Source organism: Salvelinus alpinus, chromosome 39, assembly GCF_045679555.1.
Source record: "Salvelinus alpinus chromosome 39, SLU_Salpinus.1, whole genome shotgun sequence".
NCBI lineage: Eukaryota > Metazoa > Chordata > Actinopteri > Salmoniformes > Salmonidae > Salvelinus > Salvelinus alpinus.
Window position 1 is genome coordinate 4,619,681 of NC_092124.1, and position 144,179 is coordinate 4,763,859.

Consider the following 144,179-nt stretch of genomic DNA (forward strand, 5'->3'; position numbering starts at 1 on the left):
TGATTCTGAAAAACACCAAAAGGAAGATGCCCAGGGTCCCTGCTCATCTGCATGAACGTGCCTTATGCATGCTGCAAGGAGGCATGAGTACTGCAGATGTGGCCAGGGCAATAAATTGCCATGTCTGTACTGTGAGATGCCTAAGACAGCGCTACAGGGAGACAAGACGGACAGCTGATCGTCCTCACAGTGGCAGACCACGTGTAACAACACTTGCACAGAGTCGGTACAGCCGAACTACACACCTGCGGGACAGGTACAGGATGGCAACAACAACTGCCCGAGTTACACCAGGAACACACAATCCCTCCATCAGTGCTCAGATTGTCCGCAATAGGCTGAGAGAGGCTGGACTGAGGGCTTGTAGGGCTGTTGTAAGGCAGATCTTCACCAGACATCACCGGCAACAACGTCGCCTATGGGCACAAACCCACCGTCGCTGGACCAGACAGGACTGGCAAAAATTGCTCTCTCAAGTCGCGGTTTTGTCTCACCAGGGGTGATGGTCGGATTCGCATTTATCGTCGAAGGAATGAGCGTTACACCGAGACCTGTACTCTGGAGCGGGATCGATTTGGAGGTGGAGGGTCCGTCATGGTCTGGGGTGGTATGTCACAGCATCATCGGACTGAGCTTGTTGTCATTGCAGGCATTCTCAACGTTGTGCGTTAAAGGGAAGACATCCTCCTCCCTCATGTGGTACCCTTGCTGCAGGCTCATCCTGACATGACCCTCCAGCATGACACAGCCACCAGCCATACTGCTCATTCTGTGCGTGGTTTCCTGCCAGACAGGAATGTTAGTGTTCTGCCATGGCCAGCGAAGAGCCCGGATCTCAATCCCATTGAGCACGTCTAGGACCTGTTGGATCGGAGGGTGAGGGCTAGGGCCATTCCACCCCAGAAATTTCCGGGAACTTGCAGGTTCCTTGGTGGAAGAGTGGGGTAACATCTCCCAGCAAGAACTGGCAAATCTGGTGCAGTCCATGAGGAGGAGATGCACTGCAGTACTTAATGCAGCTGGTGGATACAGATACTGACTGTTACTTTTGATTTTGACCCCTCCCCCCCTTTGTTCAGGGACACATTATTCAATTTCTGTTTAATCACATCTGTGGAACTTGTTCAGTTTATGTCTCAGTTGTTGAATCTTGTTATGTTCATACAAATATTTACACATGTTAAGTTTGCTGTGAATAAACGCAGTTGACAGTGAGAGGATGTGTCTTTTTTTGCTGAGTTTATTACTGTCCATGTTCAATTAGTGTTTGAAGCTTATCCCACAGTCACCACAGCGAAATGGTTTCTCTCCGGTACCTTTATGAGTATGCATATGCGCAGGTAGGTTTTCCTTGAGTATGAAGCTTTTCCCGCAGTCACCACAGTTAAATGTTTTTTCTCCTGTGTGTGTCAGTAAATATACAGCTAGGTTTCCCTTCTTGTTGAAACTTTTCCCACAGTCATCACAGCTAAATGGCTTCTCTCCTGTGTGAATCAGAGTATGTTTGGTTAGGTCTCTACCTTATGCTTGAAGCTTTTCCCACAGTTACCACAGCTACATGGTTTCTCTCCTGTATGAGCCCATATATGCCTGTTAAGGCTAACCTTCTGTCTGAAACTTTTCCCGCAGTCACCACAAACAAATTATTTCTCCCCTGTGTGAGTCAGTACATGCCTGTTAAGAGAAACCTTTTGATTGAAGCTTGTCCCACAGTCACCACAGCTAAATGGTTAATCTCCTGTATGAGTCTTTATATGCTAATTTAAGGTCCCCTTGCGATTGAAGCTCTTCTCGCAGTAACCACAGCTAAAGGGTTTCTCTCCTGTATGAGTCTGTATGTGCCTGTTCAAGGTCCCCTTGCAATTCCATTTTTTTCCCAGTGTGAGTAAAAAAAAAAAGTGGTGCTGGGTTTCTTCAATGGTGTGTTGGGATCCAATTGGGCTGATCTGTGGCTAGAGGCATTGTCTTGATTATCTGGAGGGTCACAGGGATTGTCAAGGTGGGTCACAGTGACAAAAGGTTTGAGATTCACTGGTTTAGAGTCACTCTCTCTTTACTCCACCATTTGGAGAAGAGTCAAGGACTGAAGTTGATCCTCCTGATCATTTTTCACACAGGGGGGAGTGAATATGAACTCTATGACGTCAGCCTTGAGTCCCTGAAGCTGCCCTACATCCTGACTGGTCCTGGGGGGAGTCCTCTTCCTCAGAGACAGTGAGTGAGAACTGGCGGGGTCTATTCTACATCGTTTTATTTCGGGTGTGATCCGCAGCAGTCTCCCTAGCTGGTCATCCTCCTCTTTAAATTGGGAAATCTCCTTGTAACTCGCTACCACTTTCTCTATTACTCCCAAAATCTCTACTGCAGCCACTGTTAAACGCTCACTAGCAAACACACTCAAAGACTGTACTTTGGCCATTTTCAGAGGACTGATTGGTCGGCATTCAATTCAAAACAAACTCGCCTCGACTTCCAGAATTGTTTGCATTGCCTTCCTCCTTTGTGTTTTCAGCGGGTGGCGAGCCCAGAAATAGATAACAGCGCCGCCCGCTGGATGGTGTTTTGATCTGGGATAGATACAAAAGCAAATTTGAAGGGTTTTATTGTGAGTGTGATGTAAACGGAATCAATATAATAATGTATTTCCAGTATATAGTAATAGTTCAGATGAATGACGAGGCTGTACAGCTACCGTTGAAATACAAACAATTATATTGGGTATAAAATAACAGAGAGAAGATGCTACTGTGTCATTCTGTATTCACTATGTTACAACTTGATGTTAGATGGTTCCTCACCCTGAAAGTAGTCTATGGGCCAAGAGAAACTGTAATTTATGGTTCAGTTGATTTTAAACAGTCACTACAAACTTCAGCTAACATTAGCAGTGGTGTAAAGCACTTAAGTAGTACTTTCAAGTATTTTTACTTAAGTAGTTTTTGGGGGTCTTTGTACCTTACTTTACTATTTATATATTGCCAATTTTACCTTTAACTTCACTACATTCCCAAATAAAATTATTTCTCCATACATTGTCCCTGAGACCCAAAGGTACGCGTTACATTTTGAATGCTTAGCAGGACAGGCAAATGGTCTAATTCACACATTTATCAAGAGAACATCCCTTGTCATCCCTACTTGAGTCTGGCGGACTCACTAAACACATGCTAAACACATCACTAAACACATGCTTATTGCTATCCGCAAATAAAATAAAAACAAGTAAATAATGCAGTCTAGTTTGCTTTCGTCCCAACAACGAATATTCAACATCAAAACAAACTCGCCTCCACTGATGTATGCTCGCCTCCAAATATATTTCTGCGTTGTCGTGTTCTGTTGTGTTTTTCATCGGACGGCGAGCCTCTAGCTGGATGGATTTGTAGCAAAGAGTGCTGTTGTAAATTGGTGGTCGGGCACATCATTATGTAAACTTAAGCAGATCTTGCGGTGTTTTTTTTTATACTTCTCTACAGTCTAAATGTATTATTAATATAGATTATAGGGATTTATTGTGTTTTTATGTGTCTGTGCGTGGCAAACTTTCAGCTCAGATGATAAGGGTAGGTTCTATTGATTCACAAAGGGGCCTGTTTGTTTATCATATAATTAGAGCTTGTAACAGTTTGAACATTTACAGATTTCCATGACACTAGTGTGAGTGAATACTGTAAGTCATTAGGCAATTTGATTAAATTGAAATAAACTTGATCTGTTCAAAATGCAACTTTTAGGCAAAACACTGACATTATTGCAACGTAACGTTAGTTAAAACCATCCGAGAGCCTAAATAGTACCTTATTCAATAAGGGTGCCATTGCCTGTACATTTTGTCAAAAATATTGTACACAATTACACTCACTTTGAAATACTATTTACATGTGTGTGTGTGCATTTGAGGAAAAACATAACAGTATTGATGAGGGCTCTTGTGCGAGTAGCACTACAATTTTATATCATTCCGCCTCCTTGAACAGGGAATATAATGGCTGACACTGGGCCGATAAGTGTACATTGACTGAGGGGATTCATCAACAACACCGAAACGACTTATTTGTATTTATTGAGACACAGTCTTCTCCTGGCTCTTAGAATGAGCCGTTGACCATAAAGTGTTACGATAATTTCTCAAAAACTCACTGAGGTAATTAATTTCTTTCCACTACTTTTATTAGCCAAGGCAAGTGGCTAGTTCACCACCAGCTAGCTAACGTAGCATCATCACGCAGTTCGCTAGCTAGCTACCTCCTTTCCCAAAACAAAACTAGGTTGGTGCTGTATTTTCGAGGAGACATTAGCTAATGTATTTAACGTGTGCTTATTTTGAAACTATTATAGCCAACAATAACTAACTAGGCAGCTAGCTATCTAGGCATGCAATCTTGTCGGGCCGTGAAATCTTGTTTGTTTTTAGTTAGCCAGCTAGCTAGCTAGATAGGTCACGTTAGCTAACGTTACTAGCAAGTTGACGTTACCTACGCAAGTGTCTGCAAGGTATTGTAAATCCTAGCTAAATGTAATTCCTACTAGATAGTGACAGTACTTTCCTCTCCGAATTTAACATTAGCTTTTGTTTTGAACATCCATTTTTCAAACTTTCAAAGGGCAGTGAATGCAACAATTGTAACGTTAGTTAGCCTTCAATGTATTTTCCATTGTCGGAATTTCACCCCCAGTTTTCGCGGGGAAGGGGAGGGCTCATGCGTTACCATGGCGTGCAACTTCATGTTGCCAAACAGTGACAAAACCAAATGTAAAGTAGTTTAGATTTGCATAGCCCCATTGGTATCCCAAATGATGAATACACCGCATCGATAGGCTATTGGAGTGTATATTGATGACGGTTTTTGTCCCCATTATTCTTTTACGTTAGCTAGAAGTTCTCAGAGGGGGGCTCGTTAGTTGTTGCTAGTGACAGTTGGCTCCCTCGAACTCGCTGAAGTGGAGGGAATTTCGGAAACTTTACCGGGAATTCTAGCGGTCTACAACGCTGGTTTAACGCTAATCCCTCTTGACTAAACAGTGCCTTTTGTTGGGAAACTGTTAGTCAGCAAGAAATCCTTAATCAGTCCGCGATTTCTCCAAAAGCAAACCAACAAATGAATAGTGGGTAACTGAATACACCACACAGGTACGTAATCGATAGGTAAGGTAACGTTATTGATATCGGTACAGTTGTATTATTTAGCTGTGTCATAAATAAGTCATACAATGGTTTGTAGCTAGCTATGGTGTTTTGGATTATTAACGTTATGCCTCATGTTATGGTTTAGTTTACTGTAATACTTGTCATACTTAGGGAAAGTTCTGTGAATGTTGACTGTTGCTTAGTTGCAGGAACATTCCTCCAAACAAGGCACTGTTTCTGACTGGAGGCTGTTTCTGAAAGCAACAAACACCTCTAGAATCATGCATTCTGTTAATGTCATAACGGTGTAGCTACTTTGGAAACACACCTCTGTATATTGGTTTCCTTGTTTGTTTTGAAGTGTGTGTCAGGGTTTCCATTAGGAAAATCTGGTGGCAGACAACGTGACCTGAAATATTTTAATTTGCTGTCAATTTGAAAAATGTACCTGACCCATAATGTTATGCGTTGTGTGCATGACCCATTACAACGTCCACCCATGGTGCTAAGAATGACAGAAATTCTGATTTTGATATTCATTTTAACAGAACACCCAACTCCTGTAATGAAGCAGACACTAAAGCATTATTTTCAAACATTTGCCAAAATGCAATTTGTGGTAAAACAACACCATTCCAAACATCACACCTGATGCCAGCGGTTCCATATTTGACAGAGATAAATCTTAGGTTGCTAATATAACTGGGATTTTGGCTTCTGGACAACGAAAGAAAGTTTGTATGAGAACCCACAGGAGAGATGCCGGGTTAAATGGCATATGAGGAAGTCTATAAAATAATTGTTTCTATGGTCAGATTTTTCCTAGGCTGCGTTGAAGCAAGGTAAGACATGTCCCATAATATGAAGTAAAAACTTTTAGGTTAAAATTGTTTGTAAGTTTGTTTGCAAAATGCATACTGCTGCCAGCAAACTGGTGGGTGACGTGCTGATAGCATGCCTACCGTTGCACTTGATTGGGAGGCATGTTGCAATTGCCAGTTGAGAAATAAAAGTAGTAGCTCTTTTTAATCGTGGCCATCAACTGTTTTCAGGTGACTGCTTTCAGAATTGTTGCCCAATGACTGGTCTTATAAAAGTACATGTTTTACTTAAGCAGCAATGAGCTGAGGAGCTGCTGCGCAGCACTGTCTGACAAGCGATATTCCGCTCAAAATAGGCTCTGTGCGCAGGTAAGAAATTATACATTACGACCCAGGTTCCTTCTATTTTTTTTTCCGGCACTTAACAAATTTCAGGTCTGCTGAGCTCGAACTTGAAAGTTGTAAAAATTCTGTGCAACTTCCAGTGTGCATTTACTCTGAACACTGAGGCTGTACCTGCTTTAAGTTAGTTTGAACAGTAGTATGTAGGCTACTGTGGCTATTTGATCATAATGTAGACCTACCAGAGTGACCTACCATCAAAAACAATGAAGAAAATGCACCTCATAAAATTTTAGCATTGAAATAGCTGTTCTATCTTTCAGCCTACAGTAGCAGCCAATGTGTGGTGTTCAATGTAGGTTTACATTCCATGAGACTTTTGAAAAAACATACAGGGCTTGACAATAACCTGTTCATCAACTTGTCCTTCAGACAAGGTGACTGAAAATGCTGTTTGATCTAAGAAGCCACTTTACAAAATAAAATACATTATTATTGTCATACCATTATTACAGAGAATCAGAAATTATGCTACCCTCTGCCTATGGGCTTGAATAAGCTAAGTAGCCAGTCTCAAAATACAACACTGCCCCTTTTAAGACAAAGCTCTTTAACTGACTCGCTTTTCAAAGATGTCTAGAAATGTACAAGTTTTGTGCTCTTGCCAGAAGCAATCACTCACCCATTGTTGACTAGAAATGAGCTATTACTGACTACTAATTATATTTAACTGCACTAATAACTCACTAACTAGCAAAGGATATGAACAAAATGTGCACACGTGGCTGCATGCAGCTCTTGCTTTGATCTCAAAACAAGCACATCTACTCACAACCACTGTAAACACAATCCAGTTCAAAGTAAATGGCACAGATCCATATATGGCAATGGTTTATTTGCATGTAGGTCTACTGTAGCTCAGATTGTTTATGCTGCACCAGTCTGTATGGAGTATTTTTATTTAACTAGTCAAGTCTGTTAAGAATTTTTTTTTAAATTTAAAATGAAGGGCTAGGAAGAGTGGGTTAACTGCCTTGTTCAGTGGCAGAACGGCAGATTTTTACCTTGTCAGCTCGGGGATTTGATCTAGTAACCTTTTGGTTACTTGCCTAACGCTCTAACCACTAGGCTACCTGCCGCACCAGGTATGGGCTGAGTAGTGTGTCAATGCAATAGAATCCTAATCCGACGTGTTCTGCCTACAACAATCTCTTGCATAGTTTTTTGTTTTGTTATGTTGCATTGAAAATGGATAATATTGTGTTGATTCAATCACAATTTCCACAGTAAAGGGAAACGTTGATAGTGTTAACAGGGAAAAACTCTAGAACAATTAGGTTTGTGCAGTAAACTATTGGCCCAAAACATTGTCACTGCATATTAGGTTTGCTTGAATTGCTCTGTCAACGCATTGTTGTTCGGGCCATTTAAAAAAATATATAAATATTTCAAAATTTGAGGTAGGCTATATGATCACACCGGTAATAGAGCCATTGATGTATTACTTGTGAGACACATCTGAGTGAGCATATGTTTTTAATAATTAGCTTTTAATTTGAATTTTACTGGGCTGATGGTGCCTGCATCTGATGGTCAGTCTCAGCAAAGGAGAGGGCAGCAGACTGAGCGTCCGCCTCTCAACATCCCTCCGCTCTCCCTTTCCTCCACTGACCAAAAAATGGACACCGTCTTCCAGGTGATAGTGAAACTTGAGTCACACCACATTATTTCTGCCTCGTGCACAAATTCATGTTACACCTATGGACAGAGAAAGTGAAATATTCCTCTGTATTAAAAAAGACCCAAGCTGCTAATAATGACGCATGCCTATAGATCCACTTTCCTACTCATTCATTACTGCTGCACTGCTAGTTGTAGGGCTGAGTGGAAATAGGAACCTGCATTTCATGGCCTATAAAAGTGTTGACAGTGCTGAGTAAGAACTTTAAAATGAACTCATTCATATAAAAAGCAGCTCTTTGCTGTATTCGTTGACAGTTTGTCTAGTCGGGGTTTTAATCTCACAGTATCTACTTTGCTGTAGCTTTTTCTTTTATGCATGCGACGATACTGCAGAGATGCTAATCTGAGCCATCCGATTGGCCATCGGTAGGCCTGTAGTGCACTTGATTTGCTCTCTGGGCCCTAGGGAAGGCAGTTTCTACCTTCAGACACATAAAATGGCAACAGTTCGCCTACCCGGCGCGTAGGGCAGGTGAATTGGGTGCACCTACCGCCGTCAGCCCGAGACCTATAAATAAATAGGAACACAGTGCTTTATCATTGGGTTTTTTACAGAAATGTTTTAGCGATTGACTAGGAATTCATTGGAGGTCGATCGACCGGTTGGTGACAACTGTATTTCCATCAATTAATAAAAAAGCATTATTTTGCACTGGGGTGTTTTTTTTCTTCTCCTGGTCAATTTGGCTGGCAACGATTTTTATCGTTTTTTCACTTTGTTATTGTCCAAAAGCTGGCAATTACCCGCAAGCGGAAACCCTGGTGAGTGAATGAGTTGTGTACAGTATGCCAGTATGAAAGAGACCTACTGTGTGTGTACATGCTTTTGTCTCCAGTCCAAAGCCGTTCTAGAGTGTTCACTGACAATGCATGTCAACAACCCAACAGGTGCGGCGCGGAGGAGGACATGGCGACAGGGGGCACTCCTTTTGACGACTGCGCAGAGGATCAGGAGCTGCACAACTGGACCGTTACCAATGGCAGCAGCCTAGAGGACAGGCTCAACAACATGGTACAGAGTAGACGAGAGAGACAATGGCTGCGTCCCAAAGGCAACCTTATTCCCTATGTAGCGCAATGCACTACTTTTGACCAGAGCCCTATGGGTCCTGGTCGAAAGTAGGGCACTACTGGAATGGGGTGACATTTGGGACCATTGAGAATGGACACTAAAAGGTTAAATCCTAACTGGAGATTTGCGAAAGTAACTAAGATCTTTGATTGCATGAGTTTGTGCATATAGCCCCACGGTGGAGGTGTTATAATACCCATAAAACCTTGAGGTCAGGGAAATGGTTCCAATTTCCCCACCATTCATCTATACAATATACAGCCCTTATATGAAGTTTTTCTAAAATCCCTTATGGGGAAAAATGAATGGTGGAAAAACTATTGGAACCATTTCCCTGTTTGGCCGCTAGGTTTTATGGGTATTATGACTCTTGCTGTGGTACTCGAAAGCTTTAGTAAGGATTCAGCTCCCTCACTGTCTAGCTCTAGAGTCTGTCAGTCTACCTACAATGCTGACCAAAGCGAGACATGGATTTGAAATAGTATATTACAAGTTTATTGTAATGTGTCCCTTTTGGGGAACCATGATGTGCTTATCATCAAGCAAGTACAGCATTATACAGTACATGGTATTACATAAAACGCATGCATATGTGGTTATGACCTTCTGTCCTTTTTTAAAGCTCCAGGGTGACGTTTCCCCTAGGTAAATGTCAAGGATCAGCTTCCCCACCCTCAATCCCAACCTGAACCATTTGTGGTGGGGAAATGCAAAACTGACCCAAGATCAGTGTTTAGGGATAACTTCACCCTACACCCCTTTTTGAAAGCTTCCTGTCCCCTCTCAGGACTGGGGCATCCAGCAGAAGAAGGCCAACCGCTCGACGGAGAAGAACCGGAAGAAATTCTCAGCCGGCGGCGTGGCGGAGAGCCGGCTGACCAATGACATCTCCCCGGAGTCCACACCTGGCACGGGGCGGAGAAGGACAAACACCCCTCACTCCTTCCCCCACGTCAAGTACACCACCCAGATGTCGGTGCCTGACCAGGCCGAGCTGGACCGTCTCCGGCAGAGGATCAACTTCACTGATCTAGACGAGGTGAGAGGATTCTCCCTAGAGCTTTCTTAACTAAGCATTTCTTCTTGGAGTATTCGTCTGTGATTGTTGGGGGTTGGTGTCTGGAGGGGGGTCATATTTAATCCAGAAATGTGTTCACCGAAGATGTTGTGAAAGGGTACTGTTCATGTAAAAACGCACACTTTTCTTGGTGTGTTGTCTTTACGAATGTGAAAGTTTTTTAAAAACTAAATGTTCAATGTTCAAAAACTTCAATGTTCCAAAGAACCTTCTTTCCATCTTTTTATATCGCAGAGGTTCTGCTGCATTGTTCTGTTTCAGAGTACTGTAATTTAGTCTGGAAGCCAGGTTATGATACATCCCTCGCTCTCTCTTTTCCCAGAGGAGCGTGGGCAGCGACTCCCAGGGTCGTGTCACAGCAGCCAACAATCAGCGCGAGCTGGCTGCGGAAAACAAAAAGCCCTTCAAATTCCTGCCGCTGCACGTCAACACCAACAAGAGCCGGGAGGCGCCCTCCGCCTCGGCCCCCGCAACCCCCTCCGTCGCCGCCACAGCCAAGAAGCAGAGCCCTGGCCTGGGTCTTGGTCTCAGGGAAGCGTTCACCCCCTCCCTGCCCAGCAATGACACCCCCAGGCTAGGTAGAAGGGCCGAGCGAGGGCTCCTTCCCTCTAGGGAGGATGGGAGAGGAGAGCTCAGCATCGACAGTAGCCAGGTAGGTAACGTCTAGGCACTTTTTTTATTCACATTTTATACTCTCTGTATGTAGTCTGTTTTGTTTGATCAGCCACTTATTGCACAATGCAAATTATTGAAGTTTGTAGTTTCAATACTTAATTAAAATAGAACAAACATAGGACAATGCTTACAACAAAGTTAGTTTAGTTGTGGGTACATAGAGGAAAAACTTGTAAATTTGTCTTACTCAGTAACACATTTTGAACACATCTATATAAATAGCATACCTTGGAACAGCATTTTCACCACTCAAGTCTGTGCTTGCGCTGAACTGATCGTCCTGTGCTGTCTGCAAACGGTCACATGGCATGCTGTGCTCTCGATCTTGTAAGAAAATAAATGGTAGAACAAGGATGGGAGACTAGGCAGGCAAGATGATGATGAAACCAGTGCTTATTTAGGGCAATTTAAAAATATGCCACCACCGCAGGTTCCCAAGTGAGTTCTGCCCTCGTTTAGCTCAGTCTGCAGTGAGCGGACTGGTATCCACGCTCTCACACACCATTTCTCTGTCTCGCTCTCTCTATCATTTACACTCTCAGACATGCACGCACACATGCTCTCTCTCTGCTGTGCCACTATCTCATAAACACCCTGTCTCTCACACACCCTTACACACTCTGGTGTCCCTATCAGGTGGTGAGCAAGTTAGTTCAGATCCGGGAGTATATCGGCAAAGCCAGCTCCATGAGGGATGACCTGGTGGAGAAGAACGACATCCCGGCCAACGTGGAGCGCCTCACCCACCTCATCGCCCACCTCAAGGAGCAGGAGAGGTCCTACCTCCGCTTCCTGCAGAAGATGCTGGTCAGTACAGTACGCTGGCTTATCACGGCTTTCTCACTGTCTCTCTGTTTTTCTCTTTTCTCTGTCTTTGGCTTGATCTGTGTGTCTTTATTTTTCTCTTTCCATCCTTCTGTCATTTAAGGATGAAGGGGGCTGCTTTCGAGAGACTTTAAGTTTGAATTCACTATGGTATTTATAGTAAAAACAAGCTACGGCAGCCTTGGGCTTTTCTCTGTTAAAGAAGCCTGCAGTCCACTGCTTCTTTCTCACATTGCTGTTGATAGTTCAAGGTGTTGTGCTTGGGGGAACTTTTCACTGCACCCTGGTCATGTATTTTTAATGCCAAGGCGTCTGAAACGCCGGCAAGACAGTTGTGTATCTTGTTCCATTTGGCAGACAAATCTAGGACATGACACACATTGCTTCTGAACTGCTGGATGGCACGTGTCATTTGATCTTGCTGTCAGCGCATTTTGCCATCAATATTACATAGGTTACCCCCCTCCGGCATTTATGTGCGAGTAGTTATGACTATTTCCATTGTTGTATAGCAACTTTTTCCCCAACCACTGTTCAAGTATTACATTGAAAGTGAGGTGGAGAAAGGGAAGGAAACGGTTGAAGACCTGTGTTCCCATAGCCACTACACCCTCAGTGTCCATAGTATCATAGTTCGGGCTAAAGAGGGAGACCGTGCTTGCAGTCCGTGCCTACTATTTTACTGACCGCCACCTCTTCTGTAGGCGAGGGAGAATGAGGAGGACGAGGCGGGAACACTGGACTCGGCCGTGGGTTCAGGCTCATTGCCAGAGAGCACCACCCTCAACATCGAGGTGCGCTCCTCGGACGCCTCCAATGCCACCGTAAGTAGCCCTTCCTCTAGTTCTGACAACCAACTCATCCTGCTAGTTTTTTGTTTTATAGAGTTTGGATTGGTCACAAACGAGATCATCTGATATGCTGCTACCAGATAGTAAGACACTTCTTCTAGAAGTAGTCACCCAAGCAGACCAAGGCTCATTTTATTGCTGCCATCCCTCCCTCATCATCCCACTCCATCCCTCCTTCTCTCCCTCCCTCCCTCCTTCTCCCTCCCTCCTTCTCTCCATCCCTTCCATTGCTGGTGTAACACCAGGAAGTCTGCGCTGTCAGCATTTGACGCACAACCAGTTCTGCTTGTGCTGGAGATTTCTTATGTGCGTGTCTCCAACAGGGCCGTATTGCAGGCCGCAGTGACCAGAAGGAGGAGCTGGAGAACTTGAAGAAGCAGCATGAGCTCCTGAAGAAGATGCTGGAGCAGCAGGAGCAGCTCAGGGCTCTACAGGGCCGTCAGGCAGCACTACTGACCATGCAGCACAGCTCCCAGCAAGCCACACAAACCATGGCTGACACCGGTGAGACACGGGCCACATAGAGAGAGGGCGCGCATGCAGAGGAGTAAACACACACTGGACACGGCGCATATGCAGAGCTGGTAGCTACACACACACACGTAACCTTATTTAATTTGTTGTGTGTGTGTTTCAGTGCCGACAGAGAACACAGGCAGTGTGTCAGGGCTGAGCATCACCTCGGAGCTGAACGATGAGCTGAACGACCTCATTCAACGCTTCCACAACCAGCTGCACGACTCCCAGGTACCAGCTACATACAATACTGGGTTGTATTAATTAGGGAACACCACAGTCAAAAGTATTAGCGCTTTGTTCTGCCTAATGAATACAATCCTGGCAAATGTCAAAAGTTGTAATAACATGATATTGTTACCCCTCTATTACAGACGTGATGTGTAACCCTGTAACTAGAATGATTACATTTAAATGAAGGGATAACTGGGCAAAATGAAGTCTTCATGTTGAGTAATTAGAACTTGTTACCATGTTATTACCACATTATCCTGTGGTAATGTAAAGTGCTACCCATCAAAGTAATAAATTATGAGTTGAATGTTTGTTCAACTACTAACACCTACTAACATCCTGTGTGCCTTTCCTTCCTCAGACCAAGGCAGCCGTTCCAGACAACCGCAGACAAGCCGCGAGCCTCTCCCTCTCCCGGGAAGTCTGCCGCTCTCGCTCCTCCCAGCCTTCCCCTCCTTCCCGCTCTGCCTCCTCTTTCCTCCATCCCAGCCCTCTCACCTCCCTGACCTCCATCAACCCCACGTCGGCCTCGGCGGCGAGCGCCAAGCTGACCAAGTTGCAGGAGCTGCAGGACAAGAAGCAGACCATGGACAAGATCCTGCAGGAGCTGCACTCACTCCGTGACCAGACCCTCAACAACAACTCCTGTAAGTTACGGTTTGTCTCTCTAACTGACTTGGAGTAGGATAACACCGTCAGGGAGGGGGGGGGAGTGATATATTTTTGGGCGAGATTCTTGCTAATTTAAACACCTACAAATGCCATTTCCTGCAAAACATTGCCTTTAATGATGATAAACTTGTATTTTTTTATTTGGATTTTTTGCGCAGCTCCCATCTAACGTTCTTTGCGGGGAACCTTGGTGCATATGATACAAGCTTGTAAGTTTGCTGCCGTGCATGTGTGAGTAATGTGTGTTCTGTCAGGTCGCGGTGGCAGTGTGTCCCTGTCCTCTCAGCGTAGCCTGGCTCTGGGCGTGGGCCCCTCGGACCGCCCCTCTGGCCTGTATCGGGAGCCCAACGGGGCCTCAGCCATGAGACGGGACCCCTCCACCTACCACCCCTCCACACACACCCAGCAACCCCAGCATGAGGACGCTCCAGCAGACAAACTCCGGTACGCAACTTCAACTATTATTACGATCAGTGCACATCACACCACAGTTGTATTCATAAGAAACCAAATGGTAGAAAACTGACTGAAATGCAGAGGGACTTCCTGCACTTGCCCAAATCACATTTTATTGGTTGCATACACATATTTAGCATATGTTATTGCGGGTGTAGCTAAGTGTAGCGACATGCTTGTGTTCCTAGCTCCAACAGTGCAGTAATATCTAAACAATACACACAAATCTCTAAAAGAATGGAATTAAGAAATATTAGGACGAGCAATGTCTGAGTCTGGCGTATGAATATGTATGTGTGCATGTATACAGTGCATTCGGAAAGTGTTCAGACCCTTTGACTTTTCCCACATTTTACCTTATTCTAAAAGGGGTTAAATATTTTTTTCCCTTCATCAATCTACACACAATACCCCATCATTACAAAGGAAAAATGGGTTTTTAGACTTTTTTGCAAATGTATTAAATATAAACTGAAATATCATATTTACGTAAGTATTCAGACCCTTTACTCCGTACTTTGTTGAAGCACCTTTGGCAGTGATTATAGCCTCAAGTCTTCTTTGGTGTGATGCTACAAGCTTGGCACACCTGTATTTGGGGAGTTTCTCGCGTTCTTCTCGGCAGATCCTTTCAAGCTCTGTCAGGTTGGATGTGGAGCGTCGCTGCACAGCTATTTTCAGGTCTTGCCAGAGATGTTGGAGCGGGTTCAAGTCCGGGCATTGGCTGGGCCACTCAAGAACATTCAGAGACGTCCTGAAGCCACTCCTACGTTGTCTTGGCTGTGTTCTTAGGGTCGTTGTCCTGTGGGAAGGTGAACTTTCGCCCCAGTCTGAGGTCCTGTGTGCTCTGGAGCAGGTTTTCATCAAGGATCTCTCTGTACTTTGCTCTGTTCATCTTTCCCTCAATCCTGACTAGTCCCCCTGTCCCTGCCGCTGAAAAACATCCCCACAGCATGATGCTGCCACCACCATGCTTCTCCGTAGGGATGGTGCCAGGTTTCTTCCAGATGTGGCGCTTGGCTTCAATCTTGGTTTGATCAGACCAGATAATCTTGTTTCTCATAGTCAGAGTCCTTGAGGTGCATTTTGGGTGTACTCCAAGCGGCTGTCGTGTTCCTTTTACTGAGGAGTGGCTTCTGTCTGGCCACTCAACCATAAAGGCCTGATTGGTGGATTGCTGCCAAGATGGTTGTCCTTCTGAAAGGTTCTCCCATCTCTGACAGAGCTCCAGAGTTCCTCTGTAGAGTGACCATTGGGTTCTTTGTCACCTCCCTGACCAAGGGCCTTCTCCCCCGATTGCTCAGTTTGGCCGAGCGGCCAGCTCTAGGAAGAGTCTTGGTGGTTCCAAACTTTTTCCATTTAGGAAAGATGGCCACTGTTCATGGAGACCTTCAATGCTGCAGACATTTTTTGGTACCCTTTCCCCAGATCTGTGCCTCGACGCAATCCTGTCTCGGAGCTCTACAGACAATTCCTTTGACCTCATGGCTTGGTTTTTGCTCTGACATGCACTGTCAACTGTGGTACCTTACATAGACCGGTGTGTGCCTTTTCCAAATCATGTCCAATCAATTGAATTTACCACAGGTGGACTCCCAAGTTGTAGAAACATCTCAAGGATGGTCAATGGAAACAGGATGCACCTGAACTCAATTTTGAGTCATAGCAAAATGTCTGAATAGTTATGTAAATAAGGTATTTCTGTTTTCTCTGTGATTATGGGGTATATTGATTGAGTTCATTTTTGTATTTAGTACATTTTATATTAAGGCTGTAATTTATGTGGAAAAAGTCAAGTGGTCTGAATACTTTCCGAATGCACTGGATGGGATGTATAGACATGGATAGTAAACTCAGCAAAAAAAAAAAAGTCTTCACTGTCAACTGTTTATTTTCAGCCAACATGTGTAAATATTTGTATGGACCTAACAAGATTCAACAACTGAGACACAAACTGAACATGTTCCACAGACATGTGACTAACAGAAATTGAATAATGTGTCCCTGAACAAAGGGGGGGTCAAAATCAAAAATAACAGTCAGTATTTGGTGTGGCCACCAGCTGCATGAAGTACTGCAGTGCATCTCCTCATGGACTGCACCAGATTTGCCAGTTCTTGCTGTGAGATGTTACCCCATTCTTCCACCAAGGCACCTGCAAGTTTCCTGACAATTTCTGGGGGAATGGCCCCAGCCCTCACCCTCTGATCCAATAGGTCCCAGACGTGCTCAATGGGTTTGAGATCCGGGCTCTTTGCTGGCCATGGCAGAACACTAACATTCCTGGTGAGACAAAACCGCGACTTGTCAGTGAAGACAACTGTTTGCCAGTACTGTCTGGTCCAGCGATGGTGGGTTTGTGCCCGTAGGCAACGTTGTTGCCGGTGATATCTGGTGAGAACCTGCTTAACAACAGGCCTACAAGCCCTCAGTCCAGCTTCTCTCAGCCTATTGGGACAGTCTGAGCACTGATGGAGGGATTGTGCTTTCCTGGTGTAACTCGAGCAGTTGTTGCCATCCTGTACCTGTCCCGCAGGTGTGATGTTCAGATGTACCGATCTTGTGCAGCTGTTGTTACGCGTGGTCTGCCACTGCGAGGACGATCAGCTGTCCGTCCTGTCTCCCTGTAGCGCTGTCTTAGGCGTCTCACAGTACCACATCTGCAGTCCTTATGCCTCCTTGCAACATGCCTAAGGCACGTTCACGCAGATGAGTAGGGACCCTGGGTATTTTTTGTTGTTGGTGTGTTTCAAAGTCAGTAGAAAGGCCACTAGTGTCCTAAGTTTTCATAACTGTGACCTTAATTGCCTACCGTCTGTAAGCTGTTAGTGTCTTAATGACCGTTCCACAGGTGCATGTTCATTAATTGTTTAGGGTTCATTGAACAAGCAGTGTTTAAACCCTTTACAATGAAGATCTGTGAAGTTATTTGGATTTTTAAGAATTATCTCTGAAAGACAGGGTCCTGTAAAAGGGACGTTTCTTTTTTTGTGGATAGAATATTTAGTGAGTCTGTAGAATAGTATATATTCAGCAATAGTTGAATAGGATGGCATTGACTAGAATACAATATATGGAATGAATAAAACAGTATGTAAACATTATTGCAGTGACCAGTGTTCCATTTTCTATTGGGACTACCTGGACTAAATGAATACAACCCATTGCCGATGAAGCAGAGTAGAGGGAACCAACTCAGTCTATTAGCATGCACCCTTTGTATCTCTCTGGTACCGGCAGCTGAAGATCCATACTGCACTGTTCCTTCAGACAAACTCTACCATCCATCACCCTTATCCCTCTTATTCATTCATTAGTCTGATGAATGAACAATAGATCCAATTAGTCAAGTGTCTCTCCTTCATTGAATCAGTTGTTCATGTATCAACCTTAGTCTCTTTCCCCCATTCCATGTCTCCCCATTCATTCCTCCACACTCTCTCTGAAATGTGACTCAAAAGGAATAGACTGCTTGCAAGTCTCACTTACGGTGCTTTTAAGTCCTTGAGGTGGAGACATTTTAAAACCGAATCAGGCCTAAGTCTCTCTCCCCCCCCCCCCCCCCTGCCCACCACAGCAAGCTGAAGGAGGTGCACAAGCGTCTGAATGAGCTGCGTGAGCTGGTGCAGTACTACGAGCAGACATCAGACATGATGGTGGACACAGTCAATGAGAACGTGAAGGAGGAAGAGGAGGAGGAGGAGGAGACTGAGGAGGACGGCTCCATGCTGGAGACCATGTTCGACTCGGAGCAGGAGAACCGCCGGCCCCCCATCACCAACATCAGGTACTTGAAGGACACGGACGGAATAGGGTGAAGTCGTTATTATTCCTCATTAGAGCTGTTTATTAGTGGACCATGTCCAATTCTGATTCTAAGCATCACAGACCTGGGATTCGAACCGGCAACCACGGACAATAACTGGTTAGTTTCAAACCAAGCATATAATCTGTTCCCTTCATGTACCCCAAATTACCTGGTTAATGTAAAATATTGTTTGTGCTCAATTACTTTCCTGGCTAAGAAATGTTATAAAGGTTTAGATAATATCATTCCCAAGGGCAAATCACACCGGGGAGTGAAATTGAGACTTGACGCTCTTCTCCATCTTTCTTTCCCCTGTTCAGAAACCCACAGCATTCTGGGAACTGGACAGAAATGAACAGTCTGACCAACGGCCGAGGAGGCGGCAGCACCAACAACCACGTTGACGGGAGGCTCAACACCGAGTGTGAGATCAACAACCGCTCTGCAGCAGCCAACCTCCGCAGCCTCAACATCCCATCAGCCATAGGTAGCGTGACACATACGCACATTACATGCTTGCAACCTGTACGCGCACACACACACACACAACCCACTCATCTCACTAACCCTCATTGTTTCTGTCTCCACCAGAGTGCCAGTACAACCGCCCCTACAACCAGGTCAAGGACGACGATGATGACGATGCCCTGGAGGATGAAGAGGAGGTGCGGGGGGCCGGGGCCCGGGACAGCGAGGGCTCGGGGTCGAGCAGAAGGAGCAGCCTGGAGAACGAGGACGCAGACTTCGCCCACAAAGTCCACCGGCTGCAGACCGCCAAGCAGAAACTACGGCAGCTCCAGGAGCTGGTGGCCATGGTGCAGGTGAGAGGACTGACTAGAAGCAGAGAAACATAGCATATATGAGAGATATAAAATCTGAAATAAATTGTAGGCCCCATAGTGCAAGTCAGTAATGGGACCAATCTCATCCAAAAAGTTGACTCAAGTTTGCCAAAAAGCACCTGTTCATATGGAATGTTCTATGGACAGATGATTCAGAAGTATAACTTTTTGGATGACATATGTCCCATTTTATTCCTGGCGCAAACCAAACATTGCATTCCAAAGTAAGAACCTTATACTAACTGTCAAGCATGGTGGTGGTAGTGTGATGGTTTAGGAATACTTTGCAGCCTCAAGAACTGGATGACTTGCCTTAGAGCAGAATTCATGGTTCCTTCCATTATCAGAGAATTCTACAGGGAACTGTCAGGCCATCTGTCTGTGAGCTGAAGCGCAGGACTTGAAAGAGCAGTTCATGCTTGAAAACCCACAAATGTTGCTAAGTTAAAGCAGTTCTGCATGGAAGAGTGTGCCAAAATTCGTCCACAGTGATGTGAGAGACCGCTCGACTACAGGAAGCGTTTGGTTGCAGTCTTTGCAGCTGAAGGTGGCACAACCTGTTATTGAGTGCAAGGGGACAGTAACTTTTTCACACGGGCATTGGGTGTTGGATAATTTTGTTTATGAAATTAGTATGTCATTGTGTTTTTTGTTCTGTCTCATATTAGGTTTTGGTTGAAGATCTGATAACATTCAGTTAAAAAAAAAATGTAAAAGCAGAGAATAGAGTAGAAACATATCAACACACACATATAAGCCAATAATACAAAATAGAACACATTGTATAGAATCTAAAATGACCATGGTGCAGCTGAGTGGTCTAGACCGTTCTGAGTGGAAGAGGACCCTTTTGCAGTCCAAGAAAATAGAGCTGGAATTTGAGTCATTTATGGGCGATGGCTTTATGGAATAGTAACCGTGTGACTTCCTGTCTCCCAGAGTGATGATACAGATGCCACCACAGCCGACGAGGGTCTCCACCAGCAGCCCAACAACACCAGAGGTGCTGCTGCTGGCTCCTCCTCCACAGGCAAGAGCCCCAGAGACCTAACCCTCACAGACAAGGCCAGGTAGGAGACTACTCGCACCCATACGGAGCAGCAACACACGCGGTAGAGGCTGTTGAACCATAATAAGTGTATGAAAGTACCTGTGTCTATCTAAGTGAGTGCGTTTAAGCATGTGAATTACACAGCTGGTGATTCTGTTTGTGAATCTAAAATATTTTGTATGTGTCTCAGGGAGAAGCTGTATGAGGAGAAGCTTTGTCAGCAGCAGCAGGAGTTGCAGCAGCTTCACGAGGAACGCCAGCGGCTGATGGAGATCCAGGACAAGATCCAGGACCTGCAGTGGGCCTGCCCCGATCTGCAGGTAACACGTGCATGCACACACACTGAGAACTGAGCACACACCACCCTATTTCCTGATTGATTGTGTTGAAAGGCTTTGGTGTCAGAACTTCTTTCTGACCTATTTTAACCGTAGTGTTCTATATTGGTAATGGGGTATTATTTGAGACAACGTCTCTCACACACTCTCTCTCTCCCATCTTCTCTCCAGTCGTCAGTGTCCAGCAGCACAGTGAGCCAACAGGCCCTGATGAGGAAGCCCCCAGCTGCAACTTCCACCCCTGCCCCTCCGGCTGCAGCCCCCAAAGCCAACGCTTCTCCTGCTGCCACCGCTGTGCTCAAACCCACAGCCCAGGCTGCTGCTAATGCCTCTGTCACCGACAACGAGGTGGGTTCTTTATTTTGATTTGACAGGGTCAGTTTACTGTAACATTAAGGATAGTATGCTCATCCCACAGACTTAAAGTGCTTGCTTGCCAAAATCAAATGGAACACTTGTATCACCCGCTCAGTGCAAGGCTTTTCTTGAGGGTTAACTGGTAAGGGTTAGCGTAACCGAGTTAGCCATGGCTGGATGTCAGGGAGCTGTATAGTAGTGTGTGGGTTATCTTGCAGATGTAACCATGAAAATGACACTGCTCATTTACCTTCATGGTTCTCCAGCAGCTGTGGTGTGAGATGCGGCGCCACCAGATCCTGCGGGAGGAGCTGCGGCAGCGGAGGAAGCACCTGGAGTCCCTGATGGCCGAGCACCAGAGGAGGAGCGGCCTCAGCGACTCCCCCTACAAGATGGAGGACCCAGAGGGACACACCGCCTCACAGCCACTTAGCAGGGACGAGAGGTGAGCGAAGCGTTACCCCTAAATTAAGACCCCTAAATAATCTGGGGTAATTCCATGATGTGAAACATTCTGAATGTTGCAGATACAAGTAGAATGACGCTTTTAGCCGTTGTGTGCTTTCATATCTACATGAAGTGCCTTGGGAGATCGGTTTAGTCTCTGAGTGGGGCCTTAATTGACTTGTTCCTTTCCTCCTCAGGACCATGGCCACGTGGGGCGGCTCCACCCCCTGTCAGCTAGACGAGGACGGCTACCCCTCTGAGATGGGTGCTGAGGAGGAGGAGGAAGAAGAAGAGGACGGCGCAGAGTCCAGCTCCAGTGATGACCTGCATCTCTACTCCACTAGGAAGCAGAGATCCTACAGCAATAGGAAGACACTGGGCAGGTCTGTGAAATTCATACAAGGATACCCATTATTTAATTTTTTCCCTATTCAGGGCACAATAGTCTTAACCTTTTAAAAGTCTAAGCCGTGGGAGGGGACTAAGCTACATAGGGAATTGTTTTAAGATGGTCATACCATGGCTCGTTTATCTATTTGATTTAGAATTTTAGGACCACTTTGGGTATTAACCTCTCTTGGGTACGTGAGACGTTAGCGTCCCACCTCTTCAACAGCCAGTGAAAATGCTGGGCGCCAAATTCAAATACAGAAATACTCATTATAAAAATTCAGAAAACAAAACATATTTTACATAGGTTTAAAGATTAACTTCTTGTGAATCCAACCACGGTGTCAGATTTTTAAAATGCTTTACGGCGAAAGCATACCTTACGATTATTTGAGAACATAGCCCAGCAGACAAATCATTACAAACAGTAACCAGCCTAGTAGAAGTTACACAAGTCAGAAATAGAGATAAAATTAATCCCTTACCTTTGATCTTCATATGGTTGCACTCAGCAGACATTAATTTACTCAATAAATGTTCCTTTTGTTCGATAAAGTCTCTTTATATCCAAAAACCTCAGTTTTGTTCACGTTTTCTTCAGTAATCCACAGGCTCAAACGCAGTCAAAACAGGCAGACAAAAAATCCAAATTGTATCCGTAAAGTTCATAGAAACATGTCAAACGATGTTTATATTCAATCCTCAGGTTGTTTTTAGCCTAAATAATCGATAATATTTCAACCGGACAATAACGTCCTCAATATAAAAGGTAAACAAAGGCACTCTCTCGGTCCTGTGCATGAAAAAGCTCTGTGACACTTTAGGGTCCACTCATTCAGACTGCTCTTACTTCCTCATTTTTCAGAATACAAGCCTGAAACAATTTCTAAATGTTGACATCTAGTGGAAGGCATAGGAACTGCAATTTGAGTCCTAAGTCAATGGATACTGTAATTGCATTGAATAGGGGGAAAAACTTCCTGAATGGATTTTCCTCAGGTTTTTGCCTGCCAAATCAGTTCTGTTATACTCAGACACTATTTTAACAGGTTTTGGAAACTTTAGAGTGTTTCCTATCCAAATCTACCAGTTATATGCATATCATATCTTCTGGGCCCGAGAAGCAGGCAGTTTAATTTGGGCATGCTTTTCATCCAAAATTCCAAATGCTGCCCCCTACCCTAGAGAAGTTAAAAAATATATACAGTTAGATTTTAAGAAAGATCAGGAAATATTTTTGTTTTTTTTTGACACATATTTAACCCCTTATTTTTGTTGCCACTAAACTACCTCCATACTTCTATTTGTTTGCATGGGTTACCTTCAGACGAGTCCCGTGACACTTGTATAGCAAAATGGAGAAAAACCATCATGTTCGTGAGAGTCTCATCTTTCCATAGTCATAGTAGTTTTGTAGACCAAACCGTTCCGACGCTAGACTTTTTCAACATGAAAATCTGTAATGTCTTATGTTTCACTAAGTCGTGGCTGAACGACTACATTAAGAACATACAGCTGGTGGGTTATACACTATCGGCAGGATTTAACAGCAGCCTCTGGTAAGACACGGGGCGGGGCCTATGCATATATGTAAACAGCTGGTGCATGATATCTAAGGAAGGTTTTTGCTCGCCTGAGGTAGAGTATCTCATGATAAGCTGTAGACCACACTATCTACCCATAGAGTTTTCATCTGTATTTTTCGTAGCTGTCTACATACCACCACAGACCGATTGGCACTAAAACCGCACTCGATGAGCTGTACACCGCCATAAGAAAACAGGAAACCGCTCATCCAGTGGCGGCACTCCTAGTGGCCGGGGACTTTAATGCAGGGAAACTTAAATCAGTTTTACCTCATTTCTATCAGCATGTTAAATGTGCAACCAGAGGGGGAAAAATTCTAGACCACCTTTACTCCACACAGACGTGTACAAAGCTCTCCCTCGCACCTCCATTTGGCAAATCTGACCATAATTCTATCCTGATTCCTGCTTACAAGCTAAAATGAACGCAGGAAGCACCAGTGACTCTATAAAACATTGGTCAGATGAAGCAGATGCTAAACTACAGGACTGTTTTGCTAGCGCAGACTGAAATATGTTCCAGGATTCTACCGATGGCATTGAGGAGTACACCACATCAGTTACTGGCTTTATCAATAAGTGCATCAAGGACGTTGTCCCCACAGTGACTGTACATACATACACCAACCAGAAGCCATGGATTACAGGCAACATTCGCACAGAGCTAAAGGGTAGAGCTGCTGCTTTCAAGGAGCGAGACTCTAACCCGGAAGCTTATAAGAAATCCTGCTATGCCCTCCGACGAACCATCAAACAGGTAAAGCATCAATACAGGACTAAGAGCGAATCGTACTGCTCCGACGCTCGTCGGATGTGGCAGGGCTTACAAACTATTACAGCCTACAAAGGGAAGCACAGCCGAGAGCTGCTCAGTGACACGAGCCTACCAGATGAGCTAAATAATTTATTTGCTCGCTTCGAGGCAAGTAACACTGAAACATGCATGAGAGCATCAGCTGTTCCGGACGACTGTGATTACGCTCTCCACAGCCGATGTGAGTAAGACCTTTAAACAGGTCAACAGTCACAAGGCCGCAGGGCCAGACGGATTACCAGGACGTGTACTGCGAGCATGTGCTGACGAGCTGGCAAGTGTCTTCACTGACATTTTCAACCTGTCCGAGTCTGTAAAACCAACATGTTTTAAGGAGACTACCATAGTCCCTGTGCCCAAGAACACTAAGGTAACCTGCCTAAATGAATACTGACCCATAGCACTCATATCTGTAGCCATGAAATGCTTTGAAAGGCTGGTCATGACTCACATCAACACCATTATTCCAGAAACCCTAGACTCCAGTTTGCATACCGCACCAACAGATCCGCAGATCTCTATTGCACTCCACACTGCCCTTTCCCACCTGGACAAAAGGAACACCTATGTGAGAATGCTATTCATTGACTACAGCTCAGCGTTCAACACGAGTACCCTCAAAGCTGGACTTCCTGATGGGCCGCTCCCAGGTGATAATGGTTGTTAACAACACATCCGCCACGCTGAACCTCAAAATGGGGGCCCCTCAGGGGTGTGAGCTCAGTCCCCTCCTGTACTCCCTGTTCAATCGTGACTGCACGGCCAGGCACAACTACAACACAATTAAGTTTGCTGATGACACAACAGTGGTAGGCCTGATCACCTAACCCAACTCCAGTCCTAGAGAGATACTCTGGGTGTGCAGGCTTTTGTTCCACCCCATAGGTTTCTATTGATATATGGTTACATACGGTATTGTTCTTCCATTTACTTGGTTGGTATTTTCTTATTGTTGTTGCATTGTCGAGAAGGAACCTCCAAGTAAGCACTTTGTTGGATGATGTTGACCATACGTAGCCAGTTTTTATAAGACTAATAAATCTTGAATCTTGGCATCATGAAAGTTCTGGGGGAAAATTGGGTCATGCATTCACAGCAGCACCCACAACTCGTTGGACACCCAATAATACAAATATATCACTCTTCCCCCTTCTTTCTCCAGCAATGTTCTGAAGCCGCCCCAACAATTTGCATCTGTAGCTAGTGGACGACCCTCTACCCGTTCTCGAGCCAAACAACAACCACAACAACAACAACAGTCCCAAGCCCATGGCGGCATCGGGAGTGCGAGGCGCCAGGAGAACCTGCGTTGGGCGGCTGAGCTGTCATTCCAGGAGGGTTCTGGCACTGGGTCTGCGTTAGCATCACACCACTGGCAGGAGCAGGTGGGCACACTACAGAGGCAGCTGGACTTCAGCACCAGCATGTGTCAGACCCTACTGCAGGACCAGCAGGTTGGTATAGCAGTTAAGTCACCTCACACCAATACATAAGCTTATCTAAAACATTTGACATGGTTGAGGCGTGCCTGATTTAGCTTGTCAGGTACGAGGAAAGCTGGCATGAGGAGTTTGATTTCTATGTACCTGACAAGCTAAGCTATATCAAGGGAACCTCGCATGTCAATTCTTTGGAATGTATTGATTTTAGCTTGTCTGGCATTAGGGATTTGCGTGCATTTCAGACTATTCCATTGTTTTCTTTGTACCTTCCAAGCTAAATTAAGTGCCTCAAGTATTTCAAATGTTTGGAATACGTATCGAGCCATGTCTGAATTCACCAAACCAAAGGAGGTACTTGAGATTAATTTAGCTTGCCTGAGGAGTTTGTTTCCATTGTACATGACCAGCTAAGCCAAACAAAGTACACCTCAAGTATTTCAAATATTGTGTATTCACACCTGGTCTGTGTCGTGACTTTACTTTCATTAATCTGATGACTGTTATTTATCTAATCAAATAACTGTTTAATTGTTACCCAATTTAAATGAACTCATTAACAATTAACTCATTAGGAATTGGGGCACCACGAGAGCAGTTCTTGAAAGAGTTACCATCTCCCGAATTAAACTCTAAGGGTTTTTACCTATCACATCCATAAACGGTCAACGTATTAATGATAACGTTGTATCATATCATCATTCTGAACAGTTGTAACCTCTTGTATCTGCAAAAACCCCAGCCTTATGATTCAGTGCTACACAAATTGGTTTAATTATTTATTTACCAGCTAAATGGTAACACAGGATAAACATACACACTTAATACATTAGCAAAAGGTCCCTAGTGGACTAACATAATATGGCGGCTTGTTACAACGGGAAGGGGGACGTAATACTTTGGTACATTTAGAAACTACTCTCACAGTAATCATATACTTTGCACACGAACCGCCACCCGTTTGGAGTAAAGTCATCATGCATATATTTACGTGTAAATGTCTTTGTTGGTCATGAACACATGCTTTGTTTGTAAATTATGTTGGAGTGTACCTCTAGCTCTCCGTAAGTAAAAAGGAAAAAAAATGGTGCCGTCTGGTTTGTTTAATATAGGGAATTGAAGTATATTTTAGCAATTCCATTTACTTTTGATACTTAAGTATTTTAAACCAAATACTTTTAGACTTTTACTCAAGTAGTAGTTACTGGGTGACTTTCACTTTTACTTGAGTAATTTTCTATTAAGGTATCCTTACTTTTACTCAAGTATGACAATTGGGTACTCTGTCCACCACTGATACATTTTAAGTTACAGTAGTTCCTTTCTATAAAAACATATGACATCACAAAATAACAACCAAATGACATTAGTGTTCTTTTAGGTCATGTCTGCCCATTCCCCATGTTGTATGTTAGAAATATTGTTCCAGTATTTCCTGTAGAACGTGTTAGCGTTTCGGTGGGAAATGTCTATGTAGACAAACATTGGAGAGGGATGTTCTCTCCTTGATTTACTACCCCCCCCCCCCCACCAGCTCCCTTCTCTCCCCTCTGTGTGTGTGAGAGGGGGTACGGCTGAAGTTATTTATTGCAAAGCTTATCTGACCTATTTGGAGTCAGGACATCTGTTTTCACCCAACCTACAGAAAAGGTAGCAGCAACCTAAGTAATGTTTGGCATTTCTGCTCGCTTTCCTTTCTGTTCATTGTCTATTACATTTCACTAAGGTCAATAAAGTACGTTAATAAAGAAAATGTATTACTCACGCCAGTCTTGTGTTAGAGGTGCCTAAATGGATTTTCTCTGCGTTGTCATTGATATAGCATGGTGGCGGTGACACTTAACCTATAGGGCATGGTGTTGAATTTTGAATTTATTCAGCGTGTGTCGTCCTGATGGAAATGCAAACGCTGCTATTCCTTTTATAGAAATCAGCCGTTGGCTTGAGATCCTATTTGACTGGGTGTCAGAACCTGTATGGGGAAACCAATTGACAGACAGGTTCATGAATACAGTTTTGTTCTCTTCTCCTTCTTTCTATCTCTCTTTCAAACTTTCTTTCTCTCTCCACACACACGCTTTCTACATCTCTTCTTCTCACTCTTCTACCTGTTTTCCTTGTCCCTACCCGTTCTCCCCTCCCCCCTCTCCAGACGTTGTCCTACATGCTCCAGACCCTGCTGACAGGACCGTACAACGCGCTGCCCAACAACCTGTCCTCCCCCCAGGTCCACCTGGTCATGCACCAGCTCAGCCAGTGTTACACACAGCTGGCCTGGCAGCAGAACAATGCCGAAAGGTAGAACAAACACACACAAAAAATCAACTAGAAATACGGATTCTATTGGTTTATTTACATTTTTGTCATTTAGCAGAGCGACTTTTTCGTACTGGTCCAACTGTGGGAATCGAACCCACAATTCTAGCGTTGCAAGCGCCATTCTCTACCACCTGAGCCACACAGGACCCATTTGACACAGATAATGTACAACAAACATTGCTATGTATACTGTAGCTAATTCTCATCTGAAGTCCCCAGATACTTTACTAGTTTAATGATATGTTAATGTCACTGGCTCAATGTATTGCATGAGGGAAATGATCAGTGTCTGTTTTCCAGACCTTACAATTCAGTTGAACATTTATTCATTGCAGCTTTCATTTGTTAGGTTCACACGCATCTCATGTCTACATTAGTTTATAGCTCTAAGTGCATAGCCAATCATGGTTAAATGACTATCTGGAGTACATGTGAACATGACATCAGGTTTAAACATGACTTGTGAATACAAGAATGTGGTTAGGTTTTAACACTTGACTTGCCTGTATTTGTCCCCAGACTGAAACTGGTGCTGAGCGAACTGCTTCGTCAACAACAACAGCAGCCGCCGCCCTCCTCGTCGTCAGGTCAGCAGGCCCAAAACCAGGGCTCCACTTCCCGGGACTCCGGCAGTGCCTGTCCCCCCTTCTCCCCCACCAGTCTCTTTCTCCCCTTCATCTCCTCCATGCCCCCCTCCCTGAACCTGCCTCCCGGCCTGGCCAGATTCTCACCCCTCTCCTCCGGTACGCCTTCCAACACCCCTTTATACATACATCTTCCATCCATTGTTTTTCGATCCTTCCTCGTTGATGTTATGACATATGTTTTGTATGAGTGAGTTCTCAAAGTAATGAAAAATCCAAGAATGTACACAGTGTATACCAAACATTAGGAACAACCCCTCAGAACCGCCTCAATTCGTCAGGGCATGGACTCTATAAGGTGTCAAGTGTTCCACAGGGATGCTTGCGCCCATGACAACTCCAATGCGTCCCACAGTTGTCAAGTTGGCTGGGTGTTCTATTGGGTGGTGGACCATTTTTGATACACACGGGAAACTGTTGCGTGTGAAAAACCCATTAGCGTTGCACTTCTTGACACAAACCAGTGTGCTTGGCACCTACTACCATATGCTGTTCAAAGGCACTTAAATTCTTGCCCATTCACCCTCTGAATGGCACACATACAAAATCCATGTCTCAAGGCTTAACAATCCTTAAACCTGTCTCTTTTAAAGCTTTCATCTCATCAGTCTGTCATGGAAAGAGCAGGTGTTCTTAACGTTTTTGTGTAGTTAGTGTTCAAATGAAGTCTCTTTCAGGAACTGGGTGTGCAAAAATTTAATAATGTCATAGAAGGCACTCTTTAAATACTCGTCACCTTGACCCAGTTCAATTCAGAGGTTAGCTTTAGAAATGGAGAAGCTCTGGCACATATGTGTTATAGAGGGCATACTGGAATAGTAGGAGAAATTCCTGATTTGATATGTTTGTAACCAAGTGTTTTCTAGATTACGATATACGCAGGTTGACATCAGTCTTGTCCTGGAGGCAGAACTGAACGATTTCCCCTTAAATAAGCCAGTCAAAATTGTCTATTGTAAAAATTCATAAAATTAAAAGCTTTTTAGTCTTAGTTTTTAGATTAGGGTTAGCAAGTGGGGTTAGGTTTAACATCAGATTTGATGACTTTGTGGCTATGCCAGCTAGTGACCACGCTGCAGATTTGCCTCCAGAACCAGATTCATGATGGAAAAACTGCTACCCTGCACAATATACCTCAATATGTGTGCTCACTTCATTTCTTTCTCTCCTCCACAGGGTTTAACTTCAACCCCATGTTCCCTTCTGCTATGGGGGAGTTCCCTCAGAGTGCTGGTGGCCAAGTCAGCCCAGACAACCACCAGCAGCAGCTGGATCCCAACACCTCAGTCAAGACAGAGTACTTGAGCTTCCCCCCGCCCCTACAATGCTCCCCACTCAACACTATAGACAAAAGGTGTGTGTTAGTGATTGATTGGAGAAAAAAATCATATCATGATATTGTATCGATTATTACTGACGTTTGACTCCAAGTATCGGCTGTACCTGTGCTAGCGCTAGTCGGCTGTACCTGTGCCAAAACTCCAGTATTTATTCATCCTATAGCATGTTCTCCGTCTTTTTGTTAAATAGTGAGCCAACATGCTTTCAGTACTTCTATTTCCCTGACTGATCAAAACTATTTTTCTCTTGCCCCTTTGCAGCAGACGTATAGTGAGCAATATGTTTGGAACATCAAATCGCAATACATATAGAATCGCAATGCATATCGTATTGGCACCTAAGTATCGTGATGTCCCTTGCAATTCCCCGGCCTGTGTGTGTGTGCGTGCAAAGAATGAAAGGCATACTTCATTGCTACTTAGTTCTCTCTTACTCACACATTTTTTCCTTCGTTAGTCCAAACATCTTTCTGTCTGTATCCATCCCACCAGGCCCCAGAGGCAGAATGAAGGAACCGGCAGTCGTGGCCATGAATCTGGCTGGCTCAACGTCTCCCAGCCTCCAGCTCCTATCACTGAATCCCCCTCCCCTCTACTCCATAGAGGGGCTAACAACACCCGGCCCCAGGCCTTCGACCAGGCCTTCCAGGAGAGCTCCAGCAGCATGCCGGACCCGGCTGACCCCACCATCATCACCAAGGCCTTCAGGGCAGGGCGTAAGGCCTCTGCCCAGGCAAGCCTGGCCTCCCGCGACAAGACGCCCAACTCCAAGAGGAGGACCCGGCTGGCCAAGGGACACCACAAGAACACTGGTACGGGGACATGGGATACTGTGTAGGGACCTTTAATGATTTATATTGAGTGCTTTTTCTCTAAAACTTGACATTTCCTTCCTCTCCGGCAGCTCAGTTAGGAAGGCCGGGAGCTAACTCGCTCCAACCATCACCACTGTGTAGCACCTGCCTGTTGATATATTTACAAGATCATAAGACTAGAGATTTGAAGACCTCTCAATATTTCGGAGACACAAATGAAACAGTATTGCTCAAGGCGACTTGGTCAACACTGTCTATTAAAAAGATGAATGCACAAATAGGGTATTATTTTAAACATACGATGTGTGTAAATGTTTATTTTTGCATATCTCATACTTTCTCCCCTCTATTTGTTTTGTGTGTTTCTCTTTCCTTGCTTGTGTATCTCCAGGAGTGGAGAGTGACAGCGTGTCCAGCACGGCCGACTTTGTCCAGAAGAGGGTGCCGCAGCCCCATCGCCAGCGGGACCAGAACCAGAGCCTGCTTGACAAACTGACCCAGGAGAAACTGGACACCAAGACGGGCAACAAGCCCAACGACCTCTCCTCCGGTACAAAAACTTGACCCGATCACACTACACCTTGTCCACTCACATCTTCAGTTATTCATTATTATTGTTATTTGAGTTTATGTCCTCACCTTTTTGTAACGTAACCACGTTTTACTTTTTTGTTTATTTATTTTTTGTTTATTTATGTCATTACTTTTTGTTGATTTTCCTCACAGCCTATGCTTGGAGAACACCTTTCCTCTCTAACAGAATTGCATGCACTGAAGTGCCAGGTAAACTCACCCCTAGCACACAGCTAAGCACCAGCTAACACTGATTGTCACTGATTTGAAGTTTGGGGTGTTTTTTTCACAACTTTTGTGTAATATCGGTCATCCAAGCACCTCATGCATGTAATAGTTCAACTTTTAACGGACTCAAACTAGATTCCAACCTTAGTGTAACCTTCGAGTCTCTCGCTTGATCTAATGGACTAATGGCTAACAATTGAAAGGGAAAGGGGGATACCTAGTCCGTTGTCCAACTGAATGTATTCAACTGAAATGTGTCTTCCGCATTTAACCCAACCCCTCTGAATCAGAGTAATATGCTTGGCATTCTAATTGGCTTAAAAAAAAATGTTTTTTTAAATGCAATTGCTTTTTCTTTTACATTTAGGAATTTGTTAGAATGTGTTGCATTGTACAGTATCATTGCCTTCGATACATTACTCTTAGAGAACTACTAGGTGCGCAGGCTTTTCCTCCAACTCTACTCTAACACGTCTGATTCAGCCAATCAAGGTCCTGATGAAGGTATGTTTCAGCAGAGCTGGAGCCAAAGACTACACCCCGCCACCTGTGCAATACTGGATGGATATATCTCCCCAATAGACTGCCACATATGACTGCTTCTTATACTTGCGACAACATCTTCTTGAGTGTCTGTCTTGCGTTTTAACACCTCCAGATGCCAGCAGTGACTTCTCCCTGTTCGAGGCCCTGAGGGAGACCATCTACTCGGAGGTGGCCACGCTCATCTCCCAGAACGAGTCGCGGCCCCACTTCCTCATCGAGCTCTTCCACGAGCTGCAGCTGCTCAACACTGACTACCTGCGCCAGAGGGCACTCTACACCCTACAGGTAAACCCGTCCGAATGAGGATCTAGTGCTGATCCTAGACCACCACTCCTACTCTGAGACTGTAAATAGTATTTCATACAATCTATGGGTGAACCTCCTAGGAATGGATACAAGCCACAAGGAGCTGCTGATAAAGACCTGAGGTGTCAAAATGTTGTTGATAAATCATGTAGGAGCATAGAATGCAGTGTTTTTTTTCTTTTTCTAAATGTACAGCTCATGCTTGTAACCTTCTTCCTTGCTGTTGGATTCTCATGTTTAACCATGTCTTTTTGCTGTTGACCTCCAGGACATAGTGACCAGGCACCTGACGGAGAAGAGTGCGGCCGAGTACCAGGCCTCCACCCTGGGCCCTGTGGCCTGGGCAGCCGGCTCCCAGTCAGAGCTCACCCCCAGTGAGAGCCTGGCCACCAGCGACGGGGTGAGACAGATGGATTTACACACACACACACACACACACACCTGCCTCATTAAATCACTTGCCTGTCATATCTCCCACTCCCTCTTTTCTCTTCTCAAGCTTTCCCTATCTCTCGCTCTTTTCTCTAGCTCTCTTGCCCATGTCTCATTCCTGACAGCTCTCACTTTTTCTCAACATCTCTCGCTCTTTCTAGCCATCCATCTTAAACACTGTCCATCTATTTTTATTTCACTCTCATCCATCTTAAACACTTCGTCCATCACTTTTTCTCTCTCTCCCTACCTCATTTGTCGTCGTCGTCCCCCCCCCCCCGTCTTTGAAATCCAGTGCTCCAGTTGTCAGTAAGGCTGTGCCTTGAGGCCCATCCGTCAGTCTGAGCGAAACGTTGCGGTTGCTGCCTGCCGGACAGATTAGATGTGTGGCTGGGCATGTCTTTGTTCTAGCCTAGGTCCCCGGATGTTTCGCTAAATTATAACAATCCCTTTTGTCTTTGTAAATCACTCCTTTGTTCCCCAGTGATGGATGAGATGCCCGATTTCCACATGTTTGGAGAAAAGGATACAAGGGCAGATGCGCTGCCCATTGTTTTTAGTCTTTTGCATCCCTCGCTAATTTCACGAGATGGAATAGACGCAAAATCGGTCAAGGGAGTTTAGCAGAGCGGTCTCTGCAATGAATCAACGTTTTTTTGTTGTTCTCCCCCCTCTCTTCCTCATTTGGACAATGAAGGATGAATGGGTTCTCGTTTAGGATTCTTTTTTTTCTTCTTAATTGTGTTTGTTAGCCCCCATGGGTGAGTGGTGTGTGACTGAATTCCCTTTTTACCTCTCTCTCAGGATGTGTCGGAGAAGAACATCCGGGTCATCAAGCATCATGTCCCGAGTAAGAGGCTGAACGACGCAGAATCGGTAGACAACGAGAGCACCCTGTCCACCACCTCCAACCTGGAGCCGTTCGCTAACGACGACTTAGGTATAAAATAGAATAAAAAATTACATGCTCTAATATACAGCACATTAGGTTAAATAACTTCAGGTTGTGGCCAGTTGAGTTTATTATCCCGCATTGCTCTTATAATACCCTTCTCTTGTGTTCTCTCGCTCTCTCCCTCCTCTCTCCTGCCACTTGCAATGCTGTGCTGCCAGGTAACACAGTGATCCACTTAGACAAGGCTCTAGCCAGGATGAGGGAGTACGAGCGCATGAAGCTCAAGGCTGAGTTTAGCCCCAACACCACCGCTGCTACCGCCTCTGAGGCCTCTGCTAACTCTTCTGCTAGCGCTGCTCAGCTGCTGGAAGGTACACCTCTCTCTCTCTCGACTTCTCTCTGTTCTACATCTCTCTATCTCTGGTAGAAATGCGTAACGCTTGCTCTCCAAAGCCATGTGCTTCGTCCCACTCTCCGGTGTTGCGGTCGGTGGCACTCCCACACACGTGTTTCCAAGTGCAAAGCACTTTGGCTGTCTGCGATCTCATGTAGAGTCCTTGATGTGTGCAGTGGCGCCCTCACGCACTTAGTAAAGAAAAAGGGGATGTGGCAATGGTGTGCTGAGCTGTTTTGATTTCTCTTGGTGCCAGCTTACAAAACACACACCTCAGATGGGAGATAATAATAAGTCTGTGTGTGTGTGTGTGTGTGTGTGTAAAGGTGCGGGAGTCTGGTCAGGTGATGTCCACTGTCCCCAGATCGACACCCAGCAGCTGGACAGACAGATTAAGGCCATAATGACCGAAGTCATCCCCTTCCTCAAGGTAGGAACCCAGGACCCGCCTCAATACTCTATAGTGGTCTCCTGTCCTTCATTTATACTAGGGGTGGTCAATCCTCATCCTGGAAAGCTACTGGTCTGGATGTGCCCAAGCCTAGCTCAGATAATCCCTACCATTGTGTAGCAGAGTTGTCATAATGCTTCAGCGAATGTACATTATCCCAGGGGCGTTGGCAGACACAATGTAAGTAACTTAATTTGTGTCCCTCTAATTGCCATGAATGCAAATCATGTACCTATGGACCAGTTATACTGTTAGCACTGAGACGGTGTGCCCTAGTAGGAAGTGTGCAGCTCACCCTGCACTATCAGCTCAAATGTAAATAACATGAGCATGTCTACTTATGCTAAGCTTCCCATTTAAAGCAATGAAAACAATCAAGCATCCCAGAAAAGTGCTAAAAATAGCCCACATTAACATATGTAGCCTAAGAAACAATATTCTATCTCTGAAACACACGTTGATAACACCTTTGATACAGTGGTAGCAATACATGGTTATAACATCTACAGAAAATACAGAAATGCCAATGGTGGAGGTGTGGCTGTTTTTATATTCAGAACCACATACCTGTAAAGCTTAGAGGATCTCATGTTAAATACTGTTGAAGTAATATGGCTACATGTATGTGATCTCAACAGAGGTATACTTTGTGGGTGATTTTAAATATTGACTGGCTTTCATCAAGCTGCCCACTGAAGAAAAAGTTTCAAACTAACCAGTGCCTGCAACCTGGTTCAGGTTATCAGTCAACCTACCCGGGTAGTTGCAAACAGCACAGGAATGAAATCATCAACATGTATTGATCACATCTTCACTAATGCTGCAGAAATTTACCTTAAAGCAGTATCCAAATCCATAGGATGTAGTGATCACAATATAATAGCCGTATCTAGGAAAATAAAAAGTTCCAAAGACTGGGCCTAATAGTGTGAGGTCAAACAATATGTTTTGTATTGATTCCTATGTTGATGTAAAGAATATTTGTGGTGTGTAATGAGGAGCAACCAGACGCTGCGCTTGGCACATTTATGAAATTGCTTATTCCAGTTACGAAAAAGCATGCACCCATATTTAAGAAAATAACAAAAAATTGTTAAATCCCCTTGGATTGATGAGGAATTCAAAAACGGTATGGTTGAGGGATGAGGCAAAAGGAATGGCAAGTCTGGGTGCACAACCGATTGACAAACGTACTGAAAATTGAGAAATCATGTGACTAAACTGAGTACAAAGAGGAAACTATAATATGAAACAAAGATGAATGATAGTAAAAAGCTTTGGTGTGCATCTTAAATGAAATGTTGGGCAAAAAGGCAATCTCTGCTCCATTCATTGAATCAGATGGCTCATTCTTCACAAAACCCACTGATATTGCCAATGACTAACTTAGGCATGACGTGCCAGCAACAAATGCTGACACTACACATCCAAGTATAACTGATTTAAATTTGGAAAGACGAGCATTGTAATTCCATAAAGCGAGTGTGGAAGAAGTGAAAATATTATTGTTGTCTATCAACAATGACAAGCAACCAGGGTCTGACAACTTGGAAAATGACTGAGGATAATAGCAGACAATATTGCCACATCTTTTATATATATATATTTTTTTTTTCACCTTTATTTAACCAGGTAGGCCAGTTGAGAACAAGTTCTCATTTACAACTGAAACCTGGCCAAGATAAAGCAAAGCAGTGTGACAAAAACAACACCACGGAGTTACACGTGGGATAAACAAACGTACAGTCAATAACACAATAGAAAAAGCTATGTACCGTGTGTGCAAATGTAGAAGATTCGGGAGGTAAGGCAATAAATAGGCCATAGAGGTGAAATAATTACAATTTAGCATTAACACTGGAGTGATAGATGTGCAGATGATGATGTGCAAGTAGAGATACTGGGGTGCAAAAAGATAAATAACAATATGGGGATGAGGTAGTTGGGTGTGCTATTTACAGATTGGCTGTGTACAGGTACAGTGATTGGTAAGCTGCACTGACAGCTGATGCTTAAAGTTAGAGAGGGAGATATAAGTCTCCAGCTTCAGTGATTTTTGCAATTCGTTCCAGTCATTGGCAGCAGAGAACTGGAAGGAAAGGCGGCCAAATGAGGTGTTGGCTTTGGGGATGACCAGTGAAATATACCTGCTGGAGTGCGTGCTACGGGTGGGTGTTGCTATGGTGACCATTGATCTGAGATAAGGTGGAGCTTTACCTAGCAAAGACTTATAGATGACCTGGATCTAGTGGGTTTGGCGGCGAATATGAAGTGAGGGCCACCCAACGAGAGCATACAAGTCACAGTGGTGGGTAGTATATGGAGCTTTGGTGACAAAACGGATGGCACTGTGAGACTGCATCCAATTTGCTGAGTAGAGGGTTTGGGGGCTATTTTGTAAATGACATCGCCAAAGTTAAGGATCGGTAGGATAGTCAGTTTTACGAGGGTATGTTTGGCAGCGTGAGTGAAGGAGGCTTTGTTGCGAAATAGGAAGCCGATTTCTAGATTTAATTTTGGATTGGAAATGCTTAATGTGAGTCTGGAAGGAGAGTTCAGTCTAACCAGACACCTAGGTATCTGAAGTTGTCCACGTCTACTGTTGTGTGGTCATGTGCCACAAAGAGGGACCTCAGAAATGTACAATTGGCTCAGAACAGGTCAGCACGGCTGGCCCTTAAATGTACACGGAGAGATAACATTAATAATATGCATGTACATCTCTCATTACTTCGTAAGAAGTGTTGACATGCTGAATGCACAGAGGTGTCTGTTTTTAAACAACTAGCACACAGCTCGGACACCCATGCATACCTCACAAGACAAGCCACCAGATGTTTCTTCACAATCCCCAGGTCAAGAACAGACTATGGGAGGCACACAGTACTATAGAGCCATGACTACATGGAACTCTAATCCACATCAGGTAACTGATGCAAGCAGTGGAATCGGATAAAAAATATTTAAAAAAACACCTTGTGGAACAGCTGGGACTGAAGAGACACTCAGGAACAGACACTCATACGCACACACACGCTAGCACACCCACTCTACACACACGTACGTTATAATATTGTTGTATGGTGGTATTAGACATTTTGTATTGTAGTGGTGTAATAATGTTATATGATGTACTGTTTTATGTGTGATGTAAGTGCCATAAATGTGTTTGGACCCCAGGAAGAGTTGACAGCAGCTAATGGGGATCCCTAATAAATACAAATGTGCAGACTCATGCTACATTTGGAATGAACTTAAGAATATTGTGACTGTGTGACTTGAGCAATTTTTCACTATTGGCAATGGAAAAGCCCTTGTTTTTGCTTTGACAAACAATTTGGCAAACTAGCATGATTTTGAATCCAGAAACAGTCAGGTACCCAGGCTAGCAATATACTATGTTAAAGGCAAAGAACTGAAAGAGGTTGTTTTTGTTCTTGTGGTCTGTCAGGAGCACATGGACGAGGTGTGTTCCAACCAGCTGCTGACGTCGGTGCGGCGCATGGTGCTCACCCTCACCCAGCAGAACGACGAGAGCAAGGAGTTTGTCCGCTTCTTCCACCGACAGCTGGGAGGCATACTGCAGGTATGATATAGCAAATTTAGAGGTTTCCCCCACTGCGTCTCAAACCTCAGATTTAGTCCGGTAACTGTTTATTTTGGTATAAGAGCTGAAAACATCCACTCGAACAAGTTAACAAAGTGCAGACTAATATAAGAATTTATATCCAGAAATATTGGTTCAGCCATTTTAAGATTGGTATCAGCAAATATTTTTTATAACTAAGCCAAGGTAGACCACAGCCTGTTTCCATGGGAACAAATGAGCTATAGTGGGCAGAACAAGCAAGGAGGGGGCAAGAGCCAAGCACGAGCTAGTGAGATCCTATTGGTTCAGCCATTTTTTAAAATAAGTATCAGTGTGCAGCTTTCTTAGACAGATTTTCTCAACACCTATTCTATCTAGTGCTGTCTTTAGCTTATCGTTATTGTCAAAATAGAGTCCTAAGTTTCTCTCCCTCCCCTCAGGACTCTCTGAGTAAGTTTGCAGGACGTACTCTAAAGGACTGTGGCGAGGACCTGCTTGTGGAGATCTCTGAGATCCTGTTTAACGAGCTGGCCTTCTTCAGACTCATGCAAGACCTGGACAGCAACAGCAGTAGTACTGCTACTATAGCTAACTCCCAGGCCAGGCACAAGACCCACAAGAGACCTGATAATAACCAAGTCAAGCAGGAACACAGGAATGAGGTAGGTGGAGGGGATAGGGGTGTGGGTGAGTTTTCATATTGGATTTGTGTGTCATTCAATCTAATACGAAATGAGCGAATACATTTCAAGACAAGTGAACATTTGACTACTTTCAGGAGAACAAGTCTCCGGAGGTCGAGAAGTCCTTTTCCCCAGCATATCTCGATGAAGACAAAGTGAGGAAATCAACATTCAACATCTGATTTTCTTGTGTGGTTTCAAGCCAGATCTGTCTCTTTAAACTACACATAGTGTAATCCAGGGGTGTCAAACTCAGAAAATGTGTTATTTCTTTGCCGTCGACGCTCCCGAACTGTCTAGCTTTCATTTCAGTGATTATTAGCAAGCTGGACAATGTATAAATGTAGGTCCATTATAATTTCTACAATTTCAATTTGGTTTAGTCATTTTAAAGTGTGTGTGTACTCAGCAAAAAAAGAAACTTCCTCTCACTGTCAACTGTGTTTATTTTCAGTAAACTTAACATGTGTACATTTTTGTATGAACATAAGATTCAACAACTGAGACATAAACTGAACAAGTTCCACAGACGTGATTAACAGAAATTGAATAATGTGTCCCTGAACAAAGGGGGGGGGTCAAAAGTAACAGTATATGGTGTGGCCACCAGCTGCATTAAGTAATGCAATGCATCTCCTCATGGACTGCACCATATTTGCCAGTTCTTGCTGGGAGATGTTACCCCACTCTTCCACCAAGGCACCTGCAAGTTCCCGGACATTTCTGGGGTGAATGGCCCTAGCCCTCACCCTCCGATCCAACAGGTCCCAGACATGCTCAATGGGATTGAGATCCGGGCTCTTCGCTGGCCATGGGAGAACATTGACATTCCTGTCTTGCAGGAAATCACACACAGAATGAGCAGTATGGCTGGTTGCATTGTCATGCTGGAGGGTCATGTCAGGATAATCCTGCAGGAAGGGTACCACATGAGGGAGGAGGATGTCTTCCCTTTAACGCACAGCGTTGAGATTGCCTCCAATGACAACAAGCTCAGTCCGATGATGCTGTGACACACCGCCCCAAACCATGACAGACCCTCCACCTCCAAATCGATCCCACTCCAGAGTATAGGCCTCAGTGTAATGCTCATTTCTTCGACGATAAATGCGAATCCAACCATCACCCCTAGTGAGACAAAACCGCGACAGCGAAGAGCACTTTTTGCCAGTCCCGTCTGGTCTAGCGATGGTGGGTTTTTGCCCATAGGCGACGTTGTTGCCGGGGATGTCTGAGGACCTGCCTTACAACAGGCCTACAAGCCCTCAGTCCAGCCTCTCTCAGCCTATTGCGGACAGTCTGAGCACTGATGGAGGGATTGTGCGTTCCTGGTGTAACTCGGGCAGTTGTTGCCATCCTGTACCTGGCCCACAGGTGTGATGTTCAGATGTACCGATCCTGTGCAGGTGTTACACATGGTCTGCCACTGCGAGGACAATCAGCTGTTCGTCCTGTCTCCCTGTAGCGCTGTCTTAGGCATCTCGCAGTACAGATATTGCAATTTATTGCCCTCGCCACATCTGCAGTACTCATGCCTCCTTGCAGCATGCCTAAGGCACGTTCGCGCAGATGAGCAGGGACCCTGGGCATCTTTCTTTTGTGTTTTTCAGAGTCAGTAGAAAGGCCTCTTTAGTGTCCTAAGTTTTCATTTCTGTGACCTTAATTGCCTACCGTCTGTAAGCTGTTAGTTTCTTAACGACCGACCGTTCCACAGGTGCATGTTCATTAATTGTTTATGGTTCATTGAACAAGCATGGGAAACAGTGTTTAAACCCTTTACAATTAAGTTATTTGGATTTTTACGAATTATCTTTGAAAGACATGGTCCTGAAAAAGGGACATTTCTTTTTTGCTGAGTTTATAGATATACATATTTAAAAATATATATATATATATATATATATATCTTTGACACCCCTGGTGTAGTCTAAAGGTTGGGATTAAGGCGTGTAAATGTCTTAACTTTTTACATCTCACTCTGTGTGCCAGGATGAAGACGAGACGGAGCAGAAAGAGACCGAGAGGGAGCAGCACGGAGGAGAGGGGAAGGACAGCAGGAGCAGCGAGACCTCTGAGATGGAGGAGGAAGAGGGGGCTAGAGAGGGACTGCTTCACTCGATTAGTGAGTGAACACTACAATGCGAGAAGCCTCAATTCGCCTTAAAGCTACTCTGTAAAAGGAGTTAGTTCAACCACGGAAAACCTTGCTAGTGACCGTAGCTACTAGAGGAAGCTTGTGATCGAGTGTTCTGCAGGTTCACAATGGAGGATTTGTTGTGAATCTTTATGGTCACGTCATTACAACTGTCGCCAACCTGTTTCCAACAAAGTAAACTCCTACTAGGATTATGACGAGTGCCACACCCATGACTAGTTCTCCTAGTGCTAACCCTTCATTGTTTGTGTTCTTTGCCAGGTCTGTCCAAGGCGGAGACCCAGGCCCTGACTAACTACGGCAGTGGGGAGGATGAGAACGAGGTAGAGATGGAGGAGTTTGAAGCTGAGCCCCAGGACGTCCAGACCTCCCTGCAGGCTAGCAATGATGGCGGAGAGCAACGGGTTAGGACACACACACACACTCAGTACACACACTTCCGTTAGACTGTCTGGTTACCATCTTCTCCTGTATTTCAGGTAGCAGCAAATGAAGCCCCATCAAATGGAAACCGAGAGACGAAGTCTGACCAAGAAAGCTCTGGGAGTAACGATGGTAAGAACGCTCACTGTTGTTTTTCTGTCTCTTGGCTTTGTCAGCCAAAATAGTACCTGTTTTTCCATCTACTTTTTGCTCTGTACATAGTCCACATTTTGGTAAATGGTTGTCAGATGTTTTCATTATAGTAATGTTTGATCTGATGGATGCCTGTGTTTTCAGCCCCTCTGATTCTCAATTAACCCCCCCCCCCAATCCTGTCTCTCCCTCCCTCCTTTTTCCTTACCTTCTCCTCTCTATCCTAAACCTTTCTGCTTGCTTATCGCCCCCACCCCCAGTCAAGAGCAGTAAGTCCGAGTCCATCGAGGTGGTGGACTCCCCAGAGGAAGAGCGTGAGGGTGTGGAGCACGGGAGGCCGGAGGGGGAGAACCAGGGAGGTGCAGCCTCAGACACCAATAGCAACCAGGAGGGCTCCCACTCACAGGGCTCAAACAGCAGCAGCAGCCCTGACACCGAGTCACCGGTCATGCTCAACATAGATGTAACACCACTACATAGACCTATGATCCTTTTTAAACTACAAAAATCTTTAATAGTTGATTTTATTTAAGTCTGTAATTTTTATATATATATATATATATATATGTATATGTGTGTGTGTGTGTATATATATGTATGTGTGTGTGTGTATATATATATATATATGTATGTGTGTATATATCTGTGTGTGTGTGTGTATATATATATATATATATATATGTGTATATATATGTGTGTGTGTATATATATATATATGTGTATATATATATGTGTGTGTGTGTATATATATATATATATGTGTGTACATGTGTATTTTTTGTGTATTCCAATGTCTTTATTACTTCTCCAAACCCTTCATAATGTATATGCTTTCATTTAATTCATGCAGGAGGTGGGATCAGGAAACATGAGCCAAAAGTCAGACGAGGAAGACTTTGTGAAAGTGGAGGACTTACCCATGCAGCTGAGTGTCATATGTGAGGTGGGACTAGCCAGAATGACTCCATTTCCCCTGTTATCAATACGTCCACTTCCTTTTTTCCCCTCTTCTTACAAACTGTCTGATCATTGGTCTTGTGAAATCGAATAATGTTCTGTGTGTGTGTGTGTGATGAACAGGAGGCGCTCCAGAAGAGGGTAGTTGAGGAACAGCAGAATAATAATCTGTCTGCTGAGATCCTCAATGGGAACACTGACACTAGTGGACTAGTGGGCAATGGACACGCACTCAAAGAACCAGGTAGGTACATACAGTATCTAGTGAAATGATTCACTGTTCTGGCACAGTTTTCATTTCAAAATTGTTTCATGAAACTGGTAGAGCGCAACTTCACAGAATGTCCAGGGAAATAAATATATGTTGCAGAACCGATATTAGTCTGCCATGTAGACATGTAAATGTTGGCTATGTACTATTTATACTATTGTATCCATCTGTGTTTGCGATATCTCTAGGAAGACAATGATTCGTCTACTTTTTTTCTCATCTTTCTTACAGAAATGATAGGTGCACAAAGTGCATAAAAAGACCGTCTTGTACAAACATTGTCGAATGACCACTACAGAATCATCCTAAAGATGTTCAGACTCCTATTGGTACTTAATGATTGGATGGTAGCAAGGGGTGGCGAGACAATGTCATGACGTGCCAGTGACTAAGCTTCGCTCGAAACCATTTGACCAACTACAACGGTTAAAAACAACTACAACTGTAATGTAATCAACACTGTTTTGTTTATTTCTACTCCTGAGGCTGTATCTATTAAGCACATCAGAGTAGGAGTGCTGAAGATCTAAGATCAGTTTGGTATTTTTGATCATCATACATACTGATTGTATGGACAAGTTGGACCTGATCCTAGATCAGTACCCATGCTCTGAGACACTTGATACATACAGCCCCTGATTACTGAATGTGTTTTTTGATTTAGGGTGGGGTCTCTCTCTCAATCTGCTGCTGTGTTACGTATACAATTTCGTTTGAATCCTCTAGTCTAGCAAACTTGTTGAAAATCGCCTTAGTTCTGTTTTTTGCGGATATGGGATCAGTTTGGAATCGGTTTGTCATTTTGAATAATTTTATTTGTTCATCTTCTTGGCCTTGTCTTATTCTCTCTTGCTAGCGCCCATGCTATTCAAGCATCTGACCTTTTGAACTCTTAACTACAACACTAATGAACTACAAGTACGACTTCAAACTAGATTCAGGCTGCTGGTGAGTCATTGCCTCACCTTTGGCTGTAAAGACTACATTGACACCTAACATCTTTTCCCTTATGTCATGGGGCTGTCGTCGCCTTTTACTGCACTCTTAATGTTACCTTTTCCCTTCCAAATCTTAGTTTGACCTTTTTTGTAGGCATGTTGACATTTTTCTTTTTGTTTTCTCGGGGCAGTTTCCCATGTAATTAAAGATAACTACTGTATGTAGTTTTAAAGAATAAAATGATGTAACTTTTCAAAGCGGTTGCTTGTCTTTGGGTTTAACAAGTGTAGTTTACTGGAAGGCTGTAGACATAAGACCTAAAATCAGATTACTTGAATGCAAACTATGAACTGATTGATCAATGCTTTCATGAGCCCAGTTTATACCTGGTGCTGACATGTGTCCTGGGCACTTTCTCAATTGTGTAAAAATCTGTCCTCTACTCTGTGACCTGTAAATAGATTTGGTAAATAGAGGCGTTTCCTCACCAATCATTCCCTATGAAAGGCTCTATCGTTTAATATAAATTACAGGCTAATACATGTTAATTTGGAATGAAGCGTGAATGGCTAAATATTGAGGTGCCATTTAACCCTTTACACTTGTGGGAATTGGCCTATTGAAATGTTTCTCACAAAGGCATATGCATGAACATGGAAGTAATTGAAAGGGAACCGTGTGTAAATTATTAGACCAAAGGGTAGTACACAAGTTCAACTGAATCCACATTTTACACATGATTTGCATTTGAGCTTTGTGTACATTTTGATAATAATAAAAAAACAATAAAAAAACACTCCAGATACATCCAGTAACAAGACTATTATTGGGAAGGTGCAACAAGACATGTCTGAATTGCCTTGTGAAAGCATAACATTGTAATTTTGCTGTGCATAGAAAGGAGTCATGAGTGCAGCAGCCCAAAAAAATTTAAATGGGCTCATTTTTTGCAGAAAAACCAAGGGTATGATGACATTACATCTTAACTGCACATCAAACAGTGATCATAAACATTTGGCACTGTATAGACATGAGTTTTAGTATTTGGAAATGTAAAGTGCACATTTGGACTCCCAGGTGTTTGGGTTGCTTGTATGACATCAGTAGTATTTATTATAATCCCCTGTCATGTTTCAAAATACATCGAGTCCTCTTAATTTACAGCATTTCTCACTCAGACAAAGTTGCCCAATTACTGGGAAGGCAACTTGTTGCGTAATGCTCAAGTTAAGAGAATGTGATCTCTGACATGTATAGCATGTTACTGTACAGCTCACTGTTCCAATTTGGGTGCTTAACAGTGCCCAAATCTGTCATTTTCAACCCATGTGTTAGTGTTAAGCAATGTTGAGGCAATATTTCGATTGGAGCCTTGAGTTACAGCGCAGACTTGAAATATGTATAACAGGTTTCTCCAGTTGTTTCTGAATCAGTTAAGCCCATCTCCCCACCACCGTTCTGTTAGAAACCCATCTGGAGGCTTCACCAGGGCATACAGGGGTTGGGGCAGTCACGGATGTAGGATTCCAGTTTGCCCTTGTTCACGTCCATCAACGTGGTGTATGTGGTCAACTGCAATGACAAGTCAATGTCACTCGGGTGGTCTTTTGAAAAATGCTAACAGGACTTACACATTAGACCAGATTTATTGAATCGATAGAAATGCCTTGAATGGTTCATAATGATAAAACAGTAAATAAGGGCTCACCTTGTTCAAGACTGGTTTTGTCGACAGCACGTCGTACACGGTCTTCAGTGAGATGTTCTGAGGAGAAAGGATAGGGGAAAAGAATCTTACCACTTTGTTAAGCACAAAGATACCTTGTCTGAATTTGTACAGGAAATTGAAACAAACATCCAGAAATATGAAATTAAGGAGCAGAGCCAAATTATAGTTAACTTTTTATTCAGCCATGGAATGGTTGGTGTCTGCCCAACTACATCTATATGGCTTATCTATGGTTGTAGTACTCACTGCCTGCATGGTCTGGTTCATACACTTCATGGCTGGAGTCCTGCGGTTGTCCAAGAACAGAGGCTCCTTCCAGTGATCGTAGTTGGTTTCCAGAACGTACCAGCGGCCCAGCTTCAGCTCAATCCTTCACAACAGGAGTACAGTGTTTAGGAATGTGATGCTTCCTGATTAAATCAGGAATATCTAGGCCTCCTGCGTTGCGCAGTGCTAGAAGTGTCACTACAGATCCGGGTTTGACGCCGGCCGCGACCAGGAAACCTATGAGGCAGCGCACAATTAGCCTAGCGTTGTCCAGATTTGGCCGGCTGGGATGTCCTTGTCCCATCGCGCTCTAGTGACTCCTTGTGGTGGACCGGGCATATGCACGCTGACTTTGGTCACCAGCTGTACGGTGTTTCCTCCGACACATTTGTGCGGCTGGCTTAAGTGAGCAGTGTGTCAAGAAGCAGTGCGGCTTGTCAGGGTAGTGTTTCGGAGGACGCATGGCTCTCGACCATCGCCTCTCCCGAGTCCGTACGGGAGTTGCATTGATGGGACAAGACTAACTACCAATTGGACGTCACGAAATGGGTAAAAAAAAAATCTACTTTACATGTATCCTTATGTAATAGAAATGTACCTATTGTCTAGACATTTCAGATGTCCCTGTTTTTGTAGTCTGGATCACATCCCTGAATGTTAAACAATATGATTTGTATGACCAGTGTGATGCAAGGTGATCTTGTTCCACCCCAGCACCTTTTCAAATCAGGCATGCTAGTGCTGAGCTGGAACAGAAGCCTGCACAGCTAGTATTTCTCCATGACACAAGTTAGAGACCCCTGCTGCACTAGTAGTGTGTTTTAGTATTTCAGTAGTTGAAATTGGATAGTAATAAGTTTTAGCCACTCACTCCCAGATGTCGAGGCTGAGGACTCTGGAGCGGGTGATGACACAGCCCTGGCCCGTCTGGTTCCCTCCCAGGATGAAGTAGGCCGGGGCCAGCAGCTTGGTCTGGGCCAAAAGTTTCTTTGCCTCCTCGTAGCTGGACACACAGGGTTAAAGAAAGGGTGTGTTTTCACTCGAGACCAAAGAAATGTCCGTTTCATAATGCTGGTCTTGAATGTGCTCAGGTTTTCCTCCATAATACAGCCCTCATTAAAGCAAGAATGTGTATTATTGCGGTCAATAACAAAACATGTCAACTGTAGTTAAATGACATTTGATACTTCCATGAACGTAGAGATACCTGGTAGCATTCTCTAAGACGGAGCGAGTGAGGAAGCTCATCCACATCCCATCTCTATTCCCCAGGATCCATTCCATGATCCCTGAGAGGACAGACACACTTAATATTCCCCCCTCCGCATTCATAACAGGTCTATAAATGTACTGATTTGAGAGTTGGGTAGCTCACCGATGTATCCTCCATCAAGGCTGAAGCGCTCATTCATGGTCAGAGTGAAAGCATGCTTCAAAGAAAATGAGAAATGTGAACATTTTAGTCAAATATTACACTTTCACATCTACCATGATGTTAAAACAGATGTTTGTTATCATTGGCTAAAGAAGAAGCCACTTCAGTTTTTCCTATTTGAAAATGTTGCTTTCTTCCATTTGTGCCTGCTGAATGCAGCCCGGAGCTCACCGGCTTAATGCCAGTCAACATGCCCACGTAGCCGGCGAAGTTAGTGGACTTGAAGACCGTCTTGTTGCCTCTCTGGAAGTCAATGTTGACCACCAGAGGCTTGAGTTTCTCTGTTATCAACCAGGACCTGTTCTTCATGTCCCAACTGGTAGAGAAAGAAACAATAAGGGGGTTTATTTTCAGTAAAGAATTAAAGGTGTAGCAACTGGAAAAAAGTTTACCGAAAACCAGCACACATTTGGTTACCCAAATTACAAATGCACACTTGATATAAATCAGTGACTGACTAGTGATTTGGGTTTGTAATAGCTACAGTGTCCTATTTAACACAATGGAGCACAAAACAATGCATGGTAGGACCCTTGGTAGGACCCTTGGTCACTAAACCGTAGCAGTGACATTCTTACCCCATGAATAGTCCAAAGTCCATATTCCGCCCATGGATAAGGTTACCTATGACAATGCAAGGAGAGAAACCAAAATGCTGTGTGTGCATGAAAATGTCAAGCATCACGTCCTACCATGATGACATGTACATAACTAAAGTATTGATTCAAATGTCATAACATAACATGAGCTACTTACCATTTGAGTCCTCTGCCACTAGAGAAGTGCACACCGTAAAGATCTCATAGAAGATGTTGTAGAGGATAACCTCGCCTGGAGTGTAACAAGTGTAATAGAATCAGAATAGAGGGAGGTGAGAAACTAGACACTGAATGATAGTGACGTTGCGGTCAGGGGTTGGGAATAAGCAATTGTGGGTTACTGTATATTACCAAGGGGAACACCCGAGGCAGTCGCGATTCCTTTTATTTCCTCATTGAATGGGTAGGGTAGGGTATTCACTAGCAAAGGCTGCAGAACACACAAGACCATTAGTAATGGATTAGAAAGTTACATTATCAAATTAAATAATAATTGAAATTATTTTGAGGTGTAATAGTTTTCCAGTGAAATGATCAAACGCTCTCACCAAGTCCTTGTCGACCAAATCTATCAGTTTCCCACTAGGAACAAATGCGTTGGCCAAATCCCTGATAGCCTGGATCATGTTGACCAACTGAAGAAAACCAGACAAATAGTGAATAAGAAAACAGTATGAGTATTGATCCTACAGTAAATACATTTACGTAATTGATACAAACAAGACATGTAATACTCTCACCTCAGCTTTTTTGTCAGTGATGATTAGCTTCCATCTTTCGCTGGGGGGCAAATCCAGGTCTATTGTGTACCAGGTGACAGACCCTTTGAATCTGATTGATCAAAATCGTGACATGAGAAATGTTAGATTGATGCATAGTGACATTGAGGTCACTTTACTATCCCCTGCAAGTGGTATTACACAATATTGTCACGTGAGATTCATTTTAAGGCTACAGTAGTCAAAGTTGCCCCAGTCCAATTACAATTTACAGAGGCAGGTAGCTAATGACTAAATACACCTGGTTATACACAATACAAACACTTGTTAACCTGGCATAAGTGTGCCGTCTCATGTATGAGCCATGATCTGGGACCGGCCGGGTATTACAAAACTTATGCCAGTTGTTTAGATGTTATGGACATTTGACAGCACCTTGGACAACTACCTAACTTAGCTAGCATACTGTGACTAACTAATGGCAAATACTTACGTTGGACCTTTGGGAGGGTACATGCCGGTCTGGCATTCTTCGGTATACTGTTAAGAGGGCAAAATAAACCAAAGCTTTGTTCAGGTGAAAACGCACTTTCTAGCTAGCACTCAGGCTAACTAATATTTGGTAGACAGTTTACGATTACAGAATATTCATTATTTGGATCACTTACCGGTGGCACAAACTGTGCCGATACTGCAGATAAGGACACCAAAAGAAGACAACACAACCTATCCATCTTGTGTCCCATTGTTTGTGTGTAAAGCTTCTTCTGACTCTTGGTCAGCTTCAAAATACGGAAGTGTATTCTTTCCTCGTGATTTGAGAGGGAGCGTACCATTACACTATGGGCGGGCGGCTACAACATATTTTATACTTGCATTTTTCTCAGATTCAGATACATTAGTTAATGTATCTATGTCACGTATTACATATACACATGTAAGTGTATAAATAGGATTCTACTTATGTGGAATGATATGTCCTCCCACCCCTGATACTGGTACATTCCTGATTGTTATACTGAAGTGAAGCACACATGCAATGACTGGCAATTAAATATCAATAGAATGGGATTGTTGTAGTTAAAATTGGGCACAGGTTACTCATAAAACAACTGAAAGCAAATTTAAGGAGCTGTGACAAATTACTTTTTATTTTTTATTCGCTTGTCAGTAAATGCTGTTTAAAATAGTTTGAAAAAGATGAGAAAAAGCTGAGGAGCCTTGTCATATTCATACCTTGAAGCTGTATGGGAGCGTGGGGTAAATTGAGCCAAACACAAAATTCATAATTTGACCAAATATGTAGAAAGAGGTCATCATTTCATGGGATCTGTGAAGCAAGTTAGTTAAAAAAAAATGTAACAAGTCAAATTAATGTGTTAGAGGTTTCATGATGCTTTTATCGAAACCAAAGTAAATCATTGTTCTATACATCAGTTGGTGTCTATAAGCTTCAATATGAGGACATAAAATTAGCATTAAAGTGCATCCTTGTAGCTGTGTGGGCTAATATAGTCAAAATGTTTGCCTTGAGATAAGTTGAGCCAATGGCAAACTGAGAAAATTAGTTTATTTTCTTCCCAGGTGAAATGGCTGGGATATGAGGCAACAGGGCCTGGCCTATGTTAAAAGTACAAAGTGTTTGTAAGGTGTTAAGCCTGTGTTAAAAGATACTTACAATTATTAAGACAAAGCAATTGTGTTGAATTGTGTTTGGGAACTACAGATAGACATGGTTTTAAAAAGGTTGTGGTGATATTTCATTCAGTAGACATTTGCAAGCAGCTTAAAGGATCCAACCCTTTTTTTAAATGTTCTTCTAAAATGACATACCCAAATCTAACTGCCTGTAGCTCAGGACCTGAAGAAAGAATATGCATATTCTTGATACCGTTTGTGGAAATGTGAAATTAATGTAGGAGAATAACACATTTAATCTGCTAAAAGATAATACAAAGAAAATAGCATTCATTTTTTTTGTACCATCATCTTTGAAAGAGAAAGGCCAAAATCTATTATTCCAGCCCAAGCACAATTTAGATTTTGGCAACTAGATGGCAGCAGTGTATGTGCAAAGTTTTAGACTGATCCAATATAACCATTGCATATCTGTTCAAAATGTTGTATCAAGACTGACCAAAATGTGCCTAATTGGTTTATTAATACATTTAAATTCATAATTGTGCACTCTCCTCAAACAATAGCATGGTATTATTTCACTGTAATAGCTACTGTAAATTGGACACGGGGGGATACCGATTCCATAGAGGTTAACTTACCTTGGGGGGGTAAGTTTTGCCAAGAGACAACTTTTTTTTGGACAAGCTGTTTTCAAAACTGTAAATGGTCATATGAATTTGGATTATTTCCAGGGATACACAACATCCTGAAATATGTAGATATATTTGCTAGAAAGAATACTATATTTCCCTTGAAGGAGTGATGCTGTAAGCACAGACTGGCTCAACTTAGCCCCCTCTTCCCTACAGTATTCCCTAATAAACAAACATCAATGGACTGTCCCAAACATCTGACAGGTCTGCTGATCTGGGCAAAACAAAGATAGTGGTGGTAGGCATGTTGGCAATGATTTACAGGAAATACAATCCAGCTCACCATAACCACTACTGCAGTTTATCTGAGAGATGACGCATAGGGAAACCCAGTGAAACCAGCTGAGCAGCCAGCTAGGGAAGGGGTTTAGAGATGGAAATTACACAATCCCACAATTGACTTTCTCTTACTCAAATAACATTTATTCATGATATAACAGATTAATCAATGCCAGTCAAACAAATAAAAAATGAAAGCTTTTTTGATTAACATAAGGAATTCAAAGACGAGTGGACAATCCATAAACTCTTGTATCTTCACTTGCAGTATCGGTCTGCTTTCATCTTGGCTCTCCTGTGAACAAAAACAAAAGTCACAAGTGTTTATTTTTAGTCCTTACATCACCACTATCCACCAGACAATGTAAATAGCTATCATGTGACAAGTCAGCTTGTCGCAACATGTTGAATTGAAACAGGTTTGCGCAAATAGGTTTAGAGTGTGTTGGCAGTTTGACCAGTTATGTGATTGACTCCTGCTATTAAAATGGCCATCAGTAGGAGTCATGTCAACAGTAATTTGGACCAGTTCCAGAGTGATTTCTTGGAAAGGAAATTTGGATGTGTTGATCATTAAAACCAGTTTGTGTGTTGTTTTGTTTGGGGCAGCTACCGCCACTGAAAGAAAATGTTATTCATGTATTGATGTCAATGGGAGAATGAATGAAAATTAGTTTAGGATTTGCCTCTTTATGAAGATAAACTCCCACCTGTCTAACAGCTCTTCGTGGAACTTCCCGTCTTTTCGGGCCATCTTCAGTGTGGTGCTGTCCTCCTCGTTCACCCTCAGCCGCCTGTCCTGGAAACTCTGGAACTTCTTTCTGTAATATCAGAAATCTGTGTTCAGTGAGACTTATTACACACACAAATGCACACGCAGTTATCATACAAAGCCTCGTGATAAGACACGGGAGAACCAATTACACCACTATCAAACACAAAGAATAGCGTCACTGAACAAAAATCGAATACAATTTTATTGGTTGCGTACAGATGTTATCGCAAGTGTAGTGAAATGCTTATGTTCCTAGCTCCAACAGTACAGTAATACAAAACAAAAAAACACTAAAATCCCCCAAATAAAATAATTAAGAAATATTAGAACGAGCAATGTCAGAGAATATATACAACATTGCACTCTCTGGGGCATAAACCCGACTACCATGACAAATGTGTAATGTTATATAGCGACTTACGAGTGTAAGTACCGTGCTATTTCCATTGAAGTAAACAGTCCTGAACGTAGATACATACAGAGTGCAACGGGGCCGCAAACAAACGCATAGATTTTTATAAGGCGCGCTAACGACATTTAGGCCCTCTAGCCGTGGTTACAGTCTGTCAGTGGTTTATGATTCACGAGCAGTGCTCGGTTCATGCAACACGCTCGGGGATGCTAAGCACTACATCACGATGACGGGCTCAAGAGCAGCCATTATCGTCACGTCAACATGATGAGTCCATTTCCACCGTGTTTTCCTCTAAAAAAAACGATGGAGAGAGGGGGAAGATAAAAAACGGACCACGAAGTTGAAAGGGGAAGAGGAGAAACGGAACACAATGACAGCCTTGTTCACGCTTAGTCCTCAGAACTTAATAGGCCGCCGCAGGCCGTAAAAGCGGCAGTGGCGTTCCGTTCTCGTTTCCATCCCCGCAACTTTGGCCCATCAATCAGCCTTTTAAGGGAGTGGGATTGATGAAGTGGCGCCCCTATGCTCCTCGCGCACACGGGCCTGTGATTTAGTTGTCAAAATCTTGCCGGAGCGGAAGGTTGTCAGGTGAAAACTGGAGGGAAATCACTGTCTGTCTACGGAAGGTCACAGTGTTCAACCCCTCCACCTTCCTGGCTGTCTTTTCTACATAAAATGCTTCACCCACCACTATGAGAACTGGTGGGTGAAGTTTTTAAAGGAAAATTCCACCCCAAAATGTTTTGCATGTCAAAAATACATAAACTCAGTACCCTGTCTTTCAAAGATAATTTGTAATCCAAATAACGTCACAGATCTTCATTGTAAAGGGTTTAAACACCGTTTCCCATGCTTGTTCAATGAACCATAAACAATTAATGAACATGCACCTGTGGAACGGTCGTTAAGACACTAACAGCGTAGGCAATTAAGGTCACAGAAATGAAAACTTAGGACACTAAAGAGGCCTTTCTACTGACTCTGAAAAACATCAAAAGAAAGATGGCCAGGGTCCCTGGTCATCTGCGTGAACGTGCCTTAGGCATGCTGCAAGGAGGCATGAAGACTGCAGATGTGGCCAGGGCAATAAATTACAATGTCCGTACTGTGAGACGCCTAAGACAGGGAGACAGAACGGACAGCTGATCGTCCTCGCAGTGGCAGACCACGTAACAACACCTGCACAGGATCGGTACATCCAAACATCACACCTGCGGGACAGGTAAAGGATGGCAACAACAACTGCCCGAGTTACACCAGGAATGCACAATCCCTCGATCAGTGCTCAGACTGTCCGCAATAGGCTGAGAGAGGCTGGACTGAGGGCTTGTAGGCCTGTTGTAAGGCAGGTCCTCACCGGCAACAATGTCGCTGGACCAGACAGGACTGGCAAAAAGTGCTCTTCACTGACGAGTCGCGGTTTTGTCTCACCAGGGGTGATGGTCAGATTCGCATTTATCGTCGAAGGAATGAGCGTTACACCGAGGCCTGTACTCTGGAGCGGGATCAATTTGGAGGTGGAGGGTCCGTCATGGTCTGGGTCGGTGTGTCACAGCATCATCGGACTGAGCTTGTTGTCATTGCAGGAAATCTCAACGCTGTGCATTACAGGGAAGACATCCTCCTCCCTCATGTGGTACCCTTCCTGCAGGCTCATCCGGACATGACCATACAGCATGACAATGCCACCAGACATACTGCCTGTTCTGTGCGTTATTTCCTGCAAGACAGGAATGCCAACGTTCTGCCATGGCCAGCGAAGAGCCCGGATCTCAATCCCATTGAGCACGTCTGGGACCTGTTGGATCGGAGGGTGAGGGCTAGGGCCACTCCCCCCAGAAATGTCTGGGAACTTGCAGGGTCTTTGGTGGAAGATTGGGGTAACATCTCACAGCAAGAACTGGCAAATCTGGTGCAGTCCATGAGGAAGAGATATACAGCAGTACTTAATGCAGCTGGTGGCCACACCAGATACTGACTGTTACTTTTGATCCCCCCCTTTGTTCAGGAACACATTATTCAATTTCTGTTAGTCACATGTCTGTGGAACACGTTCCGTTTATGTCTCAGTTGTTGAACCTTATGTTCATACAAATATTTACACATGTTAAGTTTGCTGAAAATAAAGTTTATATGCAGCCAGAATTATGCAGTTTTCATCATATGATGCAAAATGAATCACACCGGCTGTATTTCTGATTTTGAAAGTTACATATCTTAAATCTGATAAGATTTTGGGACTATATTAACAATAGACGAATGAAAGATAGTTTTTGGGTGGAGTTTTCCTTTAACTGTGATGCATGCATTACTGAACTGGTATAATTTCAGTACTGCACTGTAATTTAGGTTAACAGTTCAGTGTTGATTCTTGTGGGCATATCTTAAAAAAAGGTCTGTCAAGTTTTTCATAAATGCATAAAACATTGTTTGTCATGATATAGGGCAGGGCATTGCATTTCCTATACCTTTACCATGAATTAAGTTCATTTGGACAAGACCAGCCGTACAACAGGGGTTACAACCTCTCTAGACTAGAGGGCATGGAATCACCACCGCTGCAAATGTTGCTGCCATTGTGACATATGTAGACAGATGGTACATACACGTAGTTGAGCTCGCAGTTCTTCACGTTGCCCCTGTCCTCGTCGGCAATGTCGTCGTTCCGCTTGACCTCCCTCTCCGCGCATGACCGGATCTGCTCATCATCATTTAGAGAGGCAGAAGGAGAGAGGGGGAAAACACAAAACAGTTGCATGTTGAATAGCAATATCCTGGCGGGGGGAGAGAGACATTTCGTTTTTTCATTCCGTCACCAACTTCAGACTCCCCCATGGTGATGTAATTTCTATATTATAGATGGGGGGGATTATGGAGTGACCTTGTGAAATATATACATCACCTTAACCATCTCGTCGTCCCCCGCCAACTTGCTCTTTGCCTCAATTTCCCCACTTTCACTGTAGGAGATGAAACAGCTATTTGCTGCCATGAGAGCCATTTTGCCCTGGGAAAAAAATGGAAGACAAAACAGAAATGAAGAGATTAGTTGACAGATGAGTTTCACCTCATGCTGATACACCATTTGCGAGGTAAAAGCTCAATTATATGCAGAGAGCGTCAAGCTTTCTCTCCGATACGCATCAACGAAGCAACAAGCTGTGAGGAAAACGAGCCTTATCTATATCTAGGGTTACTATGCAACACATTCTATATGATATGGCATTATATCACAGTCTTAGTATGCATTGACTTTGACGTTTTTTTTGATTGGCAGTCGCTCCACTCACTTCCTGGAAAACAGGTTCCCACTGTTCCCGGGAGCCGATGGCGTCGGAACGCCCCACCACGACCCCCTCCGAGGTGATCCCTAGATACTTCCCATAGCCAGACTTCAGGGCTACCCTGGGGGGGGGGGGAGAAACACAGGAGAACAAAATTCATTTCTGGATAATGGCAAGTTGATTTGAGTGTCTAACAACTTTTCCAAGGTCTATTCAAAGATCATTTGAACAACAGAAGCGAAGCTCCTTTATAACGTTGTAATTAAAATCAAATTTTGTGTTTACAAAATTGTATACCTGCAGAGACTGTAAGTGTTCTTCCCGAAGTCTATTATAACTCACCAGGATACACTTTCCATTCGGATTTGGGGGGAGAGGAAGTCAACATAAAATGTGCGTAGGTGATATTTACTCCTTTCATACGCACCTAGAGTCTGACAACTTGATGGCAGTGAACTGCTCCGGGGGGTCTGGCCCTTCGTCGTCTGCAAAATATCAAAGACAACATTTCCCTTTTAGAGTCACGAATCACTGATTGATATTCTAAAAATCAGAGCATTCTCTCTTTATCATCCCAGAGGAGCCTTCGTTTTGGTTTAATGAGGATTAAAAACAAGATGACTCTTTACTATCACTTCAAACATTTGGGAGCTTGGCTCTGCCGACTTAACATTCAGAGTGTCGAGGCGTTGTGTACGATTTAGCATTTCTCACGTTCTCTCGCCAGGTTCGTGATCTTGAGAAAGAAAAATAAAATCTGTCGCAGTGGTGCCAATACAATGCATTTGATCTCGGATGTATTAGCGTACAATTACGAGGTGTCATTCTGAAAACAGACAATTGCATAACTTCCTCTAGCAGCGGGTCTACCCTTGAGCCTTCCTGTTTTACTAATGCTTCATGGTCATTTATAAACACACAACCTTGGGTTACACAACGTTGCTGCTGGGTGCTATTGATCGCCTACACCCACCCTAATCTCGGAAACCCAGACCTCAAATCTTGCGTAATTCCATCAGATGCTCGATTAGGTTCTGGGGTGAGATGTATGAGAACAGATACTAGAGAAGTCTCCAACCCCTTAAACGGAAACTTCTTGATATATTTCTTGATATCCCCTCCCCAATATAAGCACCGTCGTCACACAATCCTGATCTGGCCAAATAACTTGCGACGGAAAACCAAAGCACCGGGACTTACTGTTGCTCGTTAGTCATCGTAGTCCATCCACAAGAGATTAAACCCACCCTGACCGATGTAAAATGACAGGCAATCCTTATCCTGAGTTCCAAAACTCTTCTCTGGCGTTGTAGGCTCGGCCCTAATTTGTGTTCTGTCACCTGGAGCTGCATGGCAAATTGTCCAGGAACAAAGGACAATTCTCAAGGACTAGTCAGCCCTTGTATCTCTCTGTTACAGTATCCAGTGGACTGACTATAAAATGAGTGATAGAATAATGCTGTAATATCCATGTTTGGTACCTATCTGAAACCTGTTCACTCAGGATAACTCTGATGCTAACTATATGGATGTATCTTGTATAAGGTGAATTACTATATCCAAAAAGGTTTTATGGTCCTCTGTCTTATTTACATTGGTCTCATCCCCCACACAAGCCTTTAAAAATGATGTGACACTGTGGAGATTGGGCATGGGAGTGTGGTATCATTGGTAACTTGGTATCGTTTGATTGGTTAAGGGTGGTTGGTTTTGGGTTGAAAGGTTACCCCTTCAGATGTTATAAGTGGAATGAAATGCCTTTGTTCTCTCTCTTATCCTGTATCCAGTCCACGGAGGAATTCTCATTTCCTAGACTTCTAGGCCTCTCTTTGTCCATGCGTTGTCCTGTAAGTTAACCTTAGGATCTATATGCTTGGAATATTTCCTAGCGCTTGCTTGTATATATAACACTATCTTTATGGAGTCCGAAACATTTTAATAGGCTAATCGCTTAGTCGCATGTGATGTATATACTGTATAATATACGGAATATTCACATGTCAAATATTACTGCCCAATATAGCTTCATGCCCTAGGGTCCTTTTCTTTTTCATCAGTCATGGATAAAAGTTGTGGATGGATTTCTACCCTATTGCTTTGACCTATCATGTTTTTTTCCGAAATGTAATTTATTTAACTCGGCAAGTCAGTTAAGAACAAATTCTTATTTACAATGACGGCCTACCCCGGCCAAACCTGGACAACGCTGGGCCAATTGTGCGTCGCCCGATGGGACTCCCAATCACCGCCGGATGTGATACAGCCTGGATTCGAACCAGGCACTATAGTGACGCCTCTTGCACTGAGACGCAGTGCCTTAGACCGCTGAGCCACTTGGGAGCCCGGCCAGATCATGTCCTGCCAGATCAGTGGCCACCGATGAAGCTAGTTAATCATACAGAGAAACACTCCTTAAGGATGTGACCATCACAGGTTCTCACAACGTTAGGGAAAGTTAAAGGGGGGGAAAGTCTGTCAATTTCAAGGACAGATTGATGCAAATTGGGAAACCAATCATTTGGGCATTGGGATAGCGAAGAAAACCCCTAGGCTCACATACCTCCATGTTTCTCAGACCACAATAGTCAGATAGACAGGTTATAGTCTAATCATATTTCATCCCCTAAAGCAGGCCTATATCTCCCTGTGACCCTTGAGTTTACACAGAGGGCATTCACAACGTCTCCTGAATCCAGTGACTAAGCACCTCGAGGGCTTTTCTCAGCTTGAGAGGGCTAAACTATTCTAGATGGATTTCCTTCTTACTGAAAATCCCATAAAAGTGCAGAAACATCATCTCTCTCTCTCTCTCTCTCCCTGTAACTCCATTTCTCTTTCATCTCATTTAAAATGTGCCTGCCTCCCGAGTTAGAGCCTCACCAAGGGAATAGGAATGGTTGATGTTTTTATCTCCTGGCACATTTTCCCCTCTTTCTCTCGCTCTTCAATTAAAAAACGTGAGCTGAATCCCAGGTCTGCGTTTCTGTCTTTTGGAGGGTGCATGGGTTTTATTGAACATTTCTTAAACATGTCTCGCCTTAGGGCAGAGAATCTTTGCCTGGAAACTCCCATTTAGTCTAGCTTGGCTAGTTAGGTGCTCCACCCCCAAGTCGAGTCCTTTTTGCCTGAGGCTCAGGGTCTGGTGTAATGGGGCTCTGGCCTGCTAGTCAGTGGAGCTAACGGTGGGGAGACGAAGCATGTCGTCTGTGAGCCTTTGATTCAAAGATGTGATTCCAGCACACGTTGGCAATGTCCCTCTAACTTGTCATGCACGCCGACTTGGAACGGTAAACATACTATCGAAATGAAATGGTTGGTGCCGATCTTTCCTGTTCATTTTAGATTGTGGACTACAGTTTTCGCCTTAGCCTACCGTGTGGGTCCGGATCCTCGCAACAGATGCCATCTATCGTGGACCCCAGACACAATACCATTTTGGTGGTATGAAAACACATGACCAATTTAAAAGTTGTGCTGCAAAACTATCCATTTAAGAGGCAAGGAGTCACAATGACATTAGTTCAATGATACTCATGTGGATCTGTGCCTGTTACCTTGTTGCATTCTAACCCATCACAGAGCTGTGCAATACATTTCCTCCATGTAAATTATTTCATTGTCTGCAAGTGGATGGGCACCATAAATCGTAGCTAGCACCGGATTCATATTGATGATATCCAATAACATGCTTGAGAGGACAAAGAAATAGATTAATGCCTGTTGTGTGTGTGTGTGTGTGTGTGTGTGTGTGGAGCAATTCCAGCTTCCTCTCTAACCCATTACCCGGCAAGCTGTGCAGAAATGAATGTCCTAATAGCTTCTGGAACAACATAGTAGTGCAGATCTCCCTTTCATTTTACATGTCCACTCTCTCAGAGTGTGATTTCAAATTGATTTAGAACGAAAACGCCACTAAATCTTATACCGTTTAGGACAAAATTGGTTTTGATTTCAAAACGCGTGGTACTTCACACAGGCAGCCATCAAATTCGGCGGTCATCAAAAAAGCAAGAAAATGAAGTTGGAGGAAACAATTAGGGAGTTCCCCCCCTTATTCTCCACAAATTAATGACACTAAAAATTGCCTGCCGCTTTGCCAGGCTAGCCACGCTAATGGAACGCAATGTCCATTACAGCTCTTAAGGTTTGCTCTCTTCGTATTAGAATGGAACATGAGAAAACTAGGATCTTCCATTCTCTTATGGGATTCATTCATTCCTGACAATTTCCAGCTCCATTTGCTCTGCCTATAATGCCGCATTACAGAATCCGTTGCAGATAAAAAAAAAAAAGAGAATTTTTAAAAGGTACCCCTTTTTTCTCCCCAATTTCATGATATCCAATTGGTTGTTAGAGTCTTGTCCCATCGCTGCAACTCCCGTACGGACTCAGGAGAGGAGAAGGTCGAGAGCCATGCGTCCTCCAAACCGCACTGCTTCTTGACACACTGCTCACTTAACCCGGAAGCCAACCGCACCAATGTGTAGGAGGAAACACCGTACAGCTGGCGACCAAAGTCAGCGTGCATGCGCCCAGCCGCCACAAGGAGTCGCTAGAGGACATCCCTGTCGGCCAAACACTCCTCTAACCCAGACGACACTGGGCCAATGGTGCGCTGCCTCATGGGTCTCCCGGTCACGGCCGGCTGCGACACAGCCCAGGATCGAACCTGGATCTGTAGTGACGCCTCTAGCACTGCCTTCGACCGCTGCGCCACTCGAGAGGCCCTGATGCAGACAATTTAAGTAACTGCAAGCGACATGCTGGGCTGGCTTGCATTTCAAAAATGACTTTATAAGAAGCAACAATCAACAGGACCACTTCAGATTTTTTTCTCTCTCCTTCATTTCAATCTTGTTAGTTTGAATTGCAAGGCTTAACAAAGTGAAATCATTTTAGAGTGACTCATTCTGACAACTTGAGTGACGTTGCCATCTAAAATGGTTGAACAAGACACCACACCGCCTTGACTTAAGCCATTTAAGTTCAAACAATGTGTGCTCAAGCTACCAGTTGAGAGACCAAACCTTACTATAACCATAATTTATGATAATCATAATGTATGATGATTATAGGCAAATCAAGTTCCAATTGAAACCAATTTTTCTGAGGCATGAAGATGCCTTTAGTTTAGTGGGCCAACCTGTTTTGAGTTGTGCAGACCACCCAGGTTGGAGATACCCTGGTTGGTAACATTGGTGCAAGTCACTTGAATCACAGTTGATTTCAGCAGCTGAGTTGCTAGGGATGCTACAGAAATGAGGGGATTAAGAAGCGTTAGCTTGCACAACTACCCTCTCAAAGATCCTGCAACATCTGGCTGACATTTAACTGTGTCCATGGTTACTAGCCTGGTTCCACAGCTACACCAGCGGAAGAAGGCAAAGGACGATGGCGAATTTAGCCCCTGGTCAGAGGCCACTTCTGGTGTGCCACAAGAGGGCGTGGTCTCACCACATCCGTTTCTCCTTCACATGTTCACCCGAAAAGTTGTCTTCAGTGACACTGGGTATGCTGATGATGTGAGGCTGTCCCAAGCCATATACCACTAACCAGCATCCAGGAGGACACTTCCATGGGCTTGGAGGCAAAGCAGCTGGATGAGTTGGCTACATCCAACATGCTCCTGAACGGGAAAAAGTCTGTGGAAATCCGGATATGCTTTTAGAGAGACCCTCCACAACCTGTACCACTCATCCTAGGAGGACAGGAAGCACCAGTGGAAACAACAACCAAGTATCTTGGTTTTCATCTAGACTCTAACCGCAGTGGTGACACACACATGTGGAGCAGGCAGTGAGGGAGGCCTCAAAACGCCTGCACTTTTTGACTGTTCATGACAGAAATGGCCTACCCACTGAAGATCTGGTCACAGTCTATACTACCCTGGTGAGGACTGGTCTGGAACACGGTGGAGTGCTGTTAGTTAGACAGGGTGCAGAGGAGGGCCCTGATCATCTCCAGAGGCGGAGCAGTCCAACCACAGCTCCCCTCACTGCAGAGGTCCAACCACAGCTCCCCTCACTGCAGAGGTCCAACCACAGCTCCCCTCACTGCAGAGGTCCAACCACAGCTCCCGTCACTGCAGAGGTCCAACCACAGCTCCCCTCACTGCAGAGGTCCAACCACAGCTCCCGTCACTGCAGAGCAGTCCAACCACAGCTCCTGTCACTGCAGAGGTCCAACCACAGCTCCCGTCACTGCAGAGCAGTCCAACCACAGCTCCCGTCACTGCAGAGCAGTCCAACCACAGCTCCCGTCACTGCAGAGCAGGCCAACCACAGCTCCCCTCACTGCAGAGCAGGCCAACCACAGCTCCCCTCACTGCAGAGCAGGCCAACCACAGCTCCCCTCACTGCAGAGCAGGCCAACCACAGCTCCCCTCACTGCAGAGCAGGCCAACCACAGCTCCCCTCACTGCAGAGCAGGCCAACCACAGCTCCCCTCACTGCAGAGCAGGCCAACCACAGCTCCCCTCACTGCAGAGCAGTCCAACCACAGCTCCCCTCACTGCAGAGCAGTCCAACCACAGCTCCCCTCACTGCAGAGCAGGCCAACCACAGCTCCCCTCACTACAGAGCAGGCCAACCACAGCTCCCCTCACTGCAGAGCAGGCTGCACACTCAAAATCACATCTGCTCCATCTAATAAAGGGATGTGAGTGCACCACCAGGCTCCGAGAAACAGACTGTCCTGTATTACACTTATTTTTATTTTTTAAACACACTACTGTCAGGCTGTACAATAACACGGAACCCAAACTGGCTGCGCGTGTGCGCAAATTTATTTTGTCCCCCCACACCAAACGCGATCACGACACGCAGGTTAAAATATCAAAAAAATGTATGGAAATTTAGCTAGCTAATCTTGCTGTTGCTAGCTAATTTGTCCGGGGATATAAACATTGAGTTACTATTTTACCTGAAATGCACAAGGTCCTCATCTCCGACAATTAATCCACACATAAAACAGTCAACTGAATCGTTTCTAGTCATCTCTCCTTCTACTAGGCTTTTTCTTCTCTGGACTTTATATTGCGATTGGCAACTTTCATAAATTAGGTGCATTACCACCACTGACCTCGTTCATCTTTCAGTCACCCACGTGGATATAACCAATGAGGAGATGGCACATGGGCACCTGCTTCTATAAACCAATGAGGAGATGGGAGAGGCAGGACTTGCAGCGCGATCTGCGTCAAGAAAATAGAACTGACATATTTTAGCCCTTGGCAACGCAGATGCTCGTTGGCGTGCCTGAGCAGTGTGGATGCAATAATTGAATAATATAGATTTCTAAATGTATTTTGCAACGCTCGCGCACGCAGTCAGCCTGTAATTCTAGCTCTTACAAAGTAGACCTAAGTAGACCAATTCAGTTTTCCATCATCAAAAGAAAATGTCCAGGAATACACTATATATACAAAAGTATGTGGACAACCCTTCAAATTTGTGGATTCTGCTATTTCAGCCACACCCGTTGCTGACAGGTTTATATTAATAAAAAAAGATTTGAGCACACAGCCAAGCAATCTCCATAAACAAACAATGGCCTTACTGAAGAGCTCAGTGACTTTAACGTGGCACCGTCATAGGATGCCACCTTTCCAACAAGTCAGTTCATCAAATTTCTGCCTTGCTAGAGCTGCCCCAGTCAACTGTAAGTACTGTTATTGTGAAGTGGAAACGTCTAGGAGCAACAATGGCTCAGCCGCGAAGTGGTAGGCCACACAAGCTCACAGAATGGGACCGCCGAATGCTGAAGTGCGTAGTAGAGGTCGACCGATTATGATTTTTCAACACCGATACCGATTATTGGATGACCAAAAAAAGCCGATACTGATATTTGTAATATATATTTGTAATAATGACAATTACAACAATACTGAATGAACACTAATTTTAACTTAATATAATACATACAAATCTATTTAGTCTCAAATAAATAATGAAACATGTTCAATTTGGTTTAAATAATGCAAAAACAGTGTTGGAGAAGAAAGTAAAAGTGCAATATGTGCCATGTAAAAAAGCTAACGTTTAAGTTCCTTGCTCAGAACATGAGAACATATGAAAGCTTGTGGTTCCTTTTAACATGAGTCTTCAATATTCCCAGTTAAGAAGTTTTAGGTTGTAGTTATTATAGGAAATATAGGACTATTTATCGCCTAATAGCGGGAGTTGATAGGCTTGAAGTCATAAACATCGCTGTATTCAAGCATTGCGAAGAGCTACTGGCAAATGCAGGAAAGTGCTGTTTGAATGAATGCTTACGAGCCTGCTGCTGCCTACCATCGCTCAGTCAAACTGCTCTATCAAATAACAAATCATAGACTTAATTATAATGTAATAAACACACAAAAATACGAGCCTTAGATCATTAATATGGTCAAATCCGGAAACTAGCATTTTGAAAACAAAACGTTTATTCTTTCAGTGAAATACGGAACCGTTACGTATTTTATCGAACGGGTGGCATCCATAAGTCTAAATATTGCTGTTACATTGCACAACCTTCATTGTTTTATCATAATTATGTAAAATTCTGGCAAATTAATTATGGTCTTTGTTAGGAAGAAATGGTCTTCACACAGTTCGCAACGAGCCAGGCGGCCCAAACTGCTACATATACCCTGACTCTGCTTGCACAGAACGCAAGAGAAGTGACACAATTTCCCTAGTTAAATTGCCTGCTAACATGAATTTCTTTAACTAAATATGCAGGTTTTAAAAAATATAATTGTGCATTGATTTGAAAAAAGGCATTGATGTTTATGGTTAGGTACATTGTTGCAACGATAGTGCTTTTTTCGCGAATTCGCTTGTTAAATCATCACCCGTTTGGCGAAGTAGGCGGTGATTCAATGATAAATTAACAGGCACCGCATTGATTATTTACAATGCAGGACAAGCTAGTTAAACTAGTAATATCATCAACCATGTGTAGTTAACTAGTGATTATGTTAAGTTTGATTGTTTTTATAAGATAAGTTTAATGCTAGCTAGCAACTTACCTTGACTCCTTGCTGAACTCGCGTAACAGGTGGTCAGCCTGCCACGCAGTCTCCTGGTGGAGTGCAATGCAATCGGTCATAATCTGCATCCAAAAATGCAGATTACCGATTGTTATGAAAACTTGAAATCGGCCCTAATTAATCGGTCGACCTCTAGTGTGTAGCGCGTAAAAAACGTCAGTCCTAATAAAATGGGTTTCCATGGCCGAGCAGCCATGCGCAATGCCAAGCGTTGGCTGGAGTGGTGCCATTGAACTCGGGAGCAGTGGAAACGCGTTCTCTCGGTTTTGGCGAATGCCAGGAGAACGCTACCTGCCCCAATGCATAGTGCCAACTGTAAAGTTTGGTGGAGGAAGAATAATGATCTGGGGCTGTTATTCATGGTTTGAGCTATGCCCCTTAGTACCAGTGAAGGGAAATCTTAACGCCACAGCATACAATGACATTCTAGATGATTCTGTGCTTCCAACTTTGTGGTAACAGTTTGGCGAAGGCACTTTCCTGTTTCCGCATGACAATGCCCCCATGCACAAACCGAGGTCCATACAGAAATGGTTTGTCGAGATTGGTGTGGAAGAACTTGACTGGCCTGCACAGAGAGCCCTGACCTCAACCCCATCGAACACCTTTGGGATTAATTGAAAAACCGACTGCGAGCCAGGCCTAATCGCCCAACATCAGTGCCTGACCTCACTAATGCTCTTGCGGCATTAGTCCCCGCAGCAATGTTCCACCATCTAGTGGAAAGCCTTCCCAGAAGAGTGGAGGCTGTTATAGCAGCAAAGAGGGGCACCAACTCCATATTAATGCCATGACTTTGGAATGAGATGTTCGACAAGCAGGTCAAATCAAATCAAATTCAATTTGTCACATACACATGGTGTCCACATACTTTTGCCCATGTAGTGTATGTAGTATGTTTATGCCATTTATTATGTATCCAAGTGAATGTTTTCTTACTCGGTGTTCATGTCTTGTGATGAGTAACCCCAAAGATTTGTGTTAACTTTCTGAGCACTTCTACAATGGGCAAATAGGTATGGAAAGTTTAGTTCAAATCAAACGGGGTGCTGTCAAAAAGTGAGTGAATTCAAAAGGATTTACCCGTAGGTCTTGAATTGTGCAAACATCTACTATTTGATACCCGTGGTTTACAATCTCTTCCACTGTTTGTGTTTCATAAGTCTCAAACCGTAATCTGTATGTAAACAAATCAAAAGTTCCACTACGTTAAACCTCCCTCACTGCTCCCTGGTAACAGGTGGAGCAGGAGAGTGAGAGCTGTAAAAGGGACTCGACCCCTAACTCAAGCGGTGCAGAGGTGAAAGCCTAACTGACTGTACCACAAAAGCCTCTGGGTTGAGGCAGTACAACGCTCCCATACACCACTTAGTCAAGCATAACATTTTATGATCACCCCCCCCCACACACACACACATCACCAACTCTTCAAAATTAACCCTATCGACTCAGTGATGTAACAAAAGGCAAAATACCTCTCAAAACACTTCCCCCTGTCCAATCAAGTAGCATAACAACCTAGTATGGCACACAGAAAATTGTGTGCATCATCATCATGCATTGATTACAAAACACATGACACCCTACTCCCTATATTATTGTGCACTACGTTTGGCCAGAGCTCCACGTGGCTCTAATGAGATGTGGTGCACTATAAAGGAAATATTGGGTAGATTTAGCTAAAGACACTCTCTCTTTTATTACCTTGATGTGGTGCACCAACTGTGAACAGACCAGTATCCAGGGCATGGATGTAGGAATTAGCCTGTATCTCTATTGCAACCGTTCCTGAAATCTCCCCAAAGCCACTGATACACCACCATCCACCTAGAAAGCAGAAATAAAACATAATGGTTTGCTACTTTGTGGAATATCATAATAACAATGTTCAATTAGCTAGATATGTAGCTAGCTAGCTGCATACGTTGACCAACAAACAACATACCAACAATATCAGGTTTATCTTGTGCATCATCTCTTTTTCTCTTCTTATCCTTGTGCTTCTTCTTCTTTCTACAAGACAATTGTGGATCAACATTAGCAAGGTCAAATTAGAAATGGGGGAGAAAGAAAAAAATAGCAAAGAGTTAGCTAGCTAACATTAGCCAGTAGCTAACTGTTAATGCCTGGTCGGTCAATGAATGATAGCTAGCTAGATAGCATTATTAGACAGCTTGATTCGCCATCTTATACACAAACAAATATTGAATTCGATGTTGAGGAATAAACGCACCCCTTGTTTAGTCCTTTCAAAACAAGTTTTGTTGTTTTCACTTTTGAATAGTCAGCCATATCTTCAGATTATGATAAACTAGCTAGCAAGCTAACAACATACACAAACGAAAACAACATGGGAGTACGGTCACCGTCGAGGTAAAAACGAATATCACCTAACAAACTAGCGACATCTATTGTTTGGAGAATATATTACATTGTATGTGTTCGGGGAAAATACATTGAATGTGTTCGGTTTCTGTGTAATGCCTTGTTTGTTTTTCAGCACTTTTTAGTGATATTTAAAAGTTGATGTAACTTTTTTTTTAAATGTTTGTCTACATAATCTGGTTCAAACATTCATGACATTACCCTGAAGAAGGTACAGTGATGCCAAAACGTTTGTGGCTTACCCAATAAATTACTGGAAGCTTATATAGAGGGTGTGTGACACTGTACCCCTGAAGAAGGTACAGTGATGCCAAAACGTTTGTGGCTTACCCAATAAATTACTGGAAGCTTATATAGAGGGTGTGTGACTCTCTTTATTTGTATAGCCTACAGTTTACTCGCTGTTAGTCAGCACCTGCTGGGTGTGCAACAGCTCATGCTTTCACTAGACTAAGTGTGCCAGAGAAAATCACACACACACGCACGTTCTCTTAAACTTGCACACACTCAAAATAACACCCCAACTCTCTCTCACTCACACACACACACACACACACACACACACACACACACACACACACACACACACACACACACACACACACACACACACACACACACACACACACACACACACACACACACACACACACACACCATAGTCAAGGGGCAGCTTAAGTGCCCATGTGCACAGTCTCACATAGAGTGTGTCTCTGTAAACTACCCGAGTCCAGGCCAAGGCTGGCAGTGTGAGTCTGAGGGAGATTGACTGTCTGTCTCCTGGCTCAGAGGGGTACTGGAGTTTGGCTTTTCTCTTAATAGACTGTGTGTCTGCTGTCCCTGACCAGCAAATTACTGTAAATTACTTCCCAGACGTTGGTTCTGTTTTTTCATTCACCAAGACTCCTGGAGGGGCTGAAAGAGAGCATGAACACAGACCAATACACACACACACACACAAATGTATTCCACTTCAACGAACACGCATATGTGTGCTGCTCAACATCACACAATGCGCCAGAAGAGTTATACACAGACTCAACCGACTGCTAGCAGGTACATGGCATTGTGTCAAATTCCTGCACCAATTCCTCCCAGAGTCTTCGTTGAAACAATCAACCTGTGAGCCATAGCAGATATCGACCTCCGAGAAAGGGGTGCGCTCAAACTAATGTTTTTACTAATGACACCCCATTAAGGAAGAATAGCCCAATCAGGAAGCCTGTGACAGGAGGTAATAAATCATTGGATGACAGTGTCAGGAAGTAAAATTAATGAGACAGAAGCTTGTACGACCTGCCCTTTGTGGCAGCTGTGTTTCTCAGAGCTTAAAAGTCACACAGACAAAGAAGAGAGACTCTGAAGTCAATTAAATGCTTTCAGTGGTGATAGATGGTAATTTTAGGGAGTTGTATTGGCTCCTTGTTAGTTGATATTACAATTTACGATCAATCAATCAAATGTATTTTATATAAAGCCCTCTTCACAACAGCAGAACCCCAAAGGGCAAGCAATGCAGAGGCAGAAGCACAGTGGCTTGGAAAACTCCCTAGAAGGCACGGAGCTATAAGAAACCTAGAGAGAAACCAGGCTCCAAGTGTTGGCCAGTCTTCTTCTGGCTATACTGGGTAGAGATTTAAGTAAGACAAATCAAATCTGCAAGGACATGTCAGGTGTAAGCAATATGGTGAAATTCCCTCACAGCCTTCCACTTTCCCTCACTCCCTTCCACTATAGTTTGGAAGGAAATTAGGCAATTCGATTGGGATCACAGCCCATTAACATTTCGTAAAATTATTCAGATATTGCAGTGAAAACAAAATTCGATAATAAACATCGCTGCTTTTGAAAATGTTTTGATGAGTTTGAGTCGGTGGAGCGAACAATACCAAATCAATTTGCAAACATGAATGTTAGTCTTGTTTTTATAAATATTTTTTGACATTTGGACTAATTTGCGAGTGTGAATCAAATGAGAATCAAGATTTAAGCCTCAAATTAGCCGAACGCTCTAACAAAACTAAAAATGTCGCTGGATGGGAAGAGAAGTCACCGCAGTTATAGATTTGACTGTTTTTGACACAACTATTAAATCTGTTTCAAGCAAACACACAATTGAAAGCGCTCTCTGTGGATGTTTAGATTGGTTGTTTCCCAAAATGTACCCTATTCCCTTTATAATGCTCTACTTTTGACCAGAGCCCTATAGGCCCTGGTCAAAAGTAGTGCACTACAAAGGGAATAGGCTGCATTTTGGACTCATATTCTTATCTCTTTGTAATTGAGCTCTGTGATTTTCTCTTTCTGTTCTTTGCCTCTTTTTCATGTCCTTAAAATGCATTTTATCTAATAAGTCTTCCTGCTCCATTAGCTGTCTTTCAGCTGTGAAGGAAAATTCATCATCTTTATGTGGCCAAGACGCTAAACAAGGATAACAAAAAATTGGTTTAGGAAATAGTGTTTCAGAGAGAAGAGAGTGGTAGTGGAATTTGGTTGAGTGGCATTTTAGTTTGACTTCTAAACGTGAAGGGATTGTGACAGTAAACTATGACAAACCACTGAAAGTTAATATCAAAGTGCAAGCACGTGCATGAGCACACACACATATACCCAAGCACACACCACAGTAAACTATGAACCCTATGATGATGGCTATGCACACAGTAAGTAGTTAAATGCCCAGGAAAGCAATCCCTTTTGTAAAATGATGAGATTGACCAGAGGTGTTCCTAAATAACAGTTATTTAGTAAAAAGCATCTTGAGGACTGAATGTTCCCACGTCAGATAACGGTAGACGGTACGAGACGTCACAATTGATAGGAACTGACATGCAACCCTCCCTTCCCTCTCTCGTTCTCTCTCTCCCTCTCTCCCTCCATCTCTCCCTCCTTGTCCCCCTCCTCTCCCTCCGTTCCTTTCCCCCAAACCATTAGCACTACAGTCCCTCAACTCCTGTTCAGCCCGCCTTGCAAACATAAGTGCCGTCTACTCTCTCCCGCAACCATCTCCCTCCTCTCTCTCCCATGTCACTCAAATCCTTCCTGCGAGGACTGGGGTGGTTCGTGGGTGAAGTGACTGACAGCGCCCAAGCAGGTGTCCCTGACTCTCTGTTAAGTGGCGGCGTGCAGTTATGCTCCTCTATGGGCCCCGCTGACTTTGTCAATGTCACCGGGCCCCGCTGATGGCTGCTCCTCAGGGATTACGACGGCGGCGCAGATGTACCAACTCCCAAGGGGTCCACTGAGTTAAAAATGGCACGGTGATGTCGTCTCCTGACTAGATGGGGGGGAGGGGGTTTGAGAGGGTCATTTGAGAGGGGCGTAACCTCTGACCTGATTATTGAGTAACCATATAGGAGCGGTCGGGGCTTCCCACGTTATGGATACATGGCCCAGTCCAAAAACAACCCCTAGCCTCTAAATCAAAGGCACTTTCTGTAGATCTGAAAAAAACTGTGGGAGTATTCGCACAATATGGTAGTAACTCCAACTTGCACTCTTTGGGAGTTTGGCCCACCAAGATTTACATGCTAAAATCGCCACTGCTTAACTTGTCACACCCTGATCTGTTTCACCTGTCCTTGTTATTGTCTCCATCCACTCCAGGTGTTGCTTGTTTTCCCCAGTGTATTTAGCAGGAGGTCAGCGGACCCTCGGCCCAGATGTTTGTCCGCCGCTGTCGACGTACCTGGAGAAGAGCCAGGGTATCGTCGACAAGCGGACCGTCGCCGGACCCCAGCTCCGCGTTATCACATTGGGCAGAGGGTATGGCTTTCCACTCGGGATCTGCCCCTTCGAGTGGAGTCCCGCAAGCTGTCTCCCCGTTTCATTGGTCCTTTTCCCATCTCCAGAGTCCTGAGTTCCACCGCTGTCCATCTTGTGTTACCCCGTACCCTTCGTATTCTCCCTACCTCCATGTGTCTAGGATTAAGCCCTTGTCTCACAGTCCTTTGTCTTCTGTTTTCAGGCCCATCCCTCCCCCCGGGTCATCGATGGCCAGACAGCGTATACGGTGAGACGCCTCCTGAGGGTTCGACCACGGGGCAGAGGTTTCCAGTACCTGGTTGACTGGGTGGGTTCTGGCCCGGAGGAGAGGTGCTGGGTCCCTGCTAAAGACATCCTGGACCCGGCACTCATTGCCTATTTTTCACCGTTGACACCCCGGTCAGCCAGGTATGAGCCCAGGCAGGATGCCAGGTGGTGCCCCTAGGGGGGGTTACTGTCACACCCTGATCTGTTTTACTTGTCCTTGTTGTTGTCTCCACCCCCTCCCGATGTCGCTATTTCTCCTTTTTCTAGTCCTCCCGGTTTTGACACTTGTCTGTTTCTGGACTCTGTACCAACCTGCCTGACCATTCTGCCTGCCTGCCACTCTGTACCTCCTGGACTATGATCTGGTTTTGACCTTTTGCCTGTCCACGACCATTCTCTTACCTACTCCTTTTTGGATTATTAAACATCTGAGACTCCAACCATCTGCCTCCTGTCTCTGCATCTGGGTTTCGCCTTGAGTTATATAACTTGGACAGACATGAGTTCAATGTCTAATTTTTATTTTCATTTGGTTGAGTTGTCAACTAACGTGAATTCAACATGAAATAAATAAAACAATTCGCCATGTCATTGAATTTAGGTTAAAAGTTGGGTGAATTTTTTTTTGAATTCCCTTATGTTAACTTTTTTCAAATCCAATCATTTTTCCCACGTTGATTCAACGTAATCACATGTAACTTTTTGGTTGAAATGACGTGGAAACAAAGCTTCGCCTCCATCTCTCTGTTAGTACCAAGCCTTCCAAAAAGAGAGAGATCAGCAACACAAGGGTGGACCCTCAACCACAGACTCTACGGGCTGCTTTCCCGAACACAGATTACGCCTAGTCCTAGACTAAAAATAATGTTCAATGGAGATTCACCACTGAAAAGACTAGGCTTAATCTGTGTCTGGGAAACTGGCTATATAAGCATAGCAAGCTGCAAACCATGCTTTTTCATACGTTTTTGACTGATGTTGTTGTTACCGTAAATTCACTTCTGCAAATGAGAGTCCAATGAAAGAGGAAAAACTCCAGAAATACATTTAATTCAACCTTCACTCAGCTCAAACAAAGCTATCACTTTGTGTGTGTGGCCCCATGATGTCTGTGGGCCCTGCATTTCCAATTCTGTTTCAAGATAGAAGAGAGTGCACAAATAAAAAGCAAATTAAGGTTAAACTGAAAATGTGCTGCTCTGTATATTCTCAAGTTGAAAAAAAGATTAACTCGGGAAGAAAAAAGGGGTTCAGACATTAAAAGAAGTAAGAAGCAGTCTAGGGGCTAATGTTTTGGTGTGAGTAGAATACTTCTCTCATGGTGTGCTGGACTGCGGTATTACCTGACTTCATGGGGCTCTACTTCGGGAAATTGACTACAGTCTCTAGTCATTTGTGGGGCTTATGGCAATTCCGCCGCAGGCTATGGAAGATGGGAGTTCAGCAAATGGATAAACAGCCGTGAAATTTCCTTTCAACACCTTGTTGGAGGTAACAGACGACCCTTTTCTGCTTTGTTTCTCTCTCCACCCCTCATTTTCCCGCCTGTCTTTTTCTCAACGCTCACTCGGAGCCTAGAGAGGATGAGAAACTTTGCACTCCCTGGGGACGAGTGTCGCTGGCGACGCCACAGGGGGGAAAACAGAGGTAGCCACTTTATGGGTTCCACGTGAAGAGGTCGGATGTTGGCGATGGGAGAAAAAAACGAGTAGTAATTCTCATGAGGCCAAGTGAGAGACAAGTCAACGGTGGTCTCACTTCGCTAGACATGCCATTTCACGGTGGCGCACCTGACAAAGCTATTTCAAACAATGAACTTGATGGAGAACTGACATATGAATGGCTGCCAAACAAAGGTCCATGGTGAAAATTGTAATTATCAAAATGGCTCCATCCACGGGCATATAAAACAGGGTCGCTCTTTATTTTAAGGGTTCCCACATAACACATTCATAATCCATACATTATGCATTCATAACAGTAGCCTACTTGAGCTACTTTCATAACTATCTCGTTCCAGGCGACCAAATAAGGGTGGCTCATTTCATGAACGCTTATGTCAACAAATGCATATAGATAATTGCAGTAGTAGTGACATTGATGTAACAAAAATATTAGTTCCTCATATTAGAGGTTTGGAGAAAAACAGTGATTTGAGAAAATCCCTTTACAATCATCCGCCTTCTCCGATTCCATATAGTGCCATGGACCACGGTTAAATATAGGTCCGTAGCTGGCTCTCTGTAATTACAAACTGTGCGGTGGAGATTGAAGAAACCAGTCATCATTTCCAGTAAAAAACATTAAAAAATAAAAATGTCTTCCCTTCTCTTTGTCAGAGCACAGGAATACACCATTGGACACACTAGTGACACTCAGGTTTCTCGCAGGTCACCCTGCGGTAGATGTCCTACGCATGCACACAGACAGACACACACACACACAGACACACACACTCCCCAGGTACACCTCAGCATGCCTTCTCCTTGGCAGGTGCTCGCTGTGTGGGGACTCTGTGTACCGTTGGCACACACTCCCGTTCCCGCTACACAACTCCCTCACCCTCTCCTTCTGTCACTCTCTCCTTCCCTCCCTCCTTCCCTCCCTTGTTCCACTCGTCTTCTGCAGGTCCCTCGACCCTTTCATCCTCCCAGACCTAGAGGTTGTGCTTCATCATTTGTGAATGTTAAAGAGATTAATTTAGCAGTCAAATGGGTCTTCTTGCTGCTGGGCCAATGAGATTAGGCTGTAGAGTCCAGTCAATGTGTGTGTGTGTGTGTGTGTGTGTGTGTGTGTGTGTGTGTGTGTGTGTGTGTGTGTGTGTGTGTGTGTGTGTGTGTGTGTGTGTGTATGGTAGTGTGTGTGTGTGTTTGAGAGAGTGCATGTGCGCGTGTGTCTGTGTGTGCTAAAATTCAGTTTCAATATTTTATCATAGTCTAGCCTCACCACAGTCTGTCACATGCCGACACTAGGGGGCAGTGTCTCCTCATAGATACCGTATGTACTACTAACCACTATGGTCAGTGCTATCCGAGATCCTTGGGCTGTCCCTACCCTTACCCTAACCTTAACCATAACCATAACCATTTTACATTTAAACTTCAATGTGGTAGGGATGTCTCAAGGATCCAGGATTGCAGAGACCTAGCCACTACCAGCACAAGTCAAGTGAAATTGCTCATGCACAGTGCTTCGTGTTGCCAGCCTGCCACTGTGCCACTGAGTGTGCCACTGAGATTTAGGAAGGATTCCAAAGTAAATCATACTGAAATGTATTTGGGCTGTGCATATCTGAATGTGTAATTCTGAGGAACATAATAATATTTCAAGGAAATCTAATATGGCTTGTGATTGGAGTGTTGTGGAGTGTGAAGAGGGTGCAGGACGAGCCACCTGGAATGAGAGGAACTGGTTTAAAAAGCACACATGATATTCATTGAGGTCATTTTTAATGACATAGGTACAGGTTGTAGGAGGTGAACACATCCATGTTACATGTGATACAGTTTGAGTTTGTCTACTGTTGATTCTTATTAAACGGTTAGTTCCAGCCACACAATCTGATTGTTCAGTTGAGGGTCCAGCTGTGATTATATATTGCAGTGTGGTAATTTACTTAGACCTCATAAAAAACAAGTAACAGGTCTACATAAATTATTGTTGACATCTTATGGACATCCTAAAGGTTTTGAGATAAATATTGCATAGGGTTGTGTTCAGTAGAGCCTACTGCAGCAAAGGGTTTTGCAACGGAATTTATGGTCCTCCAATCAAACAGTCCTCCACTGTAGGAGGCCCTACAATCACAAGCTTTCATTGTTTGTGTGTCTGTGTGTGTGTGTGCGTGGGTGTGTGTGTGTGTGTGTCTGTAATCGTATGTGTGTGTGTAATTGTGTGTGTGTGTGTTATGGTTGAATATTTTCTCAGTATTCTCTCATTTCACCCGGGTAACCCTTTATTTCCCGCCAAAACCGGAAGTGTCATTCAAAAGCATTATAAAGCATATACAGCACGAGTCAAAAGTTTGGACTTGCCTACTCATTTCAGGTTTATTTTTTTATTTTTTTAAAACTATTTTCTACATTGTAGAATGATAGTGAAGACATCAAAACTATGAAATAACACATATGGAATCATGTAGTAAGCAAAAAATTGTTAAACAAATCAAAACATATTTTATATTTGAGATTCTTCAAAGTAGACACCCTTTGCCTTGATGACAGCTTTGCACAATATTAGCATTCTCTCAACAAGCTTCATGTAGTGGTCACCTGGAATGCATTTCAATTAACAGGTGTCCCTTGTTAAAAGTTAATTTGTGGAAGGAAGACCCAGAGTTACCTCTGCTGCAGAGGATACGTTCATTAGAGTTACCAGCCTCAGAAATTGCAACCCAAATAAATGCTTCAGAGTTCAAGTAACAGACACATCTCAGCATCAAATGTTCAGAGGAGACTGTGTGAATCAGACCTTCATGGTCGAATAGCTGCAAAGAAACCACTACTAAAGGACATCAATAATAATAAGAGACTTGCTTGGGGCAAGAAACACGAGCATTGGACATTACACCGGTGGAAATCTGTCCTTTGGTCTGATGAGTCCAAATTTGAGATTTTTGGTTCCAACCGCCGTGTCTTTGTGAGACGCAGAGTAGACGAACGGATAATCTCCACGTGTGGTTCCCACCGTGAAGCATTGAGGAGGAGATTTGATGGTTTGAGGGTGCTTTGCTGGTGACACTGTCTGTGATTTATTTAGAATTCAAGGCACATTTAACCAGAATGACTACCACAGCGTTCTCCAGCGATACGCCATCCTATCTGGTTTGCGCTTAGTGGGACTATCATTTGTTTTTCAACAGGACAATGACCCAACACACCTCCAGGCTGTGTAAGGGCTATTTGACCAAGGAGAGTGATGGAGTGCTGCATCAGATGACCTGGCCTCCACAATCACCCGACCTCAACCCAATTGAGATACTTTGGGATGAGTTGGACCAGAAAAGAAGCCAACAAGTGCTCAGCATACGTGGGAACTCCTTCAAGACTGTTGGAAAAGCATTCCAGTTGAAGCTGGTTAAGAGAATGCCAAGAGTGTGCAATGCTGTCATCAAGGCAAAGGGGTGGCTACTTTGAAGAATCTCAAATATAAAATATGATTTCATTTGTTGAACACTTTTTTGGTTATTATGTGTTATTTCATAGTTTTGATGTCTTCACTATTATTTTACAATGTAGAAAATAGTAAAAATAAAGAAAAACCCTTGAATGAGTAGGTGTGTCCAAACTTTTGTCTGGTACTGTACATGTCTGGATTTGATCAGCATTCAAATTCAACCTGATGCTACCTGAGCTTTATGAGCCCTACATTAAATACATTTTATGAGCCCTACATTAAATACATTTTATGAGCCCTACATTAACCACATTTAATGAGCCCAAGTCCAAATGATTGTGCCGTTATCCAATACATATTTAATATATGCTACCTCACATTACGCACAAAAGAAAAACATAACTCATCATGAATTAGCTAAATATGAGGCTAATACTGAATTTAATTGATTACCTGAAACAGTTAAGCTAGGACATATATAGGGCTATATGTCAATTTAGAACAGGATGATCTATTTTGAATGGAGTTGATGGAGAGAGAGAAAGACCGCGAGAGAGTGCTCGTGCGTGCACTGATTTAAAGCAACAAATTGTGGAGTGATATGCTGTTTTAAAACTCTGCAGCAGCGATAAAAAAAATTAAAGTACAATTAAAAAGCCAGATGGATATTGGTAAACAAGACTCACATCCAGTCTTTATACTACTGTAGCATAGACTATGGGCCTACCAAGAATAAAAGTTACCATGAGATGATAGGTCTACATGCATTGTGAACTGTGCTTCATACTGAGATGGGTCTGTCGCCACCCTGATGTTGATTCATCATGCAGAAACCACAGAGGCTGTAGAGAAGCCAGATTTAGACATCGCATATAATTTAACAGTTCCATTTCACGCCATGCTGTTCATATAAATAATGTATTATAATTTACCGGTTCCTCGCAGTTATTTATCCCTGGAAAAGGGAGTGGTTTCGGCCTGTAAATCTGGGTAACCGGGTTCCTGCCATTCAACCCTAGTGTGTGTGTTGCATGCATGTGTATGGCACTGTGTGTGTGTGTGCAAACCTGGCGGGAGGTGAAGATACACTGAATGATTAACAGTATGTCAGTCCATGGCAGCTGGAACGTGATTCACATCTCTCTGAATTATACATGTATGGGGAGGTTTGAAAATACACAGGTTGGTGCATAATTCAGCCCCTCCCTCTCACTCCGAGTGATTTTAGCCTGAAATGTTTGTTTGTGTCCCAAATTCCCTGAGTAAAGCATAAGGCTCTGGTCAAAAGTAGAGCACAGTGTAGGGCTTAGGGTGCCATTTAAGACGAAACCCTTTACAGCTGGTGGGAAATGTTTTAAACAGCATGGGCTCCATGTTTGACAATATACTAAGAGTGACATTTTCCCATCCACCTAACTGTCTAGTAGTCATATCCCTTATAGTACATGGAGGCGTAAGGCTGGGGTGTGTTCAGCAAGGTCATTTCCATGTAAAAGGACTCATGAGCACCAACGTGACGTTCATAGGAGCATGTCAAATTGGGTGTCAAATGAAAGCTAAGAGTTTATATTTGTAAGACATTAAGGCATATATCCATTTTTCAACCAATTTCCACCCCCCAAAAAATTGAAATAAGCAGAGTTTGATTTCTTGTCAAACAGATGGAAAAAGGGTCAACCAGAAAACGTCAACCAGAAAAGACCTAAAAGGTATTAGAAATACCTCAAAAGAGCATAATGCTTACGTAAATAACCCTGGCAACTAATATTAACACTTTTATATATAGTTTAGGAAAAACATCTCTGCTTTCTGTAAGTATCAGAAACATTGCCTTGTGCCTTACAATTCTGTCACCAAGAACTCACATATCTTTAAGATGAGAAGGATAATGAAAGTTCACAGAAAGGTAGACCTACCAGTTAGTTATGGTGTCTTTGCTGATATCCATTTTGTTTATGAATGATTAAATTATTAAAACAAAAGAATAACGTAATTTCTTCAATTGAATTGGCTAGAATGGGAAATCATAATAGTTACAACCCATATTTGGGTTCACAAGTTGGAACAGCACAGTACACTACACTACAGTACAGTACAGTACTACACAGTAGAGTGCAGTAAGAAAAGTAGAGTTATAGTTTAGTAGCACAGCACAGTACAGTAAATCAAATCAAATCAAGTTTATTTTATATATCCCTTCGTACATCAGCTGACATCTCAAAGTGCTGTACAGAAACCCAGCCTAAAACCCCAAACAGCAAGCAATGCAGGTGTAGAAGCACGGTGGCTAGGAAAAACTCCCTAGAAAGGCCAAAACCTAGGAAGAAACCTAGAGAGGAACCAGGCTATGAGGGGTGGCCAGTCCTCTTCTGGCTGTGCCGGGTGGAGATTATAACAGAACTATGCCAAGATGTTCAAAATGTTCATAAGTCACAAGCATGGTCAAATAATAATCATGAATAATTTTCAGTTGGCTTTTCATAGCCGATCATTAAGAGTTGAAAATAGCAGGTCTGGGACAGGTGGCGGTTCCATAACCACAGGCAGAACAGTTGAAACTGGAATAGCAGCAAGGCCAGGTGGACTGGGGACAGCAAGGAGTCATCATGCCCGGTAGTCCTGACGTATGGTCCTAGGGCTCAGGTCCTCCGAGAGAGAGAAAGAAAGAGAAGGAGAGAATTAGAGAGAGCCAAGATTTTCAAAATGTTCATAAATGACAAGCATGGTCAAATAATAATCAGGAATAAATATCAGTTGGCTTTTCATAGCCGATCATTAAGAGTTGAAAACAGCAGGTCTGGGATAGGTAGGGGTTCCATAACCGCAGGCAGAATAGCTGAAACTGGAATAGCAGCAAGGCCAGGCGGACTGGGGACAGCAAGGAGTCATCATGCCCGGTTTGCCGTGACGTATGGTCCAGTACAGTAAAGTAGAGTATAGTTCAGCATAGTACAGTAGAGCACCATAGAGTTGAGTACACTATAATGTATTGTATTGTACTGTAATGAACTGTACTCTACTTTACTGTACTCTGCTGTACTCAACTGTACTGTACATTGATGTCCAAACATGTGAAACACAGACACCTATGATATGTTCTGATTTGGTCCGGACCAACCAAATTTGGTCTTGTTTGGTGGCAGAGCTCATTAAAATAATAGCCATTTTGTAGAATAATACCCAAATATGCAAAGAAGGATATTGCATATTTCTACATTTGTGTAACTATTTAGGGTACATCACCATGAAGAGAATAACATTAATATCCATAATCATGCATTTATGTGTAGTACAGCTCATAGACCCATGATAGAATTCTGTTACCGCAATTCTGTTACCGGGTGTAAATCCACCTCACTTACAGTTCAACTACAGTTCAATAACCAAAAGAGATTTTTTTCAAAACTCAAGGCGTCATGTCTTAGCTGACACTCCATTCTTTCTGCAGACGTCGTTGAGTCTTAATTCGGAGCAGATATTTACCAGAGTTTTTGGGAAACGTGGACACGGGAGTTTTTACCGAAATTCTGTTACCGAACTTTGCACCAGCACAGTTCTTCCAGTAAATGTTTTTTTGTTCAGTGGAAATTATTAGAGGTAGTCCTTGTGCGTAGAGTTGTATGGTTTGTTAAACTTTGAAATCAATGGTTTATGTTTGGCATACATTTTTTCTCAAACGGTGGAATTACAGGTAACTGGAAAATGGGGTGAAATGGAGAGAAAAACATATTTAAACATATAGTCCTACATGTTGTCCTTCTGGTTTAATTTCAGTAGTCTAAAGTGGCTCCCTCTCCTTGCCACCTCTCCTGCACCTGATTCTGCACTGATCTCAAAACACAGGATGGGTGAAAGCAATATGTAGGATGCAGTCCAGGAATGATATCTCACCTATCCATTTCTTTATGTCAGTGGAGATGGTGACGAGGCCACGGATACCTTTTGATGCTCATTCAAGTATTAGAATGTCCTCCTGCCCTCCTTGCCTGAAAGCTCTTCAGTCGCTAATAAGCCAGGCATCATCTCTTAAGCATCACCTGTTCCTGACAACACTGCACTGTCCAATCAATGACCTGCATTCAGTTGAACATTGTCCAATCAATGGGCTTTGAGTATTGTGACGGTATGGAGTCAATATTGAAAATAACAGTTTGTATGTTACGGCATTATGATGAATATCCTTTGTATTCTCCCAAGGTTGATTTTGTTTAACGATTGAAATATTGAAATAAGGTTCTGGGCGACAGTTCCAATTATTTTAATTTTACATTCCTAAGACTGAGTGCCAGTACACTACAACTATAAAGATTGATTTGACAATTGTTAAGCTCCACTGTTCTCAAAATGGAGGAGTGTCTTATCAAATCCTCATGTGAGGAAAAAAATTCTGCAATTAGTCAAGGAAATAGTAGTGTAGAGCATCACATCCACTATTCCAAACAAATTACAGAGAGCCACTGCATTGCAAATGCATTATTCATCCCATTCTGAATCAGACACACAGCTAGGCAGCAGGTAGGCTCATTTGTATTTCTCTCTGCTGCATTTGAGATGATGCAAACATCCACTCTCACTCTAAATGTCAACGTTCTAGAAACAAAAAGCGTCCCTGAGACAACCGAAGCGTTTTAACGCTCGCGTTAAGCTCTGATCAAATTTGATTCAGAGGTTGCAATCTGAGAGAAGAGAGATACCAAGAATGGGGTGGAAAGGGAGATAGAAGGAGAGTGAATGAGAGAGAGAAAGAGGGAAGGAGAGACAGAGAGAAAGCAAAGAGAGGAAATGGTGGGAGAGAGACGGGGGGGGGGGGGGGGGTATTGAGAGAGGGAGTGAGATAGGGAAACGAGAGGAGAAAGTGGGGAGGAAGAGAGTATGAGCCTTCTGCAAAATAAATAGCCTACTCCAAACAAAGCCAACAGAGAGGGTGTGCTGTGAAAGGTAATGGGGTGAAGGAGATCCAATCGGCCATAATAGGGTGTCAATGGAATTCAGCGAGTCTAATGTTTGGCTGTGTGAACCATTTGCTTTGCACAAATCTCAATAGGGGTGTCACATGGAGAGTACATGATGAAAACCAATATTTAGAGCAGGAGAATTCCAGTAAAATAGGATATGTCTGATTTTCTCTTATTTGATAAAACATGTTGAATGTATTCCAGCATCTCCACTCAATATTAGGACGATGTTCCTAATGTTTGATATTCTCAGTGTATATGAAAAGCTAACATGTGCTAAGATAGGCTACAGTATACTCCAAATTGCTATTCACAATTTCCCTACCTCGGGGGGAAAACATGGGTGAGTTCTCATAGACCTCCAACCAAAAAAGTCTCAATTTACATGTTGCTTATGAGTGCATTTCACACTACTTTTGGATTATAATTGGATTGTAAGGCTCATATGAATGTCCTGCTTAATATAAGGTTTGTGTCATCGTCGTAAATCAACAACATTATACTTTAAAAAAAGACTTCAACTTCAACCAGTAAAATGGCTGTAGCTTTGCTATCCTATGTAGGCTTTGCCTATCCTATGTAGGCTGCAGCAATGTAGGCAATGAGCTTTAGCATTCTAGCTTACAACTGCTGCATCCAAAATAGGTATTTTGCTATCGTAACCAAATATAATCTTATCGACTGTTCGAGCAATAATCTAGACAACATTGTTCGCCTGTGAGAACACCAACAAGGTGTTTTGTTTAGAAGTAACAGCTACTTTAAATCTAGGATATGTTGAATGGGCGTAAATGGCGAAGGGCAGTTGTTCTCCTCCAAGGTGGCAGTTTTAAAGCTTGTTTATGAGGTGAATAGCGATTTGGAGTATATCAATGATCTATGGTTACTAGGGTGCCGTGAGGAAGCCTAGGCAGAGAGCTCTATAAATATTGAATATATGTGTTATTTTGAAGTGTTTGTTTTGTTTTTTGATAACCTTCTGAGGGTTGACCTAAAATATCTGGTGGCGCCATGGGATTTATTTAAGATACTCATTAAAGAAGTAGGGTTTCAGACGTTTTCAGAAGATGGGAAGGGACTCTGCTGTCCTGACATTGGTGGGAAGCTCCAACAAGTTCCACCATTGGGGTGTCAGGGCAGAGGAGTGCTTTGACTGGGCTGAGTGGGAGATGCCCTGCCGTACTCGGCGCCAGGATAAAGTGACTAAGGGGGCAGTTGAAATCGGTGAGGGCAATAAATGTTTAGAGTACTTGCATTAGAATTAAATTGAATTCTGCTTATACACTGTAATCACGCTATAACACAGTAAACATAAAGTTTAAATGCAGAGACTCCAAGATCATCAAGTCCTTTTGAAATCTTTAGCCTATCTCTGCTGTGCTGTATTAGCACAATGGATAGCATCCTACAGCTAGGCTGTTTTGGTAATGAATACAAGCTACAAGATAGATAGGCTGTTTGTAATAGGTGAATTGCCCTATGTGAATGCAGCTGAACACACGGCTGTCTTACCAAAATAATGCAAACTAAATTCTGAAAGTAGTAGCCTAGTTATTCATGCATGCAAACAAAAATACTGAATAGCATTTTGGCTTAGAATACCGACAACTGCGAATGCGAATGAATTGAACACAACAAAACAGTGGTACAAAGTAGTAGGCCTAGTTAACAAAATATCAGATTGATAAAGGCATGACAATTTATATTTAGGCTAGTTACATTAACAGGAAACAAACGCAGTAAACAAAAGCTGAAGGGAGATCCAAATAACCAAAACATGGCCTACAGCCTACTACAGTGAGATCCTGACACGCATAGCTGTCTTGCCAAATAAATAGGCCTTCAAACATGGAAAATCATACTGCTCATTTTTTTATGTGTAACTAGGCAAGTCAATTAGGAACAAATTCTTATTTACAATGACAGCCTAGGAGCAGTGGGTTAACTGCCTTGTTCAGGGGCGGAACGACAGATTCTTACCTTGTCAGCTCGGGGATTCGATCTAGCAGTTACTGGCCCAACGCGCTAACCAGTAGGCTACCTGCCACCCTCATGAGTTCAGCAACATGTGATATGGCACAAAATCAAATTTGACCCAAGTAATCATTTTGGGAAGGTTGAGTACCAGGCGAGCTGCTGCGTTCTGGATAAGTTGCAGGAGCTTGATGGCGCCAGTAGGGAGCCTAGCCAACAGAGAGTTGCAGTAGTCTGGATGGGAGATGAAAAGCACCGGGATTAGTACCATTTATTACATTTACATTTTAGTCATTTGGCAGACGCTCTTATCCAGAGTAACTTACAGTTAGTGCACTTCATCTTAAGATAGCTAGGTGGGTGTAAGGGTGGCAGGGAAGTCAAATGCAGGAGAAGAGAACTTGGTAAATAGCCGAAGAAGTTTAATATATAAAACTCACGGCATAATAAATACATCAAACACATGGGTACAAAACCCCTGGCGCCCCAGTAACATAAAGCACGAGAACTGACAATAAACAATTCCCGACAAGGACATGGGGGAAACAGAGGGAACATATACAACATGTAATTAGGGAATTGAAACCAGGTGAGTGTGTAAACAAGACAAGACAAATGGAACATGAAAAATGGATCGGCGACGGTTAGAAGACCGGTGACGTCGACCGCCGAACACCGCCCGAACAAGGTGAGGAACCGACTGCGGCAGAAGTCGTGACTGTGGGACAACCACATACCACAGGCATAGAAAGTACATTCTTCCTCAATAACGTAGCTATCAGCAGAGTCATAGCTGGCATCAAGGCAAAGGTTGACTACTTTGAAGAATCTCAAATGTAAAATGTATTTTGTTTTGTTTAACACTTTTTTGGTTACTACATGTGTGTTTACTTATTTATTGGTTCATCATTTTGATGTCTTCACTATTATTCTACAATGTAGAAAATAGTACAAATAAAGAGTGGGAGCTGTCAACCCGTACGGGTGGGAGGGCCAAGAGACCTGAGGTGGCAGAACGGAGTGCTCGGGTTAGGGTGTAGGGTTTGAGCATAGCCTGAAGGTAGGGAGGGCCAGTTCAATCAATCAATCAATCAATTTTATTTTATATAGCCCTTCGTACATCAGCTAATATCTCGAAGTGCTGTACAGACACCCAGCCTAAAACCCCAAACAGCTAGTAATGCAGGTGTAGAAGCACGGTGGCTAGGAAAAACTCCCTAGAAAGGCCAAAACCTAGGAAGAAACCTAGAGAGGAACCAGGCTATGAGGGGTGGCCAGTCCTCTTCTGGCTGTGCCGGGTGGAGATTATAACAGAACTATGCCAAGATGTTCAAAAATGTTCATAAGTGACAAGCATGGTCAAATAATAATCATGAATAATTTTCAGTTGGCTTTTCATAGCCGATCATCAAGAGTTGAAAAACAACAGGTCTGGGACAGGTGGCGGTTCCATAACCGCAGGCAGAACAGCTGAAACTGGAATAGCAGCAAGGCCAGGCGGACTGGGGACAGCAAGGAGTCACCACGGGCGGCAGTCCCGACGCATGGTCCTAGGGCCCAGGTCCTCCGAGAGAAAGAAAGAGAGAAGGAGAAAATTAGAGAGAGCCAAGATTTTCAAAATTTCCATAAATGACAAGCATGGTCAAATAATAATCAGGAATAAATCTCAGTTGGCTTTTCATAGCCGATCATTAAGAGTTGAAAACAGCAGGTCTGGGACAGGTAGGGGTTCCATAACCGCAGGCAGAACAGTTGAAACTGGAATAGCAGCAAGGCCAGGCGGACTGGGGACAGCAAGGAGTCACCACGGCCGGTAGTCCCGACGTATGGTCCTAGGGCTCAGGTCCTCCGAGAGAAAGAAAGAGAGAAGGAGAAAATTAGAGAGAGCCAAGATTTTCAAAATGTTCATAAATGACAAGCATGGTCAAATAATAATCAGGAATAAATCTCAGTTGGCTTTTCATAGCCGATCATTAAGAGTTGAAAACAGCAGGTCTGGGACAGGTAGGGGTTCCGTAACCGCAGGCAGAACAGTTGAAACTGGAATAGCAGCAAGGCCAGGCGGACTGGGGACAGTTCCTCTTCCTGTTCCGTAGGTAACCACCATGGTCTTGTAGTGGATGCGAGCTTCAACTGGAAGCCAGTAGAGTGTGCGGAGGAGCGGGGGGACATGAAAGAAATTGGGAAGGTCAAAAACCAGGCGTGCTGCAGCGTTCTGGATGAGTTGCAGTGGTTTGATGTCACAAGCGGGGAGCCCAGCCAACAGCGAGTTGCAGTAGTCTCGACGGGAGATGACAAGTGCCTGGATTAGGACCTGCGCCGCTTCCTGTGTGAGGAAAGGTCGCACTCTACGGATGTTGTAGAGCATGAACCTGCAGGAGCGAGTCACTGCTTTCATGTTTGCAGAGAACGACAGGGTGTTGTCCAGGGTCACACCGAGGTTCTTTGCAATCTGGGAGGGGGACACCGTGGAGTTGTCAACCATAATGGAGAGGTCTTGGAACGGGCAGGCCTTCCACAGGAGGAAGAGCAGTTCCATCTTGTCGAAGTCGATTTTGAAGTATGGGCCAGCATCCAATCTGAGATGTCTGCCAGACAGGCAGAGATGCGTGTCGCCACCTGGGTGTCAGAAGGGGGGGACGGAGAAAAGTAGTTGAGCGTTGTCCGCATTGCAGACGGAAGAAAGACCATCTCCCATCAACTGCAAGCTCCCTGAATGACCTTTTGATCTTTTTTTTTAAGCGACTTTGAGATTCTGTAAAAGCGCTATAGAAAATAAATATATTATTATTGTTATTATTATTATGATATCATGTAAATGCTGCAAAAGCTGTAAATGTTGAAGTTTTTACAGTAATCCTGCACCCCCCTTGGGAGCAGAATACGCAGGCTTTCTTTCTTCTCCGTCTGTTTTCGGCTCTGAACCGGAGTGAACATTCGGGATGTGCACATGTACAGACGGGCTTCAATATAACTATATGACCTGAAGTCAATCATGAACAAGTGTTCATCCTATTTTGACAAATGTTTTTTCCTCTGTTATACACATCACAGATTACCCACAGACTCGGCAAAAGGTGTCTCCAACCTTGTACAGTCATTGGTTTACACCCAGAGCATTCGATACCTCACTGTAGCAAACAAACAGGTCACAGTGAGGTAGCTCAGGTGTGTATACAGCCATTGCTTAGAGACAGAGGGGAGGAGTTGTGTGGTCTTTATAACTGAACTTCAGTTACATCAAATGTTACGTAGTTATTTCACTTGGCTGAAGCGTTTACAAAGTGAACATACACTACACGACCAAAAGTATGTGGACACCTGCTCGTCGAAAGTCTCATTCCAAAATCATGGGCGTTACAGTAATATGGAGTTGGTCCCCCCTTTGCTGCTGTAACATCCTCCACTCTTCTAGGAAGGCTTTCCACTAGATGTTGGAACATCGTAGTCGGCGTTCCAATTCATCCCAAAGGTGTTCGATGGACTTGAGGTCAAGGCTCTGTACAGGCCAGTCAAGTTCTTCCAGACCAATCTCAGCAAACCATATTTGTATGGACCTCGCTTTGGGCACAGGGGCATTGTCATGCTGAAACAGGAAAGGGCCTTCCCAAAACTGTTGTCACAAAGTTGGAAGCACAGAATCGTCGATATCATTGTATGCTGTAGCAATAAGATTTTCCTTCACTGGAACTAAGGGGCCTAGCCCAAAACCATAAAAACAGCCCCAGACCATTATTACTCATCCACCAAACTTTACAGTTGGCAATATGCATTGGAGCAGGTAGTGTTCTCCTGGCATCTGCCAAACCCAGATTCGTCCGTCAGACGATGCCAGATGGTGAAGCGCGATTCATCACTCCAGAGAACGCGTTTCCACTGATCCAGAGTCCAATGGCAGCAAGCTTTACACCACTCCAGCCAACACCTGGCATTGCACATGGTGATCTTAGGGTTGTGTGCAGCTGCTTGTCCATGGAAACCCATTTTATGAAGCTCCTGACAAACAGTTCTGGTGCTGATGTTGCTTCCAGAGTCAGTTTGGAACTCGATAGTGAGTGTTGCAATCGAGGAGAGATGATGTTTAAGCGCTATGCGCTGAAGCACTCGCCGGTCCCGTTCTGTGACCTTCTGTGGCCAACCACATCACAGCTGAGCCGTTGCTACTCCTAGACATTTCCACCTCACAATAACAGCACTTAAAGTTGACTGGGGCAGCTCTAGCAGGGCAGAAATTTGACGAACTGACTTGTTGGAAAGGTGGCATCCTATGATGGTGAGTCACTGCGCTCTTTTTTGTCAATGTTTCTCTATGGAGATTGCATGTCTGTGTGCTCAATTTTATACATCTGTCAGCAACGGGTGTGGCTGAAATAGCCGAATCCACTAATTTGAAGGGGTGTCCACATACTTTTGAATATATAGTGTAGTTCAACATACCCTACCTCACTGCAGCAAACACACAGGCTACAGGCAGAAGGTGCAATAGCCATTGATTAGAGGGAGGGAGCAGTTGAGTTTAGGTCTTTCTCCTGAATTTAATGTGGCTTTACAAGTTGACTACCTAGGACATACTATGTCTTTGTAGAGGTGGAGATGTGTCCTGAGGAAAGCAGACAATGTTAACTAATCTCATTCTATCTGATTTATTACCCTTGGGTAGCTGGTTTACTCATAATCTGACACACCAAGACACACCAAGACATCAACATACAGAATTGTATACAGTACAAAATACTCTCTATACTGTGTCTCATTCAATCCTACATAAGCGGCTATAGCCCAATCTTTGAAGAGATAGATATAGGTCTATATGAAATTGAACATTGCATACGGTGTCCATATTAGGACAGCCTCAGTGTCCGCAGGTTGTCCTAATATGAACACCATACATTGCAGACTGGGTCATATTGGCCACATTCCACTGGGCACACACTGGTTGAATCAATGTTGTTTCCACGTCATTTCAATGAAATTATGTTGAACCAACGTTGAAAAGATGTCTGTGCCCAGTGGGATTGTTCTATAAATTCTCCTCTCAATTCTAATCCCATGGGAACTGTGTTTGGATTATACACAGAAGGCGCATCTTTGACATGGATTTGCATGTTTGGATTAGTAAAGCCTCGTAATAGGAGCTTGCAGAAAGCCAACATCTTGTTCCGACACACATTAACGTGATACTTCTTTCCCCTTTTATAAAATATTTTTTACAAACAGACGTTACTCATCTGAGCCGAGTGTGAGCGCCAGGATCATTTCTGTTCTGAAAAATAGAAAATATAAGAAATATGTTTTCTTGCTTCTATCTACGAGGCAGATGCAGGAGTCTCGAGACTCAATTATCAACCGTGCGAGTGAAGCTCCCTCACCTCGACTATCTACTGTAAACAACAGACAACCAGATCAAATGGTCCAATTTGCATCTCCGACTCCTCAGAAATGAGCGAGACTGGGCAAGATACCGTGGATTGTGGATTGTTTGAGCTCTTGAGTGCTGTCCTCCTTGCTTTCCTTACACACATTCTGTACACATTTCCAGGCTATTCTCACTCCGCCTACAGCATATCCGTCCACAAATCACGGTGAACAAAACAACAAATTGTGAATAGCAGGTGCCCTTTAGCAGCCCTATGTTTATTCAAGCTACACCATGATATTCTCTTCTCCTTCTTCACCCGTCCTTTCTTTGACAAAAACAAGCCAAATGTACAGTAGTCCTCTGGGTAATCATGTATTATGTATCTCCACACACATTTGCTTATCTAATAGGAGCGTATCGTCTCTGCTATTTAGGAAGCTTAGGGAAGAGAAGGCCCCGGGGCCTTGCCTGGTTCTAATCCTCAGATCTGTCTCTTGATGTCACATCGCTCCTGGCAAGGAACGGGAAGAAACTCAGGGGCTCAAAGTGACGACTCTCGTTTCGTAGCATGAAGTAAAGAGGCTTGGTGCTGCAGGGTGCTCCAGATGCAAGGACTGACAGTACGTGACACCCAAGACATTGATTGTTTTACGTTCCCGTTTTTTTGTAAAAGAAATAGATCATATAACCTTTTCAATGATTAAAGTCACGAGGCATTTATAAGTTATATTCTTCAAGAATCAATAAGTAAATCTCAAGAATTTAAATGACCATTAAACTGCTTCGCCCAAACCCATACTGCCCCCTTGAAACTCAGAGAGAGAAAAGACTCTGAAAGGCCTTAGCAGAGACAGTCCACATTAATGGGTGTTTTAGTCCTCATAGTGCCTGTAGGGTGAGATAATACTCACTGTATCATCACATCTCTCTCTAGACTAAAGAAACACACTATATTGGCCAAATCACCATTTGGTATAGATCAAGGGCTGATGTCTGTGAAACGTGAATAAAACATAATTCATAATTAGCTCCCATGTGAAAAGTTTAAAAGGACAGTAATTTACACCGCTTCGTTAATTTAATTAATTAGCCTGTAGGTTAATTAACAAGGGTTTATGAGAATCTTAATGTATATGATGTCTTTCAAATATTAAAAAGCTGCTAATTTGATTAGCCTTCCATTGAATCTTTCAATTGGTACACTACCATTCAAAAGTTTGGGGTCACTTAGAAATGTCATTGTTTTGAAAGAAAAGCAAATGTTTTGTCCATTAAAATAACATCAAACATCAACGCTGTGTACTACTCCCTTCACAGAATTGCGCAAACTGGCTCTAACCAGAATAGAAGGAGGAGTGGGAGGCCGTGGCGCACAACTGACCAGGAGGACAAGTACATTAGAGTGTCTAGTTTGAGAAACAGATGTCTCACAAGTCATCAACTGGCAGCTTTTATTTTGTATTTATTTATTTAACCTTTATTTAACTAGGCAAGTCAGTTAAGAACAAATTCTTATTTACAATGACGGCCTACCAAAAGACAAAAGGCCTCCTGCGTGGACTGGGGCTAGGATTCAAAAAATTATATATATATATATATATATATATATATATATATATATATATATATATATATATATATATATATACTGTATATATAAATATGAGAAAAAACACATCACGACAAGAGAGACAAAACAACACTACATAAAGAGAGACCTAAGACAACAACATAGCAAGGCAGCAACACATGACAACACAGCATTTTAGCAACACAACATGGTAGCAGCACAAAACATGGTACAAACATTATTGTGCACAGACAACAGCACAAAGGACAAGAAGAGACAACAATACATCACGCAAAGCAGCCACAACTGTCAGTAAGAGTGTCCATGATTGAGTCTTTGAATGACGAGGTTGAGATAAAACTGTTCAGTTTGAGTGTTTGTTGCAGCCTGTTCCAGTCGCTAGCTGCAGCGAACTGAGAAGACTAGCGAACCAGGGATGTGTGTGCTTTCGGTACCTTTAACAGAATGTGACTGGCAGAACGGGTGTTGTATGTAGAGGATGAGGGCTGCAGTAGATATCTCAGATAGAGGGGAGTGAGGCCTAAGAGGGTTTTATAAATAAGCATCAACCAGTGGGTCTTGTGACAGGTATACAGAGATGGCCAGTTTACAGAGGAATATAGAGTGCAGTGATGTGTCCTATAAGGAGCGTTGGTTGCAAATCTGATGGCCAAATGGTAAAGAACATCTAGCCGCTCGAGAGCACCCTTACCTGCTGATCTATAAATGATGTCTCCATAATCTAGCATAGTTGGGATGGTCATCTGAACCAGGGTTAGTTTGGCAGCTGGGGTGAAAGAGGAGCGATTATGATAGAAGAAACCAAGTCTAGATTTAACTTTAGCCTGCAGCTTTGATATGTGCTGAAAGAAGGACAGTATACCGTCTAGCCATAATCCCAAGTACTTGTAGCGGTGACTACCTCAAGCTCTAAACCCTCAGAGGTAGTAATTACACCTGTGGGGAGAGTGGCATTCTTCTTACCAAATCACATGACCTTTGTTTTGGAGGTGTTCAGAACAAGGTTAAGGGTAGAGAAAGCTTGTTGGACACTAAGAAAGCTTTGTTGTAGAGCATTTAGCATAAAATCCGGGGAGGGGCCAGCCGAGTATAAGACTGTAACATCTGCATATAAATGGATGAGAGAGCTTCCTACTGCCTGTGCGTTTTGTTGATGTAAATTGAGAAGAGCGTGGGGCCTAGGATTGAGCCTTGGGGTACTCCCTTGGTGACAGGCAGTGGCTGAAACAGCAGATTTTCTGACTTTATACACTGCACATTTTGAGAGAAGTAGTTAGCAAACCAGGACAAAGACCCCTCAGAGACACCAATACTCCTTAGCCGGCCCACAAGCATGGAATGGTCTACCGTTTCAAAAGCTTTGGCCAAGTCAATAAAAATAGCAGCACAACATTGCTTAGTATCAAGGGCAATGGTGACATCATTGAGGACCTTTAAGGTTGGAGTGACACATCCATAACCTGAGTGGAAACCAGATTGCATACCAGAGAGAATACTATAGACCTCAACAAAAACCAGTCAGTTGATTATTGACAAGTTTTTCCAACACTTTTGATTAACAGGGCAAAATAGAAATAGGCCTATAACAGTTAGGATCTCCCCCTTTAAAAAAAATAACGAAAAAGGTCTTAGATAGGCTTGACGATGATAGGGGCAGCAACCTCAAAGAAGAAAGGGTCAAGTTTCAGGAGCTCTTTTAGCACCTTGGACTTAGCGACTGCCTGCAGGAAGAAACTTTGTTGAAGGGCAGGGGAAAAAGTGGGAGAAGCATCGGGGATAGTCGCATTAGAAGGGGTGGGTGATGAGGAAATGTTGGACGGGCAAGGAGGCATGGCTGAGTCAAATAGGAATCCTGACTTAATGAAGTGGTGATTAAAAAGCTCAGCCATGTGCTTCTTGTCAGTAACAACCACAACATCAACTATAAGGGATCCTGGACTTCCTGACGAGCCGCCCCCAGGTGGTGAGGGTAGGTAGCTGATCCTCAACACTGGAGCTCCCCAGGGGTGCGTGCTCAGTCCCCTCCTGTACGCCCTGTTCACCCAGGACTGCATGGCCAGGCACGACTCCAACACCCTCATTAGGTTTGTAGATGACACAACAGTGGTAGGCCTGATCACCGACAACGACGAGATTGACCTCCTCCCTATAGGCTGAGACCTGGCTGGGTGGTGCCAGAATAACAACCTATCCCTCAACGTAACCAAGACTAAGGAGATGATTGTGGACTACAGGAAAAGGAGGACCGAGCACGCCCCCATTCTCATCGACGGGGCTGTAGTGGAGCAGGTTGAGAGCTTCAAGTTCCTTGGTGTCCACGCCAACAACAAACTAGAATGGTCCAAACACACCAAGACAGTCGTGAAGAGGGCACGACAAAGCCTATTCCACCCTCAGGAAACTAAAAAGATTTGGCATGGGTCCTGAGATCCTCAAAACGTTCTACAGCTGCAACACCGAGTGCATCCTGACTGGTTGCATCACTGCCTGGTACGGCAATTGCTCGGCCTCTGACCGCAAGGCACTACAGAGGGTAGTGCGTACGGCCCAGTACATCACTGGGGCTAAGCTGCCTGCCATCCAGGACCTCTACACCAGGCAGTGTCAGAGGAAGGCCCTAAAAATTGTCAAAGACCCCAGCCACCCCAGTCATAGACTATTCTCTCTACTACCGCATGGCAAGCGGTACCGGAGTGCCAAGTCTAGGACAAAAAGGCTTCTCAACAGTTTTTACCCCCAAGCCATAAGACTCCTGAACAGGTAATCAAATGGCTACCCGGACTATTTGCATTGTGTGCCCCCCCAACCCCTCTTTTTACGCTGCTGCTACTCTCTGTTTATCATATTTGCATAGTCACTTTAACTATACATTCATGTACATACTACCTCAATTGAGCCGACCAACCAGTGCTCCCGCACATTGGCTAACCGGGCTATCTGCATTGTCTCGCCACCCACCACCCGCCAACCCCTCTTTTACGCTACTGCTACTCTCTGTTCATCATATATGCATAGTCACTTTAACCATATCGACATGTACATACTACCTCAATCAGCCTGATAAACCAGTGTCTGTATGTAGCCTCACTACCTTTATAGCCTCGCTACTGTATATAGCCTATCTTTTTACTGTTGTTTTATTTCTTTACTTACCTATTGTTCACCTAATACCTTTTTTGCACTATTGGTTAGAGCCTGTAAGTAAGCATTTCACTGTAAGGTCTACACCTGTTGTATTCGGCGCACGTGACAAATAAACTTTGATTTGATTTGAAGGACTTGGGCAGCTGTGAGGAGGAGGGTTTATTCTCCAGGTCTTTAACTGTTTTCCATAACTTCTTGGGGTTATACCCACAGAGAGAGAACTGCTCCTTAAAGTAACACATGTTGGCCTTCCTGATAGCCTGAGTGCACTTATTTCTCATTTGCCTGAACAAGAGCCAGTCAGCCTGAGTATGCATGTGCCGAGCCTTTCGCCAAATGCAATTCTTGAGGTGAAGTAACTCTGCTAGATCACCGTCGAACCAGGGGCCGAACCTGGTTTTTATTCTCATTCTCTTTATGGGGGCGTGGTTGTTAACCCTTTTCTCAATATAGGGGGTGCTGTTTCAACGTTAGCATTTATCGTCTCCAAATTAAACTGCCTCATACTCAATTCTTGCTCGTACAATATGCATATTATTATTACTATTGGATAGAAAACAATCTCTAGTTTCTAAAACCGTTTGAATTATGTCTGTGGGTGAACCAGAACTCTTTCTACAGCGAAACTCATGACAGGACATGCGAAGCTCTGAAAAATAGTCTCTGATCTCGGATCAGTTGAAAACTCTGTGTGTGCCCTATGGCTTGACATGAACTGCACCCGCCTTCCCCTGGATGTCAGTAACCAATGAGAAGTGAAATGGTGTCTCTACGTGTTTGTCAGAGTTTATAAAAGGGAGTGGAGTGAGATGACCCTTCCTTTTGACGCTCGCCAGGACGCAAGGGAGGACATCAGAATCGCATGCTCAAAAGCTCTCGTTATTGATCAAAGATCTATCCGTCTGTGATTTAGTTCGATATAGGTGTTAGAAACATCATAACGAAGTTATTTGAAACCGATTTATATCAGTTCATGCGAGTATATTGCTATTTTTCTGAATTTCCTTAGTATTGCGTTTGACAATTTGGGCATGTGTGTGCCGTGAAGCTATCGTTAGCTGCTAGTTCTGAAGTTGAGGAGGTCGTTTTACAACAAAGCAACGATACTTTTGGACAAAGGACACATTGCCCAAGATACTGATGGAAGCTCGTTCAAAAGTAAGAGTTATTTATGATTTTATTCCGTATTTATGTGGAAAAATTTAAACGCAGTTGTCGGCCATTTTTTGCGGCACTAGTCTGGCTGTAACTCACAATGTATGTCTTGTAACGTTAATTTTAAAAATCAGCGGTTGCATTAATAACCAATGCATCTTTCATTAGCTGTCCAACCTGTATTTTTTTAGTCAATCTAATCGATAAATAATCGTAATCATAGGTGCCTTTCCAAGATGGCGCAGGCCCGAATGCATGCCATGTTTTGACAGATTACATTGCATAACCAAGATTTTTGATGCTAAATATGCACATTTTCGAACAAACTCTATATGCATTGTGTAATATGATGTTACAGGACTGTCATCTGAAGAATTCTGAGAAGGTTAGTGAAAAAATTAATATATTTTGGTGGCGATAACGTTATCGACCCTTTTGGCTTGATTCAATGCTGGGTGATGTTAGCTCATGTGGTATGCTAATATAACGATATATTGTGTTTTCGCTGTAAAACACTTAGAAAATCTGAAACATTGTCTGGATTCACAAGATCTGTGTCTTTCGATTGCTGTATGCTGTGTATTTTTCAGAAATGTTTTAGGATGAGTATTTTGGTAATTGACGTCGGTCTCTGTAATTATTCCGGCTGCTTCCAACGCTATTTCAGATTACAGCTGCAATGTAGAAATGTGATTTATACCTGAAATATGCACATTTTTCTAAAAAAAACTATCCTATACCATGAATATGTTATCAGACTGTCATCTTATGAAGTTGTTTCTTGGTTAGTGGCTATATACAGTGGGGAGAACAAGTATTTGATACACTGCCGATTTTGCAGGTTTTCCTACTTACAAAGCATGTAGAGGTCTGTAATTTTTATCATAGGTACACTTCAACTGTGGGAGACGGAATCTAAAACAAAAATCCAGAAAATCACATTGTATGATTTTTAAGTAATTAATTTGCATTTTATTGCATGACATAAGTATTTGATACATCAGAAAAGCAGAACTTAATATTTGGTACAGAAACCTTTGTTTGCAATTACAGAGATCATACGTTTCCTGTAGTTCTTGACCAGGTTTGCACACACTGCAGCAGGGATTTTGGCCCACTCCTCCATACAGACCTTCTCCAGATCCTTCAGGTTTCGGGGCTGTCGCTGGGCAATACGGACTTTCAGCTCCCTCCAAAGATTTTCTATTGGGTTCAGGTCTGGAGACTGGCTAGGCCACTCCAGGACCTTGAGATGCTTCTTACGGAGCCACTCCTTAGTTGCCCTGGCTGTGTGTTTCGGGTCGTTGTCATGCTGGAAGACCCAGCCACGACCCATCTTCAATGCTCTTACTGAGGGAAGGAGGTTGTTGGCCAAGATCTCGCGATACATGGCCCCATACATCCTCCCCTCAATACGGTGCAGTCGTCCTGTCCCCTTTGCAGAAAAGCATCCCCAAAGAATGATGTTTCCACCTCCATGCTTCACGGTTGGGATGGTGTTCTTGGGGTTGTACTCATCCTTCTTCTTCCTCCAAACACGGCGAGTGGAGTTTAGACCAAAAAGCTCAATTTTTGTCTCATCAGACCACATGACCTTCTCCCACTCCTCCTCTGGATCATCCAGAGGGTCATTGGCAAACTTCAGACGGGCCTGGACATGCGCTGGCTTGAGCAAGGGGACCTTGCGTGCGCTGCAGGATTTTAATCCATGACGGCGTAGTGTGTTACTAATGGTTTTCTTTGAGACTGTGATCCCAGCTCTCTTCAGGTCATTGACCAGGTCCTGCCGTGTAGTTCTGGGCTGATCCCTCACCTTCCTCATGATCATTGATGCCCCACGAGGTGAGATCTTGCATGGAGCCCCAGACCGAGGGTGATTGACCGTCATCTTGAACTTCTTCCATTTTCTAATAATTGCGCCAACAGTTGTTGCCTTCTCACCAAGCTGCTTGCCTATTGTCCTGTAGCCCATCCCAGCCTTGTGCAGGTCTACAATTTGATCCCTGATGTCCTTACACAGCTCTCTGGTCTTGGCCATTGTGGAGAGGTTGGAGTCTGTTTGATTGAGTGTGTGGACAGGTGTCTTTTATACAGGTAACGAGTTCAAACAGGTGCAGTTAATACAGGTAATGAGTGGAGAACAGGAGGGCTTCTTAAAGAAAAACGAACAGGTCTGTGAGAGCCGGAATTCTTACTGGTTGGTAGGTGATCAAATACTTATGTCATGCAATAAAATGCAAATTAATTACTTAAAAATCATACAATGTGATTTTCTGGATTTTTGTTTTAGTTTCCGTCTCTCACAGTTGAAGTGTACCTATGATAAAAATTACAGACCTCTACATGCTTTGTAAGTAGGAAAACCTGCAAAATCGGCAGTGTATCAAATACTTGTTCTCCCCACTGTATATCTTTATTTAGTCGAATTAGTGATAGCTACTGATGCAGGAAAAAAATGGTGGAGAAATAAAGTGGTGTCTTTTGCTATCGTGGTTAGCTAATAGATTTACATATTGTGTCTTCCCTGTAAAACATTTTAAAAATCAGAAATGATGACTGGATTCACAAGATCTGTATCTTTCATCTGGTGTCTTGGACTTGTGATTTAATGATATTTAGATGCTTGTATTTACTTGTGACGCTATGCTAGGCTATGCTAGTCAGCTTTTTTACTGTGGGGGGTGCTCCCGGATCCGGGATGAGTACCAACTAAAAGTTAACAATATCACTGAAGATATGAAAAAAGAAGGTCCAAGCGTCTTAAATAGCTTCATTAAATAGTACCCGCAAAACACCAGTCTCAACGTCAACAGTGAAGAGGCGATTCTGGGATGCTGGCCTTCTATATCTCAGACTGGCCAATAAAAAGAAAAGATTAAGATGGGCAAAATAACACAGACACTGGACAGAGGAACTCTGCCTAGAAGGCCAGCATCCCGGAGTCGCCTCTTCACTGTTGACGTTGAGACTGATGTTTTGCTGGTACTATTTAATGAAGCTGCCAGTTGAGGACTTGTGAGGCGTCTGTTTCTCAAACTAGACACTCTAATGTACTTGTCCTCTTACTCAGTTGTGCACTGGGGCCTCCCACTCCTCTTTCTATTCTGTTTAGAGCCAGTGTGTGCTGTTCTGTGAAGGGAGTAGTACACAGCGTTGTACGAGATCTTCAGTTTCTTGGCAATTTCTCGCATGGAATAGCCTTCATTTCTCAGAACAAGAATAGGCTGACAAGATTCAGAAGAAAGTTCTTTGTTTCTGGCCATTTTGAGCCTGTAATCGAACCCACAAATGCTGATGCTCCAGATACTCAACTAGTCTAAAGAAGGCCAGTTTTATTGCTTCTTTAATCAGGACAACAGTTTTCAGCTGTGCTAACATAATTGCAAAAGGGTTTTCTAATGATCAATTAGCCTTTTAAAATGATAAACTTGGATTTGCTAACACACTGTGCCATTGGAACACAGGAGTGATGGTTGCTGATAACGGGCCTCTGTACGCCTATGTAGATATTCCATTAAAAATCAGCCATTTACAACTACATTAGTCATTTACAAAATTAACAATGTATTTCTGATCAATTTGATGTTATTTTAATGGACAAAAAAAATAGCTTTTCTTTCAAAAACGAAGACATTTCTAAGTGACCCCAAACTTTTGAACGGCAGTGTGTCTTCCGAAAGACATGCGGTGTAGGCTTATATCTTTGCATGCACTTGAATAAGCTTTACATGACCATTCCAAAGATCAAGAACAGTCAAGTCAACCACAAGGACCTGATTTGACATTGGCTCAATGACATCTGTGTCTATGTCTATTGAACTCAACCACATTTCATTTGAATGGGTACAGTGTCCATATTAGGATATCTGAATGGAACAAAATGAATAATTGTTCAGGTGGTTAGTAATTAAGCTGACATTGAAAACTCACAGACCATCCCTTTAGTTGCTGGTGTGTGAGTCACTTCCTTGGACATCCTCCCAGGTCAACATGTCATTGCCTTCAGCGTCTCCCGGTAACCAGTCTTAACAAGGAGCACACCTCTGGGCAATACAAAGGGTTCGCTGTTCTCCCGGGCAGTATTTCTCAAACTCTTTCGTAGACCGAACAATGCACTTGTTGTTTTGTTCTAGCTCACCACTAACAGCTTAACAGGTCATTGTGAAAGATCATTTGTTTTCGTTGAGTTACCTGGCAAAAGTCCGATTTAAACACCTGATTTCACAAGTCAACTAATCCCCTGGTTCAACAAATCAACGCATCATCAAGCCCTTTGTTCAACCAGGTGTGTTCGAGATGGAGTGGAGTTAAAAAACAAGGTGCAACCCTATGGATCCTGTATAAGATTGAGAATGTGTACTCGTGTTATATAAAGTTCCTTCATCCATTCCACCTGGAAGGACGGGCACAGTTGTCCTGCACATAGGCTGTTCAGCACAAACAAGTAGCTGTTGATTTGTGTGCTGTGGAGGCGAAAATCCCACATATGACCCAGCGCTGGAAATCACAGCCAGGGACGGAGAGACAAGTTAGTGGAGCAGCATGGAGACGGTGGCATTCATCAATGACGGGCAACACTCCCAGCCAGCAGCCAGCACATTGTGGAGACCACAGTACAGTACAGTACGCTGAGATGCACACACAGATGCATTCACACACAAAAACATAATGACCTATTCTTCTTTAAAGGAGATCCTACTTTGGGGACATATCAGAAAATATCTGATGTACGGTGCCCATATTAGGACAGTCTCAGTCTCAGCAGAAGGCTGTCAGAATATAGACACGGTGTATTTGTCCCGTGACAAACCGTCATCCCAGTCGTTATTAGAACAGGTTTGAACTGAGACCGCTTAAGCCTTAAGTTCTCCAGTGTTTCGTTGTCATTGACTTTAAACAAGGTAACCATGTCATCACATAAAAGAGCCGACAACAACATCCCGATGTGACTAATTAGTTTATCAACTCCTGTCAAAAGGCAAGACCTTGGGACTCGGGAGACAACTTGAAGCGCTATTTTCCCTTAAAGGGAAATTCCACCCAAATACTGTGTTTTGGTATTTGTTTCATTAGTCCATTGTTGATATAGTCCCAAAATGTTTTTGTATGTCAGCAATCAAATTTTCAAGATATATAACTTTCAAAATACAGAAATGCAGCCGGTATGATATCGTGATTGCTGACATGCAAAACATTTTGGGACTATATCAACAATGGACTAATAAAACAAATACCAAAAGACAGATTTGCTTTAAGGAAAGTTGTGCTGAGCGTTTTCTCCAGATTTGAATTTGGTTCTGGGTTCAGGTTCTGAGCCTCAGTTGGTCAAGACCTCGCCCAGAGGACACCCAGAGGGAGCCAATCAAAGCCCAACGTGAAGAATTATGATGCAAGAGCACAATTCTTATTAATATCCAGTGTGACCAGACAGCAGGACATTGGCTACAGGTTGGATGAGTTATATATTTAATTACCGGCTGTTAACCACTTTTCGGAGTCCACTTCAGCCTCCGGGCACCATGGTGTTCATATTAGGACAACTTTGACTGCTGAGACCGAGGCTGTTCTAATATGGACACCATACTGGTAGAAGACGGTCTTCCTCTTTGAGGCAAGTGCAATTCTAAAGTCTTGAATGAATTTTGAGGTGGAATGAATTTGTGATAGCATACAACACAGTAACAGCACTCCTGCGGGAAGAAAAGAAAGAAAATAATGTGTGCAAGCCAAAGAGAGTTCAACACTGCAAGGTCTGCAAACACTGCAAGGTCTGGGAATATTCTGAAATGATCCTGAAATAGTTTCCCCACTCCGGTCAAATATTCCATGCTGCTTGAACAGACTTTCGACTGATTACCGAATGCTCTGATAAAACTTTCTCTACTGTTGCACACTTAACTTAAGCAAATTAGCCTCGTTCTACTTGTTCTAACACAATCTGTCATGCTGCACATGTATTTGCTGGAGCTTAAAAATGGATGAATGACAAGATCTGACACCACAAATGAAGTTCCCTCGGGAAAAATAAAGTTCAACTAAAGTATTCATCGAACTTCAAGTAACTCCATCTAACTTTATCATCGTGAAGCAATGTCTACAACGTTTCAGGTGTTGTCGATTGTCATCATTTATCTATACTTGAATATACACTGCTGCCGGGAAATAAATCCCTGGTGGTCAGTAAATGTTTAGTGCGGATTGACAGGTACTTGGAGTGTGTCATCAGGTTAATACGGGGATACATAGTAGCATGCACATGTTAGAACGTTTCAATACGTGAACATGTAGGCTACACAAATCAGATTCAGTACGTTTGTCAGATTCCGCTCTGGGTGCATGTCAATGCCTCTGGAAATGCTGCAGCCACTGCCTGCGTCCCAAATGGCACCCTTTTCCTACATAGTGCACTGCTTTTGACCAGAGCCCTATGGGCTGTGTCCCAAATGGTACCCTATTCCCCAAATAGTGCACATAAAGGTTGCTGGTTTGAATCCCCGAGCCGACTAGGTGAAAAATCTGTCGACGTGCCCTTGAGCAAGGCACTTAACCCTAATTGCTCCTGTAAGTCACTCTGGATAAGAGCGTCTGCTAAATGACTAAAATGTTTCAATGTAATAGGGTGCCATTTGGGACGCAACCATGGAATTCCCCTGAGTGTGTGTTATATCTTAAAGATTAATGTTAAATCTATGATATGATATAATGTTCAACCTATGATATGGGTTCATATGGAAGTTTGGACACTTCTAGAGTTAAAGGGGGGTTTAAATTGTGCGGGGAGTTTTGTTTTCATGCAAGCTCAGAATCTCGATGTCAGGACGTTGTCCATGATAACAATAGAGCCCCACAGTGGAGGTGTCATAATACCCATAAAACCTAGCGGTCAAACAGGAAAATGGTTCCAATCCATTTTTCCCATAGGGGATTTTATAAACACTTAAAATGTGTACTTTTATGCTAATGATCATTTTTGAATCTGAGAGTAAATAGAGCCGAATATATTGCTTGTCCTAGAGAGATTTTACACAGTTATCAAAACATCACGCCAGGGTAAGCCTACACGAAACACAGCCCTTATTTTAAATGTTTTTAAAATCCCCTAAGGGAAAAATGAATGGTGGGAAAACAATTGGAAACATTTACCTGTTTGACCGCTACGTTTTATGGGTATCATGACTCATAATGTGGTAGTCTATTCATGTTGGGATCTGACGTGGGTACATTTGTCCATGATATCGGTTTATGTCAGGATCTTGTAGTCCACAATATCAATTCCCTGACTGCATGCAACTCTAGTACATTATTGGGTGGGAACTTAGGCAAGTGCCTTCTCGCTGGGTCCAACATTGTATGAGCGCTTCCATCAGAGTAGCCCACACTCATTCTCTTCATACCCGGTGGGAGGTGCTAATTCCAACACTCTGACTGGTGTTTGCACACAGTCACACGTGATGCTTCTCTACACTGAGTAGGCCTCTCTCTTGAGTAGTGGAAGGTACCCCAAAGCAAAAAAAAAAAAAAACGTGCAGGGACCCAATCAACTGGGCACACAATGGTTGAATCAACGTTGTTACCGCGTCAATTCAATGAAATGACGTTGAACCAACGTGGAATAGACGTTGAATTGACGTCTGTGCTCAGTGAGAAGACACCATAATGGAGGGAAGAGGAGGACGGACAGACACACACCCATACAGACACTCGCACATGCAAACACACACATTGTGACACGCACACAGTGACACGCACACTGTGACACACACACACTTTTGACACCAACCTCATGCAATTTTAATCCACAGAGCGTATGCTACCTTATTTTTTGATTGCCACAACCTTCTCAGATGTTGTGTACCTCCTCAAGTCTCCACCTCTCGAACACAAGAGTCAACAAACACTGACTGGCTCACATCTTCAAACTAATTGGCAATTAAGCCTACAGATGTCTGTCCACTTTCTACCTGCCTTCTTTTCCCCCCCCTCCATCATTTCCACCTGCCCAACTTTGCCTCCAACAATCTGTCTTTCCCTTCGTCCCCTGTGTCTGGCGTTTGTAACCTTTCAGGATGCTAATGGTGGCGGGGAGAGTGGCAGAAAAACAGCTGTGACCTCAGAGAGAGGGAAATAGAGAGAGAGAGAGAGAGAGAGAGAGAGAGAGAGAGAGAGTGCAGAGAAGGGGTGGAATGAGAGGGAGAGAGAAGGGATGAAGAGAGAGAGAGAGAGAGGGAAAGAGAGAGACAGTGAGTGAGTGAAGATGGGGCGGGAAAGAGATGGAAAGAAAAAGGGAGGAGGAATGAGTGGGAGAGAAAGAGAGAGAGAGCAGGGATGAGAGAGAGAGCTCGGAGAGAGGGGGAGAAGACGACAGCAAAAAAGTGAGAGCACATGGAAAGGTTATGATGGCTGCTGAATCTGCAATTCAGTAGCCATTAAGAATGACTCTCATTAGCGTTAATGACCCGTGCTTTACTCAGCTCCTAACACTAAACAGGGTAGAGACCATATCATCATACAATCACATGACAATCACATACAATTATTCAAACACTATTGAACACATTCATGTGCTTACCTGAGTCTTGTGAGTGAGTCTTGAACCAGGGGTGTCCAACCCTCTTCCTGGAGATCTACTGGGTGACTCGTGTCGCCAGTTGTACCGTATGGCTAGGGGTGGGTGTGCAGGCTTTTGCTCCAGCCCGTCCTATTACACCTGATTCAGCTCATCTTATGAGATGATAATTAGTACAATCAAATGTGATACTGTAGGGCTGGATCAAAAGCCTGCACATCCAGTAACTCTCCAGGAGGAGGGTTGGCCACTCCTGGCCTAAAAGGTTAAGTCTGTGACCTTCTACGACTGCGAGGATCGATGCGATACTTGGCATAGTGTTGAAATAGACTGCTGTTTACTTTATGATGGTCTGTCTCTCACTCAGTGAGAAAGGTCAGGAGTCATTGTTACTATGTTGCTGAGAGACACACAGGTAGACAGTGAGGTGGGCAAGCCATAACAATGAATCCCTAGAATAGGCAAAGTCCCATCTCAGAACATTGAATTGAATGAAAATTTTGGTTCTTGTAATTATTATTCTATTGAGCAGCCCTGGTGCCGTGAGGCCACGGGGCCATGTTCATTAGGTATGAAATGGAAGAAAACTGAGTGAAATGGGGAGGTACTACCTGAAGTTGTCCAATAAGAACAGCTTGCTTTTGTTTTCAGTTGAGAAATGTTTAAAAATGTTTTGCTACGTAGTGCCCTGATGAACATGCCCCAGGTCTTTAACCTGCAACCCTTCAACAATCAAGTCGCCTTGTCATCATTCCTGCCTACAGTAGTATTACTCCTCATAGAGACAGGTCCAAACACAGCTTTATCAGCGAATGGGGCGGCTCCCCTTTGAAGGCCTAGAGAATGTGCCGGTGCAAAGCAAACTGCCCCCATCTCAGCCCTCTCAGGGTTTGTGTACAAAACACCACAGCTGAGTCACTGTGGGGAAAGTGGCAAGAGCGGCAGCCCTTGAACTATGAGGAGAATGAAGGCTGAGGATTAGGCTCTTTAAACATGACAGCTCTGTGTATGACTGGGAACAAGCTGTACTAATATAACCTAGTCAATTATTTTACTGTTATATTAGACATCATTTTATTTTATGTTATTTTATTAATTTATATTATTGCCTTGTGTTTGTTTCTTTATCCCCATTATTTCTATCTCTACTTTGCACATTCTTCCACTGCAAACCAACCATTCCAGTGTTTTTACTTGCTATATTGTATTTACTTCGCCACCATGGCCTTTTTTATATTTTTATTTATATATATATATATATTGTTTGCCTTCACCTCCCTTATCTCACCTCACTTGCTCACATTGTATGTAGACTTATTTTTCACTGTATTATTGACTGTATGTTTGTTTTACTCCATGTGTAACTATGTGTTGTTGTATGTGTCGAACTGCTTTGCTTTATCTTGGCCAGGTCGCAATTGTAAATGAGAACGTGTTCTCAACTTGCCTACCTGGTTAAATAAAGGTGAAATAAAAAATAAAAAATAAAATCTGACTGTTTTACTGTAAAGTGTTTTGAAATGCACTGCAAATAAAGTTTGATCAAATTTAATATATTGTAGCCATTCCATCATATTGAATAAGACAACTCCATGTTTTACTAGAACTATTCCTTAGTCCTGTAGTCTCAGAAACCATATCCTGGTCCCCCTTCACATTTACATGTTTAGCTATCTGAAATCTGAATCAGAGGTTTCTAATAATCTGTACGGAATCTCCGTTCCTCTGTGCTCTCTTGTAATCTCAGCTCAGACTGTAAATATGTATTTACTCTGTTGTGTATCAGGGAGGCAGCTCTCATCTCCCCAGAGTGGAGCATCTCTAACTGGTCTTATCTCGCCTGGCTGCTGGCTGGATCCTCAGCTGCCACAGGGGGAGATAGATGAATCTTCACATGTCCTGGGGGAGAGGGAGGGAGGAGAGGATGGAGGGAGAGGGGGAGACGGGATGGGGGTGGAGAAGGTGAGAGAGAACAAGGCGAGAGCACGACACAGAGTGAGGATGGGGATGAGAGCTAGACATAGAGAGAGAGAAAGAGGAAAGCTTCAACTCGGAGCAGGAGCTGTGCTGGATATGCAACCAACTGATCTTTTCCATTTTGTTTTGTTTTTGTGCAATCTTTGTTAAGTTTCATCATGTTGCAAAAATTCCAAGGGGCCTCATGTATCAACCATGTGTAGGCACAAATCTGTGCATAAACCAGGCCTGGGATCATTTGCGTGAGATTCAGCAATATGAATGTTTGCTTGGGAGTGTGCGTAAATTCATGCACAGCAATGACCATGCGTACGCACAATGTCATGTTGTGAAATAAGGGAACTGCTTGTCAAGTGTAGAATAAGGTTAAATATATGTTGAAAATGTGTGAAATTGTAAGATTAATGAATAAATAATTGTTTTATTTCATTGTATTTCCATTGTGGAGTTATGCGATGTATCATTTGACCACCTCAGTACAGGAATTTGTTAAATTAGAGAGTGAAACCATTGTTGAAATACTATAAAAGTGGGAAATCAAATGAGAGATTGCTGATCTTGCTCTGCTGGAAGATTCGGCACACGCTGCATTTCGCAGAGAGCGCAGTTTTAGAGACAGGTATGACTCTTTTGCAGAAAGTACGGATTGGCTCATCAGATATCGATTCCCAAAATCAATTGAATAGGATCTTTGCGAGGATTTAAAACGTACTTTAAAAAGGCAAACACATCCTATTCCAGTGCACATCCAAGTTGTCACACCGTGGTCTGTTTCACCTGTCTTTATGCTTGTCTCCACCCCCCACCAGGTGTCTACCATCTCCCCTCATTATCCCCTGTGTATTTATACCTGTGTTCTCTGTTTGTCTGTTTCCAGTTCATTTTGTTCGTCAAGCCTACCAGCGTTTTTCCCCTTGCTCCTGTCTTTTCTATAGTTCTTGTTTTCCCGGCTTTGACCATTCTGGCTGCCCTGACCCTGAGCCTGCCTGCCGTCCTGTACCTTGCCCCACCACACTGGATTATTGACCTCTGCCTGACCTGACCCTGAGACTGCCTGTCGTTCTGTACCTTTTGGACTCTGATCTGGATTACTGACCTCTGCCTGCCCTTGATCTGTCATTTTGCCTGCCCCCTGTTCTATCAATAAACTTGTGGTACTTCGACACCGTCTGCATCTGGGTCTTCCCTAAAACGTGATACAAGTGCTATCCACCCTCTGTTTTTTTGGCAACTGGCACTTTTCAACAGGAGCATGCCGGGTCGGCATCTCACAGCCCTCGATGACCCAATGTTTTGGATGCAATCATCAGCATAACATACAGTAAAACATACCATTTCCACACACCATGGCACACCAGGTTGAATTCAAGAGGGGTTTCTTTGCCATGATGCCATCAATGGGTTCCCAAATATGAACGGAGCAATGGATGGCACCCACATCGTCATAAAATAACCATTCCAATATGATTTCAACTATGTGAACAGAAAAAACCCTAATCATAGCATAGCATACCTCAAATGTATTCATAAATAAACACACTATCCCACAGGACTGCATGTGTTCAGGTAAAGGCTATTAGAGGACAACAACACTTTGAACTAAACAATCTCTTCACTCCGAATGGCCCCATGAGAGTAAATACGATCTCCGGGTTTTGTCTCTGTGTAGCAAAGCTTCATAATTGTTGAGGTGCTGCACTTTCAGGGCTGCCTTCTCTGTATGGGGCTTTGTATTAATGTGTGTGTGTGCCTGTGTGTGAGCTGCCTGCTCAGCTCTGCATGGAGGTTTGTATTAATGTATGTGTGCATGTGTGTGCATGTGTGTGCATGTGTGTGATGCTCTGTACTAATGTGTTTGTGTGTGGGTACGTGTGTGTGCGTGACTACATGTGTGTGAGCTGCCTGCTCTGCATGGTGTTCTGTGCTAGTGCTGCCAGCATCAAGGTGTTGTGACAGTCAACTCCCTGCTGTGGAAGCCACTTTGTATTTCTGTCAATTTAACAAAACAACGCTTAGTTTTCTCCCTCCCAGGCTGACGCAAACAACAACAATATTTCCAAAGAAAATGTCAATAACGTAACATAATATTGGATTGTAGGGAAGACCAGGACAGAACTTGTTTAGCGATGTGTCATTGTTGTTAGAGAAGAGGAACGTTCCTGGAGGAGGGAAATTCAATAGAGCCGTAAATATCCCAGGAGCATCAGGGTCAAATCATCTCTGGACTGTTGGTCTGTTTGTCTGCTGCAAATGAAAAGACGCCAGTGGCGTGTACTCATGGATACCAAGGGAAGCCAGGCTTCCCCCAAATAAATAATTTGTGTTTCATAAATTTCCTTAATTTGCAAGAGGCTGAATGTATCTCACCAAGAGGCTGAATGTATCTCACCAAGAGGCTGAATGTATCTCACCAAGAGGCTGAATGTATCTCACCGGAGAAAGCATCTGAGCGAACGAAACGGCGGCCCTCTGTCTCAGTATGTGTAGCGTATCTATCTGATGCTGTCTGGTCAAAATGAGTATGACATTATTGCCGCCCATAGCACTGAATGCATGGGAAGCCAGCTAAAAATAATAATAAAATAATAGCCAATCAGCGTTGAGCTAAACTGAGTGAGCTCAACTGTGACAGAAAAAAAAGTCAAGCGAAGCCATTTGGGATTTGGCTTAAGACCAATCACATCAGAAGCCAAATGTCATGGACAGAAAAAAACTTGAATTGTTGCTTCTCATTGTGTCGTTGTCCGTGTCGCTAGATGTAGTATGCTAATGTTAACTAGCTGGCCTGGCGCAACGTTGCCCATGAAAGAAAGTCAGGCTAGCTAGCAAGCATTTTAGCCAGGTAGCCTAGGACAACAAAAACTTAAAGCTTGTACTGTATTACAGAGGCATAGACCGTTTAGGCAACATGAAAGAGGAGGATGGCATTGGCATTTCTCTACAAGTAGGGTGAGTCAACATGTTTTTTTCTACTTGCACAGACAGACAGACAGACAGACAGACAGACAGACAGACAGACAGACAGACAGACAGACAGATCATATTTAGCTTACGTTGATTGGACTAAATCATTTTTGGTATCTTTTAGACTAAGCAGAGGTGATTTGATGATGTTGAAATGTTGAAGTTAAAATGGTTCTGGAATAGTGGAGGCAGCACATTAACCAAATGTGTGGTTGAATTTATTCCGCCACGGTGTCTTCTCATTGGCTCGGCCTTAGGCCTATATACGAAGGTGTCAAGGCATATGAACTAACAGGTTATAGAGCAAACAACACAATTATCACAACACATATGTTGTAATATGGCTGTTTATTTATGGATTATCTTCCCTGGTGATTTTACTCACGCACCGCTACTAAAAGTCGCGGAAGGAGATTGGACCAGAACCTGAGGAGATATCAGCGGATTTACAGTAGTGTAGTATTGTAGCATACATTAGGGGATTCAATCCTGTGTTGAAGAGATGCAGTCATCACCATATGTATTTTACATTTGGCTCTATTCTCCTGCATTTTGCATTTGAGAAAGAATGTATTAGGCGACAGTACAGAATGTCACCTTTATTTGAAGGTATTTTGACGCATATCTGTTTTACCATTTAGAAATGAAAACACTATGTATCTAGTCCCCTCATTATAAGTATTTGTGATAAAGCAAATAACTGCAGCATCATTGTATAGCTAATGAGGCAACTGGCTATTTACGTGAGTGTGTTTATTCTCAAACTGAGCTCACAATACCTCTGAGAAGCGAAATCATTTTGACTAAGGTGTTCTCATTATCATGACTGGTAATGAGCGTACCTTAGCTGCAGTGTAAAGCTACCGTGGCAAGAAGAAATCAGATACAGCATTTACACAACAGCAAAATCATAACAAACTGCCTAGCTAACCAATTGTATACCTGGAGATGCACTAGTAGGTTCATCTGTACAAAACAGGCAACACTCACTCTGGGGTTGCAGAGAAGACTACTATGATGGCTAGGAATAATAGGGCTTGTAATGCATGTCTCCCTCCGCTCTCAAGATATGGATGTATTTCTGTAGGATCGGTGTCTCTCTCCACTCTCCAGGTGTAGATGTTTTTCTATAGAATCTGTCACTTCTTTCTCCAGATATACTGTATATATATATTTCTATAGAATCTGCCACTCCACTCTTCAGGTATAGATGCATTGCTATCGGATCTGTGTCCATTTGTACAACACAGTCTGCAGAATCAGGGGGATAATCTATTTCCTTGCGGTTCTACGCCCGGGGAGACATATTTACAGCTAATAACATCTGAGCAGCTTTCCAGAGCAGCACTGCTGTTCCTCCTCCTGCCAAAGACCTGTCAGCAACACACTGGAACTAGCAGAACGGACAGATAGACAGACATAGAAGCTAGGAAGAGGGAGACACACACACACAGTCTTGTTTTACTAACCTTGTGGGGACACACAATTGACACACACACACACACACACACACACACACACACACACACACACACACACACACACACACACACACAGTTAGCTATCCGAAGTGTGTATTTCATGTGACTTTCGCTCTACAGGTCACCTCCTCAAATGGTTTCATAATGGACATAAACTCTATTTTCTTTCACTTGCACCATCACTCAGAACCTTCAGCTAGTCCATTGTGTTTATTTGGATCCCCATTATCTTTTGCAGAAGCAGCAGCGGTCCTTCCCGGAGTCCACATAAACACCAAACATGACAAGTAACAAAACACTGATACACAAGGACAGTCACACAAATTTAAAATACAATGACTTGTTTCATGAAATGCACACACCTGTGATGAATACCAATAGTGAACTCTTTCTAAATGGCTTCTGATATCATCAGGATGATTCCTGTGGCCTGTAAATGGGCGGGAGAAGAGCTAAATGAATTTGCGCTGTGCACCTACAGTACAAAATGAACCGTATATTTCACAGAGTCAGTCTTGCTGACCGACCTGCCACAACAATTGGATCACACAGGCTCTAATCAGTTTAGTAAAGCAATTAGTATGTCGATCCCCTCAGCGGTCAGAAAGGGCCTGAGTGTGTGTGTGTGTCATTTCTTTCTGGTGCATAACAATAAGCACTTATCCATCTCCTGGGAGGTGTGTGAGTCGGAGTGTGCTTGTGTGTGTTTCAGGGTGTGTGTGTGTGTGTGTGCAGTGGCGGCTCTAGCTTGTATGACTCCCTGGCCGACCACCCCCCCCCCCTTCAGCCCCCCCACCCACCCAAAAAGCACCATTCTGGACTAACTGTAATTTTTATTCAGACATTTGGAACACAAAGAAATGATCATAACGTTTAAAAAATAAGAATCATAAATATCAAAAAGAACTAACAAAGATAAATAGAAACAAATTTGTGTTGATTTGGCACTCGAGCATCAATACATTACCCATTCCCCAACACTGTCAACCAAGAGTCAAGACTCAACCAATTCACCTTGGTGGTGTGCAGACTGGTTTTATATTATTCTTAATGATTTCACACAAACCATAACTTTTTTTACACTATGTCTGTGAAACTATATATTCACATTATTATGAATGAATTGTGGTGTACTTGGTAGCATTTCGTAGTATGACTGATTTTACAAATTGCATTAGTACTGTACAAAGTTAGAGGTGTGCTATTTGATAGATTTCCCCACCCCCCCCATCTCGTACTTCTGAGTGGGAGACCTTCCCAGGCAGTAGCCTGCCTAGCTCACAAACTAGAATCAGGGCGCCCACTCCGACAAGGTTAATTGACCCACAGTCCCACACGGTGACATGATCTCATTGACGTGACGTGCAAACGAGCGATAGAAAACCGATCGCGCAAATGTCACCAATCCAAAATGTTTTGTGCGGGCGCCCCGTGCCGCCCCCGGCAAGATGCCGCCCCGGACGGCTGCCCATGTTGCCTGTACCTAAATCCGCCACTGTGTGTGTTTATTTCGTGTCGTGTTTTTCTGCTGCCTCAGAGTTGCGTAATAATGAGGTTAGAGTGTAAACACAAAGCAAAGGGGAAGAGCGAGATGAGTAGAAAGAGAGAGAGGGGTATGGGTTTCTCTCAAGTCTCACCTTTTAAACGTCATTTGTTCTTTTTACTGGAAACAAAGTGCTGTTAGCGCCGCTGTAGAGGTTTCTCTCAAATCTGATAAGTAGCAGCTACTCCTGTTTGGAAAGGACAATGCTGTTACTCACAAAGTCAATCTTTTTCAAATATTGGAAATTCTTCATGTTACTTTACTAGGCCTTCAGGAAAATCATAGGCCTATTTGTCAGTCATACTTTTCCCATTGGGGACTGTATAAACACAGAGAAGTCTCTCTTGTAAAATAAACATCTCAATCGATTCACCTGAATAAATAAAGGCAAAAATAATTACAAATATTTGAAATAAACGATTTTAAAGTATTGTAGGTGGTGAGAAGCTTTCTCTCTGACATTGCATATGTTTGACAGTGCTGTTTGTCTCTGTCTATTTTGAGTGGCTCTCGACTTCTCACAGCAGCCCACTCTCTCTGGCACAGCGACTCCACACATTCATATCTGACAAATACGTCTTATAAATAAAACGGTAAAACTGTAATGACTGACTCAAACTTAGGCATGACTTATGGGCCCGCCTCCACCTCTCATCTGCCACCAACTGGCACATCTGTCAATCAATCACCCCCCTGTTCTTCCTCCACTCTGTGCTACTCGTCCAGTTGTCATTTCAGCAGCTGTCTATCATTCATCATGATGGATGAACGGATTAACAATGATGTTCTCTCTCTCTCTCTCTCTCTCTCTCTCTCAAAACGAGGAGCTTGGTGTTACAGCAGGCTTTCTTAATCCTAGCGTTGGGGTGCACATTTTTGTTCTTACCCAGTACTAATTAACACAGGTGCATGTGCTACCGCTGGCTGCCGTTGCATTTACTGCTGTACGGTGTGTTATTTTAGCCCCTAGCGTGCTAGCTCATTAATGTGCTAGCTGGCCCTGTTTGTATTGTGTGCTATGCTAGCTTCTGCTGTACATAGTGTGCTATTGTTCATTGCTACTTAGCCTACTGTCTGGCTGTTGAGAGCTATGTTGATCCCGCTACAGGTATAGCCATTACCTATTACTGCTTATGCACATGTACCACTATTGTTAGCACGGTACTAATAGCTAGCACTGTTATTGCATTGTCATTGTATAGCACTGCTACTGCTATCAGGTGTAATATATATGATCTTGTCTTCTCTTGTAGACAACCACTATCAGTTTCACCATTACCCATTCTTGTTTGCCTTGTCTGTCTGTTTGGTCTGTGGTAATAAAGTGTGAATTACAACATCCGTGTTCTCTGCTGGTCATTTCCATCCTCTTATACCTAAACGGACACCTCTTTCGGAGACCACCAGAAGGTGGAGCTCTTTTTTCACAACTGATGGATCAGTTTAGTGCAAGGTCCGGCCACATTTGTTTTGTACACTGATTAGAGGACCGGTCCGTATGTTTCTATCACAGTGCAACAGTGCAGCATATCAGCTGTGTTACAACACGTTGGCTTTGTATTGGCACTGTATCCCCCCTTTGTTCCAACATCCAAGCAAAATCAAGATGAACCATTTGATCCTTCTTTACCGTTTATCTAAAACCACTAATTTCAACTCTTATTTGTCTCTCTCATAATGGACCTGTGGGTACTCAGGTGGCAGGTAGCGGAGGTAAATGTATCTCTTTCTCTCTTTCTCTCTCTCTTCCTGTCTTTAAGCGAGTGAGATGGAATCCTAGGTCTACTGTGATCTTCTCACGATCCAGACTGAGTATACGGGGTTTGCTTGAACTCCTCTCCTCTCCTCTCCTCTCCTCTCCTCTCCTCTCCTCTCCTCTCCGTAATGAATGATGGGGTGATGTGGTAAAACACGAGCGCCAGACCTGTTGAGTTGCCTAATGGGGTGATGTGGTAAAACACGAGAACCAGACCCCTACTGGGCCTTCTCTGGCACCAACACAGAAGCCAAGCGTATCTCCCGCGCCAGCCGCCATCCGTCAGGCTGTGTGGACAAAATGTGGAAGAGGAAGAGCCAGAAATCAGTGGTAAAGCGCATACAGGGGATGAGGGGGGTGGAGAGAGGCTTTGGTTATGTGATCTATCATCACCACCAGAAGAGAGGTGTGTGTGTCTTACTGGGGCAGAGGATATGAAATATGTATACTATTAAACAGCACTTAATACAAACAAGTACTGATTCTTGGAATCCCTTGAATGGAGGCCCTCAGGTCCGAGTTGAGAGCAAAATTGCACCTTTTTATGTTTTCCACGGGAAATGATGAGGAGGACAAGTGAAAATCTCAGGTGAAAATTGCTATTACTTCTGGCTTAATTGCGGGCTTTTGGAGCCTTTTTTGCTGGCGGAATATGGGGCTACTCCTCCAAGGAAGAGCAACGTCTAATGGTGTGTCCCAATTTTGGTATCTATTCTCTATATAGTGCACTACTTTTGACCAGAGCCCAATGGACCAAGGTCAAAAGTAGTACACTATATAGAGTAGGGAATAGTGGCATTTGAGGGAAGTTACTCAGAGTAGGAAATATAGAGGATAAAATAATGGTGTGATTAAGGTCAAAGTAGAACAACAGCTAAATGTAATGAATAATTGGATTCTAAGATGCATTTGTGAAGAATATAGACAATTGCTGACAGAGAATGAAACATATTTGAGATTCATTCCTTATTGCTGGAATATCCCTTTAAGCCAAGCTGTCCCTATCGATCCCAATTCCTCAAGGTACTGTTTGAGAAATCAGTGCGATTTCTTATTTGAATGAGTGCCACTTACAAAGTACAGTTAGCATTCAGGATTGTGGTGGACATACAGTGCTTGTAAGTTTGCTCATATTCAACAAAACAATTATTGATAGGATTCCAACTTTGATATTAAAAATCAACATGATCAATCGGAACACTGTTGACTTGGGGGTCATGTTCAGTAGGGATATAGAGTTTTTAAACAGAGTGAAACGGAAAGGTATTACCTCAACTTTGAATAAGAACACAGCTTTTAATTTTATTTTTTGCTTTAATGTTTTGCTATAGTATGCCCTAGTGAACTTAATCAATGATACAAGCAGTATAGGGCACTCACATTCTCCACTATATTCCCTGACTACAAATCAGCACTCAATAAGGCCCGGCATTAGAACCCAGAGTCCCCTACAGAGCTGAGGAAATGGGAATGAAATGATATCTCTTCAATTATCACAGAGACATCATCTCCCCATCAGCAGATCCATATTAGGATCACTGTCTATATACACAGTCAGTGTCTCGGGAGCCCAAATCTGCAACTGCAGCTTTAAAGGCGAATTTCAATCTGCATCTGCCACAGGATATAGTCATTACTATATTAGCAACACTACGTTTTTTTTATCATAAACATCACATTTATCCAACCCACAAGCTGGAACAAGCACATTTTCATTTCATTTCTATCATAACTTCTGTACACTCCTAACCTGGACCAGCGATCAATAAATCCATTCTAATTTCATCAGACGGTGCGGGAAAACTGCAAGGTCAGTTGCGTAGAGTTAAACGCCTGTACGGTGTACATTTTAGGATACCCTACTCCCTCTGACATAATGCCTATGACATACTTCCTATGACATATTGCATATGAAATGGTTACTCAGCCTTTTGCTAACATATTCAATTGTGCCCACATAGCAAAAGTTGAACCTGTTGTGCCTGCACGTACATAGCGAATATTTTGCGATTCGAACAACGTGAGCATTTCTTATGAGATAAAGTTGGTATTTCTGGCCATTTTGTCTGCAATATTCACAAAGCTTAATTTCTGCATTATAATACCATATCAACGTAACCATTCCCTGTAAAGGAACTTTTAGAATAGCTAACAAAACAGTTGCTGCAATGTTTAGGATACGATTGCTATACAATACAATAAGAAACAATTTTAGGTACAATTTCTTATATTGTATCCTTATCCTATCCATACATCCAAGCTTACTTGCTGTTTATTGCAGGCGAATATAACACAAGAAATGTAGACAATATTTAATGCTGATAATGTGGAGAAGTAGGTGGGTGATGCATAACAAAGAACACAATAAGGAAACCATATATTTTAGTTACTCATCTGTTTTGTATAAACTTTAAAACCTTTTAAAACTGATTTTGTCCGTCAGTGCTTTGGGCTAGATGCAAGCCGAACAAACCATGTTCTCTGAGTGAGGCAAATTTAGATAATATTTAACTAACAACGACTTAAATTTAAACTAATTGAAATACAATTCAATGGGATCTCGATCCGAAACAAAAATTTAAAAAACCCCATGAAGGCCGAGATGCAAAAATGTTCTTAATTTCATCCATGCTCGAAAGAATACGAAAGTTATAAGTGCAAAGTGCTAAAAAGAGCTCACCCGAAAAAGTAGCATACGTTACGTCTTTAACACCTTCATCAGTGCTCTACAAACAAATTAAGTGGAGATACACTTCTCCCACGCACTGGCCGCTCTTCATTTTAGCCTGAGCGCTGACCCTCACACTGGCTTTCCAAACCAATTGAAGCAGACACACGTTCTGTTTCTATCTTAAGCTTCTGTCAAATTTGAGTATTATTGTTTTTTTTTCTTAATAGTTTAATCACACGTTAAATCACGTTTTCCTCTGAATAGGTATGACATTGCATTGAACTAGAAATGGGATTTCAACCCATCTGTGAAACTGTAGGCACTGAACAGAAAGTAGAAATCCTATACAAAGCCAATAATCCCAATGAGTTCCTTTAAACACATTAAACGTCACACAGAAATCACAAAATTAGAAATCACTTTATACTGACAAATGCCTTAAATCCTTTTCAGCTCTATACATTTACTGTATACAAACATGTCCCAGGAGATATAAACATTGTATAAGTATATTACAATTGAAATAAGGAAATAGAATACATGTTTCTGTTATTACTGAAGCCCAAATGATCCCCTTTAGCAAGCCATTGGTGTTCAACCTTATTAGTCCCCTGGTTAGTTTCCAGGGGTGACCTTCAGACACTACCCCCCCCCCCCCCCCCCACTCTCCCCTCGTCAAACGGAGCAGCCAAATATGAACTGACTGAGGAGATAGAAGCACATTTGTCACAAGAGCCTGTTTTTAGCAATGAAATGACGATAGCCCTCAATGCTGTCACAGAAGCAGTCTTTCCGTCTCTTTCCGTCTCTGTTTTCCTGCCTCATACAGCCAAACCTCCCATGGCCACACTGGCCTTCTCTATCCCTATCGTAGAGGGCTTCACCGCCCACAGATGTAATGCACTCTGCTGCCATCATGGAAATGTCCTCACGTGTCTGTTGCGGAAAATGATCGTCACATGGGGTACATTCGTGTAGGATTTGCCCGATTTGTATTTGTTTTAAAACATGACATTAAACAACACACCGTTAGGTGGCATACAACTAATATGTAAGCATAAGTGGCTACAATGGTTATATATCAATATTTTAACATATTCTAATGAGACCACATTGCGGAGGCCATTTTGGTCCACAAGGCCTTTGTTCTCAGCGCCAGATCGAACACTGGATGGGACTTTGGGTCCAGGTAACAGTCGGTTGAACTCAGATAAGCTCAGCATGTTGGCTAATTAATTTAATCCAAGCTGACGAACACTTTGGGACTTCGGCACCCAAACTTCCTCTTGCAGGAAATGAATCGGTTTGTTACGGAAAGCTTTGTTTCGCCACATAATACTTGATTTGAAACCAAAGCGGAATTACAAACGCAGCCGAGTTTCCGAGATAAAACGATCCACCTTTGTCAAAATCTATGAATAATCAATGACACCCAGGAGATGGAGGAGCTCATTTGAATTAAAAACATGGAGGTCGAATAACATTATTTGGGATGATGCAAAACTAAATGCTTTTTGCACGTGGGCGCACACTGTGAAAGGCAATGAAATGAAGATTTAAAAAAAAGTAATAATATGTGTTTGTGCTGATCGTCAGTGTGGGACACCTGGAAACTTTTGGCAAGCTGCCATTTTGTGGAAAGACATGACTTCGTCTCTCTGTGTTAATGAACCTGGAGACAACTGATCAAATGGAAATGTTTTGACCCAACTTGGTGAGGTTTTAGTCAAGTTCACTGACATTTCTCCAACCGGGTAAGACACTTCAACTCTTACGTGGCTGACTCGGTTCTGTGGCCAAGGTAGAGACATACTGATGATCTCCTCCAAAAGGGGATGTTCACTGTGAATGCAGTCACGTTAGTAGAGGAGTCTATTCAGATAAGGAAATAAGCTCGTCGCTATTATAGCCGTTTAACTGCATTAGTGAGCGGTTCACTTATCGCCTCGTATTACGGCGTCAATATTTATACAGCTTTAAAAGAGATAACACGGAGTCTCCATTGTTTCCTATTCAGCTCATAAACCAACAAACAAATGACAACCGACGGTGCCTCTACATCTAGAGAAAAGATGAGTGGCATTAGACAACGGCTATTTTAACCATGAGATGAGGACAAATGAACCAAAATACAGTGGAAGCGAATCCAGATACACGCTCAGTAAGATTAATAGTAATGATTGGAAAGGGGGGGGGGGATCACCCACACAGCAGTATTTCTTGCAATTAAAAGATGGAGCCATGGAAAGAGCATGGTCATTTTGTTTAATATTAAAAGGATGAGGTTCAATTAATGACTTGTTGGTTGCGAGGAGGCCTGAAGCGGCGCTCCAGTGGTCCTGATTTATGGTCAACGGCTGCTAGCACGTTGACAGATGACTTTCTCCTCCATTAGTGTGCTATCCTGTTAACTCTGGCTGTGATTTTCCGAGAGCAAGGATTCCAATTAGGCTACTTGTATTAAGAATGTCAGTGCTGGCATAAATATTGAAAAAGGCACACACTGGAAACTTCGAACATTGCCTCTTCTCGTCACCATACTACCGTTTCTGGTAAAAAAAAAAAAAAAAAAAAAGGTGCCACCTGTTTATAAAACATCATGAATGTACTAAAAGCTACAGTCTGTGATTCGAAAAACAACTGAAAGGTCACCCAACATTTGTTTTTTGGATGTACCAATCCCAGACTGTCGCTTTAAAGTGCCTAATAGTGCAGTATATGACTTCCTACAAGCATTCAGCTCAGAGGCTCTTTTTTAGCGGGCTTTTTAAATGCCTAAGGCTATACAATTTTGATTTGATTTGATTAGGAACACCATTAGCCGACGCCAATGGCGACAGCTAGTCTTGCATTCATTACACGCACAAGTGATAATACTCATAATAAAACAGCTCATTACTCCTCATAAGAAATGTATACGTTTAAATATCTATATAGTACATAAACAGGTGACTCATAAAAAGTGTCTGGGTGTCATTGGCTGTTTTACACAGTGTAGCCTAATATTGTCAGGAGTGAATTTTTCACGGTAAATTCTTCAATATCCAAACCAAACTCTAAAATGTCAGTGACAATTCAGTGGGTACATCCGAAACAGGTCACAGAGGCACCTTGCACTTTTCTTTCAACAATTATCTATCATCACTGTGAAAAGGCATCAAAGGTATCATGGATTGTCCTGATCGAGCTCCTTGTTTATCGCCCTATTGAAGTCTCAATGTTAGCTTCCTCACACCGTACTACGGTAGCTGTGTTTGGGCCGAGGGCTTTTCACTTTTTCTTTCCTTTTCTCGACTTTCTCCTCTTTTACGATGAGTGGATTATGGAGAAGGCTGAGTGTGGTTCTGGGCTGAAAAAGAGAGCTGCTGATTTATGCCCAAGAGGGTCATTTGTTACAGGGATATTCACCCAGTTGGAGAGCTGCTCGGGACATTGCTACTGCACTTCACTAGGCTGACTCATAGCCACTGCTGACATTGTAGAGATCCACAGAACCCTTCAGAGGGATATAGTGGAGTACATTCTGGGTCACCGTACATAGGGCTTTCATTTAAAAAGGATTCTGTTTACCTGGTTATGCAAAGTAGGCCCCAGATGTGATAGTACACTTCAGTATATATTTAGAGACTTTTACAGGCTTTACAAATTGTTAAGCTGTATTGCCGGTCGCTATTATGAAAGACGATTGCTTGCTGTTTGTTTGAGTTCAGGTCACAGTGTGTTCAGACTTTTAGAGTCCTATTGTCTTAAGTGTTTGAGGAAAGGTCAGTTCCCTCCTAATAGTCAACATTCTGCATTTGTGTCTACATATTCCATCAGACTGTCAAATCTTCCATTAACCTGTGGGCCGGCCTTTTCAGAATATCCCTCAATTCGTTTTTTAAACGTGCTTGAAACCTAGAGACAGCATGGTAAGAGCAGATGAATATGTACACCCTCATCGTTTTCTATCCACCCTCCCCTCAGGCAATTTTCCATGTCATAATTGTGTGAACTGTAATGCAATTATTAAGGGAGATTTCTTTCTTCGCCTCCACACGGGAAAGAAAATGTATATCAGGGGTAGAATATCTTGTAAAACAAAATGTGTGGTCTATGTACTGAAGTGTCCATGTGGCTATTATTATGTTGGGAAGCGTAAGAGAGAATTTAAAGTCTGTATTACAGAGCACAAGAGCAACATCAGAAATGGTGACGAGAAGTCTCCTGTAGCCAGACTCTTTCATGCGGCCGGACATGATGTGTGCCATCAGATTCCAGGGCTTAGAAAAGTGTACAGCCATCAGAGAGAGGAGGTGACAGAGGAACAGCTGTTGTTACAAAGAGGCATATTATATCCTTACAAACAGAGAGCCCTAGAGGCATGAATTAATAACTTCTGTTTAGGATGCTTTCTGTGAGCAACAGATTCGCAATTCGTTGTTTTGTTTTTTTTTCGAGTGGAAAACGTATGTAAATAATGAATGCAAATAATGATTGTGAAAAAGTTATGATTAAAGAAGCAGTACCACAGTGTGACGTCATCTATACATATTGGTGAATGCCTTCTGTTATCTGAACGCTGATGAAGACTGTCGGCAAAACGCATCCGTTTGCTCTGACCTCTGCTTCTAAAAATGACAATGTTAGAGAGAGTCGGGTCATTAAGGGTCCGAATTTATATTGTGAAATGTGCAACGTTTCTTTTTTTCAAAGCAAAAGATTAAAAGTCATTACAAAATATGGACCTGAAAAAGGTCAATAAGGGTCCGAATTTATATTGTGATCCGTGCCACGTTTCTCTTTTCAAAGCAAAGATAAGAAGTCATTACAAAATAAGATATTGTCCCTTTTGAAGAGTTGGCCATCGACAAGAGTATTCAAGGTATAATATGATTATTGGAATCCAAGATGGCGTAGCAGTCGGATGTGTCTTTGTCCTGTCTGTCCCGTGTAAATAGTATTCGTATTTTTCGTATACATTTCGTATATATTTTAATTTCACTTTCCATCTAGGAACTGAATATACATTCCGCCTCACCCAATGTGGTACGGACCTGCTATTTTTTTTATACTTTAGAACCGTAACCCCAATCAGAAGCTAGCCAGATAACTAGCTACTAGCTAGTAGTCAGTTAGCCACTGCTGCGGTCTTCGCCCTTAACTCGGACACAGCCAGCTTCAATACCGGGCCAATACCTGCCAGTCTGCAAGCGCGATATCAACCCAGAGCATATAGGACTGCTTTTTCTCTACCACATCACCGGATTCCTGACGCAAGCTCTGGACAATTACACCGTATTATCACAGCTAGCTAGCTGCAACCGAGTGGCTACTACTGGCTAACACCTCTGTCCCGAAGCAAGCACCAGTTAGCCTTGAGCTAGCCTCGAGCTAGGCCCATCTGCCGGCTAGCCGAAGAGGTCTACCAGCGAATTCTTGGGCTACAATACCTCTTTGCCAATTGGACTGGACCTTTTTTTGCCGACACAGAGCCCTGCCAATCCATCACAACTGGTCTAAATCAGCTACAAGCTAATTTAGCCATTTTTTTGCCGCTGCTAGTAGCTTTTACCTTCTGCACAGACACCAGCCCTGTTATTAGCCTGGATATTACTCACCAATTTACCAGCATCGGACTGTCTCTCGACAACAACGCCGGATTCCTGCCGTAATCCCTGAGCCACTACTTGTGATCCTCACAGCTAGCTTGCAGCTAGCGCAGTTAGCGCCACTGCCACGAAGCTAGCACCAGTTAGCAAACACAATTCTACAATTCACAACCTCTCTTTCGCCATTCGGCTTGGATTCTCTGGATTCTCTGTCGACACGACCACGTCTGAGCAGACCCCCTCCGTCTGAGCAGACCACCCCCCGGGCTACTAACTTTAAACGCCGCGTGCTAGCTTAGTGGAGGCCTCCCTGCTCCATCTACGGCTGCCCCCTGGACACTATGATCACTTGGCTACATAGCTGATGCATGCTTGACTGTCCATTAATTCACGGTACTCCATTCTGTTTATTTGTGTTTTATCTGTCGGCTCTGTGCTTTAACTCAGGATCTGTGTGTAGTTAATCCGACCCTCTCTGCCTAGTCGTCGCCATTTTTACATTTACATTTACATTTAAGTCATTTAGCAGACGCTCTTATCCAGAGCGACTTACAAATTGGTGCATTCACCTTATGATATCCAGTGGAACAACCACTTTACAATAGTGCATCTAACTCTTTTAAGGGGGTAACTAACTAATTTAGCCATTTCTGCATCTAACTCTTTTTACCTGTTGTTGCTGTGTTAGACTAGCACCCTGTTATTGCTGCTGTTATCTTACCTGTTGTTTTAGCTAGCTCTCCCAATCAAGACCTGCAATCACTTTATGCCTTATTGTATGTCTCTCTCAAATATCAATATGCCTTGCATACTGTTGTTCAGGCTAGTTTTCATTATCATTGTTTTGGTTTGCAATGGACCCTGTAGTTCCACTCTCCGTACCTCTGATACCCCCTTTGTCCCACCCCCCACACATGCGGTGACCTCACCCATTGAGACCAGCATGTCCAGAGATTCAACCTCTCTTATCATCACCCAGTGCCTGGGCTTGCCTCCGCTGTACCCGCGCCCCTCCATACCCCTGTCTGCACATTATGCCCAGAATCTATTCTACCACGCCCATAAATCTGCTCCTTTTATTCTTTGTCCCCAACGCTCTAGGCGACCAGTTTTGATAGCCTTTAGCCGCACCCTCATCCTACTACTCCTCTGTTCCTCGGGTGATGTGGAGGTAAACCCAGGCCCTGCATGTCCCCAGTCACCCTCATTTGTTGACTTCTGTGATCGAAAAAGCCTTGGCCTCATGCATGTCAACATCAGAAGCCTCCTCCCTAAGTTTGCCTTACTCACCGCTTTAGCACACTCTGCCAATCCTGATGTCCTTGCCGTGTCCGAATCCTGGCTCAGGAAGGCCACCAAAAATTCTGAGATTTCCATACCCAACTATAACACTTTCCGTCAAGATAGAACTGCCAAAGGGGGAGGAGTTGCAATCTACTGCAGAGATAGCCTGCAAAGTTCTGTCATACTTTCCAGGTCTATGCCCAAACAGTTCGAACTTCTAATTTTAAAAATTAATCTCTCCAGAAATAAGTCTCTCACTGTTGCCGCCTGCTACCGACCCCCCTCAGCTCCCAGCTGTGCCCTGGACACCATCTGTGAATTGATCGCTCCCCATCTAGCTTCAGAGTTTGTTCTGTTAGGTGACCTAAACTGGGATATGCTTAACACCCCGGCAGTCCTACAATCCAAGCTTGATGCCCTCAATCTCACACAAATCATCAAGGAACCCACCAGGTACAACCCTAAATCCGTAAACATGGGCACCCTAATAGACATTATCCTGACCAACCTGCCCTCCAAATACACCTCTGCTGTCTTCAATCAAGATCTCAGCGATCACTGCCTCATTGCCTGTATCCGCCACGGGTCCGCGGTCAAACGACCACCCCTCATCACTGTCAAACGCTCCCTAAAACACTTCTGCGAGCAGGCCTTTCTAATCGACCTGGCCCGGGTACCCTGGAAGGATATTGACCTCATCCCGTCAGTTGAGGATGCCTGGTCATTCTTTAAATGTTACTTCCTCACCATATTAGACAAGCATGCTCCGTTCAAAAAATGCAGAACCAAGAACAGATATAGCCCTTGGTTCACTCCAGACCTGACTGCCCTCGACCAGCACAAAAACATCCTGTGGCGAACTGCAATAGCATCGAAGAGCCCCCGCGATATGCAACTGTTCAGGGAAGTCAGGAACCAATACACGCAGTCAGTCAGGAAAGCAAAGGCCAGCTTTTTCAAGCAGAAATTCGCATCCTGTAGCTCTAACTCCAAAAAGTTCTGGGATACTGTAAAGTCCATGGAGAACAAGAGCACCTCCTCCCAGCTGCCCACTGCACTGAGGCTAGGTAACACGGTCACCACCGATAAATCCGTGATAATCGAAGACTTCAACAAGCATTTCTCAATGGCTGGCCATGCCTTCCTCCTGGCGACTCCAACCTTGGCCAACAGCCCCGCCCCCCCCCGCTGCTACTCGCCCAAGCCTCCCCAGCTTCTCCTTTACCCAAATCCAGATAGCAGATGTTCTGAAAGAGCTGGAAAACCTGGACCCATACAAATCAGCTGGGCTTGACAATCTGGACCCCCTATTTCTGAAACTGTCCGCCGCCATTGTCGCACCCCCTATTACCAGCCTGTTCAACCTCTCCTTCGTATCATCTGAGATCCCCAAGGATTGGAAAGCTGCCGCGGTCATCCCCCTCTTCAAAGGGGGAGACACCCTGGACCCAAACTGTTACAGACCTATATCCATCCTGCCCTGCCTATCTAAGGTCTTCGAAAGCCAAGTCAACAAACAGATCACTGACCATCTCGAATCCCACCGTACCTTCTCCGCTGTGCAATCCGGTTTCCGAGCCGGTCACGGGTGCACCTCAGCCACGCTCAAGGTACTAAACGATATCATAACCGCCATCGATAAAAGACATTACTGTGCAGCCGTCTTCATCGACCTGGCCAAGGCTTTCGACTCTGTCAATCACCATATTCTTATCGGCAGACTCAGTAGCCTCGGTTTTTCTAATGACTGCCTTGCCTGGTTCACCAACTACTTTGCAGACAGAGTTCAGTGTGTCAAATCGGAGGGCATGTTGTCCGGTCCTCTGGCAGTCTCTATGGGGGTACCACAGGGTTCAATTCTCGGGCCGACTCTTTTCTCTGTATACATCAATGATGTTGCTCTTGCTGCGGGCGATTCCCTGATCCACCTCTACGCAGACGACACCATTCTATATACTTCCGGCCCTTCCTTGGACACTGTGCTATCTAACCTCCAAACGAGCTTCAATGCCATACAACACTCCTTCCGTGGCCTCCAACTGCTCTTAAACGCTAGTAAAACCAAATGCATGCTTTTCAACCGTTCGCTGCCTGCACCCGCACGCCCGACTAGCATCACCACCCTGGACGGTTCCGACCTAGAATATGTGGACATCTATAAGTACCTAGGTGTCTGGCTAGACTGCAAACTCTCCTTCCAGACTCATATCAAACATCTCCAATCCAAAATCAAAGCAAGAATCGGCTTTCTATTCCGTAACAAAGCCTCCTTCACTCACGCCGCCAAACTTACCCTAGTAAAACTGACTATCCTACCGATCCTCGACTTCGGCGATGTCATCTACAAAATAGCTTCCAATACTCTACTCAGCAAACTGGATGCAGTTTATCACAGTGCCATTCGTTTTGTTACTAAAGCACCTTATACGACCCACCACTGCGACCTGTATGCCCTAGTCGGCTGGCCCTCGCTACATGTTCGTCGTCAGACCCACTGGCTCCAGGTCATCTACAAGGCTATGCTAGGTAAAGTGCCGCCTTATCTCAGTTCACTGGTCACGATGGCTACACCCACCCGCAACACGCGCTCCAGCAGGTGTATCTCACTGATCATCCCTAAAGCCAAAACCTCATTTGGACGCCTTTCCTTCCAGTTCTCTGCTGCCTGCGACTGGAACGAATTGCAAAAATCTCTGAAGTTGGAGACTTTTATCTCCCTCAACAACTTTAAAAATCTGCTATCCGAGCAGCTAACCGATCGCTGCAGCTGTACATAGTCCATCTGTAAACTACCCACCCAATTTACCTACCTCACCCCCCATACTGCTTTTATTTATTTACTTTTCTGCTCTTTTGCACACCAGTATCTCTTCTTGCACATGATCATCTGATGATTTATCACTCCAGTGTTAATCTGCTAAATTGTAATTATTCGATTTATTGCCTACCTCATGCCTTTTGCACACATTGTATATAGATTCTCTTTTTTTCTACCATGTTATTGACTTGTTTATTGTTTACTCCATGTGTAACTCTGTGTTGTCTGTTCACACTGCTATGCTTTATCTTGGCCAGGTCGCAGTTGCAAATGAGAACTTGTTCTCAACTAGCCTACCTGGTTAAATAAAGGTGGAAAAAAAATAAAATAAAAAAATAATTACCAGTAGAGGGCTTTGTTATCGACCTATAAGCTTACTAAATTGTGATATCAAAACGCATCTGATAAGTTTGCGATAAAACTATACAGCTGCAAAACTGTATAGCTGCATTCTGAACCCTTTTATACACACCCCATGTCACACCACGCAACATGTGTCTCTCCATACACCATCTCAGTACGGTTGACACGAAACTTCCAGGGGGTAAATTCAGGTGCAAACTGACTGAGAGCCACGTCACTACCAATATCACATCCTCTCCTTAAATGATAGGGGAATGTCTGAAAATTAGCACAGAGAGTTATCGGCCCATAACTGTATTAAATGGTAATTATAAGATACAATAAAATCTAACATTAAAGCTAGATGCACTGGGAATTGTAAATAGTAGGTGTCCACAAGGTAATTCTCCCCAAACGTGCTCCAAGGTTGTAAATAAACCAGCGTCCAACAGACATCTCCTGCGTCATACAAACAAACATGAATTTCTGATACAAACACTCGACTTGCAAGGTGAAGATTCATGTGCAAAAGTGTTTCTGTTTACTGGTGATTGATGGAGTTGCAGGAAGGCAACATGCTCAAGTTTCAGTTCCCTGCCTCCCCAGAGTGTGGATGTGTGTTGTGCAGCGCTGTAGCCCCAGATGGTTTATCAGGGCAAACTTTTTGGGTCACAGAGCTCCAGTAAGGTCACGCTTCGCAGCCCACCTCAGGCAGATCGTCATCACAGAATCACTGCAGCGGGAAATGGCACCTTTCTCTGATGTGTCTCATTTCAGCTCTCGTACAGATTGTGTACATTTTCATTTTGTTCCCAGATGAATGAACGGAGTGAAATAGGGTTTTGATCTGCTCTGGTAGGCTGTATCCTTGGCTCACGTTTCAGTGTGGAAATGCTTGAGTTTTGTGCTGACATGTTCATATTGAAGATGGTGTAGCTGTCATTGCCATAATGGGATGTTGAAATATAGACTGGAAGAAATATGTATCAGACATGATAAGTAATTACAAATGAATTAATAATTAATATTGCGAAACAATAAATCAGAGGTACTGAACAGAGTGGTATAATTACACTAAATACGGAGTCCATATTGTATATCTGTACGGTATAGTTCTTGGCGCTACCGAACGGCCAATTAAGCAGTCAGATATTCCAAATGCTAAATAAGTCATCTCACCTAGGGCTGTGGCGGTCATGAAATTTTGTCAGCCGGTGATTGTCAAGCAAATAACTGCTGGTCTCACGTTTATTGACCTTCAATTAATATAAACACATTTAGCATCTCTAGGTTTCCACACACACTGTAGCCTACAAGCCACTGACGCAGACTTTTGGAGCACCTGCGGCGAAAATCAAAAGAAATCAGCCAAGACCTCATAAAAAAATTGTAGACCTCCACAAGTCTGGTTCATCCTTGGGAGCAATTTCCAAATGCCTGAAGGTACCACGTTCATCTGTACAAACAATAGTACACAAGTATAAACACCATGGGACCACGCAGCCGCCATAACGCTCAGGAAGGAGACGCGTTCTGTCTCCTAGAGATGAACGTACTTTGGTGCAAAAAGTGCAAATCAATCCCAGAACAACAGCAAAGGACCTTGTGAAGATGCTGGAGGAAACAGGTACAAAAGTATCTATATCCACAGTAAAACGAGTCCTATAATCGCTCAGCAAGGAAGAAGCCACTGCTCCAAAACTGCCATAAAAAAGCCAGACTACGGTTTGCAACTGCACATGGGGACAAAGATTGTACTTTTTGGAGAAATGTCCTCTGGTCTGATGAAACAAAAATAGAACTCTTTGGCGGTAATGACCATTATTATGTTTTGAGGAAAAAGGGGGAGGCTTGCAAGCTGAAGAACACCATCCCATCCATGAAGCACGGGGGTGGCAGCATCATGTTGTGAGGGTGCTATGCAAAGACCACTCTCATGTAATGCTTTATTATAAACATGCATTTTTATGGTGAAAATGATCTTCCGCAAAGTTGAAACTCACATGCCGCCTATCTATGCCAGTTAGGCTCTACACTGGTTGTAAAGCAGATTCATGTGCTTAATTTTAAGAAGCTATTTGGCCACTTAAGTTGTAATACAACCCAAATCAAAACGTAGGCCTGTGGGCTAGGCAACATGAGGTGTGGGACTATGATTTGAAAAAGTACCCCCCAAAAAAGCATGCGAATCTTGCCTTACTGCACACCCGCTGGGCACCATTCACAAGTGATAATATATCATTCACAAGTGATCATGTATCATTCACAAGTGATAATATATCATTCACAAGTGATCATGTATCATTCACAAGTTATAATGTATCATTCACAAGTGATAATATATCATTCACAAGTGATAATATATCATTCACAAGTGATAATGTATCATTCACAAGTGATAATGTATCATGCACAAGTGATAATGTATCATGCACAAGTGATAATGTATCATGCACAAGTGATAATATTGTCACGTGAGTTGGGGTGGGTATTCTATGCTCTATGTTGTGTATTTCTTTGTGTTTTGCCGGGTGTGGTTCTCAATCAGAGGCAGCTGTCTATCGTTGTCTCTGATTGAGAACCATACTGATTGAGAACCATATAAAAAAGGTAGCCCTTTTTTCCACCTGTCTTTGTGGAAAGTTGACTTTGTTTAGGGCACTTTGCCTTTGAGCTTCACAGTTTGTTTTGTAGTGTTTATTGTTTTGTTTTGGTGTCATTTGGATTAAATAAAGGAAATGTACGCTCACGACGCTGCACCTTGGTCCTCTCCTTTCAACAGCTGTGACAAATATATCATTCACAAGTGACAATGCATCATTCAAAAGTGATAATGGATCATTCAAAAGTGATAACGCATCAGTCACAAGTGATAATGTATCATTCACAAGTGATACTGTGTCATTCACAAGTGATAATGTATCATTCACAAGTGATAGGCTAATATTGTCACCCATCACACTAATCTTGTCTTTACATATACTATAATAATACATGTGTGAAATTAGTTTAGATTTAGAATGGACCATTATCATGCACCTGTCTCAAAACAGAGGCAGGGGAAACAATACATGTCATCTATGCTCTTCAATAGCAGATGGAAGATGCTTTTCCTGTGGTTTATTTTCATGCCAGCCAGGTAGGCTGTACTCCTGTTGTAAATCGAAGCAATGTTCTATAATATAAGACATCAAAACTCTTGTTTCTCACGCAATTGCATTGCCTATAGAAATATTGAGCAACATGAGCTCATGGGCTCTCATGAAGTGTTTGATTTGATTTAAAGATTTTTAGATGTGATGTCAGAGTGATTAAAGTAACAATAGAGTGCTGAGTACCAGGCAGTTAGCAAGTTTGGTAGTCTACTAATGACCATCAGCAGCATCAGACCTTGGAGAAGCCTAATTACTGTGACTAAAATGTCACGTGGAATTGGAGCGCGGTCGTGACACGTGACTGCCGGTGTGGCGGTAATACGTTCACCGTAACAGCCTTAATCTCACCTTGACTTTCTTATCTGATCCTAAAATTAAGTTTGAACTAATTCCTGCATCCAGTTTTGAAGAACATTTTTCCATATGCCTCAAAGTACATGTACTGTATGTTAAAGAAACACATATTCAGTCTAGTACAGAAGCAGCGAGTATCCGAAGGAAAAAAAATGTCCGCCACATTTTTCTCACTCACTCCTTATTTACAGTCCCACCGGTCCAATTTACATTGTAATGATTAGAATGCATGCATGCAAAGCAGCATCTTTAAAACTGGTTTAATAGCCTTAAATATATTCATGAGATTCCCAGGAGAGTCTCGCAGCAGACCTGTCAGTGTGGGAAACCTGCCAAGAGAAATTACTGCAAATACCCCGGTCTTCATGCGCTGTGCACAAACAAGGAAGCAAACTGCCAATGAAGGTGAAAATGGGCTATCTTTAGTGTACAGCGATGCTCCATTCAGACTTTTTAGGCTCTGGGCGTATTTTTTATTCCATTACATTAAAATAACCACCTTAAAGGTGACTTAGACTGCAGATGCACAGCAACGCCTTGATCACACCGACAGCATCATTGTATCAATGTTGACTAACATTTTGCACAGCTATGCAACTATGCTGAATGCAGGTATCTACACACATGTGTTGCAGAGGTATGGAGGAGAGAATCATTTTCGCAGTATCCTCAAAACCATTGAGAAAAGCTACAGGGACATAAAAGCAAAAAAATGCTGCTTGGAGACAAGTGTCCACGATAGTAGGATTGCGAGGTCAGTTTAGTAGTGAGCTTGTTCTAGATGTGGCTAGCCTGTGGCTAGCCTAGCTAACCTAGCCAATGAAGTGTGTGTGTGTGTGTGTGTGTGTGTGTGTGTGTGTGTGTGTGTGTGTGTGTGTGAGAGAGAGAGAGAGAGAGAGAGAGAGAGAAAGTAATATAAATTATGATAATATAAATGATGTGTGTCTGTGTGTACAGTTGGTGACATGTCCATGTTAGCTATCTAATAATTATAGTTATGTTAGGTGATTGATTGGCTTATCATGTTCATGTCTATGTAGAAGAAGACTGTAGCAGGAAGTGGAGAGGACTCAGGGACAGGTGACAGAGAGAGATAAGGGCAGAGAAAAAGAAGAAGAGGTCTGGGTCAGCAGCTTCAGGCCAGCGGTCTTGGCGCTTCTGCCTACATTATTTATTTTCTGGATCCATTTATTGTGACTAGGGCAACGAGTGGCAATTTTACAGCCAGACCCACTACGTCATCCACAAGTGCGACCATCGCACGAGACCCTCTATGACATCCATGTCATCCAGAAGTGTGGCCACGAGTTCACTGGTACGTTTTTTATCCACAACACAGGTAGCGTCATAAGTATTGCGACAGTGAAGTAAAGTGGGTATTTTTTGCGGTATATTCATATAGGCTAATTGGTATTTCAGATCACAATATTAATATGAGGCAAATGTATAGCTGTTGTTTCTAGGTTGGAAAATATCCTGAAACAACAGTATTTGCCTGTCATATTCATCTTTTGATCTGAAATACAAATTCCATGAGCACACAGGAAGAATTCCCAACTTTACCATATTGTTCCAATATTTAACTAACTACACAAGCAGGATTGACAGCACATTCGGAAAGTATTCAGACCCCTTGACTTTTTCCACATTTTGTTACGTTACAGCCTTATTCGAAATTTATAAAATATTATAAAATATCAATCGACACACAATACCCCATAATGACCAAGCAAAAACAGGTTTATATATTAAAGCAAATGTATAAAAAAAAAATATTCAGACCCTTTGCTATGCAAATCTAAATTGAGCTCAGGTGCATCCTGTTTCCATTGATCATCCTTGAGATGTTTCTACAACTTGATTGGAATCCACCTGTGGTAAATTCGATTGATTGGACATGATTTGGAAAGGCACACACCTGTCTATATAAGGTCCCACAGTTGACAGTGCATGTCAGAGCAAAAACCAAGCCATAGCCTCCCGGGTGGCGCAGTGGTCTAAGGCCTATCCTTGTCTCATCGCGCACTAGCGACTCCTGTGGCGGGCCGGGCGCAGTTCACGCTGACCAGGTCACTAGGTGTACGGTGTTTCCTCCGACACATTGGTGCGGCTGGCTTCCGGGTTGGATGCGCGCTGTGTTAAGAAGCAGTGCGGCTTGGTTGGGTTGTGTTTCGGAGGACGCACGGCTCTCGACCTTCGTCTCTCCCGAGCCCGTACGGGAGTTGTAGTGATGAGACAAGGATATCCCTACCGGCCAAACCCTCCCTAACCCGGACGACGCTAGGCCAATTGTGCGTCGCCCCATGGACCTCCCGGTCGCGGCCGGCTGCGACAGAGCCTGGGCTCGAACCCAGAGTCTCTGGTGGCACTGACAGTAACTACTAACATTTGGATACCACGAAATTGGGGAGAAAAAGGGGGTAAAAAAAACAAACATAAAAAACAAGCCATGAGGTCGAAGGAATTGTCCGTAGAGCTCCGAGACAGGATTGTGTCGAGGCACAGATCTGGGGAAGGGTAGTAAAATATTTCTGCAGCATTGATGGTCTCCAAGAACACAGTGGCCTCCATCAATCTTAAATGGAAGAAGTTTGGAACAACCAATACTCTTTGTAGAGCTGGGCTCCCGGCCAAACTGAGCGGGGGAGAAGGGCCTTGGTCAGGGAGGTGACCAAGAACCCGAAAGTCACTCTGACAAAGCTCTGTGGAGATGGGAGAACCTTCCAGAAGGACAACCATCTCTGCAGCACTCCACCAATCAGGCCTTTATGGTAGAGTGGCCAGACGGAGTCCACTCCTCAGTAAAAGGCACATGACAGCCCACTTGGAGTTTGCCAAAAGGCACCTAAAGGACTCTCAGATCATGATAAACAACATTCTCTGGTCTGATGAAATCAAGATTGAACTCTTTGGACTGAATACCAAGCATCATGTCTGGAGAATTCATGTCACCATCCCTACGGTGAAGCATGGTGGTGGCAGCATCATGCTGTGGGGATGTTTTTCAGCGGTAGGGACTGGGAGAATAGTCAGGATTGAGGGAAAGATGAACGGAACACAGTACAGAGAGATCCTTGATGAAAACCTGCTCCAGAGTGCTCAGGATCTCAGACTGGGGCAAAGGCTCACCTTCCAACAGGACCATGACCCTAAGCCCACAACTAAGACATCGCAGGAATGGCTTCGGGACAAGTCTCTGAATGTCCTTGAGTGGTCCAGCCAGAGCCCGGACTTGAACCTGATCGAACATCTCTGGAGAGACCTAAAAATAGCTGTGCAGCGACTCTCCTCATCCAACCTGACAGAGCTTGAGAGGATCTGCAGAGAGGAATGCGAGAAACTCTCCAACTACAGGTGTGCCAAGCTTATAGCATCATACCCAAGAAGACTCGAGGCTGTAATCACTGCTTCAACAAAGTACTGAGTAAAGGGTCTGAATATTATGTGTTGTATTATGTGTTGTTTTTGTCTTCCCTACCGGAGTCAAATTAGCCTACCAGCTCACAGGAAGGACAGGAAGAGGAGAGAAGTTGTCTGGTTGTTGTTTTGACCGCCCTCCCTTTCCTTTCACACGTGTCAATTCTGTTTAAAATCAGTCAATTCATAAAGTAAATTGTTACTCAATTCTTACAACAGCATTTATTATGAGTGTTACATAGATTTCGGAATTGACTGTATTGAAACTCATACACAGGAGAATTCACAGATGTGCTTGCTCTTACAAGACTAACAGTGAATAGATTTCTTTCATATAAAACCACCTGAAAACCAGGGTGTTGGACCTTGCTGTGAACTTTTGTTCAATGGAATGGTCCATGACGTCCAGGGGGCCGTTTGTTTAACTGTGTTATGGCTACACATTCTATATATTTTTTCAGAGACAGAGACACACACACTGCTCTTCTCCTCGAGGCACCTCACATTTCCAGTGCCCCGCCCTTTAATCTCCCTCTGCCCGAGGAGGCCGTTGAGATGAATGGTGGTGGATAACCATAGGGATGGAGCAGAGGCAGATAGAGGTGAGAAGGCAGGCGGGGTGGGTTGACTGTCTGCATTACTCTCTTTTCTCCATGGGAGAATGTAAACTCTATTTCCTTTACTCCTCACCTCCTTCTCAAAGCCTATTGGAGGAGGTCAGAGAGAGGGAAGGTCAGGATTCCTTCACTCTGACCTTCTCCTCCAATGGGTTTTGAGCCGGAGAGAGAGAGGAAGCGAGGAATCAAGAAAATGCTATTGAGATTTTCCAACTGTCTTTATTCCATTTACTATGTCCTTGTTAGTAGGCTTTTTTAATATAAAATTCATGGAATTCAAATCAAATTTTATTCACATGCGTCACATGCGCCGAATACAACAGTGAAATGCTTACTTACGAGCCACTAACCGATAGTGCAGTTAAAAAAATATGGATAAGAATAAGAGATAAAAGTAACAAGCAATTAAAGAGGAGCAGTAAAAAATAACAATATATACAGGGTGGTGCCGGTACAGAGTCAATGTGCAGGGGCACTGGTTAGTTGAGGTAGTATGTACATGTAGGTAGAGTTAATTAAAGTGACTATACATAGATGACAACAGAGAGTGGCAGTGGTGTGGAGAGGGGGGAGGCAATATGAATAGTTTGGGTAGCCCTTTGATTAGATGTTCAGGAGTCTTATGGCTTGGGAGTAGAAGCTGTCTAGAAGCATCTTGGACCTAGACTTGGCACTCCGGTACCGCTTGCCGTGTGGTAGCAGAGAGAACAGTCTATGACTAGGGTGGCTGGAGTCTTTGACAATTTTCAGGGCCTTCCTCTGACACCGCCTGGTATAGAGGTCCTGGATGGCAGGAAGCTTGGCACCAGTGATGTACTGGGCCGTTCGCACAACACCCTGTAGTGCCTTGTGGTCAGAAGCCGAGCAGTTGCCATACCAGGCAGTGATGCAACCAGTCAGGATGCTCTCTATGGTGCAGCTGTAGAACCTTTTGAGGATATGAGGACCCATGCCAAATCTTTTCAGTCTTCTGAGGGGGAATAGGTTTTGTCTTGCCCGCTTCACGACTGCCATGGTGTGCTTGGACCATGTTCGTTTGTTGGTGATGTGGACACCAAGGAACTTGAAGCTCTCAACCTGCTCCACTGCAGCCCCGTCGATGAGAACGTGCTCGCTCCTCTTTTCCTGTAGTCCACAATCTTCTCCTTTATCTTGTTCACGTTGAGGGAGAGGTTGTTGTCCTGGCACCACACGGCCAGGTTTCTAACCTCCTCCCTATAGGCTCTCATCGTTGTCGGTGATCAGGCCTACCACTGTTGTGTCATCGGCAAATTTAATGATGGTGTTGGAGTCATGCCTGGCCGTGCAGTCATAAGCGAACAGGGAGTACAGGAGGGGGCTGAGCACGCACCCCTGGGGGGCCCCTGTGTTGAGGCTCAGCGTAGCGGTTGTGATGTTACCTACCCTTACCACCTGGGGGTGGCCCGTCACGAAGTCCAGGATCCTGTTGCAGAGGGAGGTGTTTAGTCCCAGGGTCCTTAGCTTATTGATGAGCTTTGAGGGCACTACGGTGTTGAACACTGAGCTGTAGTCAATGAATAGCATTCTCACATAAGTGTTCCTTCTGTCCAGGTGGGAAAGGGCAGTGTGGAGTGCAATAGAGACTGCATCATCTGTGGATCTGTTGGGGCGGTATGCAAATTTGAGTGGGTCTAGGGTTTCTGGGATGATGGTGTTGTGAGCCATGACCAGCCTTTCAAAGCCTTTCATGGCTACAGACGTGAGTGCTACGGGTCGGTAGTCATTTAGGCAGGTTACCTTAGTGTTCTTGGGCACAGGCACTATGGTGGTCTGCTTAAAACATGTTTGTTTTACAGATTCGGACAGGGAGAGGTTGAAAATGTCAGTGAAGACACTTGCCAGTTGGTCAGCGCATGCTCGCAGTACACGTCCTGGTAATCCGTCTGGCCCTGCGGCTTTATGAATGTTGAGCTGTCTAAAGGTCTTACTCACATCGGCTGCGGAGAGCGTGATCAATCAATCTTCCGGTACAGCTGGTGCTCTCATGCATGTTTCAGTGTTATTTGCCTCGAAGCGAACATTGCAGTAGTTTAGCTCATCCGGGCAACTCTCGGCTGTGCTTCCCTTTGTAGTCTGTAATGGTTTGCAAGCCCTGCCACATCCGACGATTGTCAGAGCCAGTGTAGTACGACTCGATCTTAGTCCTGTATTGACGCTTTGCCTGTTTGAGAGTTCGTCGGAGGGCATAGCGAGATTTCTTGTAGCTTCCGGGTTAGAGTCCCGCTCCTTGAAAGCTGCAGCTCTAGCCTTTAGCTCAGCGCTGATGCTGCCTGTAATCCATGGTTTCTGGTTGGGGTACGTACGGTCACTGTGGGGACGACGTCAGCAATGCACTTATTGATGAAGCCAATTACATGATGTGGTGTTCTCCTCAATGCCTTTGGAGTAATCCCGGAACATATTTCAGTCTGTGCTAGCAAAACAGTCCTGTAGCTTAGCATCTGCTTCATCTGACCACTTTTTTTATTGATCTAGTTACTGGTGCTTCCTGCTTAATTTTTCGATTGTAAGCAGGAATCAGGAGGATAGAGCTATGGTCAGATTTGCCAAATGGAGGGCGAGGGAGTGCTTTGTATGCATCTCTTTGTATGCATCTCTGAGTATAGGTGGTCCAGAGTTATTTTCCCTCTGGTTGCACATTTAACATGTTGATAGAAATGAGGTAAAACTGATTTAAGTGTCCCTGCATTAAATTCATAAAGTAAATAGTTGCTCAATACTTAGGATAGCATTCATTATTAGTTGTAGATTACATGAAAATGTACTGAATTGAAACTCACACATTCAGATGTTCTTGTTGTTCGTTTATAGGACTAAAAGGTGACTTTTGAGTTAAGTGTATTGTTGCTACACATTACATTTTTGTTTTTTCAGGCACACAAACGCATACCTCTCCTCCACTCCTCTCTGCACCTCAGATCTCCAGTGCCCTGCCCTCTCTCTTTATGGATATGTCTGAAGTTCCCCTACTACTGCTTTAGGAGTAGTCCCTATATCTGTCTGCAGTTGAGCCAAAAAGACATGCTCTTGTTGTGCTCTTACAGATTACAGGTGATTTCTAACACACATACCTGTCATGTTCTTCCATGTACTTGAATACTTATTCAATTCAAATGTTTTCATAGTCAGTTGTTTCATTTGTTTATTAGTATCTCATTTAATTGGGCTTGGGGTGCCGCTAGCGCCACACCTCCCACATTCCACTGAAAAGGCAGAGCGGCAAATTCAAAAAAACATTTTTTTTAAATATTTAACTTTTACACATTAACAAGTCCAATACAGCATATGAAAGGCAGACATCTTGTGAATCTAACCACCATGTTCGATTTTTAAAATGTTTTACAGGGAAGACAAAATATGTAAATCTATTAGCTAACCACGTCAGCAAAAGAGAGCACTTTTCTAACTGCATCAGTTTTTTACTCCGTCACTAGCTATCACTAATTCGACCAAATGAAGATATATATAGCCACTAACCAAGAAACAACTTCATAAGATCACAGTCTGATAACATATTTATTGTATAGCATTTTTTTTTTTTGAAAAATGTGTATATTTATGGTATAAATCATAAATTACATTTCAGCTACAATCAGAAAGCAGCCATAACATTTACAGACACCAACATCAAATACCGAATTACTCCTCATAAAACATTTCTGAGAAATACATACTGTGCAGCAATTGAAAAACAGGATTCTTGTGATTCCAGACAATATTTCCGATTTATTAAATGTTTTACATCGAAAACTAAATGTAGCGCTAAATTAGCATAGCCACGCCAGACAGACACACTTGGGCGCGCGCGACCAGTTGACATGCACGACAGATATATGAAATAACATTATAAATTTGGTCTTACTTTGGCTGATCTTTCATCAGAATGTTGATCAAGTTGTCCTTAGTCCAGAAGAGTCGTTCAATCCCTTCAGAATGGCAACTTTCCATCTTCATTTAGCAGGGGTACTCGTCGAGTGGCACGGAACTCTCCAACGTAAACAAAATAAACATTACGGAACACGGCAAAACTCCCGAAAAAATTCAAATAATCTGATTAAACTATATTGAAAAAACATACATTACGATGACATGGTCTCATTTATCAAATCAAATCCGAGCTGGAGATAGTTCACATCCGAAACGGCAGCAAAACAAAACATGATATCTCTCCCAAGTCGCACGCTTCTGACTTCCTGAAATTGACGGTCACGTCAAAGAAATAGGTCTTATTTCACGTCAGAACAAGATAAACGCATGATTTCTCCTCTGACGTACTCTTGACACCCAGAGGAAGGCGTACGAGGTGTGTTTCGGGTCATAAGTGGCATGACCATGTATAGGCAGAGCGTTGAAGCGAGCATAAACATCTTGCATTTTACTTCCTGGTCGGGGAAAGTGCTGCCAAAGGACTTGTGTTCCACTCAGAGAAAAAATTAAAACGGTTTTAGAAACTTGAGACTCTTTTCTATCCAATACTATTAACAATATGCATATTGTAAGAGCAGAAATTGATTAAAAGGCCGTTTGAAAATTTGCGCATATTTTCCAGTTTTTCCAATTCGCCCCCTAGAGCCCAAACAGGTTTTAAACGTAATCTCCTTGTTTCCTCCCTACACCTTTGTAGATGAAAGTAAAAACCCATTCTCTTCCTTATTAGTTTTTTTTCCCGTCTTCATTTTGCTGTCAGACCAGTGAAGATGGTGGAAAACTGTACTATTTGTATGGACCCTAGATTATCCTTTCCCATTGTCGTCATATGTGGTACAACCTTAGAGCTCCTGGTCTCCTGATGTACCATGCCACGTGTGTATAATACGGATGTTAATGGGAGAGAGAAGGAGTTTTAAGGTGTGGTCTTTATCCCAAATGTCACTTAATATAACTCCATATGCATATATTATCTGTCAGATATCCTATTGAACATAGCCCCATTGCAAATGAATAGTGTATTTAGTTCAGGCCTATGTAGTTAAGGCCTATGTAGCTAATCTATTCCCATATCAGTGGAATTAGTTTTTACAGCAATACAGGCATCGACATTTGAGGGGCTGAGACCAAACACTCTCCAATACATCCTCCACCGGGCTGCCAGATTCGCAAACGCACATTCAACATCTTACCTTGTCCTGGACAGTCATGTGTTGAAGATCCTTACAGGCTTTGGCAATGGCAGCTGGCGTCCAGCGTAGGGCCTCATGAGGTTGGGCCTCAAAGTGGAGGCCTCGTCTCCGACGAAGACATGGGGAACGGGTCCCAGGTCTTCAGCCCCAGGGAGTGATGCAGGTGGTGGAATCTCCAGGGTGCCATCCTGAAGTGCCTGGCCGAAGGCAGAGTCCCGGAGGGTCCCACCAAACATCGACGACACAGAAACAGTAGTTGGCATCTACAACAGCGAACCCGAGCACGGTGGAACCTGGAAAACTACACGTTTCCTTCAATGGAGCCACGACAGTTAGGGGAAAACCCACCTCTCCAGGAACTCAGCAGCAAAGGCCCTCCAGTCTTCCTCCTTGGGGTCAGGCATGTATTCGCTGATCAGACAGCTTGCGCCACAGAGGGGACAATGCCTGCCACAGTGGACCGTCCAATTCGGATGCTGAATCCAATGGTCCTCTAGGAGTCCACTGTTGCCAGGAATCTGAAATATAATTTAAAATAATGATCATTATTTTGTGTTACTTGAATTCCACCCACATATTCTATCTACTCATATAGCTACCTCACTATTGTTTATAATGCTCTACTAATTGTATTGTAATACTCATCAACCATTAATAACAATGCCTTGAAACAGTACAATTCAGTCTATGACTGTACCAATAAACTGTAACCGAGGCCAACTCTATAATCTTAGAAAAAAAGGTGCTATCTAGAACCTAAAAGGGTTCTCTGGCTGTCCCCATAGGAAAATCATTTGAAGAACACTTTTTGGGTTCCATGTAGAACCTTTTTCCCAACGGGTTCTACATGGAACCCAAAAGAGCTCTACCTGGAACCAAAAAGGGTTACCCTATGGGGACAGCCGAAGAACCCTTTTGGAACCTTTTTTTCTAAGAGTGTACATGATTCCAATAAGAATGTAATGAATGACAGTAACTGTCTTGAACAACAAGGGGTCCCGAAGAAGACTAGTCTACCTTCATCAGGGCAGAAGGCACCTCAACTGTATTTTCATTTGGTAATATTTAAACAATAAAAAATGATTTTAAACCAACTTTGGGAATAGTAATAGGCTTAATTAACATTATGTAAAAGTACATCTGATGTCACATAGGGACTTTTAACTAGAGAGCCCTTTAGCTAGCTAGGTTTAACATAAAATATATCTAATATCAATCAATTACAGTATGAAAGGCTTTAAAAATTCTAATTGTCAGGTGTTCAACTAGGCTGATGGACTCCCAGTAGTTGGTATCCAACCTTGCTCCAACCATCTGGAGCAGGGGATCAAACTAGCTTCGGTACAGACGAAGGAAGCCTCAGAATTCCTCTACAAACAGTCGAAGCTCTTGAATGAGATGGTGGAACACCCATGCTTTCGGGACTTCAACCATCCCTGGACCCACACAGACCTGCGCTTTCGGGACTTCAACCATCCCTGGAACCACACAGACCTGCACTTTCGGCGGGGCTGGTCCAGGTCCAACAGCGCGATCAAGACCACCTTCCTCAACGTTGGTCTCATTGTTGAAAGAGCCTACTCTCCACTATCTTGACTATTTATTATTGCAATTCCCTCAAAAACTATGCATTTTATTATAGGCTGTCACACTAAATGTGTAGTTGTCATTGAATAAATAATATTTATGCTACTCGGCAAATAAATGAATAAAACATTTAAAGAAATTCTGAGGTCAAACTTTTTTTATTATGTAATCCCACATATTACTGTGCAACAAAAGTTCAACATTCACATTTTGCTACTTTCTGTCAAGTCTACGCATACAACTTGATGCATACGTTCGATAAATTGAACGTATGCACCAAACAGAATGCACTGCAACTGCCTCTGCAACGTAATTCTGCAAGGCAAACACAGCGTTCCATTGGAAATCAATGTACAGTACCAGTCAAAAGTTGACACACCTACTCATTCAAGGGTTTTTCTTTATTTTTACTATTTTCTACATTGTAGATGAATAAGGTAAGGTGTGTTATTTCATAGTTTTGATGTCTTCACTATTATTCTACAATGTAGACAATAGTAAAAAGAAAAACCCTTGGAATGAGTAGGTGTGTCCTACTGCACTTCTGGTGTACCGAAACACAATGATGCTGTCGGCATGATCGAGGCGTATTTCAGGTCGTCGGTGATGTGTATGCAGAGGAACTTGAAGCTTTTTACCCTATCCACTGTGGCTCGTCAATGTGGTGGTGGGGGGGGTGTGCTCTCTCTGCTGTCTTCTGTAATCCACGATCAGCTCTTTCGTTTTGTTGACGTTGAGGGAGATCTTATTTTCCTGGCACCGCACTGCCAGGGCTCTCACCTCCTCCCCGTAGGCTGTGTCGTCACTGTTGTGTCGTCAGCAAACTTGATGATTGAGTTGGACACGTGTGTGGCCACGCAGTCATGGGTGAACAGGGAGTTGTTCTCCATCATGTGCAAGCGCGTGTGTGTGCGTGTGAATGTTTGTGTGTTAAATTCCATATGTTTTAATCAGAGGATAGCTTCCTCCACTGAGATTGTTTTCTCATATATATCTAACTCTGACTGTTATGAGGCTTCATGTTGGCAGCTAGATTTGTGGATTTGCATACAGGGGCTAGTTTGTCACGAGAAAGACATCTGTGTAGTGGAATCCTCATTGGAGGATTGTCCTTACATGTAGGTCGATTCTGTAACCCTAAATCTTAAAAAGGTTTTATGAAGACACAAGGCATCCTATATCAACTTGTTCTTCCGTGGACTGAGGTGGTATCTGAATGGTGAAAAGAGACTGAGACACATGTCTGTGACTAATGCAGTCACGACATGGTTCTGCCACCATTATAAACTATTATGGATAGTGATACTGTAACGGCAGCCTTCCTCCTCTTCGTCTGAAGAGGAGGTGTAGCAGGGATCGGACCAAGACGCAGCGTAGTTTGTGCTCAACATATTTAATACAGACGATAAACGTGAACACTTACCAAATACAAAATAACAAATGTGGCAAACCGATACAGTCCTAGCTGGTGCAGAGAAACACAAAGACAGGAAACAACCACCCACAAAATCCCAACACAAAACAAGCCACCTAAATATGATTCCCAATCAGAGACAACACAAAACACCTGCCTCTGATTGAGAACCATATTAGGCCAAACATAGAAACAGACAAACTAGACACACAACATAGAATGCCCACCCAGCTCACGTCCTGACCAACACTAAAACAAGCAAAACACACAAGAACTATGGTCAGAACGTGACAGATACCATGATATACCATTGTCAAAAGATGTGTCATCTTGGAAAGTAACCAAATTCAGATTGTCACACTTCATAAAGGGTAGCACAGCAGACTAAATAAACCCCAATATAACTCTAAACAAGAGCAGGCCCCTGAGAGGCAGCACAAGGAAATCCCTCTTTTGGAGCACCTCTGGGCCTGTGTCCTAAATGGCACCCTACTCCCTTTACAGTGCACTACTTTTGACCAGGGTCCATAGGGCCTCTGGTCAAAGGCGGTGCATTATAAAGGGAATAGGGTGCCATTTGGGACAGAGCCTAGGTCTCTGCTAAGACGTGTGTGCCAGACCTCAGAAGCCAGAGAGCTGAATAGCCCAGCAGCAGCCATGGAACAGACCCAGAAGCCACCACCGTGGGAGGCTAGAATGAAACAACAACGACACTTTTCTCTGAACCAACCGGAGACTGTGTCCATTTGGCACAGGCTCCCATCCTGCCATCCATCCATCAGTCCCAAAGTAGAGAGCACTCATTTAAAAAGTGTATTACATCCAACCTGAATCAGTTCAAGTAGGCCTACTCCAAAAATAACTCTGCACTCTATATCCCACAGTCCCACCTGGCACCATTGGGGATATATTTTGGATGCTTGACAATTTCTAACATTTACATTACATTTACATTTAAGTCATTTAGCAGACGCTCTTATCCAGAGCGACTTACAAATTGGTGCATTCACCTTATGATATCCAGTGGAACAACCACTTTACAATAGTGCATCTAACTCTTTTAAGGGGGGGGGGTTAGAAGGATTACTTTATCCTATCCTAGGTATTCCTTAAAGAGGTGGGGTTTCAGGTGTCTCCGGAAGGTGGTGATTGACTCCGCTGACCTGACTAGGCTGAAGCTCCGTGTTTGCCAGGTGCTATATAGTAGAGGTTCTGGTACAAATGTAATCTTTGGTATCTTGTGTGGGAACGTGCCAAGTCAGTTGACCAGGGTGGGGTAGTTCACCCCACATCTGTTGCGGAGTATAAGTACCTTTCAGTGTAATTCAAGTGACAGTGCATGCAAACTCCCCCTCTGGATATTTTGGTAGGCCCGATGCCATTTGAAATGTCATGGTGAGCCTCAAAACTGCTCTCTGACATATTGTTTTCAAGCTAAAGGAAGAAAAGGGTAATAAGAAGACACGCTGGTTTGACATATTTTCTCTGGACGCAAACCATTTTGCAAAATTGCATGACTGAACGTACTCTTTCGGTAAATTACATCAATTTGAATTTGGCCGGGCACACCTAAGGCTCTTGAGTGTAGAATCTAGTCCCACCTCGCTTTCATGTGAAACTGAAACATACAGAGAGGATAGCACCTAAATACTGAAGGCTTTTCAAATTTAAAGTAACTAAAATGACAGGGGAGATTAAGCAGTTTGTTTAAGAGAACTGCTACTTAAATAGTTCCTGTTTTATCTCTGCCTCTCTTGATGTTCTCTTGGACGATGATCAGCCCTTAATCTGACAGACAATATAACTCCTTTTAGGGGAGTTCATCTTTTGTGCATCTAGAACTTATTGATTTGTAAGCCCTCCCCGTGCTAAGTACATCCGGGAGCAGTCGTTTGACATTCACCACGCGAGTCCTTATCAGTGTTTTAAAGAGAAGAGGAGAGGAGAACATGGCTGAAATAGCTGCGGTTGATAGGAAATAAAGCTTTGATAATGTCGTCACCTTTCAGCTACGCTAAGGTAAAACAGCCTCCATTATGGACGCCATAAAGCTTCCAGACCTGAGGAGGGGATGGCAGAGAGAGCCCTTTTTTTTGGGAGGGGGCCATTGAGACAGAGGATGCTCCTAGACTTCAAGGTCAAACAGAGGAAGGCACAGATATCATCCCTGATTTATACCTCGCTTCGTCATTTTTATTTAAAGAGTACAACATGATTCTGTACCTTGGTGAAGCATAGCTTTAGGATTTAGCTAGTGGTGGAGGGAGGCTACTGTCTTGCAGTTTGTTTTAAATGAATTACTTGTGTTCCCAGTGCCCTGAGCAAGTTCCTGGGGAGGTTTATGACTGTGTCCCAAATAGCACCCTACACAGTGCACTACTTTTGACCAGAGCCCTATGGACCCTAAAAAAATGTGTATTCCTGTGGATAAATTGAAAGAGACAACCAGTACTCAATAAACAGCATTGATTCCCCTGTGATTTATCCTATGGCCAGTGCTATTGTTATCATGGAATAAATACAAAAATTTGTATTGTGATTGCTAAGTCACCCGCACAGAGTATTTGCAGATCGTATCGATTTGGCCTTTGACGATGTAGCATGAAATTTAACCCAGCTTTGTTGTTCTGATTTGATGTTTTGGTGGTCTGACCAAAGCAAAGGCCCAACTGGCGATGTTTTCTATTCACTCTGTTTTTTGAAGGGTTGGCTGATTGCAGCGTTCTTGACTGTCTGATCCTTGCTTGACATTTGGTTGACATATCACAAATGTCAGGTGACGACGGACTCAGACACGGTAGCTGGGTCAAAAATGGTCAAAATGGCTTTTGGTAATGTGTTTGAAATAGCCTCATGAGTTCATGACTCTATTGTAATGAAGAAATTCACACATTTAATACGAATATATGTGTTTGGAGTGTGTACTGTGCCCTTCTCCCTCTCTCCCTGTGGTTGTACTGTATAGCTCAGTGTTTAGGGTTCTGTTGAAACAGACCAGGTTCCTCTGTAGAATGGTGTGCCGGAGGCCAGTGACATTTCCCCTTCCTCTGAATGAGGTGCACTGGTTCAGAGCCTCTCAATGTTGTCAGTTCATGACCTTCCTACCAAACCTCTGGAGACTTTTCCAACCATGCAGTATTTATCAGTTTCAAACCTCTGAGGGAGGATTTGTAAAACTCTTGTTTCTTTGCCTTTGACTTATTAACCCTGGAGTTCAGAAACGGTGTCTGGAAGCCACAAGAGAACCATCCGGAACATCAGACTGACCTCATGAACCTAAACACCAACATAGGTATAGACAAACTATGTTCAATCTTACCACAG

The 144,179-nt window shown here is 43.4% G+C and overlaps 3 protein-coding genes across 15 annotated transcripts; 1 reads left to right on the plus strand and 2 right to left on the minus strand.

Annotated features, from left to right (window-relative positions):
• The first annotated feature begins 3,544 nt into the window (after positions 1–3,544).
• Positions 3,545–44,403, plus strand: LOC139566895 (pericentriolar material 1 protein-like). Of its 13 annotated transcripts, none has more exons than XM_071388251.1 (40): positions 3,545–3,563; positions 8,923–9,046; positions 9,894–10,145; positions 10,507–10,836; positions 11,496–11,666; positions 12,389–12,508; positions 12,859–13,039; positions 13,173–13,282; positions 13,647–13,932; positions 14,212–14,401; positions 17,991–18,200; positions 18,542–18,708; positions 18,813–19,042; positions 20,003–20,133; positions 20,305–20,434; positions 20,624–20,800; positions 21,076–21,254; positions 21,454–21,639; positions 25,209–25,512; positions 27,638–27,783; positions 28,324–28,547; positions 29,625–29,802; positions 30,281–30,600; positions 30,995–31,153; positions 31,330–31,386; positions 32,063–32,235; positions 32,525–32,656; positions 33,493–33,628; positions 33,802–33,954; positions 34,304–34,407; positions 37,880–38,014; positions 38,458–38,679; positions 38,796–38,855; positions 40,690–40,822; positions 41,117–41,259; positions 41,335–41,410; positions 41,692–41,894; positions 42,282–42,374; positions 42,512–42,636; positions 42,891–44,403. In XM_071388251.1, exons 2-40 carry the CDS (start codon positions 8,942–8,944, stop codon positions 42,946–42,948), a joined length of 6,489 nt encoding a protein of 2,162 aa, XP_071244352.1. In that variant the 5' UTR covers positions 3,545–3,563; positions 8,923–8,941; the 3' UTR covers positions 42,949–44,403. The 13 variants fall into 13 exon arrangements, with proteins under 13 accessions (XP_071244352.1, XP_071244349.1, XP_071244359.1 ...); XM_071388248.1 differs by lacking the exon at positions 3,545–3,563 and adding an exon at positions 3,966–4,144; XM_071388258.1 differs by lacking the exon at positions 3,545–3,563 and adding an exon at positions 3,966–4,144 and having other exon boundaries at positions 30,392–30,600.
• A 2-nt stretch (positions 44,404–44,405) lies between these two features.
• LOC139566898 (acid ceramidase-like) lies at positions 44,406–49,198 on the minus strand. The gene is made up of 14 exons (XM_071388262.1): positions 49,016–49,198; positions 48,841–48,887; positions 48,369–48,459; positions 48,177–48,263; positions 47,980–48,058; positions 47,786–47,860; positions 47,608–47,653; positions 47,201–47,345; positions 46,970–47,024; positions 46,802–46,883; positions 46,466–46,597; positions 45,574–45,697; positions 45,307–45,363; positions 44,406–45,170 (listed from the first exon to the last, which is right to left on the minus strand). The coding sequence occupies exons 1-14, from the start codon at positions 49,181–49,183 to the stop codon at positions 45,081–45,083; spliced, it is 1,278 nt and encodes a 425-aa protein (XP_071244363.1). The 5' UTR covers positions 49,184–49,198; the 3' UTR covers positions 44,406–45,080.
• A 1,883-nt stretch (positions 49,199–51,081) lies between these two features.
• Positions 51,082–66,862, minus strand: LOC139566833 (protein FRG1-like). Its single transcript, XM_071388151.1, has 9 exons — positions 66,701–66,862; positions 66,413–66,480; positions 66,172–66,294; positions 55,861–55,918; positions 55,440–55,554; positions 55,052–55,156; positions 54,756–54,847; positions 51,670–51,780; positions 51,082–51,254 (listed from the first exon to the last, which is right to left on the minus strand). Exons 1-9 carry the CDS (start codon positions 66,757–66,759, stop codon positions 51,218–51,220), a joined length of 768 nt encoding a protein of 255 aa, XP_071244252.1. The 5' UTR covers positions 66,760–66,862; the 3' UTR covers positions 51,082–51,217.
• Positions 66,863–144,179: the final 77,317 nt, after the last annotated feature.

Coding starts and splice junctions, on each gene's coding strand:
- LOC139566895 (XM_071388251.1), top strand. CDS start 8,942: ATGGCGACAGGGGGCACTCCTTTTGACGACTGCGCAGAGGATCAGGAG. Junction 19,043..20,002: donor AGCTGGTGGCCATGGTGCAG/GTGAGAGGACTG, acceptor CCTGTCTCCCAG/AGTGATGATACAGATGCCAC. Junction 33,955..34,303: donor CGCTGCTCAGCTGCTGGAAG/GTACACCTCTCT, acceptor GTGTGTGTAAAG/GTGCGGGAGTCTGGTCAGGT.
- LOC139566898 (XM_071388262.1), bottom strand. CDS start 49,183: ATGGTACGCTCCCTCTCAAATCACGAGGAAAGAATACACTTCCGTATT. Junction 48,888..49,015: donor CGGCACAGTTTGTGCCACCG/GTAAGTGATCCA, acceptor CCCTCTTAACAG/TATACCGAAGAATGCCAGAC. Junction 45,698..46,465: donor CTCAGCCTCGACATCTGGGA/GTGAGTGGCTAA, acceptor CCTGTTGTGAAG/GATTGAGCTGAAGCTGGGCC.
- LOC139566833 (XM_071388151.1), bottom strand. CDS start 66,759: ATGGCTGACTATTCAAAAGTGAAAACAACAAAACTTGTTTTGAAAGGA. Junction 66,295..66,412: donor AGATAAACCTGATATTGTTG/GTATGTTGTTTG, acceptor TCTGCTTTCTAG/GTGGATGGTGGTGTATCAGT. Junction 51,255..51,669: donor CACGAAGAGCTGTTAGACAG/GTGGGAGTTTAT, acceptor TTTTGTTCACAG/GAGAGCCAAGATGAAAGCAG.